At 39.9% G+C, this 144,179-nt stretch overlaps 1 protein-coding gene, 1 long non-coding RNA gene and 2 pseudogenes across 14 annotated transcripts; 3 read left to right on the top strand and 1 right to left on the bottom strand.

Moving 5' to 3' along the window:
• Positions 1-31,837: 31,837 nt before the first annotated feature.
• LOC109676373 (beclin-2-like) lies at positions 31,838-33,099 on the top strand (annotated as a pseudogene).
• Positions 33,100-39,438: 6,339 nt separating this feature from the next.
• On the top strand, positions 39,439-61,059 carry LOC109676372 (metaxin-3-like; annotated as a pseudogene).
• Positions 61,060-68,503: 7,444 nt separating this feature from the next.
• On the bottom strand, positions 68,504-82,123 carry LOC141421646 (uncharacterized). The gene is made up of 5 exons (XR_012446298.1): positions 81,519-82,123; positions 79,967-80,039; positions 79,030-79,232; positions 71,673-71,830; positions 68,504-69,724 (listed from the first exon to the last, which is right to left on the bottom strand). It is a non-coding gene; the product is annotated as an uncharacterized lncRNA (long non-coding RNA).
• Positions 82,124-82,135: 12 nt separating this feature from the next.
• LOC141421645 (NUT family member 2E-like) lies at positions 82,136-127,916 on the top strand. 13 transcript variants are annotated; one of them, XM_074068505.1, is made up of 14 exons: positions 82,136-82,300; positions 88,298-88,461; positions 90,697-90,732; positions 91,772-91,864; positions 92,644-92,723; positions 93,228-93,357; positions 95,448-95,485; positions 114,668-114,787; positions 120,569-121,181; positions 122,120-122,826; positions 124,763-124,902; positions 125,185-125,488; positions 125,798-125,914; positions 126,353-127,916. In XM_074068505.1, exons 12-14 carry the CDS (start codon positions 125,483-125,485, stop codon positions 126,866-126,868), a joined length of 639 nt encoding a protein of 212 aa, XP_073924606.1. In that variant the 5' UTR covers positions 82,136-82,300; positions 88,298-88,461; positions 90,697-90,732; positions 91,772-91,864; positions 92,644-92,723; positions 93,228-93,357; positions 95,448-95,485; positions 114,668-114,787; positions 120,569-121,181; positions 122,120-122,826; positions 124,763-124,902; positions 125,185-125,482; the 3' UTR covers positions 126,869-127,916. The 13 variants fall into 13 exon arrangements, 4 of the variants coding, with proteins under 4 accessions (XP_073924606.1, XP_073924609.1, XP_073924607.1 ...); XM_074068506.1 differs by lacking the exon at positions 82,136-82,300 and adding an exon at positions 82,875-82,977; XM_074068507.1 differs by lacking the exon at positions 82,136-82,300 and adding an exon at positions 84,271-84,345.
• The last annotated feature ends 16,263 nt before the right edge of the window (positions 127,917-144,179 follow it).

Here is a 144,179-nt window from a genome sequence, read left to right as displayed (position 1 = left end):
ACATGGGTGTGCATGTGTCTTGGTTTTTGGTTGGTTCACAATCCTTTAGGTATATCCTAGGAACCATATGGATAAGTTATATGGCAGGTCTATTTTTAATTTTTAAAAGAGCCTCCATAATGTTTTCCACAGTCGTTTTAGTAGTTTACATTCCCTCCAGCAAAGTGTAAGGGTTTCTTTCCTAGCATCCTCACCAATGTTTGTTGTTGGTGGTGTTCTTGATGGTAGCTATTGTAACAGAAGTAAGGTGGAATTTTAATGTGGTTTTGGTTTCCATTTCCTGCATGGCCCGGGATGGTGACCATTTCTTTCCTATGCTTTTCAGCCACTTGAACTTTTTCCTATGAAAATGTTCTGTTGAATTCATTTTCCCACTTCTTCATTACGCCATTGACTGTTAGGGAGTTTTGTTTTTTGAGCTCCCTATATGTCCTCATTATCAGTCCCTTGTCTGACATATAGCTGGCAAAGGTTTTTTACCCATTGTGTGGGTAGCCTCTTCAATTTAGAAACCATTTCTTTGGCATTCAGTCACACTTATTGAGCCTTTCTCTTCATCATTGAGCTAATTGAGTTCTATTGAGGAAGTCATTGCCTATACCTATTGGTTCCAATGTTTTCCTTGCTCTTTACTGTTTTAGTTTCAGATCTTATATTAAGGTCCTATTCCACTTTGAGTTGATAGTTGTACAGGTTCACAAAGATGGGTCTAGTTTCTGTTCTGTTCAGTTAGATATCCAGTTTTCCAAATAACATTTGTTGAAGAGGCTGTCTTTTCTCTGGTGTAAGCTTTTTGCACCTTTGTCAAAAATTAGCTGTGGATGGCTGTGTGGATTCATCTCTGGATCTTCTATTCTGTCCCATTCATCTTAATATCTGTTTTTGTGCTGGTACTATTCTGTTTTTATTGCTATGGCTCCATTGTATAGTTTGAAGTAAGCTATTGTGATACCTTCAGCATTGCTCTTTTTGCTCAATATTGCCTTGGCTGTTTGTGGTTTTTGTGCTTCCAAATGAACTTTAGCTTTGGTTGTTCAATCTCTGTGTTGAATGTCATTGGGATTTTGATGGGAATTGTTTTGAACACGTAGATTGCTTTTGGTAGTATAGCCATTTTCATTATGTTCATTCTACCAATTCAAGAGTAAGGAGATCTTTCCATCTTCTCTAGTTTTCTTCAATTTCTTTCTTCAATGATTTGTAGTTTTCCTTAGAAAGGTCATTCACATTCTTTATTAAGTGTATTCCTAGGATTATGAATTTTTTGAGATTATAAATACTTTTTGAGAATATAGGGATTATTTACCTATATTCTTTCTCAGTCTGTTCATTGTTGATGTATACAAAAGCTGTTGATTTATTGTGAATTGATTTTGTATCCTGCTACTTCATTGAGGCTGTATATGATGACTGGGAGTATTTTTGGGTGGAGTATTTCAGGTCTTGTTGGTCTAAAATCATATTGTCTGCAAACAAGGATAGTTTGACTTCTTCTTAACCTTTTTGTATTCCTTTTATTTTCTTCTTCCTGTCTTATTGTTTTGGCTAGGAATTCCAGGATTTTGTTGAATAGGAGTGGGGATAGTGGGCACCCTTGCCACTTTCTAACTTTATGGGAAATGGTTTCAGTTTTTCCCCATTAAATATGATGTTGGCTATGGGTTCGTCATATACAGCCTTTCTTATGTTGTGGTACATTCCTCTTATTCTTAGTTTCATCAGAGCTTCTGTATGACAGGATGTTGAGTTTTACTGAAGGCTTTTGCGCCATCTACTGAGATGATAAACTGGTTTTTGTCATTGCTTCTGTTAATATGCTGCATTATGTTTAATAAATTACATATGTTAAACCATCCCTGCATCCCTGAGATGAAGCCACTTGCTCATGGTCTGTGAACTTTCTGATATTCTGTTGAATTTAATTTGCCACAGTTTATTGGGGATTTTTGCATCTATTCTCATTACATAGATTAGCCTGTAATTCTCATTTTTTCATTATGTCCTTATCCAGTTATAGGTTGAGTGTCATACTGGCATCATAGAATGAGTTTGGCAGTGTTCCTTCCATTTCTATTTCATGGAAAAGTTTGAAGAGTGTTGGTATTGTTCTTGAAAGGTCTGCTAGCATTCAGTGAGGAATCTGTCAGATCCTGGACTTTTCTTTTTTTGCGAGACTGTTGTTGCTTCAGTTTTATTGTATTTTATAGATCTGTTTAGGTGTTCAAAATCCTCTTGTTTCAATTTTAGATGGTCATATATATCCAGAAATTTGTGTATTCTAAATTTTCTGATTATTTAAATATAGGTTTTGAAATTAGTCCCTGATGATTCTCTGGATTTCCTTGGTGCTTGTTATTATCTCCCCCTTTTGATTTCTGATTTCATTAATTTGAATATTGTCACTATTCATTTTAGTTAGATTTGATAGGGGTTTATCAATCTTTTTTATTTTTAAAAAGAGCAGATTTTTGTTTCATTAACTCTTTGTATTTTTTTGATGGGGGTCTCTTTTTCATTGATTTTGACCTTTATTTTTATTATTTCTCTCCTGCTTGTTTTGAGTTTAGCTTGTTCTTATTGTTCTAGGAATGTGAGATGCAGTATTAGATTTATTTGAGAACTTTCTTTGTTTTTTAATATATGCACTCATTGCTATAAACTTTTCCCTTAGGACTGCCTTTACTGTGGCCCACAGGTACTAATAGCTTGTGTTTTCATTTTCATTAAATTCTGGTAACATTTTGATTTGATTTCTTATTTCTTCTAAGATCCACTGATCCTTGAGTGTCATCTTGTTAAGCCTCCAGTTGCTTGAGTATTTTCTTCTGCTTCTTTTGTTTTTGAGTTCTACTTTTTTTGTGTGGTGGTCAGACAGCATTCAGGGGATTATTTCAATTTTCTTATATTTCCAGAGACTTGCTTTGTGCCTTTGGACATGGTCTATCTTGGAGAAAGTTCCATGGACTACTGAGAATAATGTATATTTTGCTGTTGCAGGATGAAACACTATGTAGACATCTGTCAGGCCCATTAGATCTATTGTGTCTTTCTATTGTTTAATTTCTTCAAGTTTTTTTCTCTAGATTACTCATCTATTGGTGATAGAGGAGTATTAGAGTCTCCCACCACTGTGTTTGAATCTGTCTGTGATTTTACCTCTATTAGTGTATGTTTAATAAAGTTGTTTGCACCAACATTGAGTGCATGTGTTGATAATTTTTATTTCCTCTTGATATATTGCTCCTTTTATTAGTATGAAGTGCCCTACTTTGTCTCTTCTGACTAATTTAGGTTTGAAGTCCACTTTATCTGACATAAGTATTCCTGTTCCTGCCTGTTTTCAGGACCATTAGCTTGGTAAATCTTCTTCCATCCTTTCACTTTAAGACACTGTTTCTTTCTCAATAAGGTGGATTACTTGTAAACAATAGATTATCAGGTCTTCCTTTTTAATCCAGTGTGCCAAACAATTTCTTTTGATGGGGAAGTTGAGTCTTTTAACATTCAGTGTTAATATTGAGATGTATGTGGGACTCCTGCCATTTAATTTTTTTTGTTGTTAAGGATTTATGTGTGTGCAGCCACTTATGTGATACACTTTGAGTATTTGCCTGCTCTTCTCCTGAGGTTTAGTATTTTCTGCCCTTTCATCATTATGTTTGTTTTCATCTTCTGTGTGAAGGGTTCTGTACAGAATCTTCTATAGTGGTTATTTTGTGGTCATCTATCATTTCAATTTCTATTTATCACAAAGAATTTTATTCCTTCATCAATTTTTAGTGATAACTTTGCTGGGTAGAACATCCTAGGCCTGAAATTATTTTCTTTCAGTGCATGAAATACCTCACTCCATGCCCTTATTACATTTAAGGTTTCTTGTGAAATCTGCTGTTATTTTGGTGGGTTTACCTTTATATGTTATTTGACTTTTCTCTCTTATAGCCTTCAATATTGTTTTCTTGTTCTATGTGCTCATTATTTTAACAAAAATATGCTGTGGAGAGGTTCTATTTTGGTCATGTCTGCCTGGTGTCCTGAAGCTTCCTGTATTGGATTGGCATCTGTTTCTTGAGATTTGGGAAATTTTCTGGGTTTTTTTGTTGAATATATTATATGTAACTTTGGCTTCCACCTTTTCTCCTTCTTCAATGCCCATGATTCACAGGTTTGTTCTTTTAATGAAATTTCTGAGCTCTGCTCTATTTCTTTCACACATCTTGAGTCTTTTGTCTTAGAATTCTTCTCTTTGTAATTTAATATTTATTTTGTCTTTGAGCACTAGAATTCTGGATTCCACTTGATTTCAGTCTTCATAAGTGGCTTTCAGCTATATTTTTTATTTGATTTAAAGAACTTTTTGTTTGCAGCATTTCACCTTTTTTCTGAAATTTTCAATACCTTTGTTAAACTCCTCTCTCATATCTTGTGGTGTCTTTTCATTTAGCTCTTTTTAAAAATAATCCCCTTACTTTCATTTTGGAGTATCTGAATTCCTCTCTGAGTTCCTTTTATTGTTCTTGTGTCCTCTCAACTGTTTATTTGTGTTCTCTTGATGTTTTTTTAGTTGGTTTTGTATGTTCTCTCTAAGGTTTTCTTGAAGGTCCTCCAGAAGTATTTCTGCTGGAATATTGACAAATAGTGAAGAAATGCAAACATGTCTTCCTTTGATAAAAGAGCCAGAGAAAAACAACACATATGGCTGGCTGCCTAGCCCCATTGACCTTCCTTAAAATGTTCAGCATCTTCCCCCATTCCCCCTTCACAGTCATTTTTTCTAATGTCCATCCCTCTCCAACCTCCCTTTTCCCACTATAAGATGCTTTAAAATCCCAGCCTATAAGACAGGCATGCTCTCACCCCTCACAGAGTGTTACTCTGATGATTGAGTGTCCCTCTTAGGTCTCCTATCACTAATAAAGATCTGCTGCTTACAGAAATCACAGATTCTTTTTCAGTCTCTCTCTCTCACTTGCTTGTTCATTTTCCTTTCATTTGGTGCAAACATCTGAGAGAGAATTTCAACTGTGGGGAACACCCTTTTCAAGCTACTGTAATTCCATAGCAACCCTCATATTGTCCATGGTGCACTCCCTCAGGGACTCTGATCCAGGGCTTTTACAAATGCACTAGGGCTAAGAGTTGCCTAAGCTCTCAGGAAGGATGTGGGTGGTGCCCAACTCCATCTCCAAAATGCTCAACCTCTCTTCAAAACTCTCTTTCTCTCCCTTCTTTCCATCCTCACTATCTTCTATATGACTCTATCACTATTATACTTTCTGCTAAGCCTCCCCAGCATATTGACAGTTCTTTTGGCATAGAGTTAGGAGCAACCTTTTTGACTTCAGCCAAAAAGTTATTGATAGTCAGTTTTTCTTCCTAATAGCCACCCTACTCTCAGGCCTGACCTTTTGGTCATACATAAACCCCTAATTATCCATTCCTCTACCACCTCTGTAGAACTCTTCACAAATTCCACTCTGCCCACTCAACACTGGCTCCAATTTCTACAAGGATGGGTAAGATCTAGCCTGTCCATCTGGCACTCTGTGACACCTCAGTGTGCCAGACTCCAGCCATTCTCACCTTTACTGTTTCTATCTCTCCTCTTCCCTCTCCCCTTCTGGCTGTTTGACCCCAAGTGAATCAGGACCCTGCCTACATATATTAGAGATGTCTGTCTATAGCCCTAGGTTCATTTTTCCAGTTTTGTATGCTTTCTCTGGGAGACGCCCTAGAGAAAACTTCCTATACCTGGCCTTGGGCAATACCCACTCTAAAATTCCCTCTAATTCTCCCCTGGGTGTCTCCTACATAACTTCATGAAATTAGATCTAAAGGGCAATTTAAACCAAGCAAGCCTCATCCATTATTCAGTGCAAATTTGGCCACAATATAGATTAGATAACTCTTTAAAATGGCCTAAATTTGGCACTTTTGTTTGTAATATTCTCTGAGATCTTGATAATTTTATTGTAAGAAATGGCCAATGTCAAGAGACCCCTTATCTTCAAACTTTCTTTTATCTGAAATGCTGATGTTCCCTTTGTTCAAACTGCAGCTCCCTACAAGCCCTTCTTCTTGATACTCACCCCTCCCCCTCAGCTCCTGCTCCCAATCCCCTCACATCAACTATTTATCCAGGTCCTGCCAACAAACCACCTCCTTACCAGTCTCCCCTTCCCCAACCAAAATCCTTCAGTGTTCGCAACTCCTCCAAGACCCCTCTCCTCTCCAGAAGACTCTTCCTCCCCTCTTTCCTTAGAAAACCCCTCCTCAATCTTGGCCCTTTCCTTTCCTTTGTATCCTACTCACATCCAATCCTAAACACATGCTCTCACACGTGGGCAGCTATCCACATCTACACATCCCTATCCCCTTCCAGTCCCCATTGTCACCCTATGAGAGGTGGCAGGAGTGGAAGGAACAATCAGAGTCCATGCCCATTTTTTTATGTCAGATATCTCCCAAACTGAACAACAATTGGGCTCCTTTTCTGACAATCCAACAAGATACCATAGGGAATATCTCCGTCTTACTCAGGCCTATGCTCTCACTTGGAGTGACATTTATAGCATCATTAATGCCACCATCACAGAAGATGAAAAGGACAGAATGTGGAAGGCAGTGGAACAATGTGCTCATTATCCCAATAGACATCGCCCCACTGCTGAAGCAGTATGTAAGATCAAGCCACAATGTAGCTATCAAGACTGGGACCCAGGATCAAATTCCAGAGATCATATGATTTACCTGCTGGCAGGTATGGACAAAACTAGCCATAAACAAGTCAACTACAATAAGATCAAAGTAATCCCAAAAAGCCAAGATGAAAACCTGCCCTCTTTCTTAATCGCCTCCTGGAGGCAATGATTAAATACACTAACTTAAACCCCGCCTCCCAAGGGGGCTGTATTTTCTTATATCTCCACTTTATCAATAAGTTAGCTCTAGACATCTGAATAAAGCTCCAAAAACTTGAAGAGGGTCCCCAGACACCCCAATAAATGTTAATAAACACAGTCTCTAAGGTTTTTAACAATAGGAACAAAGAAGCCAAGCAATTAAGGGACAAAAATACCCTCACAAAATATCAAATGCTGGCCTCCATCCTCCAAAATCAAAACCAGAGATCTCATACCACCCCAAATAACCCACATAAGGGACCTAGCGAACAGCCCTCCAAAGCCTGCTTCCAATGTGGAAACAAGGGACACTGGGCAAAATCTTGCCCTAATCCATGTCCACCAACAAGGTCTTGCACCCAATGTGGACAATAGGGACAATGGAGGATGGACTGTTCACAAGGAAAACTGCTTTTTCCTCTCATACAGCTTCAAATTCCTAATAGCCTCCTAACTGAGGAGCCAATACCAATGTTTCTGCTAGGAGACTGACAAGACCCAGATCATAAATCCCCCTCCATTGGTGAGTCCACTGATCCATGGGTAACTGGGACAGTACAGGAAAACATATTTCTTTCTTCCTTAGTACTGGGGTGTCCATATCAGTTTTAACAGAATATGTGGATCCTCTTTTAAAGCCTTCCTTCTCTATTGTTGAAGTACATGGCATACTGAACACACACAAATAACATCCTTTCTGTTTTGTACTTTTGGGTGTAAGTCCTTTACACACTCTTTACTGGTTATACTTGCTTGCCCCTTTCCAATATTTATTTTCCATGTACAGGACCTTCCACAACCCCAAACCACTCCCTACATCTTACAGAAAGTCAGTCCCCAAATTTGAGGCACATCCCATCCCTCCATAGCTTCACATCATACTCCTGTTAAAGATACTCTCAAAGACCCCTCCAGTCCCATTGCCATCCCACAATATCCCTTGGATAGGGAGGGACATATGTTATTAAAATTAATTATAGATCAACTAAAAATCTCTCATCTTTTAATTACTATTAACTCTCCTTACAACATTCCAATCCTCCCAGTTAAAAAACCCAATGGTTCCTTTAGACTAGTCAAAGACCTCAGATAAATCAGTGCTGCTGTAAACTCTCTTCATCCTGGGGGTCCTAACCCATATATGCTTCTCTCTCAGCTTCCTCCCCAAACCTCTTTCTTTTCAGTTCTAGATCTCAAGGACACTTTCTTTATTATCCCTTTATCCCTCCTTCCAACCCTTATTTGCTTTCATGTTGACAAATCCCATTACCCATCACAATCAATAATTAACCTGATGGTCCTCCCGCAGGGATTCAGAGACTCCCCTCACTTTTTGGCCAAGCCCTATAGCAGAATCTCAGCTCCCTCAATCTCGTCCCAAGCAAACTCATCCAATATGTAGGTGACCTTCTTCTATGTAGCCCCTGGAAATCCTTAAGTAAAATCCATTATTCTTCTTAATTCATTAACACACTGGGGATATTGACAACTAAAAAATAAGGACCAACTTATCTCAACTTCAGTCTCATTCATAGGACTTTTATTAACTCAGGAATATAGTCAAATATCTCCAAACAGAAAAACCACCATACTCCATATTTGTTCCCCTAAGATAAAAGTAGACATCCTTTCTTTTCTAGGACTAACTAGGTATTTTAGAATCTGGATTCCTAATTACTCAATAACAGCCAAACTACTATATGAGGCTGCTAGAGGGAACCCAGATAATCCTTTATGCTGTCCTTCTTATCCCTTTTAATCTCCTCAAACAAGTTTTATCAAGGGCACCTGCAGTCTCCATCCCAAATACTAACAAAATTACTCTTCTAGCCTACACTCAAAGACCAAGGCTTGGGCTTGGTGCAGCAAAGTGTAGGAGATTCAATAGATCCTCTAGCTTACCTCTCAAAACAACTAGATCCCATTTACAGCAACTGGACAACCTGCCCAAAAATATTGGCCCCAGCAGCTCTTTTAATACCAGAAGCTCAGAAAGTAACTTTCAATTTACCTATAACATTTGGGCCATCTCACAACATTCAAGACTTATTTACTAACAAAGCTCTTAACTCCATCTCCCCTTCTTTTGTTCATATCTTACACTCCTTTCTCTTACAAACTGATCTAATTTTCTGATGATATCAGCAACTAAACCCTGCTACCCTCTTACCCTGAAACATCCCACCTAACTCTGAGCCCCCAGCTCATGACTGTATTGAGTTACTTGATGACTCACTTAAAACTTTTCATCACATCCTAGACAGCCCCATACCCAATGCCCCCATCTGGTTTATAGACAACATCTCTACAAAGGCCTCCAGTACCTCTACAGCTAGAGCAGGATACACAATAGTTCAGGGACACCCAATTAAAAATACATACAATATAATAGTAACAAATAGCCTTCGTTCTACAGCTACCTCCCAGCAGGCAGAACTGTATGCTCTTACATGAGCATTACAAAGGGTAAAAGACAAGACAGTTATCTTTTATACAGACTCAAAATACAAGTACATTATCATCCATTTTAATACCAAATATGAAAGAGAACAGGGCTTAACAACTAAAGAATTCACAATGCAAAACATATTACAGCCCTTTTACATGCAGCCAGTCCTCCTCACAAAGTTGCCATCCTTCACTGTAAGAGACATTAAAAGGGCAATACCTTCATATCTATTACCAATAAGTTGGCAGATACCACAGCTAAAAATGCAGCCCAACAAACACCCCCCAAGTCATTCTACTGATTCATTATAGTCACTCACAAAATGAAATAGAACTATTAAAAACTCAGGGGGTAGCCAATACAAAGGATACTGGTTTCTTAATAATACACTTGTTCTGTCAGAACAAGAAATTAAAACCATACTAATTGCCCTCCATCAAGTCTTCCCTATCTTTAACCCTCTATCTTTATCTTTAACCCTCTATCTTTACTCTATCTCTTACCCTCTATCTTTATCTCTTATCCTCTATCTTTACTTTACCTCTTTTTACTTTATCTTTTCCCCTTTATCTTTACCTGTAACCCTCTATCTTTACTTCATTTTATTAAAACTCATATTTCTCCTAATCTTATATTCCACAAAACACTAAAGGAAATTGCAGCCTCCTGCAACATATGCTTCAAAACTAACCCAGTATCAAACATCCAGCCCTCCTCTTTTCCCACCCATCAGGCAAGAGGTCAGTTACCTGGGTCAGACTGGCAAATGGATTTTACTACTACAGACCCGATTAAATGCATCAGACATCTTCCAGTTTTCTAGTCCTCATTGACACCTTAAGCGTATGGATCAAAGTTTTCCCCACTACTAACAAGAAAGCCTCCACAGTGGCCACCATACTTTTCAGGGAACTCATTCCTCGTTTTGGTATCCCCACATCACTACAATTAGATAATGTGCCCAAATTTACTTCTACCATTGTTCAACAATTAACCTTCTATATTGTGTCAAAATGGCACTTCCATATCCCATAAAATCCACAATCCTCTGGAAAAGTAAAATAGACTAATTTACCCTAAAAGTCATACTCACCAAACTCACTCAGAAACTTCAGCTGGACTGGGTGAAACTACTACCTTTAGCTCCTCTCCATACCTGAGCCCTCCCTCAAAAGCCTCTGCTAATTAGCCCTTTTGAGGCCATGTATGGGTGCCCACTAGTAACACTGTGTCTTCTTATAATACCCTCTAACATTCCCCCTCCTCTGCTTTCTTCTTTACTACCCTACATGAGAGCAACACTTTGGACTCACCTAGACACCCACCTTCCAAAACCCACCTCTCTTTCTCCTGCAAACCCAGTACAGACCAGAGAATGGATTTATTACAAGGGACCAATACCCCCTCTTCCCTTAAAATTTCCTTGAAAAAGCCCTCTACATTTTAACAAATCCCACTGCCATTAAACTTCAGGGGCATTAACCCTGGGTACATGTCTCTTCTACAAAATGAGCCTCCTCTCCCCCGCCATGCACTACCCCCTCTTGCTCTCTTCTGCTTCAGGACTTGACCCACCAAGATACTTATCATCCTTCTGCCCTCCATCCAGGAGACTGATGAATTGAATGGTCCAACTGTATCAGATTTTCTTCCATATTCTCCAAAGCAAACTTAACAATTATTACCTACCACAAGAAAACCTTGCAAGCTCATCTCAGACCTTTGGCTACAAGGAGATCTCATTGAGTTCTCACCCAACCAAATGCTCTTCTTTTACTTTTGCCTTTTCTTCTGATTTAACCTTCACCATTTTTTTCATAATGATTCCCTTCTTTACCTCTACTTTCTTTACACAGTTAATCCTCTCCCTATCTCTCCAGCAACAAGTGACAGTCACACTGCTTTTAACTGGGTACTCTCCCTTGATAAATGCCTTTGCCCATCTACTTTTAGCTGTTAATCTTAATCTCTCCTCATGCTGGATCTGCACAGATCCACTGAAAAGGGCTGGACAGCACATCCTGCCACTCTTGTAGAATGGACCAACACAAAAGGAACCTTATATCAGAGTTCCACCTACCTAGGCTCTGTGTTCTTTGCCCCCCATTCACAGAGCAATAATGCTAAAACTTTCTCAGGGACTATTTGATTTAAAATTCCAATTAACACCTCTACTAGAAAAATTGCAACAGTCCATCCCCTCAAAAACACTTCTTCCTATGATATGGGACTGCACCTTTATGTATACAAAGAACCCACTTCCCAGATTCCAAACCCATAGGCTCTCTTAATACTTCCTAATGTACACAGACTCTCTTCCCTCAGCCCCCAACATAATAGTCAATTACAATTTTTTAACCAAAGGGACAATAGGAATAAACACATCAAAATAGCCTATTTCTTGACCTCCAACTTATCCATTCTGACACACTCTCATCCCCTCCCCCCAGGGTAACTTCACTACAGACATGTCAGCCTTCTGTAATGGACTCCTCCTCAATGCCATTCTCATTTTTAACATACGAGGACTCTGTCCAAATCTCTTCTCCAAAATGACTGCAAACTGTTATTCACACCTCACTCCCACTTTTCCTCTATCTACCAACCCACTGACTTAACGTGAAATCCCCCTCACCCACTAGTTCTTTTTCCCCTCTCTTACAACCTCTTTTAACAGCCTCCCTCTCTATATCATTTCACTCATATGAAAGAGAACAAAATAAAGGCAGGGTAGAAGTAGAACCCCTCTTCTCCTTTGAATTAATGGGATGCCTCTCCCCCTCTGTAGGAACCTTCTGTCAATGTGGGTCCCACACATGAACATGTCTACCTACTAACAGGATGGAAGTTTGTATACTTGTTTTTCTAATTACCCTGTGTCCTACACTATTGACTCAGAAACCATTCCTGTCCCCCTTGTCAGCTTTATATGCACAAAAAGAAATATTATCCTCAGCCCCCTAGTAATGGGACTGGAACTATTAACCAGGTTTGGGACAAGATTGGCCAGATAAGGGGTGTCAATCAGCCAACTCCATTAACTATGCACAGCTCAAAAAGAAAGCCTTAATAATATTGCCTTACAGATTTCTGCAATTCAGGATCAGATCAACTTGTTAGCAGCAGTGGTCCTAAAAAACAGAAGGGGATTAGATCTCCTCACAGTTGAAAAAGGTGGACCCTATGTCTTCTTAGGTGAGGATTGTTGTTTCTTTAGCAATAAATTTGGCATATTTAGAAACAGAGTTAAAAAAACTTAGAGATAGGGCACAACAGCTAACATGCTCACAGCCTACTGATATCCTTTCCTCCTTATGCTGATTCCATTGGTGGTTCCCTCTCATTCTTGTTTGTCTGGCTTTAATGTTTCTACCATGTCTTATTAATATCCTCCAAAGATTTTTACAGGAGCATATTACTGCCATTTCTTGGGCTACCTCAGGGGAGCAATTTAAAGCCATCATGCTTCTACAAACTCTCCAGGCTCAACAACTCCCCACATCATTCCTGCCCAGCATGAAGTAGACAGAAGCCTGCCAATGCCCCTTATCACACACCCACCCACCCACATACCCACACACACATACAAACACACACATAGACATATAATAAAAAATCTGGAGTGTTGGAATATTGAGTAACACTGAAACAATGCAAACACAGATACCTTTTAAAAGAGAGACAGAATAACAACACATATGGCTGGCTGCCCAACCCCAGTGACCTTCCTGATAATGTTCACAACATGTCCCCTTTCTCCCCTATTCCCACTTAGCAGTCATTTTTTCTAATGCCCATCCCCCCTCCAATCTCCATTTTCCCACTATAAGATGCTTAAAAACCCCAGCCTGTAAGAAAGGCATAGTTTCAACCCTCTCAGACTATCACTCTGATGGCCAGAGGTCCCTCTCAGGTCCCCTCTCCTAAAGAAAGACCTGTTGCTTGCAAAGGTCACAGATTCTTTCCTGGTCTCTCTTACTTCTTCATTTTTCTTTCAATTTCTATGAGATCCTTTTTGAGCCCTTCCTTGAGCATATCATTATGGACCTCACAGAGTTCATTAGACACACTTATCATTCTACTGGGGTCAGCAGCTGAGTATTCATTTTCCCACTAAATCTTCTATTAAATTGTTAGTCTTATGAGGGGTTGTATTCCCTTTCCTTCTTATTCTCTCCATGTTTCTATAATGTGCTGTGCTCTCAGTTATTGATTGGCTACTTGGGGGTTTTAATCACCTATTATTTTTCCCTTTTCTTAATTACTGTAGTATGACTGGCTTAGTCATTGACTAGTGTGATGTGCTGTTTCTGCTCCCTGATGTGGAGTTATAAATAAACAATAACAAATTCACTGATTCAATGCCAGACCAGTTATATACATAATTTATAGATAGCCCTTTGGTGATATTACCTATAAGCAGTGGGAATTGGGGGGATAATGATTGTTTGGATAGAGGTAGATAGGTATTTAAAGACAGAGCTAGAAGAGAGGGTAGGATGAGGGGAAAAGGGGTGTGAGGCATGGGAGTTATAAGGTAGTAAGTCTCTAATGTGTGTCGAGGTGCAGTTCAGTCATTGTGGGGGAGGGTGCTATTGTTGGTGATTGCCATGGGATAGGAAAGATGAGGTAATGTGCAAAGTTGGTGCAATAGATTATTTCATGGGTGGTGAGTGTTGAGTAGGTTGGGGCAGTGGGGGGAAAGGGAGGGGGGAGAGGAAGGTAAGGGGAAGAAAGGAAGTAACTGAAAGAAAAAGAAGAAATAAAAATTGGAGGAGAGAGAGGAAAGTGGAGCAATAGAGAGTTAAGCAAATTGCTTTTTAGAAATAGTGGAAGACAGAAGTAGATAACAGTAAAATAGAAGAAAATAAATGTTAAAATTAAAACTTAAAAAAATATTTAAAAAATCAGTCTAATGAATGTTCTGAACTGTTTAATTTCAAATTCATATGCTGGTGTTTTCCACAGGGTTGTTGACCATGACATTGTCCCTTTTTAAGTTTGGTATGCTGGATTGAGTGGCAATGGAGGCTGACCCTCCCTATCAGAGAGCTTTGGGGGAGATCAGCTCAGGGTGTTGAGCCCAGGCTTCCCTTTGTGGGATTGGCTGTCTGGGGCAAGCAGATTCTTAGAAGTGGTCCCAAGAGGAGATGATACATGAGCAGTTGCCAACACCTTCTACTCACAGGACAAGTCTTCGAGCTACAATTGAGTTTTTCTCTTAGAAGTCTGTCAGTTTCAGCTCCCTCCAAGTTTTTCTAAGGCAGTGTAATGTGTAGCTTTCACCACAGTGCTGCTGAGTTACCCTACCTCAAACATGGGCAAATTCATCTCTGCATTCTGCCCCTCACCTCCAGGAAGAGAAGAAATGTTCCCTCAATGTATTTGGCCACCAGTTTTGTCCACTGTGGGTGCAATTGGCCCCCCAGCTGCACTAGACCTTGTGGCTCCCTCTAAATGGATGCTCATGTGGTGGGGTTACAGACAAACTTGGGTCAGCTCCAGGCCAGTGCAGGCAGATGGCAGTCAGAGGTTCTGTGTCTATGCATATGATGTTGGGTCCAGGCATCCAGATGCTTGCAGAGATCTTTCTGTAGTTCTCTGCATTATGTTTTTGCTGTACCAACCAAGACAGGAAGAAAATGAAAAGAGAAGAAAAAAACAAGTGACTTCCAAGCCAGCAGACAGACAGGTGGGCCAGTGCCTGCCTGTTAAAGCACCCGCCTGTTATGCACTATAAAAAACTAATTCAAGGGACAGTCAATGTATATTATGTGCCTCCTAGATATTGGTGGTGTCTTAGTTGGCAGATAAAACAGTGTTATCCTATCCTTGCTGCCACAAAAATCTGGAGAATTTGTCTGAAATCCTGCATTTCAAGGTCTCATGGTTCATCAGCTATCTACCATCTTGGTCTTTATGAAGAAGGCAGCTACTACAGTGTGACCAACAGTGTAGACTTCCAGCTTTGAAATATGAAATGATTAGTTCTTGTCTGATAAAGATGTTATGAGCACTAAACTTAATGCTCATCCTGTGGAAGCCCTTGAAATATAGCTAGTGTCAAGTTTCTTTTTCTCTCTTCTTTACATCCTTCTTTCCCTCCTTTTGGCAGTCATACTTGGCCACTTGCAGTCAAGTAGATTGTCCAAGAAAAGTGTGCCTTCCTACAGTTATTAAATTAGACCGCATTTTCTGATGACAGACCACCAGGGTACACTGTTATTGAGTATATATTGGTGAGATCCTGGGAGGAATTCTAAAAAACTAGGGAATCAGAAATGTTACAAGACACAGACTGATTTATTTCAATATTTAGAACACACAAAGGAGTTAAAATCACAAAAGCTCACAGCAGAGAGAGAAAAAAAAAATCCCTCTCAAGTTCACTGACATATTTGTGGTGAGACAACCTTGGGTGGGTTTTGAAGGGCATATATGGTTAAGGAGAAGTCAGAAAAAGAAAACTTATAAAAACATAAAACTTGTAAAATTATGAAGGGTAAAGTTACCTGTTATTGCTGAACTGAAATATTCTCTTTTAAAAACCAAACAATGGTTAAGCAGTTAACCTCCTTAATCATGTTACCCATTCAATACGGAATGCAGTCATGCACTGCCTAATAACATTTGGCTGAGAGTAGATTGACCCCATATAACTGCAATTGAGCTAGAGGTGTCAGATGCATATTAATGTCACGGTATGGTGCCTTACTCATGTGTAGTGATGCTACTGTAAGCAAACCAACTGCACTGCCAGTCAGAAAAAAAGTACAATGAACACCATTGTGCACAGTTCTTCATTGACCAAAATGATAACAAACAATTATGTTGCTGATTTGTGTACTGAATATATTTGTAATTTATTGTGATTTTGCAATGCACTTATGGATATAAAATTGTTACCCTAAAAGATAATGCTGTGTTATGCCTCAGACACCCTGTTCACTTCATCTCTTGATTGTATTAAGAGATCATGTTGCTGGGCACCAATGACTCTTACCTGTAGTGTTAGCTACTCAGGAGGCAGAGAACAGGAGGACAGAGGTTCAAGGTCAGCTTGGCAAAAGGCAAGACGCTATATCAAAAACACCCAACATACAATAGGCATGATAGACTTGTTCAAATGATAGAGTGCCTAAGTGTGAGATGCTGAGTAAAAAGGCCGGTACCACAAAAAAAAAAAGAAAAGAAAAAAGGCCATGTCAAGTGACTGACTTATATACTGGATATTTGTCATTGTACTCTGCAATGTTCCCATAACAACAAATATATTCAGCCACACAGCTCTCTAAGTGTATTGCCATCCTTAAGCAAGACATCTCAATAGTTTTCTAGAAATCATTGATTCTGCTTAAGTGAATTTATTAGGAATGCAAATTAGACTCTTCCTCCCTCCCAAACCAGAACCATGATCCTAAAAGCATATTCTCTGACAAATAAATATCTCCTGTGGGATACTCTGGTGGGAAGAAAAAGAATAATCTTAATTTTCTGAGAGTCAAGTTTTTGTGTATATTAATCACACAATGGGATTTTATTGTTATATTTCCCTATATGCTTATAATGTACTTTGATCAAATTCACCCTTCTATTACTCTTTCTTAACCCCCTCACATATCTTAAACAATTTTTGCAGGTTTAATGATTCTATTTTCATACATGCATACAAAGCACTTCGTTCACAGCTACACTCCCCCTATTGTCCTCTCCTTTGGCTTTCCCTCCTTCCCACATAGTCAGTGTTTTACTTCCTTGATATCCATTTCCTTTCATTCTGGATTCCACATATGAGTGAGAACATGTAATATTTGTTGAAAGCCAATTTTAAGTTAAATTCCCTAAAAGTAGGATTCTTGGAGGGATTTAGACAGAGTGAGGTAAGCAGAATAGAAAAGAACTATTATAGCTGGAGCTACAGTTGCATTGTCAGTAAACTCAGTCTTGGCTAATTCAGGTAGGGGGATGGTGAAGAGGGCTGTTGGGACCATGAATTTTAATGCAGATATTCCATCATGAAGAAAGTTGTTCAGACTGTACACTGTAGTGCCAATTAGTTGTGGATGCTCCAGGTGTGAGGGTGATTAGGAGGGCTCTGAGTCTCCTGTGAACACTGAGACACATCAGAGTGAAGCAGCAACTCTCAGCAACAGGGAATTCTCCAGAGAAAATTGTGTAGGTGTAAGTCACCATTCCATGTTTGTAGCAGTTTGTGCACTGAGAAGTAGAATAAGTAGAGAAGTAGAGAAAAATCTGAGGACACTAACAGTGTGTATTGTTCTTGTCTCTTTGAATTTCTCAGATCCATTTTATTTGTGTACTAAGTGCTCTCTATCCAAGCGTAGTGTTTCTAGGATTGTCTGACCAAAAATCCTCACGGAACTTACTAGAGGAAAATTAGTGGCATAGCTAAAGCCTCCACAGCTAAAGTCTGTCCCAACACTATACCTGAGATTCATTATTGCCCTGCAGGACTTATTACAGATTGAGTTTCATATCAGTAAGCACTTTTTTGGTTTTTTTGGTGGTACTGGGGTTTGAACTTAGGGCCTCATGCTTTTGAGACAGGCACTGTTATCACTTGGGCCACTCTGCCAGCCCTTTTTGTGTTGGGTATTTTCAAAATTGGGTCTCATACATTATTTGCCCAGGGCAAATTAATGTGTAATGTTTTCCTATTTTTGAATATAGAGAGTTCTTCATATATTTTAGATAAAAGTCTTTTGTTATATATATGGCTTCATAAAACTACCTTTAGTCTGTGGCTTGCATTTCACTATCATAACATATATTTTTGAATCAAAGGAATGGATCATTTTAATGAAGTCAAACTTATGATTTTTCTTTTTCTTCATGCTTTTGGTCTTATATCTAAAAAGTCTGTGCCTGGCCCAAGACACAAAGATATTGCCCTGTGATTTCTTCCATAAATTTCACATATTTAGGTTTCATATGTGAATATGATCTACTTTACTTTTTCTGTTATAAATATATATATATATATATATATATATATATATGAAAGTTCTTTATAACTACATAGAAATAGATTTAGATACATAGGAATGCATTTAATTGGAACATTTGTCAAAAAAAGTAGCCATTTTCCATAGATATGTCTTTGAACTTTTGTCAAAAATCAATTGACTATATATGTGTGGGTATTCTTCCAGGCTATTCTGTTCTATTGATTTGTATAGTTGATGCCAATATCATGCCTTGATTTTTTTTTGTATGATTTCCTTTTTTCAAATTTTTCATTCACATATATTAATTATACAAAATAATGGATTCCACTGTGATAATTTCATACATGCAAATAATATGCTTTGATCATATTCACCTCATAACCTCTCTTATCCCCTCACCACTTCCCATGATCCTCTTCCTGTTCCCTAACAGCCCTCCTTGTACTTTCTCCTCTTGTTTTCTCCCGCTAGATTCCACATATGGGAGAAAACTTGTCAATGCTGATCTTTCTGAGTCTAGCTTTTTTCACTAGACACAATATGTATCTACATAAATACCATAAACCATAAGTCATAATTATTATCAAGAGCATTTTATTGTCTCCAGTAGTTCTTATTTTATTAGCAATCTCATTAAGTAGCCTGTTCCCCAGTGGATCTTGTTTCAGGGAGAGTTGCACACTTATCTGAGGCAAGTGTAGCATGAGCCTCTGCAGTGACATTTCCCTAGGAGCCACAGTGTTACGTGTGACAGATATAGAATCCTGCCTCCCTGAATGATGTGTACTTAAGTTTACATTAAATGGGGAGACCAAATCTGAAATGAGTTGAGAATTGGGACAAAACTAGGATAGTTTATATGAACAACTATTTATGAAAATCTATTCAGCTAGTTACAGTAACTGTATTGGACAGTCTTAAGACCTTGTGTGCCTAGTAAAAGAAAATTCTTTCATTTGTTCCGGATAATCTGAATCCCTTTATTTTCCTTTCCCTTCCCCTTTCCCTTTTCCTTCCTTCCTTTCTTCCTTCCATTTCTTTCTTTCTTTCCTTTGTTTGTTTTTAAGACAGTTTCACTATGTAGCTCAGGCTGGCCTTGAACTTATCATACTCCTGCCTTCACCTCCTGACTACTAGGATTAGAGGTGTGTGTCACTATGCCTGATTTAATGTGAAGGTCTGTCACATTAAAGGTGTTTCATATCATTTGTTAATAGATATAAAAATTGTAATCATGGCTTATATAACAATTCTATACTAGAATTTTCTATCACGGAGTAATCAATAGAAAATGTAGCATATTAGTTTAAATATTCATTTTGAAGAACTAATGCTTGATCTTCAAAACATAAATTACATTTGAAATAATTATTGTTCCTCATTAACAGAATGTCCATCAGTTCATGTTGAAGTTTTCATACATTTTGTAGGCGGAAATTCCAGTTTGCTACTTTACTTTCTTTATGTAAATGGTTGCTTCCCATGGTATTAAAAACAAATTTTATTCCTGCTGTTCAGAACTGGAGATGTCCTGAAATATCCTTAGAGTTTCTCCTGTTTCTGAAAATACAATACAGGAATGATGGCCCTAGATAAAAATAAAGAAAAACACAACACAGAATATTTGTATTAAGAAAACAAGCTAATAATGCACCAGGCATGTCATTTGCACACGACAGTTGGCATCCTTGAGAAAGTGGGGCCCACAGGGCACTTGTCCAAGGGAGCAAATGAATGCAATTGTGTTGGCCCTAAAAGTGGGGTGGAGTGAATTAAGAGCAGCAGTCTGCAGCTGCTCCTCCAACTGCTCTTCTTGCCTGTCATCATAGCTCTGTGCTTGTGTCCGTTCCCAGCACTGTAATCTCAAGATCCGATTATAAGGAAACAAGATGTGATAAGATGCTGCTTTGCTTGAGTGACTCCCACAGACAGCAGTAGCTGGTGGACTGAGTCCACTAATCTGGACTTCCACTTAATTGTTTCACACCCTGGCAAGTAAATGTTACCTACTCTTTAAATGGAGAACAATGTCCTCATCCAGGCCACTTTTTAAAGACAATGGTTAGAGGCCAGCCTGAGATGGACATGCAGGTTCTAGGGTGGTTCCTCCAAAGCCTTAGAGCACGGGATGATTTTATTTCCCTCCCTCCAGCCCCCACTGACAGGGATGATGGCTGATGCTGAGACATATGCCAGTGACAGCCACTCCCCACAACACCCTGTCCCCTCTATCTGAACTCTGTGGATGTATGCCTGCTCCTTGAAACCTCCTGGGAGCAAAAGAACAGCTCCTATCCAGGTGGCTCCATTCTGGCTCTCTGGAGGCAGGGCAGGCCTGTTGGACCTTCAGCAGACAGGAGGCCACCATATGTTTGCTGCTTTGGCAGAAGTGGCACTCCTGGGCTAAGTGGCATCTTACAGTCCTTGGCATGATTGTCTAGACCATTACAGTTGTGACAACTGTCTTGTTGGCATTTGCACTTCTGCAAGGCCTTCCCCTTTGGCTGCACCCCCCATCCCTATCAGGGCTGTGACACTGAGGGATGCCAGGCCTTTGGCAAACTTCTTAAAGACCAGCTGCACTGCCTCACCTCCTCAAGCCTTCACTATGCAGCTTGCTCTGCATCTAAATTCATCAACCATAGGAGTACACAGGAGGACATGGACAGGATACTCTCTCCAGGTGCACATTGAATGACTTACAGATGTGGCACAGTCTCTCTTCAGACACACTGAGGCACAATACACTGCTAAACAGGACCCATTACTTCTCATTTTATGGTCATAATAATATTAACATATATTTCATGAAGCACTAATTAATAATTTATCAAGTATCAGTTATCCAAAATTTGATTATTATGGATCCCCTTATGTCACTTTTGTTAGTGCTACTTCATCTACATTAATTGCATTGCTTAATTTTTGGCTTTGTAATTATAAAAATCATTCTTAAAGTTAAGACATTTCAAAACCACATGTATATATTCTTACAATTTCATATGTTGTTTTGGTCTGGTCCCTTAAATCAATTTCTTAAAAAAACAGTACAGGGTAAAATTTGCCATATTTCTAGCAAAGTTTTAGATATTTTTCTATTATAAAATTTGAGTAAGAGAAGGAGTTCTACAAAAGACAATTACTATACTGTCAATGAAATTTATCAAGACCTAGGTAATGCCTATTTAGTATTCTATTTTCTTAGTATAGTGTGTATTAAGATGCAATATTAATATGGCATTATAAATGTTACATAACTGTAAAGGCAACTTTTCAAGATTTCATATTAACAGGTTTAAAGCTATAACTTGAACTTTAAGCACAATCAAGTAGAAGAGACATGAAGAATGCGAGAGTGATTAGTCAGGCTTAGTGATTAAAGCGAAGTAAGCAATGAAACTAAGCATCTTTTGAGTATGGAACTTAATTATAACAGAAAAGTTTATTTAAATAATTGCAAAGCTAAAATCTGATGTGTTGGTTATCTTAAGTTTTTAATTGCAAGTGCTGGGACCTACAGGATTTTGAATATGAAGTGATTCAAAGACATGTTTTCTTCTTTTAAGTTTGACAGTGTTTGCATAACATATGAGACCTCCTGTACAATACGTTTAGATTTTCCACTTTTGTGACACAGTTGTCATTAACAGGATTATGTAAGGAGAACATCCATGAACATTGATTAGCTTAAGCATGAGACTCGACTAAGGTCTCTTCAGGAATGAGCCCACCTGGCACCTTCATTGTAGCTCAAGATTCTGAGGAAAGAGGGCCCATTAGATGAGCTGCTGAGGTTTAGTTGTCTCTGATCCACGGAGGCCCAAAATCCAGGAAGGAGAGCAAATAAAGAATCATTGAACAACCCTACAGTTACCACATACTCTGATTCAGCACCTGACAATCAAACCTGGAAGACAGACAGGAAACATCTGTCCTGTGGTAGCAGAAATTCATGTCAAATAAGAGGAGACACATACAAACAAATAAGGTTCCTCCTGTGTTCTGTGTTTATCCTCCTACCCCAGCCAAGGACAAGAGAGTTGTGGATGAGTCCTTTCTACATCTCACCTCTACATCCTAACTGCTATTAAATAACACTGATGATCTTCCTTTGACCTTTTCATTATAAATATGTCATCAATCTTTATTAAGTCCTTGGTATCTCATTTTCACATTAGTTTTAATTGCTTAATTTGCCATCTGTCACCATCTGTGGCAAAATAACACCTGACCCTATCCCCCTTCAGATGCCATTGCACTCCATCCCCTCAAGCGATCACAGATTCTTAACTGAATAATTGATGTTTAACTGCATGTGTAAATTACAGATCATCCATGCACAGATAACAAATCACTACAAAATTAACAATTCTTTTAATAACGTCAGTAAATATCCTTAAAATCCTCTATATCTATTCAGACTTTTGGTATGTTTCCTTTATCTTTTGAGGATTGCATGCAGTAGACTTATATATTCCTTCTCTTATACTATTAGATTTTTGAAGAGACTTCTTTATATACATTCAAATTGAGAATAATACAGATTTCCTTTTACATGGAATTTGTGATTTTGAAATATATCTCTTTGTCTTTATGGTTTGTCCTTAAGATATATTTTATCTGGTATTATTATAGTTGTAATTAATTTTTCAAGACACCTCTCATTATGTTCTATTATTATTCTTTTTCTTATATTTTGGTACATTTTTAGTCAGCAGAATATAGGGCTTTCTTTCATGTTGTCTTAATTTTGATTTTATTTTTATCTATTCTGACATGTTTAAATTTGTCAATTTTATAATACAATATATTTAAACTCAAAGCACTTTGTTTATACTTAAAGTTTGGTGGTCTTCCATTCACTCCATCTTTTTTCTTTCTTCTTGATTTTTATTGGATTAGTAAGATATTTGTTTTTATTGCTGTTCATACAGCTATGTTTTTCCCTCTGTTGTCTTTTTGGTCATATGCTGTGCATAAACTTTTCACATTGACTACACAATTTAAATCTTATGTTTTAAAAAAATTGTTTCACTCTAAAAGAATAGAAATCAAAATGACTTGGTCATGGCTTGAGTGATAGAGCATCTGTAAATATGAGGCCCTGAGTTCAAATCCCTGTACCACTAAAAATAAAAAGAACAGATTTCAACAAGTTATATTCTATGACCACAAAATGTTAAATTAGAAAATAATAAGAAAAGATAAGTTGAAAAATCATCAGGTATTTGGTGGTAAACACAATATTTCTAAAAAAAAAAATCTCCCAGGTCAAAGAAGGTCTAAAGGAATATTTAAAATATATTGTTAAGTTAATAAAAATTAAAGCAAGACTAACCAAATTTTATGGGAGATAACTTGTAAATTTTTTTTGGAAAGATTTAAAATATAAGACTTTAGTTTCTGTCTTAGGAGACTAGAAGAAAAAGAACATATTAATAATGAACAAGCAAAAGAGAAAGGTAAGAACTCATATAAAAATGTACAATGAATTTTTTAAACTCTATAGCACAAAACAACAAAATTAAAGAATGGGCAAGTGCTCTGAACAGGCACCTCACCAAAAATTACGGATGGCGAATAATATCAACCTCATTTGCCAGTTGGAAAATACAAATTAAACAATGACATACCACCACATACTTATTAGGAAGCCAAATATCCCAAAGTCTGATATGACTGGGCAGCATGCATACCCGTGAGAGCTTGCATGCCTTAATGAAGGGATTCAAAATGGTGAACCAACATTGGAAGCCATTTTAGAAGCTTCTTCCAAAAGTAAACATAGTCTTATGCAATGAAGCAATTACACTCCTAGATATTTAACTAACTTATTTTGAAATTGTGTACATAAAACTCAGTATCTGAATGTCAGTAGAGGCTTTATTCACAATCTCTAAATGCTAGGAAGTACTAAAATGCAGTTTACTCGAGGAAAGAATGAGCTAAACTATGGTTTATATGTAATGGAATGAGGATCCAGTACTACCAAGAAACAAGTTTTTATAGCCATGCAAGAACATGAGTGAATCACAAATGTTAAAGAAAACATCAAGAATGCTGTATGAAAAAGCTAAACAGAACATTGTCACCCATGTTTGGAGAGCAGAGTTTGAATAGGAGAAATGCAAGGTTGTTTTTTTTTTTTAATCACTATGAAACTATTCTTTATAGTTCTTTAGAAGTGGATACCTGACACCACATTTTTCAAATCTCACTGAATTTGTAACACAATAATTAATCTTCATGTATGTCAGTTTTAGAAAGAAAGCATTCAGGAAGTTATTTACATATTAGGATGGAATGCAGGATGTGTTGAAAGAACCTAGGTTTTATTACAAAATGTGTGGAACAACCTTACAAGAGGAACTGGGGAGAAGTGGAATAACATAAGCCATTCTGTGAATAAGTGAAGTCTATAAGATGAAGGATACTCCACTTTAATGGAAAATTTGTTTGCCACAGAGTTAATGATTCTAAAATGTGTACCCTGAATTGAATAATTATGTAATTGGAAGGAGTGATGGGAACCACTGTGCTCACTTTGGGAGTGGAAGGCTACCTGTGAGTTAGAGTGATTGTTGTAAGGATTCATGTGGTGCAGAGTAAAGGTTGGTGAATTCAGTGTGACCTCATGTCTGTCTTAGTAGAAACTGAGATGTATAGGTATTGTAACATTTATAGGTACATTGAACACACACAGGGTGTTTGTTAATTAAGGGCTCCTAAAGCAATGCCACAGCAGGGGAACTGGCACACCTAAAACTTTGATTCTGGGCTACAATGCAGTTCAACAGTTAAAGGAGCCCAGGATGCATGGGGAAATGGCTGACTCCAAGATGGGGGCAGAAAAATAAAAATTGAAGCTGTTGTATTTTGTGGTGGCAGAAATAACCAAGTACAAAACACGTACGTGTACTTGCACTGATGTGTCAGGGAGAACTGAAAGAGCCCCCAGTGGCCTAAGCTGGAACCATTAGAACAACAATAAAATAATGCAGTTTTAGATTGTAAGCTACATAGTAACATATATTATAATATATAAATGTATATATATATATAGGTTTTGCATATACGGTATATATATTTATGTTTTTGTATCTGTATTCATCAAAATAACTGTTCTATAAATACATGTAAAATATCCGACAACCAATGCAAACATCACTGAATATGATTCTAAAGGAGGAAGTGAAAAGGATATGCTAAGAGTGAGATTAAATGTAATCACATAAAATGCTCAATGTAAATGAGAGCCAAAAAGGGTGAGGGGGTTGGGAGTAAAAAAGTTCAAACACAGTGAATAAAAGTCATTACAAAGATTATTCAGACATGGATCTGATCTGCCATTATCATTTAAATATGAGCACTCGAGTTGCACTTATTCAATGACTGATAATGTCATATTGAACAAATATACATGTCTGATATATGACTCCATGTTGTTTATTAAAATAAATACCTAATGAAGTGGAAAATGTCCCAGAGAAAGAATGATTTCAAAGATAAAACCTTAGGTGGTAAGGAAAAAAAATGATGGATAACAAAATCCCTAGTATTAGCTACGGAGTCACTGGCATTTATTTATTCATTTAGTAATTTAGTTAGGAAAGTAGGTAGTTAAGTGTTTGTAGAATCCTGGTGAGGAGAATTGAGCTATACTGGAATGAGGAGTGTAAGATTACCTATTGGAGTCCATGAGTACATTGTTCTTTGGAATTCTGTGAATGAAAATGAAAGTTCAGGTAACAGAAGAGAATTCCTGGAGAAAAACCATCCTACATATTTTCTACTTTTCTGTTATGGGTCATGATGCATGCATATCATGTATTTGAAAAGGCGTATTATGTGAGATTCAGAATTCAGAACTTATGATGACAAGCTGAAGAAGGTGATGAAACAAAGACTCTGAGCAGACATAAATTAACAACAAATTATGTATGAAAATTGTGGGAATTTGCCAGGGGTGGTAGTACATGCCTGTAATCTCAGTATATGGAAGTGGAGGCAAAAGGATTTGGAGTTCTAGGCCCGTCTGGGCTACACAGAGACACTTGTCTCAGAAGAACAAAGAGAAAAAGAAATTGCCAAAATTCACTCAATAAATTTTATTTTCTTAACAAAATATGAGGATGAGAGAGAAGTGGATGTACATAGCATGGGGTGGTAATGGAAGATGATGGAGGGAGGCTTGAAACATGCGAGTCTGGGTATTTGGAAGGAGACTAATGAGAAACACAAGGAGTGCTGTGTGTGGTACAGAAAGGCAGCTCAAGTGAAGACTGGGCATGCTGAGGATGAACATTTCTAGTGTAGCTTTAGAGATGTCAAGGGATTGTGCTAATAAAATCTGAAGGTTTGCCATCTGTTTCAAAATCAAACCAAATAAGCTTGAGTATGGAAGTGCACACCTATAATCCCACCATTCACAGGTTGAAACAGAAATATTGTGAGTTCTAGGCCAGCCAGGGCTACGTAGAGAGTTACAGGCTAGACTGAGCCCCATAAAAAAGAAAAAACAATCAAAAGACCTGGTTATGTGAAGGTGTTGGCAATTGGATGACTGAAAGGAGGCACCATTGAGGGACTGCTGCTTGGGCACCACATCCATGTGAATAACACACACTGCAGCAGGGAGATATCTGGATCTTGATGCAGTATCACCAGCTTTTCCCACAGAGGACCTGCAGCCAAGATCCTCCTGATCTGGGCTTTCCAGTATCTGGATTACAGGCCTGAACCACTGTGATTAGGCAGAGTGTTTTTAAAAAAATAGTCATATGGAAACTAGCTTACCTTCTGGAAAAAAGGATTATTACGACTGTGAAGATCAGGACAGGAAGTTCCTGCTAGTTTCTAAGAACATTGAGCTGTAACCACTTAGGATCCAATAAAGTGAAAAGATCTTTCTGCAGGCCATTTCTTCCCTGGATGTCCTTAAGGAATGCAAGCTGTGAAGTCCACTGTTATTTCCTGAATTCCTGCTATGAACTGCAGCACTGGTTTCTGAACTAGTGATCTTTTATATGCAGATCATAGCCATTTTTGCCAGAATCAAGACATTTCAATGGTTTTAATTCAAACTGTAGCATACATATTATGTTCTTACGCAATGTTACTTTCCATATTTTTCCCATCATTGATGAGTCTTTTGTTCTCCTCTTATAGTCCTGCTGCTTACAGGCTGACAGTCAAATCTTAAAATAGTAAAACAGTGTTTCTAGGATGATTAGTATGTAATGGTGAGGTAGTTGAGATGTACTCCTGACATAACAAGTTCTTCTAATCATCAGTTCTTTTTTCTTTTTTTTATGGTACTGGGGTTTGAACTCAGGACCTTGCACTTGCTAGGCAGGCACTTTACCTCTTGAGCCATGCCTCCAGCATTTTTTCTTTTTCTAATTAATGAGTATGTGAAGAAATGATGTGTTAAATGAAGTTTGTATACTGGATGACAATATACAAATCTTAAAGCAAATTACATCATCCCCTGAAATGGTGTGCTGAGTTAAGTGAGTCCAAACACTGGAGTAGCAGAAATGTGGTGGTTCTCAGGTCTGGCAAGACATCTGCCTGAGCAGGGAGTATCCACAATATCAGTACCCAGAGGCTCTGAACTCTGAGGAGATAGTGCTCCATCATCACTTCTATCTTCACTTTGAAAGCCCTCTTTTATCCCAGTCAATCACACTACATCATCATACTCCATCATGCTCCATCACCATGCTCCATCATCACCTCTATCATCACCTCCATCATCACTTCATCATCATTTACATCATCACGTCCATCCTCACCTTCATCATGCCCTACCACCAGCTGCTGATCTGGCTTTTGCTTTTGTGAAGACAGACACCACACATTCACCTTGACTGAATGACAAGGGATGTCCTTATGCTGTGATGACAACCTCCTCCTGTATGCAGAATAAGCTTACACTGTGACTGATTCATCATCTGGGTACTTTGTTAAAATTCTGAGACCAGAGCTTGTGTTAACATTTTCTAATAAGCATAACATCTCAAAATAAGATTGCATGCCCCTGGGTAGCTTAATTCCCAAATTTTCAATTATTTCATATATATAGTGTAAAATGAAGAAGTATTATATGTTTGTATCCTGAAAGAGTGAAACCTTATAGATTCACTCAGTCATGTAATTAATATTTTTTTCATGATATCAGGAAATTTGAGTTGTTAAGTAGATAAGGTGCATAAATAAGCAGTGTAATTGAGTCTTAGAGATGTGATAGATGTATGTACAGCACATATAAAGCTTTTAAAGCAAGATGTCACAAGGCAGATATCTTAATAAAAAGAGTATAAGCATGAATGGGAAGATGGGGAAGGAGAAGAGATTGGTGAATGAGTACAAAATTATATTTAGGTAGGAGGGATAATTTCTGGTTTTTATTTCATGGTAATGTGACTGAAATATAATGTATATTTCCAAATAACAAGAAGAGAGGTTTTGAATACTGTTACCATAAAGAATTTAATGTTTGTAATGATAACATTAAATCTCTATTAATTTTTTATATATTTACTCATATCTATAAGAGTATTTTAAGACTTTTTCATTAAGAAATTCCCACAGTACTTGAAAAAATGAAAGAAATCAGATATGATAATTAGAAGATACTTTAAATCTCCAAGTTTGCTCAGTCTTGACAGAAAGAACTTAAAAAAACAGAACACTTGGTGATGCTGGGTGTTTTAGGTTTTATTTTGCTGTTGTTGCTTTGGATTCTATGGTCTGATTTTACTTACTGATCACTAATAGCTAAAGACATTTAAAAACAGATTCAAAGGGAAAGTACAGCATTACTTTTTAGGAAAAGATTTCACATAAAATACCCAAATATAAGCCTATTTAGTCTAGAAAGATGTCAATAGTATATAAGACCAATTCCTATGGTTCTTTTCATTTATCTTATTAAAAAGTTATCACATTTTGTTTTAGAAATGATGTTCTCCAAGCTCTGAACCATTTACAACAATAAACAAATACACACATACATTCATATAGAATGACAGTGTGTGCCATGGCATGTGGCACTTACACAGAATGCATTGTGAGGCTCAGTCAGGCTTTAAAGCTGCTCTGGAACCCAACATTGGGAGTGGACACACGTCTGTTGAGTGTGGAGGGTCCCAATCAGAATTGTATGAATTTTTCTAATTCAGCTCCTGGTAATATTTTTAAGCTGCTATATGAGGAGATGAGCCATGCCAGAATTTTTACCAACCATTCATTGATGTTATGGGCACTGAATGAATATGAAAACCCTTTAGAATAAATGTCAATGTAAAACAACTTGGAGAGTACCTTAAATTTGGATTAGAAACCTAACAGCTGCTTGAAGGGCTGTCAGTATGGAAAGAACTTGGAATAAAGTTGTTCTCACAAACAGCTCAGCTCTCAAGACACAATTAACTTAGAAATACTGCAGTGACCTGGAAGAACATATCCTGGTTAGAGACAGATTTTGAGTGGTTGATAGTTTTATAAGTAGAGATTAGGACTCAGTAAAACAAGGGGATTCTAACAAGGAAGGTTTTGATTATAATTGTCCACAGCAGAGCCTGTATAAACAGTTTTGTAGCATTAACTAATTTGATTTTCTCATTCCCTGTGCCAAAAAACCCAGTAAATTCCTAAGGTGAGCAGATGGGGAATGTGAGTGAGAGGGGATCAGCAGAGGGACAGAAGGAATGGCTTCAGGTATGGGGAAACTGGCTCCCAAAGGTTAAAGCCACCCACTTAGACTGCCTCACTGGGAAGTTGGAGGACCAGTATTTGAACCAACAAAGGCTGAATTCAAAGCCCACAGTGTCTACCACCAAGTGAACGTGCATCATACTGAGTATTCTAAGGCAAAGAGCTCCACTACCTTGTATCCTGGATGATGTGAGAAATGTCTAGGGAGACTGGAACAGTATTCAAAAATGAACAGTAAGTTTTCCTTAACCTGGAGTGACAGTTTGTAGGCTGTGGCCTCCTTACGTGTAGCACAGGCAGATGCACTGAGTCAGTATCAGTCCCTGTGCTTGGTGCCTACCCTGATCCCTGGCTGCATGCTTCTGGTTGTGGTTTGTGTTAGTAACTGGGGCATGGCTACACCACACACACACATGCACTCAAAACCCAAGAACATTATGCCCAAAATAGTTTTTCTCAGTGCTAACATATTCATCACAATCTATTAATAGCTAAGGGGGTGCACTAGTATCCAAAGCTACCACAACACAAAGAGTCAAAAAGCATGATGGAGTCTGTATTTATTAATGTATTTCTGAAACATCTGCAAATAGCAAAATAAAATTCTTAGCAATTAGTATAGAGCCTATGGCTAAAGATGAGGCCATGTTCATGAACACAGTTTTGTAGAATGTGGGAGGTTTGACAGATTCTCCTAAGAGTTTCAAAAACTCCCAAATAGGATGAGACAGAAATTAATACCTGAATATATGTTTTCATGAAGTTGTAGTGCAGTGATGCACTTTCTTTTTGAGAAACCATATACAGTTCATTGCATGTTGTGCGATCTGCCATTTTATATAAATCGTATTTCAGAACTGGTTGTAGCAGGAGTTTATAGTGAGTGCAGGTGGCTGAGGTTGGATAACCAGCTCCACACATATGGGATCTGCCCTGCTTGTCCTTGTGTCGGGGAAGTGGGATTCTGCCTGAGTACTGGGGACATTTTGGGTGGTCAGTGGATGGGTGGTAGGAAGCTATTTTTCTACCAGCTTGAGTAGGTGCTTCTTGAGAAGGCAAGGAGAGAGGAAGGACACAATGAGTCCCAGAACTTCATGGGCACCTGCGTGTACTGATGCCTGATAACCAAAGGGAAAGTTTGGTTCCTCCCTGAGAACTTCTCCTTTCTCTCATCCCTTATACCTTCTACATAAATCTGTACACTCAGCTGAATGCAGTTGACTCAGAACTACAATCTTAGCTACTCAGGAGGTAGAGATCAGGAGGATTGCATTTCAAAGTCAGCCTGGACAAATAGTTCGTGAGAACCTATCTTTAAAAAAAAATCACAAGAAAAGGAGTGGTGGAGTGGTTCAAGGTATAGGCCCTGTGTTCAAACCCCAGTATCACAAAAAAATATCTATACACTGGAAGGAACATAGAAGAGTGGAAATCTAAAACCTACTTCTGGAACATTACAAATAAGCTAAAGGGACCCACTGAGTTGCATGAGTTTAATGTTTTGCTTGGTTTTAAATGGAGAATGGCTAGAACTTCTCAACATAAGGTAAACATACTGACCTACATCTTCCCAAAGCATACACAGCCCAGCAGCAGTCAGACCTCAGAGTTCCATGCAAACTTGTGTAAGTTTCTACAAAACCATTTAGGAAATGTTTATTTCCTTACCCAAATAAGACTATTTGTTCCATTATTCTTCCTAGAACACTCAGCCTATTTTGCTTAATAAAGACTCAGAGCTGGACGAAGGAACCATAGGAAACTGAGGTGGCAAGGTGAGAGTCAGTATCTCCATGATGTCTTCAATGCGCTTCTTGTGCCAGCACTGCTATCAGCTTCTGAAACTCAGTCAGCCCACAGAGGTACAGGACTCAGCACAGTGGGGGCTAGCAGATGCCCTGGAGGAGGATGGCCCATCCACAGAGATGACAGATGGAGGAAAGCCACAGTCCGGAGCCTCCAGCAAACTCCTTTCTGACACTTTCAAGAAAAGTGTTGATGACTTCACTCTCCTGGTCATGCTGTCTTCATAAGAACTTTGAGCAGTGTCCAGAAGACTATTGCAAACTTGTTTGACACCCTCTCAGTACAGAAAGATGTGGACCACCCACTGTGTGAGGAGTGCACTGACAATCTTTTAAAGCAGCTGGACACCAAGTTAACTTTTGTTGAACTTGACAGTCAGAACTACAGACACTGCCTGGAGACAGAGTTGCTGATGGGTGAGACAAAGAGGAAGGGTCTGCAGATGGAGCTGCAGGGCCTAGAGCTGGAGGAGGCTAGGCTGGCTAAGGAGCTAGAGGCTGTGGAGAAGAGCTGTGTGCAAGCAGAAGCAGACCTGAGGGCAGCCCAGGCAGAGACCAGTGACCAGCGCCAGCAGGAGAGGCAGCACCACAAGGACTACAATGCACTCAAGTGGCAACAGCTGGAGCTCACTGACCAGCAAAGCAGACTGGAGAACCAGCTGAGGCATGCCCAGAGCCAGCTGTGCCGACTTAGGCAGATGGACATCTTCAATCCCACCTTTGAGAGCTGGGAGGAGGGCCCCCCTGGGCATCATCAATAACTTCAGGTTGGGCTGCCTCCCAAGTGTCCCCATGGGCTGGAACAAGATCACCGCTTCCTGGGGACAGGTGACTTTGCTGCTGCTTGCTCTGTACAACATGGTTGGCCTGAACTTTAAGAGATATCAGCTCATCACCTGCAAAAACCATTCCTATCTCAAGTCTCTGACAGGCGACTGTGCCAGGCTGCCCCTGTTCTCTGATGGCAGCCTGAAGGTTTTCTTGAATAACAAGTTTGACCGTGCGATGATGGACTTCCTGGACTGCATGCAGCAGTTCAAGGAGAAGGTGGAGAATGGCAAAGAGGGTCTCTGCTTGCCCTACATGATCCACATGGAGGGAGGACTGATGGAGGATTCCCTGGGCGGTGGGGAGTGCTGCTCCATCAGGCCCATCTAAACATGGAGGAGCAGTGGACCAGGGCTCTCAAGTTCATGCTGATTAATTTGAAGTGGAGCCTCAGTTGGGCATCCATAAGGTACCGCCATGATTAGCTTGTCTTCTAGAATATTGTGAAGATATCGGATTATAAAATTAGAAGAAAATGGTCACATCAAGGATTCATTTAAAAACACTTCCAAGGGGCCCTCAGTTTGATCCTTGGCAACACATTCACTCAAAGGATGAAAGGGTGCAGAGGGAAGGAATAGAGGCTGAGGATGAAAGGTGAGGGAGTTGTAGGGAGAAAAGCTGAGGCTTGTGATTTTAAGATTAGGAAAATAGGGGGCCTGGGCATTGTGGCTCAGGCCTGTAATCTTAGCTACTCAGGACGAACAGATCAGGAGGAACATGGTTCAAGGCTGGCCAGGGCAGATAGTTTGAGATTCTATCCTGAAAATACCCAACACACAGTAGGGCTAGTAGAGTAGTTTAAGTGGTAATGCCTCTGTCTAGCAAGTGTGAGGCCCATGAATTCAAACCCCAGTACTGCCAAAAAAAAAAAAGTGTCAACTTTATGCAATGGAACTTTGTGGGGTGGGGCATGGTAGGGGCAGGGGAGAATATTCAGATTGTTTTTGTTGTAATATGTAGTGTAAAATCTTCCTCTTCATCCTTAAGAAACATCCAATAAATTTTTACAAACTCTTTCATGAAAAAAAGAAAAAAAGACACAGAGCCTGTGATGGTACCATTATTCCAATACCACAAGTCACACGTGAGTCCTGATAACCAAATATTATACTTATTTATATTTTCTATCCCTCAGCATTTTGTGAAATCTTAGTAACATATTCACTGATCTAGAGGATATTAAATGTGTGAAGGTAGGATCTAAGTGCTTGTAAACTAAGTCAGGAGAAGATTTTAAAAGAACAAGAATGTGCCATTGTCCATGGGGAATATACCTCAAAACTTCCCATGGATGTCAAATGCTGCAGATAGTATCAAACCCTGTGTAAACTGTTTTAACCAACATAGATACCTATGAATATGGTGTGATTGTACCTTATTAGCCATGATAAGTGATTAATAATAGGGACCAGAAAAGCAGAACTATTGTAAAAATATACTGTAATACAATTGCCTGAATCACTATTCTTGACTTTCAAGGCCTTGTCAAGTAAGTGAATATTACCTAAACAGGTAATGTTATTAGATAGCTGAGATAATTGTTAAATTTTCTCTGGAGGGTAGAGTATACAGTGTGGATACTCTAGAAAGAGAAAAGATTCACATCTCATCTTGAGCATGACAGTGTAAAATAAGCAATAACTTACAATGGTGCACAATTCCAAGCTTACCAATTTTTTATTTCTGGAATTTTGCAGTTAAAATTTCCAGATCATGGTTGATTCTGGATAACTGAAGCCAAGGAAAGGAAAATCATGGATAAGGGGAAACTACTGTAATTAGACAAAAACCATCCTATTCAGCTCTAAAATGAGACCCTTCTACAGACTGGGAAAGGGGAGCTCCTGGGAGTTCTTTTCAGTCACTGCAGGAGAACTTTTCATACAAATCACCTGATCTTGGTTTTCACACCAGGTACTGGCCCAGCTTGTGGCAACTGCATTTCCCCACTCTTAAAATGACAGATAGTGGTGTTTGACACATTTGTTTTGGTTATCCTACTTTTAAACTTTGGCCAATTTATTATTTTCCATTATGTCATTTAGTCCTTTAAGTGGTATATGACATACTTACAAAGGAGAGGCTCCACTTTTAAGAAGGGAATCCAAGCTAAGACAGATTATCTGGGCCTTTCCAAGACACACACAGCTGATCAATGTCAAAGATGCTGAAGATACAGAGCCCTGACCATAGACAGGCTCTCTGTAGATATCTGCCTTCTCTTTTCATCTCCTGTAAGAATCCTCTTCTTGAAGATTTAAATCAAATTGGATCATCTGCTTGAGTTTGTAACAATGCCCTAAAATTTCCCTGTCAGAAGTCCTACACAGGTCATTTTTCTGTTTTGATTTGCAGTTTGCCATCTGTAAATTAGAATAATTAAAGACCAAAGTTGGAACTAACCTGTTTTAGTATTAAGTGGACATCAAATTATTGTTCTGAAAGAAAATGGTAAAATCATGGTCTTTGAAATTAATCTCCCAATTTTCATTTAGAAAATAGTTCTTAATTATGTTCAATTTGCCAAGATCAAAATTATAGAGATAAATTTTAATTACAAGTATTGGGAAAAAACCAAGATGGAGCTAATATGAAAGTTGGTAGTAATTTGTGCAAAGTTTTAAAATGGAAATTACTCCCTTCCTCCCTTCCTTCCTTCTTCCCTTCTCTATTCTGCCCCATTCCACATGAAAAACCTGTAATCACTGTTCCCAAAGTATTCAAATTTTACCCTGCCTCTGCCTTTTTATGCTCTGTTATCATTCTTACAATACTGGTAGATTCTTTCAGTCACAGGAGATAAGGCTGAAAGGACTCATCTAAAACTTATGCAGTAATTGTATTGTGGTCCCAGAGAACAGAGTGTCACTCGCTCACATGAAGTGGTGGGAAATGTAGACAGGACATTGTAACATATTTCTCAGTTGTTTAACAGTTTAAAATTTAAATATAAAGTAATTAAGATTTGTTAACAAGTACCAGCTGTAGCATTTATATTGGTGATGGCGCAAGGATTTCTTTAGGAAAGCGCAAGTAAAATTGCTAAGAAACAATCACAATATCAGCTTCATCATGGATTAAAAAGAATTAGTTATTAATGCTACTGCTTCTGCTAAGGACACCTATAATCTACAAACTTACACCATATTCAATGCTGTGTGCAAGTGTTTTCAATATATTATTTCTTTTTTTTTTTTGAATTTCTTTTTTTAAAATTTTTATTGTTTTATTATTCATAGGTGCATACAGTGCTTGGGTCATTTCTCCCCCCTGCCCCCACCCCCTCCCTTACCACCCACTCCACCCCCTCCCGCTCCCACCCCTCAATACCCAGCAGAAACTATTTTGCCCTTATCTCTAATTTTGTTGTAGAGAGAGTATAAGCAATAATAGGAAGGAACAAGGGGTTTTGCTGGTTGAGATAAGGATAGCTATACAGGGCATTGACTCACATTGATTTCCTGTGCGTGGGTGTTACCTTCTAGGTTAATTCTTTTTGATCTAACCTTTTCTCTAGTTCCTGGTCCCCTTTTCCTATTGGCCTCAGTTGCTTTAAGGTATCTGCTTTAGTTTCTCTGCATTAAGGGCAACAAATGCTAGCTAGTTTTTTAGGTGTCTTACCTATCCTCACCCCTCCCTTGTGTGCTCTCGCTTTTATCATGTGCTCATAGTCCAATCCACTTGTTGTGTTTGCCCTTGATCTAATGTCCACATATGAGGGAGAACATACGATTTTTGGTCTTTTGAGCCAGGCTAACCTCACTCAGAATGATGTTCTCCAATTCCATCCATTTACCAGCGAATGATAACATTTCGTTCTTCTTCATGGCTGCATAAAATTCCATTGTGTATAGATACCACATTTTCTTAATCCATTCGTCAGTGCTGGGGCATCTTGGCTGTTTCCATAACTTGGCTATTGTGAATACAATAAAAAAAAGTATTGTGAATACTTTTTCTAGTTTGCATGAAGTTCTATTAGTTTTTATTTTACATATAGGAAAGTAGAGGCTAGGAAAGGCTGAATGATTTATTCAGTGTTGCCAGCTAAGTGTGTCAGACCTGGGAGTTGACCACCCCCTGGACCTCCCTCACCTATAATTCCCAAGTGCAAAGTGACTTTTGAATGACAAAGTTAATACAACTTCCATGCCCAGGGTGAGTAGGTCCCTTGACCTGACTGGGGGCAACTGAGGATACAGAAAAAGACAAAAAGACAGACATAGAGAAAGCTGGGATTGGATGGGTCCAACACTCCTGATGAGAAATGCTGGTGACCCCCCCCTTCCTCCAAGCACATTTACTTATACAGCATGTGTGGAAAGCAGGGTGAAATCCAGGTTGAATTCTCATGGGTCCAGTCGTATAGGTGACAGGAACAGAGCAGCTGTGGTATGTTGTTATTTAGTGTAGGCTATCCTGACTAGGTCGGCATGTCCTGTTTTTCTTGCAAGGCAGACTTGCTGAACCTTGCCTTCCCTTGGCTGGGTTGGGCCTATCAGCCAAGAGGACCTTGACATAGCCATGCTCATGTCAAGGTTAATTCCACTGCCTCAGTCTCCCAAAACAACCCTCTGAGCCATGGAGCCCAGGTGGACGTTCCTTGTCTTATTGTCCAGTGACCACATATGAACACATAGACACATGCAGTACACTTGTCTCTCCTGGACAAGTTGAATGAACATCAGCTTTCCTCAGTTTAAATATCCAGAAGCATTGGGAGGGGCCAGAAATTTAGAACACATGTTTTGGGTACCTACAGGTCTTCAACACTGCCATTCCTTTATTTATGTTGTTGGTACCTACCCGGTATTTATAACTGGCTTAGCGGAGATGTGAACATACACATGACTAGTTGCCTGATGTCCCACACTTTGAGGACTGTAGTCAGGACTACCTGTAGGAAGGTGAGTTCCTTATTGTACATGCTCCTTGAGATAGTATTTATTAACTCTCATTCAGAGTAGGTGTTTATGGCTGTTTTCCAGATCAATTTCTGACCTGCTTTCTCAGACTCCACATTAGTGCCTAATGTGGACACAACCCTCTCTTTTTTTCCACGGTGTAATTAATGTTACTTCCACTATGCTACATGATACTGTAAAACATCACTGTAGTCAGTTCAAACTTAGTAATAATATCCGTACTGCAAAGTGGATATCAGTTTGTGCATTTATACTTATAAGGAAGTAGGATAATGAAAGCTTAAAGTACTAGAAAGTGCTAGACCTGAGATTTGAATGCTTACAAACATCTAGGCATTTCTAAATAATTATTTTATAATGAATGATATATTTAAAATGTCAGGATAATAGCGCCAGTTTGAATGGAAAAATAAATTCACACTATTAGACATCTGTAATTTAAGTGTGCAGTTATATAATTAATTTCTAGGAAAATATCTGTATTGAAAACTAAGCATTTATAAGCTTTTCAGGAAAAATTTGTGAAAATAATCAATAGTTTGTCCTGAATACTTTGGTAAATGATTTCATAAATAAAGAAATCTTTCCACCTGTGTTAAGCTCCCAAATCATCTCCCTAGAAATCAGAGTTTTGTTCCCACACAACATTAGTGGGGAAACAGATATGCATTCCAATTGTTTCTTAATCATTCAAATACTTCATTTCTTGCTGAAGTTTTAGCCTTGTTAGTGCAGAAGGTTCTCTGCTTATGCCAGAAAGTAAAAGAGAAACATAGACTAACATATGCTCAAATCAAAGTGTAAAAATTTAAATTTGAGATGCTAAGGCAATGTCTCCTCTCAAAAATCCCATCACAGCAACTCAACAATTGAATCCAAAGATAACAAATTTGCTGAAATGTCAGAAGAGAATTCAAAAGCCTACTGTTAATACTGATCAGTGACCTCAAAGAAGATTCAAATAAATGAATACATTATGTTAAGAAATTAGTCTAAGACCTAGAAACGAAAGTGAGTAACATGGAAGAGAAATTCAACAAAAAACAGAAATTATGAAATGTAACCAAGTAGAAATGTTCAAAATGAAAACTTATAAAATCACAGTGGATAGTATTATCAGCATACAAGCTCAAACAAAAGGAAAAATATCAGGACAAGATTGAGGAGTTAGTACACATAAACAATCACAAAAAATGAACACAAATGATTGGATCATACACAAACTCTGGAATATAGAAAAGAAATAAACATAAGAACTGACACTGTGAAAGAAGGATACAAACTAAAGGCATGAGAAACCAATTCAATGAAATTATGACAGAAAAAAATTACAGAATCTGTGTAATGATATAGATACCCAGTACAGGAGGCATTTAAACCTCCAAATAGACATGACTACAAAAGATCACCCATACATTATATTATAATTAAAATGCTAATACTAGAGAACAAAGAAAGGATGCTGAAAGGTAAAGGGAAAAAATGCTAACTTATATATAAAGATAAACACATAAGGATAACCTCAGTCCTCACAGCACAAACTCTAAAAGCCAGAAAAGCATGGAACAATAAAATTCAAGCTCTAATAGAGAATAACTGCCAGTCAAGAATACATATATTCAGTAAAGCCATCATTCTTTCTTGATGGTGAATATGGACCTTCATAGTCAAGGATTAGCTAAAGCAGTTCATTTCCACCAGTCCTACATTACAAAAGACACTCAAGGGAATAACACACAGAAGAGAAGAAAAACAGTCACATACACAAGAGCTCAGGAAACAATAAAACTCAAAAGGTAAATTGATGAACCCAGGAGAGTTAGGCGGGTGTCAAGCATGATAAACTTAGTAAACCAGTGCAACCTGAAGATCAACATTGACAAAGGTAAAGAACAATAAATATGAGACTCAACCTGAAAAGAAATGGAATAGAAACACAGTAATCAGTAAATACCTCTCAATCATAACCCTAAATGTAAACAGAATTAACTCTCCAACCAAAAGAAACAGATTGTCTGACTGTATTAAAAGAAGATCCAAGATTTTTTTTTCTACAAGAAACACATCCCACAAACAAACACACACAGAAACTAAATACAAAAGGTTGGAAAAAGTTATACAAAGCATGTGGAGATCAAAAGCAGGCAGGAGTAGCTATTTTCATATCAAATAAAACGCTTTTATGCATATGCAAAGAGCAGTTAGAAGAAATAAATAAGGTCACTACTTATAATAATGGGAACATTCCAAAACAAAGATATAATTCTAAATGTATATGCATTGAACCTCTAAGATCATAGTAGAAACACTTCTGATCATGAAGAAAAAGATTGGTCCAGATACAATAATAATGAGAGAGCTCAATACACCACTATCATCTACAGAGAGAACATCCAAAAAAATTAATAAAGATACCTAGATCAAAACAATACTGTGGACAAAATGAATTTAACAAACATTTGTAGAGTAGTCCATCTTATTGCAATAGATAACACATTTTTCTCAGCAGGCCACGGTGATGTCTCCAAAATACATCACTTCTTACATCATAAGGTAAATTTCAACAAATACAAAAAACTTAAAATAATAATTTGAATCCTAACAAATCACAGTACATTAAGTTTAGAAATCAATACCAAGGAATACCACAAACCATTCAAACTCAAGGAAATTGAACAACATACTTTTGAACAGTCAATAGAGCATTGAAGAAATTAAGAAATTCCTAGATTCAAATAAAAAATTAGGATACAACTTACCAGAATCTGTGGGGCACAGTAAAGGCAGTCTTAAGAAGGCAGTTCACACTAGAAAATTAGAGAGATCTGAAATGATCTGATGATAAACAGTCACACTAGAAAATTAGAGAGATCTGAAATGATCTGATGATCCACTTCAGACTGTAAGAAAAACAAGAGCAAGCTAATCCCAAATGTACTACAAAGAGATAAATTATAGAAATCCGGGCAAAAATCAATGAATCTGAGACCCAAAGAACAACACAATGAAACAAGAGGTTGTTTCTTTGGAAAAATAAAAAAAATCAACAAATTTTTAGCCAAAGTAACTAAAAGAAGAAAGGAGAAGATCCAAATTAATAAAATCAGAGACACAAGAGGGGATATTAAAACAGACCCCCAATTAAATTCAGAAGTTCATTCAGGAATATTTTGAAAACCTATACTACAGCAAGCTGGGAAATGAAAATGGAGTAGGTTGACACATGACCCAATAAAATTGAACCAAGAGTACATTAAAAACTTAAACAAATCTCTAACAAGTAATGAGATTAAGGAAGTTATAAAGAAACTCCAAAAAGAAAAGCCCAGGTCCTGATGGATTCACTGCTGAATTCTACAACACCTTTAAAGAAAAACTCACACCAATGCTTCTCAAACCACTCCATAAAATACAAAAGGAAGGAATACTACCAAACTCATTCTACAAAGTCAGTATTACCCTATTTACCAAAACCAGATAAAGATGCATAGAAGAAAGGAAAAGCTATAGGCCAATATCCCTGATGAACATGGATGCAAACATCCTAAATAAAATACTTGATAGCAGAATCTAACAACACGTAAAAAAGATTAGACACTATGATTAAGTAGGTTTCATTACAGGTATGGAAGGATGCACAGATTTATAAATCAATAAATGTAATACAACACATAAACAGAATCAAAGACAGAAACTAAATCATCATCTCAACATATGCAGAAAATGCCATTGGCCATTTCCTTTCATGATAAAAGCTCTGAAGGAACTAAGAATCCAAGGCACATTCCTCAACATTAAAAAGGCTATCTATGACAAACATATAGTCAATAAAATACTAACTTGGAAAAACTGAAGCCATTTCCTCTTAAATCAGGAATGAGGCAAGGGTGTCTACATTCATCACTGTTATTCCATGTGGTACCAGAACCTAGCTGGAGTGATAAGACAGGAAAAAGAAATCAAAGGGATTCAAACAGGGAAAGAATAAGTCAAATTAGCCTGACTTGCAGATGATATGATCTTTTACCTGAAAGACCCTAAAAACTCCACTAAAAACACTTATATTTTATAAACACATTCAACAAAGTAGCAAATCTTCAGCAAAAAGAGTAATTCTGGAGTTATCACAGTATCTGACTTCAAACTATACTACAGAGCCATATGATAAAAACAGCATGATCGTGGCATAAAGATAGACGTGAAGACAAATATAATAGAAGAGCCATACACAAACCAATGCAGCAATACTCATTTTATTTTCCACAAAAAAGTCCAAAACATGTGTTGAAGAAAAGATAGTGTACTTGACAAAAGTGCTGGGAAAACTGGATATCCATCTCTAGAAGACTGAAACTAGTTCAGAGTTTTTCACCTGTGCTAGTATCAATTCAAAGTGAACAATGCATGTTAATGTACACTGTCAGATGGTGAATCTACTATAGGAAAGAATAGGGAATACAGTGGAACATACAGGCACAGATAATAACTTTATGAATAGATATCCAATAACTCAGAAATTAAGAGAAAGGATTGACAAGTGAGACTGCATGTAACTAAAAATCTTCTGCACAGCAAAAGAAACAGTCACCAGACTTAAGAAGAAGCATGCAGAATGAGAAAATCTTTGCCAGCTTTACATCTAATGTGACATTTTTAGCCAGACTCTACAGGGAGTTCAAAAACAAACCCTGCAAGGAATCAACAAACCATTGAATAAATTGGCAAATGAACTGAACAGACAATTCTCCAAAGAAGAGATAAGTGGCCACTAAGTACCTGAAGAAATGTTCAGCATCCTTTGCCATAAATGAAATGCCCATCAAAATGACATTGAGAGGTCACCTTACCAGAGTGGCTATCATCAATAACACAATCAACAACAAATGCTGACAAAGATGCAGGGGTCAGTACACCGTTCGTGGTAATGCAAATTAGTGCAACCTCTATGGAAAGCAGTATAGTGGATACTTAGAAAACTAAAAATACACCCACCATATGATCAAGTGATACCATACCTGGGCAGACACCTGAAGGAATGTAAGCCACTTGCACACTCATGGTTATTGCAGCACTATTCATAATGGCCAAGCTTAGGGAAAGCCCACATATCCCACAGGTGATGAATGGATTAAGAAAATGTGGTATATATACATAATGGGCATTATTCAGCCATAAAAAAGAAATAAATTATGTTATTTGTGGGTAAATGGATGGAATTGGAGGTCATCATGTTAAGTGAAGTAAGCCAGGCTCAGAAGGACAAAGGTCACATGTTTTCCCTTACATTTGGAAGCTAGACCTATAAGATAAATATACACATAAACACACATATAATCTTATATATACAGAGAGAAGATGTGACTGTATTAGTGGGTCTGGGTCTGACTGATGGTACTAAAGGGAGATAGGATAGGAAGAAAATGATAGAGTGAGTAATATTGAAATACAATGCATCTGTGTATGAAGACAGTATATGCACTGTATGCTATTTGAATAATGGGGAGCAGGGCAATAGAAAAAAAGAAAGTAATAGATGCTTGATCTGATTTAAGAATGAAATATACATGTATGAAATATCATGGCATAGCCTCTTTACAGAAATGAAGGTCAGGAAGGTACAACTGTACTTGTGAGGGGATGGGTGTCATGGGAAGTGAGAAGGTAAACAGAGAGGGGGAAAAAGTGAATATGAGTGATGTACTTTGTACCATTTATGAAAGTAGAACAATGAAGTCTGTTGAAATTATTCTAAGAAAGGTGGAGGGTGGAAGAGGGAGAATGATGGAGGGGGTGAATCTAATTAAGATATACTGTAAGCACATATGTAAAATGTCACAATACATCTCCTCTTTACAGCTATTATAGGAAAATAAGAAAATTTTTTAAAAAATACAATATATAACAGGATAAGTTGTTCTATATAAACCTCAAGGCAACATACAGTGAGAGGTGAATTTAAAAATTATTTCTGTGCAATAAGGAAATCTTATATTTCAATCTAAAAGTGTAGAGTCCAGTCTCATGTTGTTATAGTCTTCATGAATTCAAAATAATCATCTGTATTCCTAGATTTTAATATTTTTTCATTATAATTGGGCACTAAATTTTTTCATATGAATGTGATATATTCACCCTTTTTCTGTGCTGTGTTTTATTGATATTTTTATATTACCTAGTAATGATTTTGGAGATTTGCATTGTAAGAGAGATTGATTTGTAAATTTTCCTTTTCTTTCCTTTCCATGAATATGTTGACATCAAAAGGAGATTTCAAATATATTTGCTTTTAATTATTACTGAAAGAAGATGTGAAAGATAAATTCTATTCCTGAAAGTTTAGAATCACTGGTAAAGACTCTCAGGCCTACCGCTCTATGTGAGGAAGGGCTTTCAAGATGGTTTGAAGTAGGGATATTCACATTTCACATTTCATGTTTCTGTCAGTTTTGGCAAATAATGGTTTTGTCATTGCAGCTCATTTGTTGGTTATTGGCATGAAGTTTTTCATAATATCATCTTGTTACCTCTCTCACTCTCTGTAAGTCTGCAGTGGTTCTCACAACCCAAAAGGGGCATCTTAGGAAAGGTAGATATTGAAGTATAACTTGATAAAAGTCACTGTCAAAAGTGAAGATTCAGACAGAAAAGATGGAAAGCTGAATTTTCAATTTCATTCAAAGACCATTCCAAATGAAAACAAATGAGAAAACACTGCTTTCATTTCTTCCTATCACTACCCAAGGAAGGTGAAGTCTATTTTGCTGCAAATGCAAAATAACAATTTGTCAGGCTTAGTTAGAAATTGAGTTTTAAATATCTTCTATAATATGTGTTTTAGAGCATTTTCTACTGATATATCTCTTGCAAAAATGATATGTTTTGTAAAAAGAATTTCTGATTTGTTGTTTCTGTCATAAATACAATTGTTTCTTATATAACCTTCCTTTTCCTTCCTATTTCTCATGATCTTTTAGGTCTGAGTCTTGTGAATTTCATCCTAATATCTCTACACTTGGTAATATGATATGTATGTGTTTTATTTAGACTCAAAAGTGTGCAGTATATTAGAATAGGCATGAGAAAATATGGCTGATAACGTACACTTAAGATATTACAAATATAGGTCAAGCTTCACAAAGCACATGCAAAATTAAAGACCATGGTGGGAGCAGACACCTCCTGTGGATTTATAGACCCTTTATGCTAAGGAGTTCACAAACTTTCAGATCATTCCATGGTTTCCACAGGACAAGAGTTTACCACTAGACTGCTTGCTTACCAATGCATTTTAAGGAGTTTTTAAGCCCTCAGAATCTTAATGTCTTTATGTGTAGTAGAAAAAATGTTAATATGGTTGTGTTAGTAACTGATATACACCCAATTGTTCACTTAGTCAGTGTCTGACTCATAACTGCTCATAACTGTGACTTTTTATTGTTTTAAGTCTTCTCTTCCCTTACTGCTGGGATCAACTGTCATTTGTTACTGTGTGTGTGTGTGTGTGTGTGTGTGTGTGTGTGTGTGTGTGTCTGCCAGTGAATGTGACTTAAATTCTGCTTAAGTTTTTATGCCACATGTGTGCATAGAAAAAACAACTGCCTATGCTGACCATGAAGTCTGGAGTGTCCTCAGACATCTACATGTTCTTTGGTCTTTGTTTTGCAGAAAAGTTCTGCCTGGGAGGTTGGCAGCAGTGAGAGTGGGGAGGATATGCAGGGACAGTGTAAGAGGTTGAACTTTGTGCAAGTATTGTGTACACATGTATGTAAATGGAAAAATGAGACCTGCTGCAATGATTGTAGGAATAAAGAAGAGGGGGATAAAGGACAATGAGAAAGGGGACGAATTCAACTTTGATACATTGTAAGAAAGTTTTTAAATGTCACATATTACCCCCATCATGATAATGATAAATGAAAGAAAAAAAATGGCTGTGTACTGCAGCACTGGAAAAGAGGGCTGCATTTCATACAATCATCCTTAGATATGTGCACCCAAATGTGACAGTCTTACTAAAGGTGTATCTCCTGCCACAGCTCAGGGAGCAATGACACTTGACAGTTCTTCACACATGACAGCAACCAGACATAAGCATGCATGCTGGAATTTCACTGGAGTTTAAGCCAGGTATGACAAATATTTCTCAGGTAGAAAATACCTTTTAAAGTATAGATTTTTTCATATTGGCACATGAAAATATGTCTATATATCATGTATGTCATATATAATTTAGCCATATTTAGTTATGTCACATATATGTGCATATATGTGTATATATGCTGTATGAACATGTTTATATATATAGTATTTATATATATGTATGTGTATATACATATGGTCTCTTTTTCATATTGGCAGACATAATTCCTATGAAAGAAATACATTAAGTGACGAAGAGCAGGTAAAGTACTGAAGTATATAATAGAAAACACATTTCTTCTTAAATAAAAATGTTTTTATAATAAACATTTTGTTTTTATAATAAACAAAAGAATACAATTTCTTTACCTCTTTGACTAAAGAACAATTATAGAATGATCTTAGAAATCATGTTTTATTAGTCACATGAAGCTTTACAGTTTTAATTGTGACACTTGAATGGTGGTACTTTCAACCCCTGATTCTAAATTCCCTGAAGACAGAGTCCATGTATCCTCTTTAAAAGTGATCACAAATATATTTATGAGTAACAGGATTAGTGTTGATATGATTAATGATATCCAATTGATGGTGGTTAAGTTAATGTGTTATTTAAAAGTTATTCAACTTACAATTGTGTGGCATATATTTTGAAAGTATAGTCTTTGTTCAATAAAGCCATATGTACTTCCTTTACTGATTTTATTGAACAATTATTTAGCACTTATGTTGTATTGTGTGCTAGTCTATGCACTTTCCATGTATTAGCTTGTTAAATGTCTACAACAACTTTGTGAAGCATGCATTGTTATTAAACTACTAGACAGAAGAGCCCTAGGCTCCTACTGTTTAAGTTCTTTTGTTCTCACTAGCAATATCTGCAGGGATACACACCAGGTACTCAGTGTCTGACTCTGTGCCCCTGTCACCAACTTTTGATAACATCTGAATTTTGAAATGGCAACAACCTTCCTGATAATGTACAGTCTAATCTAAAATAATTTCAGGTGCTTTAGTTCTTGTAAATCACATAATTCTTCTTGTGAGTTTCTTGGGAAAAGACTGATTATTTCTCTGTTTAAATCTGTGTCATACCAACTGCACAGACCATCTTTCTTCACTTCATTTGTAGTGCAAAAAAAATCAGTCCAGTTTCTCCTCTAAGAACTTGGAGGTCAAGGTGGAGAAAGAAGAAACTACTCTAAAACTATTGTGCAGAAGCCTCCATGGGCATAAATATTTTTAACATTTTCATGCCACTGGATTAGCTAAAAGCTAGTTACTTCATCTTCACAACACTGATCTGGATTGTCCAAAGAAATCATGATGATTTGTAAGTTTTTCTGTGCCTATTTTCTATTTGGTAGAAGAACTCCTCTATTTTGACTCTTGTCAGAATTGCTAATATGCCTTTGAATATACTTTAGTGCTTTTTTAATCATATATTTCTAATCTCTTTAATTTTTTGGTGGGCCTATGGTTTGAACTCAGGTCTTTGTGCTGTCAATACAGGCACTCTACTGCTTGAGCCACACCTGTTCCCCATATTGCTATGGTTTTTTTAGAGTTTGAGTTTTTTTAACTATTTGCCCAGGATGGCCTGGAACCACAATCCTAATCTCAGCTTCCAATTATCTAGAATTACAAGTATAAGTCATTGGCACCAAGCTAAAAATTATCTTATACTCCCTATTTGTAACATTTTCCTGTACTTATGTGCCTGGCATTTTTATTTAGGTAAAAGGACATATTGCTAATTCTGGCCTTTTGCTTTTTATAAGAATGATATTTTATTTGACTTTTTGTTAATTAATCATTTGCTGAAGTTTTCTCTTTGTGATAATAATGTGGCTTCACTGCCCAAGAATTTCTCTAAAAAATATCATATAGTTATCACATTTCCATAATGACAGTAGCTCCCATTTAAGTGTTTCCCTCTATAAGTCAGGTACTGTGCAAACTGCATTGCATACTCTCCAGAAAACAATCTTTAAAGTTTGCCATTACTGTCCTATTTTACAGATGGAAAAAATAAACATAAAGGTAAAAATGGATCAATGCCTTGGATCTTGTAGGTCGCAAAGGCAAAGGTCTATTTAATCCTGTCTTTTAATAGACCTCCCATCTTACACTTACACGTCCTGTGGTATTTATTATTCCTTACCTCTTTTATTTTACAAAAACATCTTGGGACACAAGAAGCACATTAATTAATGAAGAGATTGATTTCTGCAAGGTTCAGGGACTTCCTCATGTGAGCAATGACAGAGAAGTCATTAAAAACTGGTAGCCTGAGTAGTTCTTAGTTTATACCAACCTACCATTGAAATAACAGTTGGAAGATGAAGGTCAATGTGTTCCTGGTACATGGTAAACCCCCGAAGACTGAATTACAGTTTCCCTGTGTTCTTCACATTCCCCCTTTGCATTACAATTGACATCTTCAAAATCCAACCATTCATTCATTCAGCATTACCTTAATCTAAAATGTCATGATCTACGACACTTAGTAGACAAATAAAGAAGACATACAGTCTTATTTTAAAAGAGTTTCTCTTCTAGTAGGGGGAAAAATATACCAAAAGCTATAAACTCTGGTGTTAGTACTGAAGGTGTATTCAGAGTTGTGTAAGTGCACACAACAGCACACCTCACCTTGTTTTAGTCACTTTTGTACCACAAGGACGTATTTATTTTGTCCTGCCCTGTACTGTATCAGCTAACAAAGTAGCAATCCATCAAGAAACAATAACAATTGTGATGATATATGTTCCTAGTTACAGAAAACCAAAATGCAGGAAGTAAAAACTGACAGAAATTAGAAGAGAAATACAGAAACAATAACACTTGGAGAGTTCAATATCTCATTTTTAATAACTTATTAAATGACAGTGGAGATAATTAATAAAAGTAGAATACGTGTGTACTATAATCCAACTAAATATAATAGCCAACTATAGAACACTTCATAAAATGATCTCACAATAAATATTGTTCTTGTGCACATGGAACATACTCCAGAATAAATCATATTCTCAGCCAAAATATAAACTTCAACAAGTAAATGTCAGAAAGAGGAAAAGTCAATTAAATATGTATAAGTTAAGCATTTTCTCTAAACAACCAATGAATCAAGGAAAAAATCATAAAAGAAATTACAAAATATTTTTGAAATAAATGAAAATGAAGACATAATATACCAAAGCATACCAAAAGCTATAGGATTCTGCCATGGCTGGGCTTAGAGAGAAATTGATCCTTCTGGTAAATTTGTCTTAAAGCTGCCTCCTAATATTTTGTACTATTTTACAGTGATTGCCCAGCATGAGTGAAGCCCTGGGTTTCATCAGCAGCATCACAAAAGAGAAAATCAAGAAATAAAAGGATAATACACAGCAATAACTTTTATGAATGTAGATGGAAAAATCCATAATAGAGCACTATCAGATTCAATCCAGAAACATACACAATGACCAAGTGCCATTTATCAAAGGAGTGCAAAGTTTGTTTGGCATCTAAAAATCAATCAAGGTCATATACACACCAGTAGAAAAAGAAACAGAAACAAAATGATCTCTGTAAGTGCAGAAAAATAACTTGACAATATTTAACACCATTTTGAAATAAAAACATGCAACAGAATAGAAGGAAAGTAACCTCTTCAATTTGCTAGATGTTACTTACGGACTATACTTAATACCAAAATACTTACTGCTAAAAACTGGATGTTTTCCTTCAAGTTCAAAACAAAGACACAGATGTTTACTCTAGCCACATCTATTCAGCATTTTGTTGTCATTTTTATCCAGAACACTGGACAAGGAAAAGCAGTAAATAGTTTCTTGCATTGGAAAGGAATAAAACTATATTTGCAAATGACATGGCATCAGTGTACAGAAAAATATGATTACAAAGAAAAAACAAGTGTTGTAAGGCAACATAAGATCAATGTACATACCAGTTGTTTATCTGTATTCTGCAATAATCAAATTTAAAGTAAAACTCAAAATGTAGTTTCACTTATAGCAGTTTGAAAAAAAATACTTAGAAATAAATTTAACCCAGAAGATATAAACCTTCACACTCAAAAATATAAATCACTGTTGAACAACACTAAAAGTACACATAAGTAAAAACCATCCCATGCTCATGGATCAGAAGAATGCATGTAATGAAGATATGATTCATTCTTTTTTTCTTTTGGTGGTGGCATTGGGATTTGAACCCAGGGCCTCATGCTTTCTAGGAAAGTGCTCTTATCACTTGAACCACTCCACCAACCCCAATACTTCTTGAATTGATATTCAGATTTGATGTAATCCTTGTCAGAATTCTAGCTGAGTATTTATAGAAATAGAAAATTATTTCCTAAAACTTTAAGGAAGCCAGGCAACTGTGACTCACAACTGTAATCTTAGCTACTGGAGGCATAAATCAGGAGGATCATGTTTCAAAGCCAGCCCGGGTAGTTTGTGAGACCCTATCTTGAAAATACTTAGCATGAAAAGGGTTAATGGAGTGACTCAAGGTTTAGGTGATGAGTTCAAGACACAGTACTAAAAAAAAAACTTCAAATGGAATTTGAGAATTCAAACTCAATTGCAAATTCTGCAATATGATTACTCAATAATTTTGAGTAATCAAAGCAATCCTGAGTAGTGATTACCAGAGACTGGGATAAGTGCTAGGGAGTTGGGGTGGGAGAAGGATGGATGGGTATGGTCAATGCATAATGATACATGTATGAAAATATCACAGTAAATCTCATTAATATATACAGTTACTACATGTTAATGAAATAAGCTGATCAAATTTCTTAAAATCTAAAAAAAAATAATATAGGACAAAGTATAATTTTCCCTCATTTTTTGAGAAATCAGGGATAGAGATTATGCATTTGAAACTTTAATGTTTGAGAAGACGTTGCATTGGTGCTTGAAAGGCTCTCTTCAGTCTAAGAATCGTTAGTTACCTGTGGCTAATTTTTAATACTAGTCCAACATTTACTGTTTTAAAATTTTTTCCTTATGATATATTCATTGTAAAGGGTGGTTTCATTGTGACAATTCAAAATAGCATTATATTATACATTGAGTAGATCATCCCCTGCTATCTCTCCCCCTTAACCCTTTCCCCGTCCCACTTAAAGCAATTGCAAGAGGTTTCTTTTATTTCATATAAATATATGAAGTCTATCAACCATATTTCTTCACCTTAATCTCCTTTGCTCCTCCCTCACAATACACCACACATACTGTGCCTATTTTATAGTCCTGTCTTTGGTATATCAATTTCACATCTTACTATGGAACAACAATAATTAAAACATTGACAGAAGGATAGACTTATAGTTCAGTGGGTTAGAATGGAGATTCCAAATGCAAGGATGTCAAGAGTATTTGTTGGGGAAGGAATAGTTTTTCAACAAGTATTGCTGGGACAATTGGATACAAACATTTTAATGAACAAAACTGTCTCCTTACCTTACAAATATACAGATATACAAAAATATCTGAAAATGAATTTAAGACTTAACTCTTAGAAGAAAACAAAAGATTACATTTTCTTGATAGATTTGGTAAAGGCTTCTTAAGTAGGACATCAAATGCAGGAGAAAGAAAAGAAAAAATAGGCACTTTGGGGTTCATCAAAATTAAGTATTTTTGTGCTTCAAAAGACACAGTCAAAAATGAAGTGAGAAATGCTTGCAAATCATGTATCTGGTGAAGGTTTTCTATATAGAAAAATATATCAGTATTTCTTAAAACTAAATGACAAGACAAATAATACAAATGAAACATTGGCAAAGAAATTAAACAGATCTTTCTTCAAGAAAGATTTTTGCCAATGATGCTGCATGCATGTATTCCCAGTAACTTGGAAGACGGAGGTTGGAGGATAACAAGTTTGAGGCCAGCGTGGGCTACATAGTGAGACCCTGTGGCAAAACACAAAATAAGTAAATAATAAATTTAAAAAGTGAAAAGAAAGTAAATGGTTGATAATTGTATGAAATTATACTTAACATCATTAATAACTAGGGAAATGCAAGTCAAAATTACAATTAGGTTCTACATCGTACCCACTAGGATGTTCAACATCAAGGAAGATAATAAATAGCCAAATATTTAAGCCTTTTAAATAAATGACAACAGAACGCATATTAGATTGATTTTATCTCTTAAAGTTAGCTAAGACATGCTTAATTATAAAACCTCCTAACATTTACTTTTGACTTATTTAAAGGAATTTAACAACCATTTTAAATGTGATCCTGTTGCAGCCTTTGCCCAACCAATCACCAATAAATTTACCTACAACTTCTTCCATTAGCTGTATTACTTACCTACTGCCTATCTACCTATATATAGGCATAAGGAAGGGACACATTTATGTACTTCTAGTGAAACACTTTTCTTCATAATCTGATGAAGGAATTTTTCATTTCTCCATTGTATTGGGTATGAATTTCACATGTCAGTTTTCAACACACATCCATACATAATTTTATTTACTGGTCTATTTATTTGTTCCTGCTCCCATACAATATGAGATTTTTCTTTAACTAATAAAATTAATTATTTCTTAAAAGCTAGTAAGACAAGCCCCTGCTCTTTCTTCTTATTTACTAAAATTCATTTACTGATTTTAAAAGAATCTCAATTACAGGTTCATGTTTGTACAATGAAGACTTAAAAATCATTATTTGTGGTGCACTTGTCTTCTTCCATGTCTAATCTCATACTCTATTCTATTTCTTCATTTTTATGTTGTTCAGGATCACATAGGCTTTATTTTCTCCAGCATTAAAAACAAGGTATTTATCCCTGTGCAAAGTTTACCACAAGAGAGAAAAAGAAAACTGCTTTGAAGAAAGAAGGAATTATGTATAGTTAATGGCTCATCTCCTTCCCTCTGGATTTCAGTCTATTACTCTGAAAGAAGTCATGAAGTCTTCATCCTCAAACAAGTAATGGAGTACAACCTGGGTGCAACTAACATAGAGCTAGCCATAGTGTAGCCTGGTGAGAATTTTCACATATTCACGAAGGAAGAACTTAAGGGGAATTAATCAAGAATATTTAAAGAAGAATGATCCTCAGAACTTCTCTGGACAATTCCAGTTCTCCTAATTCCCCTTACATATTATTTCCATATATTATTCTATGTAAAATCTCCAGTTTATGTGCATTTTATAGTATCTGTACATGAAGACAGTTCTGAAGTGAAGAAAAAAAAATTTTAACTTGCTATTTAGAGTGGAGTGTAGCTCATTGTTTAATTATTACATTTTATTATTCACTTAATGTCCATAGAATCAGTAGTAAGATCCTTTCTTTAATTTCTCATATTGGCAGCATGTTTCTTGTGTCTCTTTTTTTCTTTTCTTTTCTTCCTTGTTTAGTCTGGCTAGGTGTCTATCAAATTTATTGATCTTTTCAAAGAAACAGTTTTTGTTTTGTTGAGTTTTCCTTTTTGTTTCCAACATATTGATTTGTGCTCTACTTTTTAGCATTTCTTTACTTCTGCAGAGTGAGCATCTGACTAACAGTGGGAGTTTTGGGGGCTGGGTTTGGGTAGGACTGGGCTCACCCTGGATCCCCAAACTCTTGGGATTCTGACAAGAAGGCTGAGGTCTTGGGCTTACCTGAACTACAAAGAAGCCAAGAGACCTGCAGGTGGGGTCCTGAGCACTAGAATGGGTGCCAAAAACACACAGTGGCAAAAACACAGCCTCTCCAAGAAATGTTCCTAGGAAAATTTGTATCTGCATGCAGAAATCTGAAACTAGTTCTGTGACTCTCACCCTATATAATACTCACCCTATATAATACTCACCCTATATAACCACTCAAAGTGGTTAAAAGACCTTAATGTAATACCTGAAACATTGAAACTAATGCAGAAGAGTAGGGAATACAAAGGAACTACTAGATATAGGCAAGAACTTATTAAATAAAACTCCAATGGTCTACCAATTAAGAGAAAATACTGACAAATGGGAGGACATGAAATTAAAAAGCTTCTGGCAAACAAAAGAAATGGTCACCAGATGAAAGAAGTAGTCCCAAAGAAAATTGTTCCCAGGTGCACATCTAACAAAGGATTAATTACCAGAAAGTACAAGGAGCTCAAAAAATTAAACTCCTCACAAAAATCAATGATCCAATGAAGAGATGGGCAAATGAACTGAACAGAGTTTTTTCAAAGGAAGCAGTCCAAATGACAAAAAAAAAATGAAGAAATGATCAACATCTCTGACCTTAAGAAATACAAATCAAAACCAAAGTAAGATTCCAGTTTACTCCCCTAGAATGGCTATAACAAAGAACACAAACAACAACGAATGTTGTGAGGGTGTGTGGAGAAAAAGGAGCCCTCACACACTGCTCATGGGAATGTAAATTAGTGCAAACACTATAGAAAATAGTGTGGAGGCTGTTTAAAAAACTAAAAATAGAACTGCCATGTGATCCAGCAATACCATTCCTAGGGATATATCTGAAGGAATGTGAGTCAGGTTACAATGAAGACATCTTCACACCCATAGTTATTGCAGCATTATTCAAAATAGCCAACTATTATGGAAACAGTTGATATGTAGCAAAGAAGAAAATTTTGTCATTTGTTGGTAAAGGGATGGGACCAGAGAGGTTCATCTTTTTTTTTTTTTTTTTCTGATGGTACTGAAGTTTGATCTCAGGGCTTTATGCTTGCTAGGGAAGAACATCATCATAAGTGAAGTTAGCCAGGTTCAGAAGGACAAAGTCCACTTGTTTTCTCTCATATGTGGAATAAAGATCAATACAAATAAAAGCAATATTATATACACATAGAAATATACACAGAAAAAGTATGCAAAACTTAGACTTGTAGAGGAGACCAAGAAAGGAGGAAAAGAAGCTGAGAAAGATAGCAATTAATAATGAAGTACATCACATCTAAGAACAAGACAAAGGAAACATGCTGAAAAACATTGACCACTGTTCTGAAAACAATGCAGAATAGGGGAAAAGGAAGAGGAAGTGCAGTGGAGCGTCTTACTTTGCTTTAAGTACTGTGCATGTACAGATATAAATACCAATGCAAAATCCCAGTGAACAATGAACAGACACCTAAACAATGAAGGAAAAGAATGAAAAACAGGTCATGCTAGGGGGAGGTCACCAATGGAAGAGGGAGTGTAAAACAAGGAAGTAGAGAAGGTGAATATGATTGATGTACTTTCTATACAATGATGAGCATGGAAATTTTAACCTGTTGAAATCTCTATAAGAAGAGTACTAAAGTATAAAGGAGAAAAGCAGAGTGAAAGTACCAATTCAGTTTATAATACATATGTACATGGAAATGTCATAATGAAACAACTACCTGTATAGGTATCTTAAAGAAACGTATGTCTTCTTTCAAAACCAGAGAACAGGAAGGTAAAACAGGTGCTGTCTGAGGGTTGGTACAAGTGGGAGGGGAAAAGATGTAAGGAAAGTGTGTGGAAGGTTGAATATTGTGGAAATATTATTTACTTATTTATAAAAATGGAAAAATGGGACCTATGGGAAGTATTCTAAGAATTGGGAGATTGGGGATAAAGGAGAATAATGGAGGGGTGAAATTAACTATTTTATATTGCAAACAGTTTTGTAAATGTCACTATGTGAATCCAGTACAACAACATAATGATAAGAAAAATAAAAATAAAGCTGTATACCATGTGAAACAGAATATGGAACTGGAAGTAGTCACAGATATCAGTTCTTCCTCGGAAACAAGTACTTAGAGTGGTAATAGATGAGAATGAATATGGGAAAACTAACAAAGGCTGATAGCAGGGATGGGAGCCAACATCCCAGAGGAGCAGAACTAGCACCTAGAAGAGGTGTTGTGAGACACAAAGGCTGAGAGCGGGGGTGGGGCAACAAGCCAACCTCCCAAAATGGGGCCAGTGGTGGATCCCTGAGCTGGTCTTGTGGGAGTGAAGGAGGTACTCAAAATTGAATTGCCACACCTTGCTGGAGGAAGAGATGACCAGACAGAGTTGTAGCTATATTGCAATGCGCTGCTAGTTGGTGAAAACAAGATCTCTGACCACCCTGCATGGACTGGAAGTGAGTTACCTCAGACCCCATTTGCAACCTGCCCTGAAGACAGAAGGAACAAAATACTGCTCACAAGCCAGTCACCTGGTGAGACCACCTCAGAGTTCCTTCTTGTAATGGACAGCCTATAAGACAAAGGAAATTGGGGAAAAAAACAAAAAAAAAAATTCCTTCAACTACTTCCACCCATACCCCACAAACCCAAGAAAGATACCAAGAGCCAATATCATGATTGAATGCCAAAGGAATAACTTCAAAACTTTTACCAAGCAGAGTGAACTTTATGTTGTTGGCACACCTGGTTTTTGTCTTTTTTTTTTTGTATTATTAACTTTACCATCACTATTTTCTTACCCATACTCTTACCCTCTTCATGTTTCCTGTTCTTCTTGTGCTACAATCCATTCTTCTCCCTCCCAACTTCTAGTTCTGCTCCTTCTCATCCACTCTGTACCAATCTTTGCCTCTCCCTGCTATCCTTCCCCAACCTGTCACCACATTGCTCCTCCTTCTTACACACTCACCACCCACTGACTAGCCTACTATACCAAACATACACACCACTGGCCTCCTGCAATACCCATCACAAGCACCTTCCAGTATAACTGGAAATACACCTCAACACACACATGTGAGACAAAACCCAGCAGACCCTATACCTCTTCTCCCACCCACCCCCTTTATTTCCCACCTTTTTAGTGCCACCTTTACTAATTACCCAAATTTCTATATGTAGCCTAATAATTATAACAACCTTCCAAATCCCACTGTTTATAGATATTATCACCAAAGCATTTTCTATATAATATGTAAACTGATCTGGCATCGAACCTGTGAATTTGTTATTGGTAATTTAAAACTCCAGGTAAGGGACAGAAACAGCATATCAACCTAGCTAATAACCAAATCAGTCAAAATACAAAACCTAAATCAAAGGAAAGAATAAAGGTAATTAAAATCACCAACTAGACAATCAAGGACATAGTTGTACAGCAGTAACTGGAGCAATGGGGAGAAAAAGAGGGAAGGAAACTACACTCCTCAAAAACAAACAAAACAATTTAATACAGGATATAGTGGAAAATGAACAAAACAATGATAAATTTCACTAATGAGCCCAGTGAGGCTCACAAAAAAATCCCTCAAAGAAGAATCATGGAAGAGATTACTGAGAAATTCATGGAGAAGATACTAAACATGGTTAACCAGAAGGTATAAGATGTATGCAAGAAATTTCAAGACACCACAAATGAATAACATGAGAAGAAACAGAAACAAATAAATGAACTTAGAGAAGACATCAATAAATACCAAAGTGAAACAGAGGACAATATAAAAAAGAGATATATGAAATAAAGAAGACAACACAAGATATAAAAGGGGAGTTGAACAAAGATATGGAAAAACCTCAGAAAAACAAATGAGACAGAAGTTGTGTAAATAAAAAGTCCCTTTAGTCAAACAAAAAACACAGAGGAAGGCCACTCCAGCAGACTAGAACAAGTGGAAGACAGAATAGCAGAGCTCAATGATAAAATAGAAATTGAAGGAAAAGCAGAAGAACCCTTAGTCAAACAACACAAGAGCTGTGAAAGGAATATGCAAGAATTCACTGACTCCATCAAAAGACCAAACCCAAGAATCATGGGCATTGAAGAAGAGGGGCAAGCCAAAGGGATACATAATATATTCAATAAAATAGTAGAAAATTTCCCAAATCTTGAGGAAGATTTGCTCAATCAGGTAAAGGAAGCCTCCAGGACACAACCAGACTTGACCAAAATAGAACTTGGTCATGGCATATTATCATTAAAACAACAAGCACAGAGAATAGAGAAAGAATATTAAAGGATGTAAGAGAGGAAAAAAATAACATATAAAGGTAAATTCATCAAAATAAAAGCTAATTTCTCAACAGAAAACTTAAAAGCAAGAAAGGCATGGAGTGGGCTGTTTCTGGCACTGAAAGAAAATAACTTCAGCTCAAGGATACTCTACCCAGAAATATTATCATTCAAAATTGACAAAGCAATCAAAATCTTCCACAGTAAACAGAAACTAAAACAATACATGATCACCAAGCCACCACAACAGGAGATTCTACAAGGAAATCTTCACACAGAAGATGAAAGCAAAGAAAACCATGAGTGGACTGGAAGTATTAAAATGCAGGAGAAGAAAAGACAAGTAATCAGAGAGTAGAAGTGACTTGGCTGCCCACAATCAAATCCTTAAACCACAAAACAACAAAATCACCACATACCTATTAATATTAACAATGAATGTCAATGGACTCAACTCTCCCATCAAAAGACCCTGTTTGGTAAACTGGATTAAGAAGGAAGATCCCACAATGTGTTGTTTACATGAGACCCATCTTATTGACAGAAATAAACACTGGCTTAGGGTGAAAGGCTGGAAGAAGATTTACCAAGTCAATGGCCCCCAAAACCAGGCAGAAGAAGCAATATTTATATCAGACAAAGTAGATTTCAAACTTACATTGTTCAAATGAGACAAAAGTGGTCACTTCATACCAATAAAAGTGGCAATGTGACTCATGTTACTACACAGGAACCTGAAAACCTATGATTATTGGAGCACTACTCACAATAGCCAAGCTATGGAAACAACCAAGATGCCCCAGTACTGACGGATTAAGAAAATGTGGTACTTATACACATGGAATTTTATGCAGCCACAAAGAATGAAATTTTGTCATTCACAGGTAAATGGATGGAACTGGAGAGTATAATCTTAAGCAAAGTTTGTCAAACTCAGAAGGACAAAAATTGCATGTACTCCCTCATATGCAGATTATAGACCTAAAACTAATGCAGTAACATTATTGGACATGGGTCACACACTAAGGGGAGACTGCACACTGGAGGGATACGGAATGGGAAGGAAACCAAGTACTTGAATGTGGTTGATGTGCTCACTATATAGGAATGAATGTAGTAATCTTCAATGGGCAGGGGTCACTATAGGTAGGGGACTAGGAAGCAATGAAGAGGTCTGGTGGGGATGAAACAATTTGGGTGGTAATATATATATGCTTGGAAACATCATAAGGAGTCACCCTGTATAGCTATGTTTATCACAAACTAGCAAAAACACTATGTTTTTCTTATCTTTTATGCTTTTTATTCTACAAAATTGGGAACAAGAGGGCAGAACAGGTTCTTTCTGGAGGTGGGGGGGATCAAATAATGTATACACATGTAAGTAAATGCACAAACTGTAAAATTAAATTAAAAATAAAATAGTAATAAAAATCTATTAGGCGATCATACAAATTGATGGGAAAAAAAGAAAGCCAGGACTGTGAAATAGGTACATTGTGTGTGTGTGTGGGGGGGGTACTTATGGGAGGGGGGTGGTGAATGAGGGAGATGAAGGTGAGGGAATGTGGTTGACAAGCTTCATATACATATACATATGAATCAGAAATCTTGTAATTGCATGAAGTGGAGTGGGAATGGACTTGTGCTGGGAGGGGGGGGAAGGTGGGGCAATCTAATCAATGTAAAATATAAGGCTTTTTGGAAGTGTCACAGTGAATTCCCCTGTACAACAAATAAATCCTAATAAAATAGAAACAAAGAAAAAAATACGAAAAAGGAAAACTGGAAAATGTGTTGTCTGCAGCAGGCTTTGAGAAGCTGCAACATATTTCTGGGGATCATATATGCCCCACATAGCCACAGAATTGTGTGCACAACACAGAGAGACTTTAAAATGTGCCAAGCCATAGCTTCAATTGGCTTTAAGGCTCTATGCAAGCAGGAAATGAAGGCTAAGAAAGTGGTGAATTTCCAGAGCACCCAGGGAATCACCAGTACACCCAAAAGACACTCAGCAAAGGTTGGAAGACAAACTGGTACAAGTTTGTCTTCAATTTCATGTGCAATCATTAACTGGTCACTAACTAAGTAAGTGTAGACTATCATGGCTGCACATGAAAATAATGTAGATTTAAAGAATTAGTCCAGGGAAGACATAAACGAAGATTAATAAGAATAGCAGCAATAACAAAACTCTGGTGAGAACTGAATCTGATTTTAATGGTTACCACTTTGTGTTTCTTACTATATGTGGAAGGTTCAAGAAAAAATATGATACGAAAAAAAATAGCCATTTCATGCATTTCCCTGCAGCACTGTGGTATCATGGCAGGCTGGGACTCTGGTCAGTGCCTGCCTTGAGCTCACTTTTGTCAGTGAGTCACAGCCTGGCATGTGACCCTGCATTGGCCTGGTGGAAGCATCGTGGCTCCTCTGTCTGGCTTCACATTTTCTTAGCTTGCAAAGCCATGTGGATGGTGGAGGTAAAAACCCACCCAGCTTGGCATCCCCAGGACCTGTGGGGGTACATTGTCTCTGAAAGTTAGGAAGTTGGAGCAAAATCTGGGACTGAGAGGAGAGAAGGGAGCCAGCCAGGGTGTCTACCATCTCTGTCCTTGGAGGTGGGACCATGAAGGAAAGCTGCTCTGCACATTTGCATTATGTACTCAGTCTAAAATTTTTTACTGCAAACTGTTTCAGGAACCCCCTGAAACTCAATGTGATAGACAGCACCTTCTTATTCTTACAAAAGAAGCATATCATGAAGTCACAGGCTTCTGGTGACCAAGAGGTGATGTACCAGTTTCTCAGCCTGCAAAAATACTATATTTTTTAAGAAAACAGAAATATAATGTTGATTATGAACTCTTCGCAAAGCAAGGGATGGATACACTGACTTACATTGTTCTCCTTGAGGAGAAGCTTCTCCCTGCTGTGCTCCACACATTCTGGGTTGAGGGTGACAATTACTTTACTGGTACAAAGCCATGGCTTGCTTCACAAATTCCTTTTCCCTTAAGTTTTCCCTTGAGTTTAATCCTTCTTGGAAAGATGTCTAGGGGAGCACTGAATAGGATTCTCCTGACAACAGGAGAGCCTCCCCTCTATCATGTTCAAGAAGTGGAAGCACAGATATAGAGAGATGCCAAGGTTGCCTAAATCTTTTGTGAAACAGATTGGGAACATCTCAATTTTTCTTTGGAGATACGCCTTCTACGTTGGATACCAATGTGTTTGGTTTTCTTACACCTCTTTATAAAGTATGGTTTCCTGACATTCAGTTACAAGAACATCTGAAACAACTCTCCAACCTGTGTCACTTTTGTGATGGTATCCTAAACAGTTATATTAGGCTTAGTCTCAGAGATGGATGACAATTTTCACCAAAGCCCTCAGCTTCCTCCTTGGAAACTGCCACCACTCAGATTGACTCCAGCAAAGAGAGTAATTCCTTACACCAGCTATCACCCTGACAGTCGGCATGTTTTGTAGCCTAAGTCTTATGATTGTCTAGGTAATTTGCTACACTGAGGATGTGAAGGCAGAAAGAAAATACTGCTCCTAGGTATATGGAAAAGTCTAAAACAAAAGGAACTTCTATGACATCTGTTATTGCTTGTTTTGTTTTTAATTAGGAAGCTTGTATTCTAGCTTGGCAATGCATTTTAAATAAAGGTGAATGGTAAATGAATGTGTTGGGGGGAAACACATTGTACTGTATACATTCAGAAAAAACTGCCTTAATCTTAATAGATTTTTGCCTTTGGTTCACATGTTGCTGACAAAAAGCTGCAATTCTATTATGAATGTTTAATCCTAATTTATTCAAGTTAATTTTTCAGTTTATTAACTTAGTTTTCTTGTACCTACCTAAATACATAATGCATGGCTCTCTGGCTGAGACATTTTCTGTTTAGAAATCTGATGCCTATTTTAGGAACTAGAAAGAATATAAATTATTTCAACAGAAAAGCGTGTATTTAACTTTAAAAAGCAATGAGGAATGTGCTTTTTAATTGTGCTCTAATATATAGACATATATCTATATCTATCTGTCTACATGAATCATTGTACAAAGAAATAAAGAATGAGAAAATTTTTCTACAAGAGAATATAAATAATAAATTCTCTCTCTTTCTTTTTTAGCATGTACCTGTTGTACAAAGGGGTTTCACTGTGATTTTTGCATGCATGCATGGAAATAATATACTTTAGTTAAGTTTACCATCTGTATTACTCTTCTTATTGCCCCACTTTTAAAAAATTTAATGGAATTCCTCAATCTATTTTCATACATGCTTCTGAAGTTCTTTGATCACATTCAGTCCTCTCTTCACTATCTCCTGTCATAACTCCCTCTCACAGGTTCCCACTCCAAAACCGTTCCCCAATTTACACTCATGTAATTCATTGCATTTTAGGTATAGAAATAGAATTTTTTTAAAAAATAGATAACCAAGTGCATAGTTGTGTGGATTCATATGCAGGTCCTCTATTTTGTTCCAGTGGTCTTCATGTCTATTTTTGTGCCAGTAACATGCTGTTTTTATTGCTATGACTCTGTAGTATAGTTTGAAGTTGGGAATTGTGATACCTCCAGGATTGCTCTTTTTGCTCAGTATTGCCTTGGTTCTTAGTGTTCTTTTGTGTCTCTAAATGAACCTTAGGGTAGGTTTTCAATCTTTGTGATGAATGTCAGTGTAATTTTGATGGGAATTGTATTGAACATGTCGATTGTTTTTGATAGCATAGTCATTTTTCTATGTTGATTCTGCCAATCCATAAGCATGGGAGATCTTTCCATCTTCTGTAGTCTTCCTTGATCTCCTTCTTCAGTGGTTTGTAGTTCTCCTTATAGAGGTCATTTATGTCCTTTGGTAAGTTTACTCCTACATATATGTGGGGTTTTTTTAGGCTATTGTAACTGGAGTTGTTTTCCTATATTCTTTCTCAATTTGTTCACTGTTGGTGTATAGAAAGTCTACTGATTTTTGTAAGTTGATTTTGTATCCTGCTACTTTGATGAAGCTGTTTATGCTGTCTAAGACTTTTGAGGGTGAGTTTTTTGGGTCATTGAGGAATAGGATCATGTCATCTGCAAATGGGAATATTTTTAGTGTTTCTTTACCTATTTGTATTCCTTTTATTTCTTTTTCTTGCATTATTGCTCTGGCTATGAATTCCAGAGTGAGTGGGGAGAGTAGGCATCATTGTCTCATTCCTGAGCTTAGGGAGAATGGTTTCAGTTTGTCCCCATTAAGTATGATTCTGGCTACATGTTTGTCATATACAGCCCTTCTATTCCTAGTTATCTTAGAGTATTTATCATGAAGTGGTATTGAATATTATCAAAGGCCGCTTTTGCATTTATTGAGATTATCAAATAATTTTTATCTTTGCTTCTATTAATGTGCTGTATTACCTTTATTGTTTTGCATATGTTGAACTCTCCCGGCATCCCTGGGATGATGCCAAATTGGTCAAGGTGAATGATCTTTCTGATATGTTGTTGGATTCAGTTTGTCATTATTTTGAGGATTTTTGCATCAATGTTCATTAAAGAGCTTGACCTGTAGTTTTCCTTTTTGTATCTATCCTTTTCTGGTTTGGGGATGAGTATTATATTGGCTTTGTAGAATGAGTTGGGCATTGACCCTTCCCTTTCTATTTCATGGAAAAGTTTAAGGAGTGTTGGTATTAGTTCTTCTTTGAAGGGCTGGTGGAATTCAGCTGAGACTATGTCAGGTCCTGCACTTTTCTTTTTGGGGAGAATTTTTGTTGCTGTTTCAATTTCATTAAGTGTTATAGATATTTCCTCAATAGCATTTTTAAGTCCGAAATGTTCCATCTGTATGTGTGGCTGCTACTCACTAACATTATGCAATTGTTAGTGCTGTGTCTGTATGTTTAGTTTAAATCATAAAAGTATTATCATATCTGGAGGAGACCTCAGATGACAGGTAGTGTAGGGAGTCAAAATTCCTGAACTCCACAACCCCAGAAAACACTATGTGATGTGGGAGATACACTTTGGTAATTATGATTATTTCTAGCCAAGTAACAATTGCCAATATATTAGGAGCAAAAACATTCAAGGACTGTCCCTTAAAGCAGTTTGGAATTGCACCTAATAGCCAGGAAAATCCTGGCGTGGCACAGACAATATGGTGTGTGTCTGCCTTGGGAAAAGCCCCCTGACTGTTTCCCCCTTTTATTTTTCTTTTTTAATGAGTAGGAGATGGAACATCAATCAGAATCAAACCCTGCAACATCCTGAACCTGTAACCCATGTAAAGCCTACCTACACCCCGCTGAATGGAACCCAGTCCCAATAAGTGTCTGCCTTGTGAAAAGAGCCATGCCAGGTCTCCCCATCATCTGCTTTCAAAGCTGCCTGCACAGCCTGCAGACCCAACAGGTGAGCAACATGCACTGCATGTGACTCCCCTAACCACCCCTAAGGACATGAGACAGAGAAATCCCTGGGTGTATTGAACACCCCTCCCCCAAACAAAACTGAAAAGCACAAAAAGGAAATTGTAGTCAAACACTGACAGTGGGAGTGGAGTGGAACACTGATCCTGTCTCTGTGAATGCCAGTGGCACAAGGAGATGAGCTCTCAGTGAACTAAGTTAAGACAAGGAACAAGGGCTACGAACCAGGTGGTTTGACAGACCAACTTCCCAAAGAGCTGGACTCTCACTAAGCAGAGGTGGGCTGGGGCACAAAGGCTGCAATTGGAGGTGGGGTGATAAGCCAACCTCCCTAATCAGGGCCATGGTGGATTGCTGAGCTAGTCTGGTGGGACTGAGGGTGGTACTCAAAACTGAATTGCTACACCTTGCTGGGGGAGGAACTGACCAGACAGAGTTGCAGTGGTAGGACAATGCAGCTGCCACTTTGTGAAAACAACAGACAAGACCACCTTGGACAAGCTGGCAGTGAGTAACCTCAGGTCCCAATTACAACCTGCCCTGTGAACAGAAGAAACCAAATACTGCTCACAAGCTAGTCACTCAGTGAGACTAATTCAGAGCTTCTGCTTGTAATGGACAGCTCATAAGACCAAGAAATGCTGAGAAAAAGCCATCTCCTCCCAAGCTGTCTGACCACAGGGACAGCACACTTCTCCACAAAGTCCAGAATACCGAGCACCAATATCAGGACTGGATGCCACAGCAATAAGTCCAGAAATTTTACCAAGCAGACTGTATATTTTGTTGTTGTATCTGTTTTATTCTTGTAGTATTAGCTTTTCCATTATTATTTTCTTCTCCCTATTCATACTCCTTTCGCTTTCTCTCATTTTCTTGTGCTGAAATCCATTGTTCTCCCCTCCAACTACCCTTTCTGTCCCTTCTCACCCACTCTTTTCACTATAGTTGCCTTCTCCTCCTATCATTCCCCAATCTGTCACCACATTTCCTCTCCCTCCTACACATTCACCGCCTACTGTCTAGACTACCATACCAACTATACACCCCCTATGCCCCCTGCAATCACTGACATAAACACCCTCCACTACAACAGTAGAAATACACATAAACACACACAAGGGCCATAACACCCAGAAGCTCCCATAGCTCTTTCAGTTCCTCCTTTTAGCATCACCTTTACTAATTACCCAAGTTTCTACCTGTAGCCAAATAAACAATACCCTTCCCCAAACTCCAACTTTTTACAATTATTATCACTAAGGAGATTTCTACATAATATGTAAACAACTGGTCTGGCATTGAAGCTGCGAATTTGTTATTGCAAATTTACATCTCCTGCCCAGGGACAGAAATAGCACTTCAACCTGTCTAAAAACTAAGTCAGTCATAATACAAACACCAAATCAGGGGAAAGAAAACAGGCAATTAAAGCCACCAAGTAGTCAATCAAGAACATAGTTTCATAGGACCAATTAGATTGATGGGAAGAAGAAGGGAAGGAAACGACACACTCAAACAATCAATTCAATGGAGGAATTAGTGAGAAAAGAAGAAAATGGATACCCAGTTCCTGACCCAAAGAAAATAATGATAAATATCACTAATGAGCCCATTGATGCTCACTAAAATTTCTCAAAGAGGAAATCATGGAAGAGATCACTGAGAAACACATGGAGAAGCTATGAGACATGGTTAACCAGAAAGTGCAAGATGCACTCAAGATATTTCAAGACACCACAAATAAAAAACTTGTGAACACACAGAAACATCTAAATGAACTCAGAGAGGACTTCAACAAACACCAAAGTAAAACAAAGACACTATAAAAGAAGAGGTATAGGAAATAAAGAAGACAACATGAGATATAAAAGAGTAGTTGATCTGGAAAATCTCAGAAAAAAGAATCAAATGGAAATCCTGTAATATAAAAAAGTCCCTTTAGTCAAAGAAAACACACAGTGGAAGGCCACTCCAGCAGAGTAGAACAAGTTGAAGACAGAATCTCAGAGCTCAAGATAAAATAGAGATTAAAGAAAAAAACAACTCTTAATCAAAAACTCAAGAGCTGTGAAAGGAATATGCAGGAACTCAGAAAACCAATCCTGAGAATCATGGGCATTGACAAAGGAGAAGAGGTGTAAGCCAAAGGGATATGTAATATATTCAATAAAATAATAACAGAACATTTCCCAAATCTCAAGGTAGTTTTGCCCATTCAGGTACAGGAAGCCTCCAGGACACCAAACAGACTTGACCAATATAGAACCTCTCCATGATATATAATCATGAAATTAACTAGCGCAGACAGCAAAGAAAGAATTTTGGAGGCTGTAAGAGAGAAAAAACTAATGCCTTATAAATGTAAACCCATCAAAATAACAGCAACCTTAAAATCTCAACAGAAACCTTAAAAGCAAGAGAAGCATGGAGAGAGGTATTTCAGCACTGAAAGAAAATAATCTCAGTCTGGATATTCTACCCAGAAAAACTATCATTCAAAATTGATGGAGCAATAAAAGTCTTCCACAATAAACAGAAACTAAAATATGACCCCCAGGATAGTGGATTGTACAAGGAATTATGCACACAGAAGATGAAAGAAAACAAAACCATGAGGACACAAATATCTAGACAAAGAAGCCACAAATACAAGCAATTAAAATGGTGACAGGCGCGTTGATAGAAAAGACTATTTTCTCAAAATTTACCCTTCTTTACTTCATATTCTTTTCTTCAAACTCCTTTAACTTAAATTTACTTTCTATCTTACCTGTGCTTAACAACAGCTGGAGTGACACAGGAATATGTTTAGCTAGAGCAGTTTCTATAACCCAAATTTTCAATCCTTGTATATAGAGAATAATACAGCACCCAATTAAGGTGAGGGCTCCATATACAACAATAAGGGATGTTAGAATTGAGTCCATTACTCCCTTCCATTTTCCAAACACTAATCCAACCAGCTAGTAAAGGGGTTATTTATTCCTGATCTTTTGGTTGGTTCATTTAATAGGGTTCTCCAGCCTGGAGATCCTTGGTTATAGTTCCATCTGTGGCTGTATTGTTGGGGATGTATGTACAACATTCACATCCAATAGGACACCCCTTCCTTTCTATGCTAGAATCATGTTCAGAGCCATTGTTTTCCCATGCCATTTTACTAACTTACCTGTCACTCCTTTAAATGCATCTCAAATGTAGTTCATAAACCTCTCTTGTTTATACCAATGTAATTAATCCAGTCCACATTCTTATTGATCATATACCACCAAAACAATGCTGATTCAAAGCCTGCAGCTATTTGATTTCTTGCTTTGAATTCATCAGGAACTCCTCATGGGACCCCAATGGCACCTATATAATTGTGAGAGTTGAATGACCCATAAGGGGAAGTAAGACATCGTTTTTGTTTCCTCTTAGAGAGGGTTTGGGGCTTTGAAATGCCAAGGTGAAAGGGAAAGTCAATTGGACTAAAGTACAAGCCCCACTCCATTTGACTGGAAGAATCTGAAGTAAAGGTCCATCTCAATACCACCTGATGTGTGCCCTGGCAACAGCTCAAGATGTTTTACTGGCTACCTCTTCAAAGGATCAGCCTTCACTGCACCCTGATACGTTTCCCAGAACTCCAATTTCTCCTCTGACCTAGAAAGGCATGAGGTGTAGTTAGAGTTTCAAAGTAGGGGCTTGACTTACTGAGGTGACTTTAGCCTCTCAGATTCATTAACAAAGGGGAACAGTGGTGACAAGGTTATGCAAGACCTATTGCTACATGGCTGTCATATCTTCGAAGAGGGAAACCATATATGCCAATGCCTCAGGGTGTGGTCCATCTCAGGGGAAAGGGGACAACATGGGGTTCTGCTCTCCCTGATGCACATGCATAACAATCTTTTTATTTAGAGTGAGGATGGAATAGTTGATCCATTGCAACAAGGCATTTGTCTCCCTGATACCCTTCTCAATGGCGATAGTCCTTCCTTAAGTCTTTGACTTCCACTATAGTTACTGCTGTCTGGTTACGGTGGAGCTTGTGAGATTGTGTTGGGAGCTGAACATCAGAACATAAGTTCTAGAAGCAATTCTGAAAGAAACATACATATTGGGTTTTTATATGCATTATGAGCTCCTAGCCTATATTTTCTGAAGATAGATGGCTTGCTGGACATAAAGAAAGGGTCACTGAAACTCAGTAGAAGGGGTTACATTGAAGATGCTGACTACAGATAATTTATAAGCTACAATATAATATGAAATTTTGTTTTGTCTCACCAATAACTTAAGTTTCTACAGTAAGTAAAGACATAGGATTACATTTGTGAATATCAAATAATTTTGACTGTAGATAAAATAATAGTACAAAAAAGACACAAAGTGAGATCATAAAGTCTAACTATACAAAATTACTTAAGGTTTTGCCTAAAGTAGCTATATTTGACGTTGATAATACTGATAAGATATAAAAAACACAGATAACATTGCTCAGACATGGGTAAAAGCTAAAATCAATTGGGTAAGCAATAAGTGACATAAAGATGATTGAATAAAATATGGAACTTTCACAGTAAGATTGGAAATTCAGTTCACTAGGGAGAAAGACATCACACAATATACATTTTCACTAGAAATCCAAGTAGTGAAAAAGCAGATCTTTGTTTAATGACAAATTAGTGAAGAGTTGATTTTTCCTGTATAACATAAAACTCAAACATGTAAAATTTTTCATTAAATTATAAAATAACCCTGGGAAAAGAAAGGAAAAAACACCACTAAATTACAAACAGCCAAGATAGATGAAACACAGCAAATATTTTACATCTCCCAGGACTTTAAGAAGTGTTTGATGCTCCTGTAAGCTTTGAAATCTTTCACTTTTCAGGCAAAAACCACTCAGTAGTGTATAACCCTTTTAATGAATTGCATTATACTGCACATTAGAAATAGTGATAACACTATGGGTCTTTGTACAGTAGGTTTTTTTGGTTAGAGGAGGGGTTCGTTGTATTGGGGCTTGAATTCAGGGTTTTTGCACTTGCTAGGCAGGTCACTTGAGCTATACCTCCAGCACTTTACTCTCTGGTTATTCTTGAAATATGATCTTGCTTGTTTTGCACAGTCAGAGTTGGACACAATCTTCCTATTTTTATGCTTCTCATTGTCACTGGGAAAGGCAGGCACACACTGCCATGCCAAGTTTAACTTTTTTTTTTTCGGATAAAGAGTTAAATTTCTGAGGAAATAACTTTTTGGAATTAATTTCAACAAAATTGTTAATAATACATTTCCCCACAAAGACACATGGCAAAGTAATCTGAATAACCAGGATTGGATAATGTGAACTATTAATAAAAGTAAACCAGCACTCAGAGAATTTACATGTGTTATTTTAAATAAACACCTTGAAAAAAGATTAAAACTATTATTTTTTGTAAACTTATATCTGTCAGGAGCTTGGTTAATGTATTCTGGACAAAGGCATAAGAAGTGCCTGAAATCCTGAAAGGTGCCAGCTCCTGCAGCACAGGGATAATGGTTCATCTGGGTCCATTTCTCTTCACAGAATTTGACAGTGGCTCCAAGGTTCTTCTAAAATGCACAGCACTAGATGGGAAGAAAAGAGAAAAGTCTCTTCATGAAACCTTGAAAAGGAACATTCAAATGTGGTTTGGAAGGGTGAGACATGTATCTTAGCAGTAAAACAATTTGAACCTACAAATAAAGAAACAGCTAAAACTACTGAAAAACCTATGGGAATAATGTCAGTGCTTTGTCTATCACTAAATCAAACTAGCAAGTTAGCATTTCATTTTCTTTTACTTATCTTGTCAAAAACGTAAAATGGAGGTTTATTTAAAAATATTTGGTAATATACCTATTTTTTTAAGTTTAACATTACAAAATACTTGGTAATGTAGTTATTTCTTAAGTTGAACATTATTTTAAAAGTTTTAAAATATTCTCAAAAATGATAATAGGAATATATTATTAAGACATATAAATAAGTTAACAACAGAAATACACAAACATGCTAACAAGCACACTCAAACACATCTACATACACACTCACACACACACTCAAGGCACTCACACACATATCCACTAACACATTCACACACACTCTCACACGTATGCACACACATTCACACACACTGACACACAGGGTTTTATTGTGTGTCAATTAAACCAAGTGTACTATGCCACCCAGAGTATGATCAACTCTGAAGAGTGTCATTTTAGTTGATCCACTTATGGAAACATTTCACTACATGCATAATACCCATTAGAGTGTGCTGATTTAAATATGTGTAATTCAAAATAACTCTAAAACTTCAAGTCACTTATTTATTCTCCTAAATGCAATATGAAATTTTGCTTTGTCTTACGTGTAAATGAAGTTTATATAATGAGTAAATACATATGATTACATTTTTAAACATAAAATAATTTTGACTGTAGTTGAAATAATAGTACAAAAAAAGGTAAAAAGTAAGACAATGTACTCTCACTTTATGAAATTACTTAAGGTTTTGCCTAATAGCTATATTGGCTTTTCATAGCCAGGAAAGTTAGAAAAATCCCTTATAACATTGCTAAGACACAGGTAAAAGCTAAAGAGCAATTAGGAAAGCAAGAAGTGACATAAAGATGATTGAATAAAACATAGAAATTTCACAGTAAGATTGGAAATTTGATTCACTAGGAAAAATAAACCCCCAAATACACATGCTCACTAAAAATCCATGTAGTGAAAAAGCAGATCTTTGTTTAATGACAAAGTAGTGAAGATTTGGTATTTCTTGTGTAACATAAAACTCAAACATATGAAAAATTTCAATAAATTATAAAATATCATTGTGAATAGAAAGGAAGAAAGCATTACTGCAAATTACAAACAGCCAAGATAGATGAAGCACTGCAGAGACTTCACATCTCCCAGGAATTTAAGAAGCATTTGATGCTCCTGAAAGTTTTGAAGTCTTTCATTTTTTCAGGTAAAAGACACTCAGTAGTGTTTACTATTTTAATGAATTGCATTATACTGCACATTAGAAATAGTGATAACACTATGTGACTTTGTACAATAGGTTTTTTTGGTTAGAAGAGAGGTTCGCCATACTGGGGCTTGAATTCAGGGTTTTTGCACTTGTTAGGCAGGTGGTCTGTCACTTGAGCCATACCTCCAGCACTTTTTTCTCTGGTTATTTTTGAAATATGGTCTTGGTTATTTTGCTCAGGCAGGCCTGGACATGATCTTCCTATTTTTATGCTTTTCTTGTCACTGGGAAAGGCAGGCACACACTGCCATGCCAAGTTTAACATTTTTTGGATAAAAAGCTGAATTTTTAATGAAATTAATTTTGGAATTAGTTTCAACCAAATTGGTAATAACACATTTCCCCACAAAGTCCCATGGCGAAGGTACCTGAACTACCAGGATTGAATAATGTTAACTATTAATACAAGCAAACAGCACTCAGAGAATTTACATGTGTTATATTAAGTAAACATCTTGACAAAAGATTAAAACTATTATCTGTTGTAAACTTACATCTCTCAGAGTGTGATCAATGTCTTCTAGATAAAGAAAGAAGTGGCTGAGATCCAGAAACATGCCAGGTCCTGCAGCACAGAGATAATGTTCATCTGGATACATTTCTCTTCACAGCATTTGACAGTGGCTCCAAGGTCCTTAGAAAATGCACATCACTAGATGGGAATAAAGGAGAGAAGTCTCTTCAAGAAACATTGAAAAAGAACATTCAAATGTCGAGGTTGGAAGGGTGAAACAAGTATCTGTATCTTATAGTAGTAAAACAATTTGTGCCTATAAATAAAGGACCAGATAAAACTACTGAAAACCCATGGAACTAAGTTCAGTGCCCATATATTACTAACTCAAAATAGGATGTTAGCATTTTGTGTTCTTACACCTACCTTTTCCAAAATATACAATTGAAGATCTTTCAAAAAATATTAGGTAATATAGCTATTTTTTAAGTTGAAAATTATTTTAACAGTTTTTACATCCTAACAAGAGAGATAATAGAAATATATTCTTTTGGGACCTATAAATAAGTTAACAAAGGACAACTATGTGACTAAAGGCACACACAAAACCTACATACTTCAGTAGCAATTATGCTAATTTCTTTATAACAGCTCACAAAATAATGGAAAACTAAGTCATCTTGGTTATTTTTTTAAATTTCCATTTCACCCTGCCTCTTTCCCTTAATGGTAAAAAGAATCAAGTCCCAATCAAACAGGGTCATCTATTGCAAGCGAATGCTGAAAAGGTTAATATAAATTATTTAAAATTCTCCATTTTCTTTTCTATAGTTTTCCCTTAATAGGATAAATAAACTCTTCCTTGTCCTCCTAAACCCACACTGGGATTTTTTTCTGGTGGGGGGAGCCTCTAGCTCTGGACCCTATAGTATAAAATCTCTGTTTCTACAATAGAGTTGTAAATGCTTGTTATGTATGTACTTCTGCTTTAGCATTTATGCCATTCCATGCTAACTATCTTTTTCTTCATCCTCATCCAAGGTCCTCAGGTAAAGGCACCAGAATGTATTATCTTTGTATTCACAGTAGAAGGAGTACAGAATGGCATAGAAAGTCCCACACTACACACAGTTTACTTTTGGTAATACTGTTCAAAAGTGTGGCTCATAAATAGCCTAGCTGAATCAACTGAACTCACTTAACAGAGACAGGTGGAGTGCAAATACTACCATGAATATCTCACATGCCAACAGACATCAAATACACATACACACTCACACTTACATTCTCACCTTCACACACATACACTCACACACATATCCTCTCACATACTCACACAATCATAAACTCACACACATACATGCACTCACATAACTACGCACTTGCAAAATCACAAACTGAAACTAGATTCATGTCTTTCACCCTGTACAAGTATCAACTTAAAATGGATTAAGGACCATAATAATACCTGAAACTCTGAATCTAGTGCAAGATATGATGGAACTAATAGGAATAAACAATGACTTTCTAAATAGAATTCAAATGGCTCAGCAAGTAAGAGAAAGGATTGACAAATGGGACTACATGAAACTAAAATGCTTCTGAACAACAAAAGAAATAGTCACAAGAATGAAGAGGCCACCCACAGAATGGGGGAAAACTTTGCCAGCTATACATCTGACAGGAATTAATATCGAGAATATATTCAAAAACTAAACTCCCCCAAAATCAATGACCCAAGGAAGAAATGCACAAATGAACTGAACAGAGCTTTTTCAAAGGCAGAAGTCCAAGTGGCCAACAACTACATAAAGAAATGCTCACCATTCCTGGCCATAAAGGAACTGCAAATCAAAACCATGTCAAGATTCCACCTCACTCCCATTAGAATGGCTATCATCAAGAATACACACAACTAATGTTTTCAAGGATGTCTAAAAAATGGAATCCTCATATGCAGTTGGTGGGAATAGAAATTAGTAAAACCAGTATGGAAAACAGTATGGAGGCTCCTTGAAACTAAAAGTAGAATTGCCATATGATTCAGCATTATCATTCATATGGATATACCCGAAAGAATGTAAGTCAGGTTACAATAAAGCCTCCTTCACATCCTTGTTTACTGCAGCATTATTCACAACAGCTAAGATATGGAAACAGCCAAGATGCATCAATACTGATAAATGGATCAAAAATTGTGGCATTTATACATGATGGAATTTTATTTAGCCTTAAATAAGAATTAAATTTTATTGTTTGCTGGTAAATGGATGGAACTCAAGAACATCAACTTAAGTGAAATTAGGTTAAGAAAACCAAAGGCCAGATATTTTCTCTCACACATGGACTAGAGACCTGATACACATACAAGCAATATTATGAACAGGTCTCACTAAGGGGAGCTTACTTATGAGAGAGCGAGGGTAAAAGGAAAATGTTAAGGAGGTCAATATGGTGGTTGTAATTTTTGTACAAGAATGCAGAATTATTAAACCTTTTGAAATTACCATAAAAAGGGGAATAAAGTAGAAAGGCAAAAAATAGAGGGAATGAATCCATTCGTGTTATAATACATATATATGGAAATGTCACAGTGAAACATCCAGTATAACTATTTTAATGAAACAAAAATGTGCTGGGCACCATTGGCTCACGACTGTAATCCCTGTGACTCAGGAGGAAGAGATAAAGAAGATCATGGTTGGGCAAATAGTTTGTAAGAACCTATCTCAAAAACACCTATCAAAAAAAAGGCGGATGGACTGGCTCAAGGTATAGTCCCTGACCTCAAGCCCCAGTCCTGCCTTCCACACCAAAAATAAAAATAGCTTGTTTTCAAAAATGGAAAACAGAAAGGGAAAACAAGTCCTGTCTAGGGAGTTGATACTTTTGGGGGGTGGGTGTTATGATATAAGGAAAGTGTGTTGAGGGTGAATACATTTTCATGTATGAAAATGGAAAAATGAAACCTGTTGAAACTATTCCAGAAATGGGGGAGGGAGGATAAAGGAGAATAATGAAGGGATGAACTCAACTATGGTATATTATAAGAACTTTTGTAAATTTCACAATGTACCCCCCAAAATAATTTTTTAAAACTCAGCAATGTAAAAAATCTTTTTAAATTATTGTGTTCATTTCACTGAGTTTAAGAGACACAAGCTATGCAACCACACTTATTTGGCCAGTTTTCCCACAAACTCACACCCATTTGACTTATTATGCTAAGTGGATAGATACTGTGCATGTTAGTTCTGATGACCTCATACCTGCTCACAAACTTTATAGCACTGACATCACCCAACAGCAGATATGAGGAACAGAGCTCTATGCTCCAAACACCACTGACAATAGCTGCACCAGCACAGGTAAACATTCAAACTCTCTGCATTGATTTCCCTATAACATAAGAGGGTTGGTCTAAATGATATATAAGGTCAGTTTGGGTTCTAATATTTTATTAATATTTTAGGTCACTTGCTCAACTGGACAGTTCTCAAATTCCTGACCCACAGAAAATGGGTAAATTAATTTTTTTGTTTACTATGCTAAATGTTGGAGAAATCTTTTACACAGCTATAGGTAACTAATAGATGGTAGATGGCAGGTCCATCTGCTAACTACTGGGGGCATCCAAGACTGTTCCACAAACCTTAGGGGCTTGCACTGGAGGACTAGGGGCATCTTGATACCTCCCGTGGAAGAAAGCATCTATGGCCTCTGCAAAAATGCTACCAGTGCATTTGGTGGAGTGTTGATAAAAAATTCTGAAATGGTACATACATGGTAAGGGAGCCAGGGCTCATGATCTCATCCTCAATTCATGACTTCAAAAAGCATCAAACAGAAAAACACGTGAAGTGACATCATTTCCACCAATGTTCTTGGAAAGAAGACATACTACCACCTCTATGCCAATGAGGAAGGAAACCCTAATCCACCAGAATCTATGCCTGAAGTGATCACTGGAATTGAAATCATTTTTAGTAAGCCAATGACGCACATGGACACATGTATCAGGATACCTGGATATATACTGGGCATATTCAATGAATGCTGAATATTTCCTCCTCAGATAATATGTTAGGGTTGATCTTCGCAATAGCAAGGTTGAGCCAAACCTGCAGTTAGTGACTTCCAGGGAGCATTGCTGACTTGCATTATGTGGGATAGAGTACCTAACAGACACTGATACAGGAAATATTTTACAACCACCCACGCACACACACTCACACACACAAACACACCCACAGCATGGCTATGTCCCATGAATATTAAGTATTCTGGTGTAAGTGAATTTCTGGGCTTTCATCTAAGTAAAGAACCTTTCAGCAGCACCAAAACTTCATAAATACCAGGAATCACTGGTGACCCAGGGTAATTTCTTCAGACATTCGTTGCCATGGTGTAATGTAACCTGCAGGCCAGAGAAGAAGTGATGTCATAGCAACATGTGCCTGGGCCTCTGAGTAACCTCCTTCCTCCCTTGCCAGTCCACTAGCAGCACACCGTGAGACTGGGTGTTCAGGGTGAGCCCCTAAAATCAATGCCACCTGTATACCACAGTGAGATCCAGGGCGGCCTGTTCTGCTCGGTGAGTTCCAGGCCCAAAAAGGTCACAAAAGCCTGTGGACACTCCAAACCGTGGGGTATGGTAGCTTAGGTTAGCAGGTGAAGAAAGGAATGCTCCAATCCTGTCATGCTAATGTCACCCATGTGCTCCTGCTGTTCCTGCCCCGTTTCCCTAGGCCCCACTGAAGTGAGAAGTCTTCCACACAAGACAGGGGCACCTTCCTCCAGCTTCTTCCTGCTTGGCTGGCTGGGTGCCATAGCAACAGGCCAGGCTGGAGCTTCCTCAGGACTCTTCAAGTTCCAGGGGCTGTGAGCCCATTGTGACATCACCACCAAGACTTTTCTGATTGGTCAGACTGCATAAGCAGTCCCTCTAGGCCCTGCCCCCTCCCAGCTCCAGCCACTTGTGTGGCAGTTTCCTGGCAAGATCTGATCTGAGGATTGCTTTTCTCCTCCAGGTTCCCTCATCAGCTTGTTCAAGGTTCAAGTGGGATGACATTTCTGTCCTGTTCCAAAGAACTCCCAACCTGGAATCTGCATTTTGGAGATCAGGAAGTGTTTCTGGTGGTAAGTACAAAAACACCTCAAGGCCTTTGCACTTCCATCAGCAAGGAAAACTCCCTCTACATTGGATGAGGCAATTTCCCTCCCAGAACTACATCTCCCATCATGTGGGAGGTCATTCCCTTATGTGAGGAAAAATATAGTACACTGGGAACCAGGGGGTTGTGTTTCCAGGCTTCTGTGTTCCTAACTCCATCAAAACACGCACAAACTCACACACTGGCTGCCAAGAGCTTCAAAGTGACCACACGAATTCACTTCATGTTGACAAAGAAATTAATTCACTTTGATCCAAGAAATACACCGGCACACACAGGGTGTAGTCAAGGAATGCTTAATATTCCCTAGTCAGTGAAATTGTTACCATCTCTCCAGTGAACAGCAGCTTTCAGGAACACCAGAAAGTATGGAATACCATGAAGCACTCAGGAAGAACATTCATTTCTACAAAGATTCTCTCACGGACAAAACACTACACCTTTCATTCATGGAACTGAACACATAAAGTCAAGAGCGACTCAAGGCTGTTCCGCAAAGTGACTTCAGGAACTAACCTAGCTTCTAGCAATCAGTGATGGCAAATTGAACAAGAGATATCACACACACACACACACACACACACACACACACACGCACAAAGTGATGATATCCTAATTGTTATCTAGTAAGTGAATTTCTTAACTTCTATCTACTAAATAGCCACGTTGAACAAGACCAGAAGTCACTGAGCAACAGGACACCCTGGTGCATTCCATCCATTCCCACAGTGTTAAAGAGAGATTTTGATTCAAGGAGTCTTATGCATGCCTAAAGAGTGGATATGCTCAATGAGTATGAAATAGTATGTAGTATGAGAATTTATTAGAAAGAGCAAAGAAATTAATACACTGTGACACTACGAGTATTCACACACAAACACACACACACACACACTGGTGTTATCTGTAGGGGATCAAAGTGGTTGAGGTGACCTACCATTGCCTGCCCTGGCCTGCTCTGTGTCCTCTTTGAGGTCCTTTGGTAAATTCTCCAGAAGCATCTTCGTTGAGGGTTGACCCAGTATCACTTGATATGGTCTATGCCTCCACTCTGGGCTCTCTTGCAGCCTGAACCTCCACACAGTGGGAGACAGCAAGAGAGTGTTCTTTTATCTACATGGTCTCCAGAAAAATGATCTGGCTACAGTTTGTTTGGAATGTGGGCATCTGGTCATCAGGGTTCAACATTCTATGGTCCATCATCCAGAAAGGGAGGGCTTCTCTGGTGTACTCGCAACTGAAACTCTTCTTCAGACAAGCCCTCCCCAAGGTCTAATAGGATGTTGCACCCCCACCCCCAAGTCTAGCTCATAGGTTGGCAATAGTGTGACTCACACAGCCTACCCAAGTGGTCTGGGTACTGTCACTGTCCCAATATTGAGGACACAGAGCTGAGGTCAGAGATGGCCCCTACATTAACTAAACCAAGTATGTGACTCTCAGCAGAGCATTAGGGATCTTAGGACCTTCCCAGGCTTCCTGATTGCTCCCTGGGGGATCATCCTAGCATCCAATTCCCAGGATGTCATCGGTTTTTCATCATGTCTAGTACCTGTATTTCCTGTGACACTTTGAGGCAGTTCATTCATGTAGGTAATGCACTAAATGAGTGTTGGGAAATTTACAAGAAGGGAAGCAATAAGAACGGAATATAGATTCGATGTGGTGTTGCACAACTATAATTTCAAAACTAGGGAGGATGAGGCTGGGAGTATCAAAGTTCATATCCAGGCTGGGCTAGATAGCCATACACAGACTCTAAACAAAACCAGAGAACCCCAAGTTAACATAGACTTGAGTTCCATGGGTTTATCTAGAGAAAATCAAAAGTGTGTACACAGAGACAAATACACACAGACTCACAATGGCTTATATGAACACAAATTCATGTGCACACAGAGACATTTACACATTTGCAAACAGATGCAGATAAGTACAAATGCTGTCACAGAAGTTCATGTGCACATGCGTGATTATACCCACACATAGATGCACACTGAGGCAAAAATACACGCACACACATTCATCCTAATCCCAGGGTCTCCCTAAGGTGACCACAACTTCTCTTTTCCCTCTCAAAGAGCTACCCAGTTGCTAGTCATACACTTAGCCTCCTTTCCTGGAATTCCAACACCCATTGCTAACCTGCCTACACAATACCTTGCTGTGGATTCTCCTTGTCCCACTCATAAAAGGAGTGTGGGCAGCTATCTCATGACTCACCCTTGATTCTGAAATCCTGGCACAGGTGACAAATGAGGTTATCTATGTCTTGATCCTAGGCACCAAGGAAAGGCAGGAGCTGGTGACGAGGCTGTGATTGGGCTCATGTGTTCAAGGCCCCTGTGTCTCTTCTGTGCTTCTAGGGACAGGGAAGCACTAACTGAAAACTGCTTCTGGAGACCAATCCTCTGAGGAACCAGCACCTTCAGGAAAGGAAGCAGTGAGTGAACCCTGCAGTGACTGTGGTCATCTACTGAGTGCTGGATTAATTGTACATGTTTGTGTAACAAACCTACATGCATGTGACAAAGATGTGTCACATGTTTGTAACTGGTCTATCCCAGTCTCTGTCCACGTGTAATTCAAGCAGAAGTGCTGCTCAAAAAGGTGGTTCCCTACTACTGCCTGGACTCCATCTGGTCAGTGGGACATGAAGCGCAAGAATTACCTAGCACCCACCAACCACACCACCATCAATCAGTTTGACGCCATGGTTTCCTCTGTCATCACAACCTCCCTGGGAGACCAGAGCATGAAGGACTCAGATCAAGCCTGGGTGGTGGAACACTGGATTGAGGTGGCCAGGGTATCCTGCAAGAGGCCTTGCCAAGAAGGCTACCATAGTAATATCTGCACCATCCCTCATGAGTCTCCATAGATTAAAAATCTCTCAGGTTGCTGGTAGCTAGGACTCATTTCAGGACAATTTCTCACACTTGGCTCTCAAAGTCAGATTTATACTTAATATTCAAATCAACTCTATTCAATAGTCTAGGGCTTACCTTAGTGCTGAACAGGACAACACATACGAGGACACAAGTTAAGGGGAGGACATGATACATGGTGTATTATTTACAATTTAAAAAATAAACACTACATTTCTATAGTTCCTTTTGGATACGTATTTGCCAAATGCATGGATGCTATTTTACTTTACCTGCCAATCTTTGAAGTAGAAGCACCCAGGGTAGTTAGTTGTGCATTTCTCTTCAGGTGGCCCTAAATCAGCACTATCATATTAAAAACAAAAATACTTTGTTAACAGCATGCCCTATTTTCTGAACACACAAGACATTTTCATTGGAAAATAACTAGAAAACAAAGAAATGCAAACAGCAGCAAAAATCCCAACATGTTCCTTATTCCACATACTATTTTTAACACTTTGTGTACTTCTGCTTCATTTTGTATATAAACACATACATTTTAAAATGCAATCTGGGTGGGGTGTTTCAAGTTAGAGTGCCTGCCTAGCAAGTGCAAGGTCCTTAGTTCAAACCCCAGTCCTGTAAAAAGACAAAACAAAACCACAATTTAGACAACCCTATGGGTATAATTGGATATCTTTTTCCCACTCATCATTACATTCTTTTAGAACATCACTTGACTGCTGTACCACACATTCCATAGATCTATAATTTATTTATAGTCACCCACTGCACTGGAGGTGAACGAGTAGCACAGAATTAAGCAGGAGGCCTTTCTCTTTATTTTTGCTTCCACACAAGTGATCTGCTCCAGCAGCCATCTCAGGGCTCTTTCATGGCAGATAGACCATAAATCCCACTGGGATAGTCATTTTCGTGTGGTGCTGGATCACACGCAGGACCTAATGCATGCTGGGCAAGCACTCTACCACTGAGCTACATCCCTAACCCTTTCATCTATACACTCCTAAATGTTTCCCATTTTTAAAGTTTCCAAAGTAATCATTTCTTCTTGAAAAATTAACTTGAGAATTTTAAAAGCTCTAATGCAGTGGCACATGCTTATAATCCCAGCTACTGTGGATGAACAGATGGAAGGTTTGTGTTTTGAGGTCAGCCCAAGCAAAAGTTAGTGAGACTCTATATCTACAAACAAGTCAGGCGTGGTGGATCAATCCTATAATCCCAAATACTTGGGATCATCTCCATCTGAGGCCAGTCCAGGCCAAAAGATGGGGGGGGGAGAGAGAGACAGTGAGAGAGAGAGAGAGAGAGAGAGAGACAGAGAGAGAGAGAGAGAGAGAGAGAGAGAATAAGTGCAAGATCCCATCTCAAAAACAACTCCTCTTTTTGCCACAGACCCGGGGGAAACACTTGAGCATATACAAGAGACATCCTCAAGGATGATCTGCAATCATGAAAAGCTGGAAGCAGTCATCAGTGGGACAGGACCAACTGCACTGTGGTACAGCCATTTTCAAAAATCATACAACAGTCATGACAAAGGAGGGGAAAGTCTACATGACCATAGGAGGTTGTGTCAAAGAGAAAATAAGCACATTTTACTAGCTTAAAATACACACATGCAAATGCACTGAATTCTTTTTCTATGAGGTCTGGGGTTAAAGAGAGTCAGACTTGAGAGCGGATTCAGCTGTACTTGCAATGTGTGAACTTGCTAATAGCACATTACTTTGATAATTTCAAATAAATGAAGTGAATATATAAAATGGCTAACAATATAAAGAAATAGCGATTAAATTCATGCAGGTCAAACCTTACCTGTGCAAAAAGTTCTCTTCTGCTAGTTGAATTTGTAGTATTCCACCCTTCCATTTCATTTAAAAATATTAAATAATATTTTTGCAGCACACACGTTTTCTAAATATTTAGTAACAGGAGAAACAGGCTTGTTTATCACAAAGAGACACCTAAAAAGTAGAAGAGCCAGCTCTGGTTATGCATTCCTATAATCACAGCTACTCAGAAGGGGACAGCAAGAAATACTGTGGCTTATTGCACAAGCAGGAAATCAAGTTGCTTTGGAGAAGGATGACGTCTTTGGAGGACTTGCAGACAGACCAGTGAGGTGGAGTCTTCAAGGGATGAGCCCCTGGGTTCCTGGAGATGTGGCCATGGTGCAGGGCTAGGGCCAGTTGAGGGTCCACTCTCTCCTCCTCCTGCATGAGCGGTACCGGGCGCCGGGGGCAAGCAGGGCCCCAGTGCTGGAGTCTCAGGCTGCTGCCAGCATCTCTGCTCGGGCAGGGGCATAAAGTGTACTAGAGAACAGGGTAAGTAAGCACTGAACTTTGTCCCCTGCAAAGCAACTGCAGCATGGCTGCTGGCAGGGGGCCGGCAGGGGGCGCGCTGGGGCGGCGCCTACGCCGGAAACTCAAGAAGGGCAGGGCCTCTGCAAGGACTCCACGCCCACTGGCAGGCCTTGGCTCGCTGTGTCGGCCCTACAGCCAGGCAGCGCTCGCCCCACAAGCCAGCTGGGGCAGACTCGAAAGTGGGGAAGGTGATCAGCGTGGGACGGCGGCACTCCGGAGCAGGGCTTGGCAGTGGTAGGTCCCTCCTCCTGTCAGAGGAGCGTTCCCCTGGCCCGGGCGGTGGGGACGGGGTGGGAAGGGGGGGATAGGAGCCGTGGGGAGGTCAGGCAGGACATTGAGTCAGGTCGCAGGGTCAGGCAGGAGATGTGTCGGGCTGCGGGGTCAGGTGGGAGGTGGGCTGCGGGCAGCGGGGGCAGACGGGAGGTGCATCAGGAGGCTGGAGGCGGGGGTCAGGCGTGCAGTGTGTCGGGTTATGGTTGGCGGGGTCAGACCTGTGGTGTGTCAGGTGGCGGGGGTCAGGCAGGAGGTGCACAGGACTGTGGGCACCTGGGGTCAGGCTGTGTGTTGGGCTGCCTGCGGCAGGGGTCAGGCGGGAGGTGCTTTGGGATGCCCGTGGTGGAGGACAGGCAGGAGGTGCATCAGCTTGTGGGTGGCGGGGTCAGGCAAGGGGTGCATTGGGCGGTGGGGGTCTGGCGGGATGTGCATCTGGATTTGCGAGCAGGGGTCTGGTGGGAGGTGCTTGGTGATGCAAGAGGCGGGAGTTAGGCGGGAGGCGCCTCAGTATGCAAGTGGCGGGGGTCTGGTGGGAGGTGCTTCAGGATGCGCGGCGGGAGTCAGACGGGAGGTGCTTCTGGATGCAGGCAGTGGGAGTCAGGCGAGCAGTGCACCAGGCGGCAGTAGTCAGGCTACAGGTGCGTCGTGCGGTGAGGGTCAGGCGGGAGGTGGTTGGGCTGCAGGCAGCGTGGGTCAGGCTGGAGGTGTGTCGGGTGCGGGTATCTGGGGTCAGGTGGTGCCCAGGCTGCGCGCAGCGAGAGTCAGGTGCCTTGGGATGCACGCGACAGGGGTCTGGTAGGAAGTGCTTAGGGATGTGCCCTGAGTGGGTCAGGTGGGAGGTGTGTCTGGATGCCCGCGGCGGAGGTCAGGCAGGGGGTGCTTCCGGATGTGCTTGGCTGGGTCTGGTGGGAGGTGCTTCGGGATGCTCCTGGCAGGAGTCAGGCAGGAAGGGCCTGGGGATGCATGATGCATGGTTCAGGCGGGAGGTGCAGCAGGCTGCGGGGGTAAGGCTGAAGGTACATCCGGCTGCTGGCTGTGAGGTCAGGCGTGCAGTGTCAGGCAAGCGGTGCATCGGGCAGCAGAGGTCAGGCGTGCGGTGCGTCAGGCAGCGGGGGTCAAGCGGGAAGTGTACAAGGCTGTGGGCATCTGGGGTCAGGGGGTACGTTGGGTTGCTCGCCGGCGGCACTCAGGTGGGAGGTGCTTTGGGATGTCCGAGGTGGAGGTCAGGCGGGAGGTGCATCGGGTTGTGGGCAACGGGGGGTCAAGCAAGCAGTGCATTGGGCGGTGGGGGTCTGGTGGGAGGTGCTTTGGGATGCCCGCGGTGGGAGTCAGGCGGGAGGTGCTTCGGGATGCAGGCAGTGGGAGTCAGGTGAGCAGTGCATGGGGGGGGGTTCAGGCTGAAGGTGCGTCCTGCGGTGGGGGGGTCAGGCCTGAGGTGTTTTGGGATGCCCGTGGAGGAGGTCAGGTGGGAGGTGCATCAGGTTGCGGGCAGCGGGGTCAGGCAAGGTGTGCATTGGGCGGTGGGGATCTAGCGGGAGGTGCATCGGGATTTGCGCGGTGGGGGTCTCGTGGGAGGTGCTTCCGGATGCAAGTGGAGGGAGTTAGGTGGGAGGTGCTTCAGGATGCGCCTGGCGGGTGGGGTGTCATGGGGGAGGTGCTTCCGGATGCAGGCAGTGGGAGTCAGGCTAGCAGTGCAGGGGGGTGGGTCAGGGTGGAGGTGCTTCGTGCGGTGGGGATCAGGCGGGAGGTGCTTTGGGATGCCCCCGGTGAAGGTCAGGTGGGAGGTGCATCGGGTTGTGGGCTGCTGGGTCAGGCGAACTGTGCATTGGGCGGTGGGGGTTTTGCGAGAGGTGCATCAGGATGCACGGGGCGGGGTTCTGGTGGGAGGTGCTTCAGGATGGGCACTGCAGGAGACAGAAGGGAGGTTCTTCGGGATGCAGGCAGTGGGAGTCAGGCAAGCAGTGCATCTGAAGGCGGAGGTCAGGCTGAAGAAGCGTCGTGCGGTGGTGGGTCAGGCGGGAAGTCTCTGGGAGGGATGCCCTTGGTGGAGGTCAGGTGGGAGGTGCATCGGGTTGTGGGCAGCGGGGTCAGGCAAGGGGTGCATTGGGCGGTGGGGGTTTGGCGGGAGGTGCATCAGGATTTGTCGGTGGGGGGTCTGGTGGGAGGTGCTTCCGGATGCAGGAGGTAGGTGGGAGGTGCTTCAGGATGCGTGGCGGGAGTCATGGGGGAGGTGCATAGCGCGGCGGAGGTCAGGCTGGACGTCCATTGGGATGTGTGGTGGGGTCAGGTGTGCTGTGCATCGGGTTGTGGGCAGCAGGGTCAGGACAGCAGGGCATTGGGCGGTGGGGGTCTGGCGGGAGGTGCATCAAGATGCACGCGCGGGGATCTGGTGGGAGGTGCCTCAGAATGCAGTCTGTGGGAGTCAGGGGAGCAGTGCAATGGGAGGCGGGGGTCGGGCTTGAGGAGCTTCGTGTTGTTTGGGTCAGGCGGGAGGTGCTTTGGGATGCCCGCGGTGGTGGTCAGGTGGGAGGTGCATCGGGCTGTGGGCTGCTCAGTCAGGCAAGGTGTGCATTGGGCAGTGGGGGGGTCTGGCGGGAGGTGCATCAGGATTTGCCGGTGGGGGGTCTGGTGGGAAGTGCTTCCTGATGCAAGAGGCAGGAGTTAGGCCACAGGTGCCTCAGGATGCTAGTGGAGGAGGTCTGGTGGGAGGTGCTTCAGGATGCGCCTGGCGGGAGTCATGGGGGAGGTGCTTCCGGATGTAGGCAATGGGATTCAGGCAAGCAGTGCAGGGGTGGGGTCAGGCTGGAGGTGCTTCGTGCGGTGGGGGTCAGGCGGGAGGTGCATCGGGTTGTGGGCAGCGGGGTCAGGCAAGGGGTGCATTGGGTGGTGGGGGTTTGGCGGGAGGTGCATCAGGATTTGTCGGTGGGGGGTCTGGTGGGAGGTGCTTCCGGATGCAGGAGGTAGGTGGGAGGTGCCTCAGGATGCTAGAGGCAGGGGTCTGGGGGGAGGTGCTTCAGGATGCAGGGTGTGGGAGTCAGGCGAGCAGTGCAACAGGGCGGTGGGGGTCCGGCTGCAGGTGCGTCATGCGGTGGGGGTCAGGCGGGAGGTGGTCGGGCTGCAGGCAGCGTGGGTCAGGCTGGAGGTGCGTTGAGTAAGGGGGTATCTGGGGTCAGGTGGTGCCCTGGCTGTGCATGGCGGGAGTCAGGTAGGAGGTGCTTCTGTATGCAGGCAGTGGGAGTCAGGCGAGCGGTGCATAGGGCGGCGGAGGTCAGGCTGGATGTCCGTTGGGATGTGTGATGGGGTCAGGCGTGAGGTGCATCGAGTTGTGGGCAGCAGGGTCACGAGAGCGGTGCATTGGGCGGTGGGGGTCTGGCGAGAGGAGCATCAGGATGCGCGCGCGGGGATCTGGTGGGAGGTGCCTCGGGATGCAGTCAGTGGGACTCGGGAACAGTGCAGTGGGAGGCGGGGATCAGGCTTGAGGATTGTCGTGCGGTGGGGGTCATTTGGGAGGTGCTTTGGGGCGGTCAGGTGGGAGGTGCATCGGGTTGTAGGCTGCTGGGTCAGGCAAGGTGGGCATTGGGCAGTGGGGGGTCTGGCGGGAGGTGCATCAGGATTTGCCGGTGGGGGGTCTGGTGGGAAGTGCTTCCTGATGCAAGAGGCAGGAGTTAGGCGGGAGGTGCCTCAGGATGCTAGTGGGGGCGGTCTGGTGGGAGGTGCTTCAGTATGCGACTAGTGGGAGTCAGGCGAGCAGTGCAACAGGGCGGTGGGGGTCCGGCTGCAGGTGCGTCATGCGGTGGGGGTCAGGCGGGAGGTGGTCGGGCTGCAGGCAGCGTGGGTCAGGCTGGAGGTGCGTTGAGTAAGGGGGTATCTGGGGTCAGGTGGTGCCCTGGCTGTGCATGGCGGGAGTCAGGTAGGAGGTGCTTCTGTATGCAGGCAGTGGGAGTCAGGCGAGCGGTGCATAGGGCGGCGGAGGTCAGGCTGGATGTCCGTTGGGATGTGTGGTGGGGTCAGGCGTGCGGTGCATCGGGTTGTGGGCAGCAGGGTCAGGAGAGCGGTGCATTGGGCGGTGGGGGTCTGGCGGGTGGTGCATCAGGATGCACTTGGCGGGTGTCTGGTTTGAGGTGCCTGGGGATGCAGTCAGTGGGACTCGGGGGAGCAGTGCAATGGGAGGCGGGGTTCAGGCTTGAGGAGCATCGTGCAGTGGGGGTCTTTTGGGAGGTCCTTTGGGATGCCCACGGTGAAGGTCAGGTGGGAGGTGCATCGGGTTGTGGGCTGCTGGGTCAGGCAAGGTGTGCATTGGGCTTGGGGTCTGGTGGGAGGTGCTTTGGGATGCTCTTGGTGGAGGTCAGGTGGGAGGTGCTTAGGGATGCAGGCAGTGGGAATCAGGTGAGCAGTGCAGGTGGAGGTGGTGTCAGGCTGTAGGTGTGTCCTGGGGTGGGGGGTCAGGCGGGAGGTGCTTTGGTATGTCCCTGGTGGAGGTCATGTGGGAGGTGCATCAGGTTGTGGGCGGCGGGATCAGGGGAGGGGTGCATTGGGCCATGGGGGTCTGGCGGGAGGTGCATCGGGATTTGGGCTGTGGGGGTCTGGTGGGAAGTGCTTCCGGATGCAAGTGGAGGTAGTTAGGTGGGTGGTGCTTCAGGATGCGCCTAGTGGGAGTCATGGTGGAGGTGCTTCTGGATGCAGGCAGTGGGAGTCAGGTGAGCACTGCATTTGGCGGCGGGGCTCAGGCTGGAGGTTCATCAGGTGCTGGTATCTGGGGTCAGGTGGTGCCTGGGCTGTGGGTGGTGGAGTCAGGTGGGAGGTGCTTAGGGATGCTCCCTGTTGTGGTCAGGCGGGTTTTGTATGTGGATCCTGTGGCTGGGGTCAGGCAGGAGGTGCTTAGGAATGTGCGCAGAGGGGGTCTGGTGGGAGGTGCTTCTGGATGCTCCTGGCAGGAGTCAGGTGGGAGGTGCCTGTGGATGCATGCAGCATGGTTCAGGCGGAAGGTGCAGCTGGCTGCTGGTGTCAGGCTGAAGATACATCGTGCTGCTGGCTGCAGTCAGGTGTGTGGTGTCAGGGGAACAGTGCATAGGGTGGCGGGGGTCAGGCATGAGGTGCGTCGTTCGGTGGGGGTTAGGCGGGAGGTGATCGGGCTGCAGGTGCTTTGGGATGCGGGCAGGGGTGTCAGGCCTGCAGTGTGTGGGATTTTTGGAGTCAGCATGCAGGACATCGAATTGTGGGCAGCGAGGGACAGGAGTGTGCTGTGTTGGGGTTCTGTGGTCAGTGTGCCCTGCGTTGGGTTGCAGGCGGTGGGGGTCAGCAGGTAGTTTGTTGGGGAACGGGGGTCAGGTGTGGGAAGCATCAAACACAGGGTGGGCGTGGCTGGGTTCAGGACCGAATCCCCAGAGGAAGCAGAGCCATGGACAACCTTGCAGCATCACACGCAGAGAGCTGTTGGTCTTGGTGCAGAGGAAGCAGCAGAGCTCCAAGTTGAAGCTCATGAACTCTGTGTTGCTGAGCAGAAACAGGTGGAAGTCATCGCCCCACACCTTGGTGCCCTTAGCTGGTGACATGGGGACATCCAGTCACACCTTCTCCTCCTGCCCTGAAGCCACAGCCTCTTCCCCCCGAGCTGGTCTGAGGCTCAATGTGCTCTGGCTTGGCTCCTGCTGCACTGCTGTCCTGGAGAGCAGCTCTGCGACCAGGGCCACTGTGGGTGCCTCTAGATGCTGTTTAGAGACCAGGTTTGTCACTGTTTTGCAGGGCTACAAATACAATACTATGATTTGGGGGGTTTTGGCTGAATGTAGAAATTACAGTGTAGGTTACATTGGTTTTCAGAAAACTTTGAGGTTGAATGTGAAGAGGTTTATGAGAAACAAAATGAGAATGTTTTTAGGAAAATTGTGTATTATCTGAAATAATTGTTAGTAGTTGGAATAACTTTCTAATATTTGCTTTTTTACGGAATCATATCAGATAATCTGCAGATCATATTCTGTGGGATAGATTCTTTTGAAGACTGAAAAGTCAGTGTGGACATTTAAAACCAGAATTGACATTTCTAAGTATGCTGACTGCTTTTAATGTGAGAAATTCCTCCAGGAAGACAAGGACTACCAAGCTCTGAGAGGACAGAAAGGGTGAGCATTGTTTCAGTCCAGAAGAAGTTTTGAAGCTCACTGTATTATACACAGGAATTTGGTTGTCAAATGTTGATTTAGGATTCTGCAAGTTCACTGTCATGGTGTACTTGTAAACGAAGGCATCTTTTGCACATCACATTTGCTCAATACTTTTTTTGTGGCACTAGGGTGCGAATTCAGACTTTGTGTCTGCTAGGGAGGCTCTCTAACTCTGAAGCCACATTCCAGCTTCCACACTCTGAAAAGTTGCCTGAGGTAAATATTAACACAGTGTCCTTAAGAACTTTCCTAGTCAAGTGGTACGGGATTTTTGTGTTTTAACACAACTTTATTTATTCTTTTAAGTATTGGGGATTGAATCTAGGGCTTCATGCATGCTAAGCAAGTGATCTACCACTTGAACCATGCTGCCAGCTTATTTTTGGTTTTTGAGACATGATCTTGCTATGTAGCCCAGGCTGGCCTCCTACCTCAGCTGCCCAATTGCTGACATTATAGGTATGTGCCATTAAACCCAGATTTTAATTAATAAATCTTACAATTTGTTCCTCACTCACATGAAAGCTGCCTAACTGTAATGCACTATCATTGCATGTAGTCAATAAATGTTCAGCCACTGAAGCTTTTTTCAGAAGGAAGATATCTGGTCTTAAAGAGTAAGTTTTATTGCCAAATGTCTATGGTGCTCTGACAGATAAGAGGAAGCTAATTTAAGCTTGCGACTGGATAACTAGATATTAGGAACTTTGGTTGGACAAGAATTACAATCTTTGAGCAGAAATCATTTTTGGAAGTGGTTTCTGATTTTTGTACTGAAATAACTCTTAGGAGAGGGAGAGACAGCTCAGAGGGTCTTAGGCATCTCACTGCAGGGGTATTTTGAATTATTTCTAGAAATGGAGTGATGGAATTTAGAGACCTTAATTACTTGAAAGGAAGAGATGGGTACTGAAAGTACAGACAGTGTAGGCTGGTGGAGTGGCTCAAGCAGTTAGAGTGCCTGACTACCATGCATGAGGCCTTGAGTTCAAATTTCATTACCACTGCAAAAAGAAATAGAATAAGGCTAGCCAGATGTAAAACTTCAGGGTCTTAAAAAAAGTCCTGTAGCTAGAAAGTAGATTTCAGACAAAGATATTTCAAAAGATGAAATACTTTTCTTTTCTATGAGTAATATGTAATTATTTTAGCAAACTTGGAAAAGAATAAAAATTATAATAAAGAATATATATACACACTCACATATTTTCCCCCTCTGGGCTGAGGATTAAACCCAGAACATTTGCACATACTGGGCAAGTGTTCTACAACTGAGCTACATCTCTGACCCAAGAAGTAATATTTTAAAGCCATCAATCAAAATAGTTATGGGAGTGATTAGTGATATAATTTGGCAAGAGGAATGGTACTAGAAGAGTTTTGAATGGTAAAAGAATGCATTCTGATGCAAGTATGCAAGTGGAATCTAGATGTGAATAAACAATGTGAGTATACAGTGCTTTGTATCACTGGTTTTCAGATTTTCTTTTCTTTTTTCACAAAAAGAGCCTGCACTTTAAAAACACTTAGATGATATCACAAAAAGCAGAACAGCTGATGAGTTTCACAGCATAAAAATGCCTGAGAGCCCTGACATTGAAGATTATATTCACCTGGGTTATGCTTTGTTACAAAACAGAAAAAAAGGTTGGCAGGTAAAAGTGACTGTTCCTGAGGCCAAGCGATACAGCATTGTTCAAAATGGTATTTATAATTCTATTTTTTGACAGCTTTTTGATATACTGAGTAAATTGACAGCCAAAAAGCTTGATCTGGATTTGAGGTCATCACATGTTTACTTAATCAACAAATTCATACTGTGTCTGCCTGAGTCACTGGGTCGGGTGCTGTTGGAAAGACAATAATTTGAAGTCATCTCTTTCAATTGACATAATTGTGCTGTTACAGTTCCTCTGGATTATTAATGAACACATTAGAAGCCAGTCAGTCAGATAGTAGTATCTGAAGAATGTATCCTTAGAGGCAGTTATGTTTTCATTTCTCCAAACATTGTTAGAATTCTTTTGGAATTTCTTTTACTGCACATGCTCATTGTTTTGAATATCCTCAGTTTTGTTTCCTAATGAGTTGGTTTACAAAATAATGAGTTTGAAATTCAAAATTAAATGTGCCTGCAAGTATTAACAATGTAAGAATAGTTTTTCATTTAATTTTTCTGTTTTTTTTTTCCAGTGCTGGGGATTGATCCCAGTTCCTTGACTCTGCTAGGCAAGTAATGCATTCTCAGATTCTGTTCTTACCTTTTAAAAAATTGTTGATTAATAATGGTGTTTGAAGTCAGGGTCTCTTACTTGCTTGGTAGGTGCTCTACCACTTGAGCCACACCCCTAGCCTTTTTTCTTTCAGTTATTTTTCAGATATGGTCTTTTGAGTTTTTACCCAGGGTGGGCCCTCAGAACTTGATCCTCCTCCCTATGCCACATCACACAGATGGGATTATTTTGGGGGTGGTGGGACTTGGGACACAGATTAGAATACAGGTATACAATATCATGCTCAGCTTACTGGTTGAGATGGGGTCTTGCTAACTTTTGGGATTTTATTTTGTAGTATTGGGATTTGATCTCAGAGCCTTGTGATTGCTAGGCAGGCAGTCTACCATTTGAGCCATATCACCAGCCCAGGTCTCACTAACTTTTTGCCTTCCCTGGATTAGAACTGCGATCCCCCTGATTTCTGCCTACCAAGTAGCTGGTATTGTTACAAGCATGAATCACTCTGTCCAGCCTCTGTGCTTAACTATTTTTTTTCATGATTTCTCAGTACTGTCCTTGTGAGGATTGTTCTTAACCATTTTATGAGCTCTAAAATTATATTGTGAAGCATGAACGTGTGGGCTTCATATTTGATTATTTTGAAGAAAATTAGTGGTTTTTGTTAATTTTGTTAAAAATATACTCAATGCTTAAATTCTTTTTCTAAATTTCCTTAAGACTACAGATCTTCATAGACTTTTTGTTTTTGGTGGGCCTGTTGGGACTGGTAGTCCTGGGGTTGGAACTCAGGACTTTTCACTTACAAAGCAGTTGCTCCTACCCCTTTAGCAACACCTCCAGTCCAAGTCTATAAATCTTTAGGTTACAGAAGTACAGTGAACCCCAAAAAGAATAAACAGAGCCAAACCGTCGAAAACCAATCACGATATTGTTTGGGAATAGATACATATGTGATAAAAAGCCAATAGTAATATATTGAAATTTGGGCTGCTTTCCTGTGACTTATACTTGCATTTCTCTCTACTCAGCAGGTAGAAACAGGAGGATCCCTGTTCAAAGGCAGCTCTGGCGAATAGTTTCCAAAAGCCTATATTGAAAATACTCAACGTACAAAGGATCTGGTGGTGTGCTATGGTTTTTCTTTTTTTAAATATTTTTTTATTGAGTACTGTTGTACTGGGTATATTTTGTTACATTTACAAAAGTCTTTTACAATATGTCATAGTTAAATTCATTTCTTTCATCGTTTTCCTTTATTTCCTCTCTTCCTATTCCTGGATTAGTTTAACAGGTCTCATTTTTCCATTTCCATACATGAGTACATAATATTTCCATCATATTCACTCTCACAACCATTTTCTTACAATCCTCCCTGCTCCCAATGTAACTAACCCCCAGACAGGACCAGCTTTACTTTCTTGTGTTGTGTTTTTTATTAGCACTGGGTCTGTTCTCTTTTTTTGAAAAAAAAAATAGTTTTTGTTTAAGATAGCTCTATAGGGAGTTTCACTGTGACATTTCCATGGACATATGTATTATAATCCTAATTGTTTCATCCCTTCCTTTTGTCCTTTGTACTTTATTCCCCTTCCATATTCATTATTGTATAGAAAATACATCAACCATATTCACATTCTTAACATCATTCTTTAAATGTTCTCCCCCCCCCCCCCGTTAGTGACTTCCCCTTAATATGAGTTGTTTTTCATAATATTCTTTGCATTTTTATTGGGCCTATATTCTACATCTGAGAGAAAACATACAGTGTTTGGCTTTCAGAACCTGGCTAATTTCACTTAAGATAGTCTCCATTTCCATCCATTTCCCTGCAAAGGATAAAATCTCATTCTTTTTTGTGGCTGAATAAAACTCCATTGAAAATTCTTGTTTTTCTAATTTACAGGTGTAAAGAAAGTTGTACAGTGACAAAGGTTATCAGGAAATGACCACACAGTCATTGAGTTTCAGATTCTACAAATTCAGGTGAGTTAAGGAGCATGTTGTGATAAGAGATCTTTCTTCTATGAGACAAAAATTGCCATACCCCAGCCTCTAGCAGTGACTGAGTTGAGGACGAGTTCATGAGCCCTGGCTCCCTTAGCATGTATCATTTAAGAATTTTTTGTCAACACCCCACCAAATGCACTTGTGGCATTTTTGCAGAGGCCATAGATGCTTTATTACAGGGCAATTATCAAGATGCCCCTTGGCTGTCAGTGCAAGCTCCTGAGGTTGTGGAGCAGTCTTGGATGCCACCAGTAGTTAGCAGATGGGCCTGTCATCTTCCATCTGTTAGTTACCTATATCTGTGTAACAGATTTCTCCAACTTTTAGCATAGTAAACAAGAAAAACATAATTCACTCATTTTCTGTGGGTCAGGAATTTGAGAACTGCCCAATTGAGCAAAAGTGACCCAAAATGTTAATAGAATGTTAGAACCCAAACTGACCTTATATGTCATTTACACCAACCTTCTTATTTTATAGGGAAATCAATGCAGAGAGTTTGAATGATTACCTGTGCTGGTGCAGCTATTGCCAGAGGTGTTTGGAGCATAGGGCTCTGTTCCTCACATCTGCTGTTGGGTGATGTTAGTGCTATAATGTTTCTGAGGAGGTATGAGGTCATCAGAACTAACATGCATAGTAATTCACATCGGTGTTAGTTTGTAGGAAAACTGGCCGATTAAGTGTGGTTGTGTAACTTCTCTCTCTGAAGCTCGGTGAAATGAACACAATGATTAGGAAAACTTTTTTACATTACTGAGTTTTAAAAAAATTATTGTAGTGGGGGAACATTGTGACATTTGGAAAAGTTCTTATAATATACCATAGTTGAATTCATCCCTCCATCATTCTCCTTTATCCTCTCTCCCCCATTCCTGGAATTGTTTCATCAGGTCTTGTTTTTCCATTTTCATACATGAATATATAGTACTTATACCATATCCTACACCCTTTCCTTATATCCTCACCCCTCCCACAAGTATCAACTCCCTATACAGGACCTATTTTCCATTTCTGTTGTCCATTTTTAAAAAACAAAAATCCATTTTTGTGTTTGTTTTTTTTGGCGTTGGGGGCAGGACTGGGGCTTGAACTTAGGGACTCTGCCTTGAGCCAGTCCACCAGCCCTTTTTTTGTGATAGGTGTTTTTGAGGTAGGGTCTTGCAAACTATTTGCCCAAGCTGTCTTTGAACCATGATCTTCCTTATCTCTTCCTCCTGAGTCACAAGGATTGCAGGTGTGAGCCAGTGGTGCCCAGCACATTTTTGTTTCATTAAGATAGCTATACAGGATGTTTCATTGTGACATTTCATATGTGTATATGGATATATGCATATGTATATATGTACGTGTTATAACACAAATTGGGTCATTCCCTCTATTTTTTGCTTTTCTACTTTATTCCCCTTCTTCTGGTAGTTTCAAAAGGTTTAAAAATTCGGCATTCTTCTACAGAAAGTACAACAACCATGTTGACCTGCTTAACCTCCTCCTTTTACCCTCTCTCTCATAAATGAGCTCCCCTTAGTGAGACCTGTTCTTCATAATACTGTTTGTATGTGTATCAGGTCTCTAGTCCATGTGTGAGAGAAAATATGTGGCCTTTGGTTTCCTTATCTGACTAATTTCACTTAAGTTGATGTACTCCAGTTCCATCCATTTACCTGCAAACAACAAAATTTCATTCTTAATTAAGGCTGAATAAAATTCCATCGTGTATCAATGCCACAGTTTTTGATCCATGTATCAGTAGTGAGGCATCTTGGCTGTTTCCATATCTTAGCTGTTGTGAATAATGCTGCAGTAAACATGGATGTGCAGGTGTCTGTGTTGTAACCTGACTTGCATTCCTTCAGGCATATCCCTATGAATGATAATGCTGGATCACACAGCAATTCTACTTTTAGTTTTGAGGAGCCTCCATACTGTTATCCATACTGGTTGTACTAAATTACATTCCCACTAACTGTATATGAGGGTTCCTTTTTTTAGACATCCTTGAAAACATTAGTTGTGTGTATTCTTGATGATAGCCATTCTAACGGGAGTGAGGTGGAATCTTGACATGGTTTTGATTTGCACTTTCTTTATTTATGGCCAGGGATGGTGAGCATTTCTTTATGTAGTTGTTGGTCACTTGGACTTCTGCCTTTGAAAAAACTCTGTTCAGTTCATTTGTGCATTTTTCCTTGGGTCATTGATTTTTTGGGAGTTTAGTTTTTGAATATATTCTCGATATTCCTGTTAGATGTATAGCTGGCAAAGTTTTCCCCCATTCTGTGGGTGGCCTCTTCATTCTTGTGACTATTTCTTTTGTTGTTCAGAAGCATTTTAGTTTCATGTAGTCCCATTTGTCAATCCTTTCTCTTAGTTGCTGAGCCATTTGAATTCTATTTAGAAAGTCATTGTTTATTTGTATTAGTTCCATTATATCTTACACTAGATTCAGAGTTTCAAGTATTATTATGGTCCTTAATCCATTTTAAGTTGATGCTTGTACAGGGTGAAAGACATGAATCTAGTTTCAGTTTGTGCATGCAGACATCCAGTTTCCCAAGCAACATTTGTTGAAGAGCCTGTCTCCTCTCCATCGTATGGGTTGGGTGCCTTTGTCAAAAATCAGGTGGGCATTGCTGTGTTGATTTATACATATGTATTCTATTCTGATTCACTTAATCTGCATGTCTGTTTTTGTCCCAGGTACTGAGGATTTGAACTCAGGACATCTTGCTTCCTAAGTAAGCACTTTACCATTTGCGCCATGCCCCCAGCCCATGTTGCTTTAGTTATTTTTCAGATAGGGTTGTTACACTTTTCCTGGACAGCCGCTGACCATGATCCTCCTACCTTGGCTCTTATATGTTGCAATTACAGGTGTTGACCATCATGCCCAAGTTGTTCTTTGAGATGGGGCCTTCATAACTTTTTTGCTCAGGTTGTCTTAGAACTATGATCTTCCCGTCTCTATCTCTCAAGTAGCTTGGATTACAGGCATAAGCCATTGTGCATGACCCCAAAATAGGGCCTTTTTTAATGAAGTGAATGCAGTCTATTACCGACTCCAAAGATAATCTTCTCGTTATGACATTTGAGTGAAAACACTGAAATCTCAATTCAGGGTGTTTCATGGGGGGTATATAAATTTGGCCAAGGTAATAGGACCCTATTTCTTAAAGATCTTTTTCCTGAATTCTCAAGTTGTGGAGAAGAATGAGAACTGTAGGCTTAATTTAAGTGGACTGTGATAGAAAAGGTGGAGCTGATACTCAGGCAAGGGCTTTGAGGTTAGGGTGCTATAAGGAGAGTAGTGACCTGTTAGTACCACAGGCAGGATTGAAATAGAGAAACAGTATGTAGAAGTCAGCTTTCCAGGGACTGAACAGAATGTACAAACTACAGGCAGAGGGAAGGACACTACACTAAATCTCAGACTTCCAGTTAACAGGGTGACCTGCCTATTTCAATGGGTAAGAAGCCAAGATCTAACATGGACTCACACACACTCAAATTAGAGATAAGATACACATCCAGAACTTTGACTTCTTTCATTTAGCATGTTTTCAAGTTTCATCCATGTTGTAGCATGTCTCAATACTTTTTTTGGCTGAATAACATCCCATCTGTGGATATACCACATTTTTTGTTTTGGTGTGTCTGGGGTTTGAACTACCAAAGTAATATAATCTCAATATCGAATGTAGTATAAAATAAGTTCATCTGAAGTCAATTCTCACAATTTCAGAGCACAGCTTCACATAAAGTGAATCTGCTCACAGGAAGCCTCTGGAGCATGTGGCAGGCTTCGAAGTTTTTTTGTTTTCCAAGGAGACCAGGCTCAACAAGGTGAGGCCATCATTTTTTGGTCCAGGTGAGCTCAAGACCCAGGTCCTGCTGTTAACTTCAAGTGTCTATTTTATTTGCAGAGGCCAGCCGTTTTCCATAAGTTGGCACCCTGTGAAAACGGGCAGCTTACTCTAATAGGATGCAGTGGCTTTGTAGGGGTGTCTTCTGTCTTCAGTGGCTTCTGTTTCTTTTAATGTCTGTGAATGTGATGAATCTGCCCATCAATCTATATCTGAATAAGTGTTATGGTTTGGAATAGCAAATGTCAGGTGTTAGTGATTTGTGCATGACTGTTAGTTTTTAAAAAACTCATTGGAGGCTGAGGTCCAGCTCAGGGGGAGAGAACAGGCTTAGCACTGTGAAGCCTTGGGTTCACTACTCAGCACCAATTATAAAATACATACATAAATATCTCAGTGGAGGTAAACATTTTTGAATAGAGGATAATCAGTTTTTTTTGGTCAATGAAAGAACCTTCTCTATTTATTTTACTTAAGCATAAGAAAATGATGAGACTTGCATAGGGGGAGATATGTGAGGGGTGAGTCTCACTCATAGGGTGAGACTGTGAGGGGGCCACTTCACTTTGGTCTGTTGGCCTCCTTCCCTTGCTCTCCCTCACCCTCTGTCCTCCCACCCCATGTTGTGCAGTAGCTACCCATTCCTACCCTAAGCTCTGTGCAGTGCTGTCAGTGCGCACTGCTGAGCCAGGGTCTGGGAGCAGGCCTTGCCCTCCCCGGGGCTGGCTTCCCTCCTGCAGGGAGCTGCAGGAGGGGCTGCCAGAGGAGGGAGTGGGCGGAGGTGCTGGGAGTGGGTGCCTGCAGTTCCAGGAGGGGTGGCGGGAGGTGCCCGGTGGGCGGTGCGGGGAGGGGCTCGGGCCGTCCCCATGGCCGCCTCCCAGGACTGGCGGTCTGGGTCCCTGGGGAGGGCAGTGGGGAGGTGTGGGCCACAGGGGCACTGGGCCTGAGGTGGGAGTTGCCTCCCGCCCATCCCCTCACCGCCCGCGGAACACTTCCCCTCAGTCCTGGTGTGCTGGTACCTTTGCCCCATGAGCCTGGGCTTCGGGCGGCTGCCTTGGCAGGAGGCAGGCTTCTCAGGGGCTTCTCCTTGCAGGCTGTCCACGGCCTGGGGGAAACCCAGCGCCCCTGGTGCCCTTTCCCAGCCTCAGTGGCAAGGCTCCTGCTTGGAGCTAGCTCCGGAACCATGACCGGCTTCGTAAGGGTGAGTGAGCGCCCCACCCCCACCCCGGGAAGGGAAGTGCTGCGTGGGCCACAGCTGGTGGTGGGGGGGGGCCCGGTGATGCAGAAGAGGCCCCAGTGGGCCGGCAGGGAGGACCCCCGCGCGCACCCGCCGGGTCCCCCTGGAGTCTAGCTGGCAGCCTGGGTGCACAGTCCCTTCGCCCAGGGTGGCTTCCCTTCCTGCCCTGCGGTGAGGAAGCCTCGGAACCCCCCCCACCCCCCAATCCCCTGACCCCCTTCCCCGGGTCCCCCTCCCGGGCCCGAACCAAGCGCAAGAGGCTTCTCTTTTCTCTCTCTTGGAAACCTAGGGAGTCCCCCTCCTCCACACACCCAACCCAACCCAACCCAACCCTCCACTCACTTCCTGCCTTCACCCTCCCCGTGCCAGCGGGTATCCCCAGGAACACACGCCTTGCTGATTGCGTGGTACCCTCTCTGGCCTCTTTCAGCTTTGCAGGGGAGGCGCCCAGGGCCTTTCTCTTCTTGGTGGGCGTGTGCCCCTGCGAGGGGGCCCGCTTCACCTCAGTCCCTTGGCCGCCTTCCCTAGCTCTCCCTCACCCTCTGTCCCCCCACCCCATGTTGTGCAGCAGCTACCCATTCCTACCCTAGGCTCCACCACCCGCACAGGTGTTTAAGTTCTGCCAAGTCCTTGATGCTCTCTCTCCTCCTCCTTTCCCTCCGCCTCCCTCCCAGACTTCTGTGCAGGGTCCTTGGTATTCCTTTTCCTTCTGAGGCTTCACTCCCTTAAGTGTAGTGCATGGTGTCAGGAGGCCTCCCGCTCTTCTTGGAAGACCTTGGTTAGGCAGTGCAGGTGCAGAGGCCAAGGAGGCAGGGACGATCCTCCCCACCCCCCACCCCCTGCTGTCCGGCGCAAGAGAGAGAGAGAGAGAGAGAGAGTGTGTGTGTGTGTTGGCAGGGCACCCTCTCAGGCTTCCGTTCACCCACCTGGGGTCGCGGGCGCCCAGGAGAGCTCCAGAGTAGGGACCCCTTGGTGTAGGAGGCTGCAAGCAGTCCCCTGAACTGCTGGATTTTCCGGACTCTGCCCTGCAAGGGAGGACGCCTTGGGGTGGGAGGGGGGAGGCGTCGCTGAGAGGCCAGGCAAGAAGCAGGACAGGGCACACCAGGTGATGCTGCTTTGAGCGCGTTTTATTGAGAAACACCCTGGTGAAGTGCTTTGTCCGGGAGGGATGGGTTTTCCCCTCCGGGATAGCGGGATAGCAGGGCGCAGGGAGAGCTTGGCGAGGGCTGGAGTGCAGTGCGGGAGTAGGACGCCCTTGGGGAAGAGGCCTTTTGAGGTGCCCGGGTGTGGGGGGGGGCAGGGGGTGGGATGCGCACTGGGAGCTGTGGAGGACGGCGGGAGGCCTGATCGTGGCTGGGGTTCAGGGCTCAAGCTGGGGCAGGCCTGGCTGGCGGGGTAGGGGTGGTAGGGAAGAGATGAGTGAACAGAAGGTTCAGATTATGTGGGTCATTTGTTAGCTATCTCAAGCTTCAATTTATACAAAGATTTTGAAAGGAACAGACCCAACCTTGCTATGACTAAAATTTTTTGCCACCAGTATGGTCCAGGGAAGCAGGTCAGCCCTTCCACCCACTTCAAAATATATCATGCCATTCCACTCTTGTTTACTTTTAAACTTTCCCAGTTTAGTTGAACCCTCAGGTGCGTCTTGAGCCAGTTTGACATTTCTCACTATGGAGGCTGTCATAGGGTTATGCCGGTGTTGAAATCTATGGACATTTGCTCAGGTAGAGGTAAGCCTGTAGGTCTGGGACATGGTCTCTCCCTGCCACCTTTCAAGTCAGTTTGAATTTAAATTCCTCTCCTGCATGGGATAAATGATAGAGCTAAAGAAGAGGAAGGGGACTATCCTGATCTCCTCCATGTCACTTCACATAGGGAAGATGGAGAATCTATGGCACAATAAGGCAAACAGCTGGAGTGGGGGACAAAATATCCCCAGAAAATATACTGAATCAAGAGAAAGGATTGGAGCACCTGGATCAGTTCTTTCCAGAAGAAAGACAGAACCCACCAACGTGGCTTATTAGCAGTATAGGGATGGTGTCATGTTGGTGTTCCAGGGAGAATTTGAGGGCAAATCTTGAACTGTTGAAAGATATATGACAGGTGGAAAAGTGTGAAGAGTAATAGAGGGTATTAGGAACAAAATGGGCTACAATATATGTATATATGGAAATGTAACAATGAAACTACCTGTGTAACTATCTTATACTAATAAAAATGTTAAAAAATTAAAACAAAAGGTTGGGGTGTGCCTCAAGTAGGAGAGTGCTTGAGTGCCTGTCTAGCTTGCTTGAGGCCCTGCATTCAAGAACAAAGTAAGGGTGGTGGCGGGGGACAAAGAGCCAGAAAAGGGAATATGTGAATCTCAAGTGAAGTAACTATTTGCATTCAAAACAATTTAAGACTGTAGTCCTCAGGACTGGAGGTGTAATTCAGTGGGAAACATTGCCTAACACACAAGACGTCCTGGGTTTGATACACCCCACAACAAGGGGAGAAAATAAAATGACTGCAGTCTACATGTCTATGAAGACTCTACCATGGGCACTACTGTTAAGCTTAGTTTTATTTTTTTTTGGTGGTTTTGGGGGTTCAAATTCAGGGCTTCATGCTTGCTAGGCAGGCAATCTTACTGCTTAAGCCACTCTGCCAGTCCTTAAGCTTAGCTTTAATTTAAAACTTTCGTTTGCTCTGAATACTGAAGGTGTTTTATTCCTCCCATACACTGCAGTCAGTATTTATAAGAAGTTCAAAACCTATTTGAGTTGTATGTACAAGGGAGTTTTATAATATAAGGGAATTAGACTAGATGTCATCAGACCTAGATTTGTATTCTGGCTCTACAAGAGCCAATCATAGGAATTTCTTTCTTTGAAAAATGAAGAGTTTTGAAAATATTAGTTATTTTCAAACTGATGACATTTTGAGATTAAATGTTACAAACTGTATTCAACTGAATCCTGGGTAAATAGCAGAGTAGGGAGTATCAGGTCAAATCATTCTAAGCAACACCCTGCATTTTTATTGATTCACACAAACATCCTTGAGACACTAAAAGTAATTTAGAACAAAATTGCTAATACAAATATAGGAAAAGGTAACTTTTACTTTTAAAATCATAAATCAGCTATACCTATATACATAGGATTTTTTGTATCTGCTGCAGGAAAATCTGATGTTAACTAGACATACAACTATGTTAATTAAACATGGGGGGGGGAAGGTTAAGTCAGAAGAGCCAATCATATAAGAAACAACTGTGAGATTAATAGAAGCATGACATGTAGAGGAAAATATGGTCCTAAAGTAAATTCATTTGTAATGAACAAACTGGCTAGACTTTACAAACTAAATCAGAGGCAGAGATATTAAACTGGCTCAAAGTGAAATTAGTGTGTAAAAAGCTGAGACTGAACTCAAAAGAACTTAGCTCTTAGAAATGAAGGTTAGTATTGATGGAGTATAAACAAGTAATATATCTTTACTGAAATGCCACCTTTACTGCTTACAGCCAAATAAAATACAAAAAAAATGCAGAATATTTTCTCCACAGAGTTTAACATGCATAAAAGTACAGAAAAAAACCTCAAATTTTAGAATTTATTTATATTTATGAAAAGGCAAAATTATAAGATTCTCAATATACTAACCTAGTGACTATCAATAATTTTCTCCCAGTGAAAATGCTTCTAGGAACTACAAAGAAAATGAGTTAAAATCTTGTCTAACAACTGACATTTTAAAATCTACAGACTACTACTAACATAAACATTGTAAATCACAGATGGGAATGCAAAAGTCTATTTCAAACATCTGAATATTTTATCATATAAAAGAACTAAGTTTCTGTTCAAACTTATCTAATAAATAACTCTAGCTGTTAAAATGTTTTTTCCAGACATGAAATCTGCCTGTTACTCTAATTTCTATTCATTTTGATTTCAGTAAAAATACTAAATACTAACTCATTCATGGGGGATGTGTGAAGCATTACAGGGGCAAAGGAGTACTACCAAAAAGAAGAAGCCCTAACAGTGAAGTAAAATAAAATCTAAAGAAATTTAGGCTGGCTAAAACCTATAATAAGTTTAGACACTTTTAGAGCATTAAACCTATTTTTTATGAATAAAGTTATAAATGATGATAAGATGCCTAGGTGAAGCCACCAAAAAGGAAATAAATCTTTTTAAAATGTACCATAATTTAATTGGAAATTTTCAAAGTTATATAGATCATAACCAGCATTTTATAATCTCAACTTGGGGCTCCAGAGACACAGATGATCTTAAAAGCTAAAAATAGATGAAAGGGGGAAGGAGGGGTCCATCCTCTTCTGACCATATACTCCCAGGCCCTACCTATAATCTTCTATAACAGCAGTTCTTGAAGTATCATATAGGGACCACTGGGGGAATCCCAACACTCTAGAAAGAGTGTTAGAATAGAAAACAGCCTAAAAATTCACACTGTATCCGTAGTATTATTGTATTGAAATATTTTTGACATTTTCACCATTGTCCCATGAGTGTACAGCGGAGTTTTTCAAAACCTATAGTATGTATGATAGATATTTCAACAGAATGAATAGGAAAGAGTAAAATGGACTCATTATTTTCTATTAAGCCAAATACTAGAAAGAAGTGCAATACATAAAACAATGCCTCTATTCTCATTTTATTGCACTGGAAAAGGTATTTTTCATAAACTAGGTTTTAAGTAGATAGATTTATCAGTATTAATGACTTAAAATATTTCTACAATTATCAGGCATAATTTCTAACTAACTGAACAGAAATATGAACAGACAGAATTCACAAAAATAAAAGCTCTCTGGAGTCCTCGATAATTTAGAACTATGGAAAGGTTTTTCACATAAAAATTTGACACGCACCATTTGAGAAGGTAAAGACAAAGTCTACTCTTAAAACCAGTGTATAATGTACAGTGGAAAGGTTAGCAGCAAGTACAGTGGGAAAGTTAGCAACAAAACCAGGGGGGACAGCCATGAAAGAAGAGTTGGAGAAAACTATGAGATGACAAAAAAGGCTCTGACAATAAAAGCAAACCCAGGCCATGGAATTAGTTCTATTCCTCCCTGTTTGAGATGGTGAGGTAGGAGGATCAACTGAGCCCAGGAATTCAAGACCAGCCTGGGCAACACAGCAAGTATGAATAAGGATTGGAGGTGTGGCTCAAACAGTAGAGCGTCTGCTTTGCAAGCAGAAAGTTTTGAGTTCAAACCCCAGTCACACACCTACACACACACAAACAGTGAACAAGCAAATAAGAATAAAATCTTAGAAGCTAAAGAATATGGGAGTTGTAGGAAGATTAGAATAGTAGAGAGGCCATTTTAGCCACAAGATAGTTACATCCACAAATTAAAAAAGTTAGGCTAGAAATGTAGGTAGAGTTCATACTGAAGGTAATCCTGAATGAACAATATGCTGAGTAACAACTTAATTAGGCAACCAGAATGCTACCAAAAGATTTTCAAGCAAGAAGTGTGACAGCAACACACTCTTATATACTAAAGCTTAATATATATATATATATATATATATATATATATGTGAAACATTTAAATATCTATAAATGAAAATTCTGATTTTATAACTGAACTTTTGAAACACATGAAAAGTTGATTCTGTTTTGGGTTATACATTTTCTACCACCAGAAAATGACAAATCCAGCTTGATTTCTAAGCAAGATAGATTTTAAAAATAAGAACATAAGCAACAAGTTACTCAACTCATTTCTTAATTAGTTATTATAAAAGGTAGGAAATTGATAATGAGTAAAGAAAATTTTCAAAGACGACACTGGCATAAATAAATATACATCTTTTTTAGAACTAAGAGTTATAAAATACAATGCTCCATAATCTGCAAGTTAAAAAAGAGACTGCATAGCTCAAAATTATACATGAAATTTTTAACTTATTTTTAGTAGTTTACTGAGTAAATTTTTACTTATTTTCAGTAAAAAGTTGTATATATTTATCATATTCATGTTGTTTTGTAATATTAGGTTATTTCACTTATATAAAATATAATTCCAGATAACATTTAACAGGAAAATGAACTACTAACAGAATTTTTTCCAGGTCAAGAAACATTCTTAGTATAAAAATTAGATAAAATGTAAGTGAAATTTTAAACTATGATATTAGCATGCTAAAGGAAAACTTAAAGACTCTCCATTTCTGTGACAGATTCATCACTTCATGTACAGCAAGGATGTACTCATGACATTTAACTTCTGTTTTTTACCTTTGATATTGAAATAATGTTAGACTAGCATATAGGTTGCCTCCTTCAGCTTTAGTGTGAGCATTTCCAAATCCTACCACCTCTCAAGTATCCCAAGATTTTCTCTAGCTGTTGGAGGAGTGGCTCGTGTGGTAGCGTGCCTGCCTAGCAAATGTGGGGCTGAGTTCAAACCCCAGTACTGCCAAAAAGAAAAAAAAAGGAATGACAGAATTTTCTCTAAGTTAGAAGGTTTAAGAAAACCACAAAAATCCCCAGGAGTGGTGCATTGTGCCTGAATTCTACTACTGGGAAGGCAGAGATCAAGTGACTCACAGATCCAGCCCAGGCAAAATGTTCATGAGACCTCAGCTCAACCAATGGATGGGGACAGCAGGACACACTTGCTATCCCACCTATGAAGGGAGGCTTAGATAGGAGGGAGCCAACGTGCAGGTTGACCTGGACATGGACATACAGGGAGGCCATCTATCAAAAAAATAAAAAGCACAGAATGGGCTGGTAGAGTAGCTCCAGTGGTAGGGCACATGTGTTTCCTTCTAAGAGTAAAATTATACTTGCTAATAGATGGTAAGTACTTCTCTAAACTTCTCTCAAGAAGCTAATGGATGACAGATGTCAACATCCCTGATACTTGTTTCATATAACAATTAACCAACAAAAATTCTACAAGGGCTGCAGGAGTGGCTCAAGTGGTAGCATGCCTGCCTAACAAGCATGAAGCCCTGAGTTTAAACCCCAGTATAGAAAAAAAAAAAAAAAGAATAGGTAACATATGGCTCAGTTTTTCATCAAGAAATGAAATGGGCTTATTCATTTTTATGTACCACTATTTCAGAAACTTTACAAATCTGTGGTTTAGCTAAATTATTCTCAATATCCAGAAAATCATCCTCCTCTATTAGGCCAAAAGTTCACACACAAGTTCATTCACAAGCTATTTCCCAAAACAGGCTAAAACTACTTGAAAGAAATAAAGTATGATTTTTCTTAACCAGAGAAAATATGCTATTTTTCAATTAATTAGTCTCTGCTTAAAAAAGTAAGAGAAGCAGAACTTTCTGTCTAAAGTCATATTAAGAAAGTCACCTTATAGTAAATATTTGCAATAATTTATATGCAATAATTACATATGCTACAGTAAATGATATTCTAAATTTGGCTAGTTTTTAATGAAAATTATGTCAAAAACATTTTTCTGATAATTACCATGTTTTTCTTACAGATGAAAGGGCTTTTATAGAATAGGAAGACTTCAGAAATTCTAGATGATAGAAGAAGGGACAGATATAAAAGAAGGATTCTGCCCTTAATTAAATTAGAAGGTAATACCCTGTACTGCTGTTATGAAGTTCTATTTCTTTTTAATATTTAGTATTTCATTTTATTTTGGGGGGCTTCGTAAATAATTCACATTAGTTTGCTTTTACCAAATATAGAATTTGGAGTTTAAGTGGTAACTCAATCCTATCTACAAATCATAAAGCATCATAATTCCTTGTGTGTACACTTCACTTGTACCCATTATCACTGCTCCCCATATCCTATGGTGTCCTGACCACAGAAAAAAATCACCTTTGCAACCTATATTACTGTGGGCCTCAACTGTCCAACACGTTAAGAGGAAAAGAATAAAGCCTACCTTCACACAAGGCCACACTGAGCCTTGAGACAACATAAACAAAATGTCTTTGTATGGGATCTACTACACAGAGATGTTCAGGAAGTCCTTTCTTACCTGTCCTATTTTCCTCTGCAAATTTCAAGTTCCTGTGCCAAAATTCAAGTCAAACACCATTCATTCATAAAAATTTCCTGTAGCGTAAGTAACAGCCTATGATGAGTCTCTACTCTCATTTCCTGCTTGGGCAAGAAACGTTTCTCTTCTTTTTTTCCCAGTTCTCCACACATTTATCCTGTTATACTAAATTTCCTTCCTAATAAACTTTACTATTATTTTTACTGCAAAAAAAAAAATAACAGTGTACAAAAAATACTAGGGAAGTAATCTTTTTCTTCCCTAGTGTTAGGATTGTATTTCTTCTTCTCTTTCATATTGTCATTCACTCTTTACCTCTATCCCTCTCCCCTCTCTACTATACAATATTTTGAACAATTTCATTCTATTTTAATGTAAAAATATACTTACCATGATGATTTATTATATTTTTAAGAAAAACAAAACTGCTTGGGTGTATGTTGGGGTTAGAGTGAGAAGGTGATCTGAAACAAAAATAACTCGATTTCATTGATTTGCTTTTTCTTCCCATCTCTCCTAAGTCAAGTAAGGAGGTAACTAAGAAAATATAAAGAGCATTCCAGAGCAGTCTCCAGAGCCAATATTCAAGAAACAATTATATTAAATAAATGGCATTATATGCATTTCAAGTTTGGTAAATCACTGCTTAAAACTTCACAGTTGTTAATCCATATGGAATATAAAACAAAGTGCAAGAAAACATATTCTACTTACCAACAAGGAGCCAAAGAACACTGGAATTGTGTTCTGTAAGAACATCTTCTAGTTGAGTGATATCGGGGACAACCATTACTGAATGTTTTTCTAGTTCAGCATCTAAAGGCATAAAAGAGGGCAATGGTTAAATTTAGAACCAGCGATTCATAAAATTACAAGAGGAATCATAGAAAGAGGGGGAAGTTAATTGAATAAATGAGATTTATTAAATCAAGTTGTTTGCTTCAATGATGAAAAGGAAAAAAACACAGCAAACTAAATAAATCCAATCCATTTTATTTCAAAATAAAATGTAAGACAATGGATATTTGTAATGTCCCGAACACATCATTTTAATATGAGTAGAGACTAAGGTTAAAGTTACTAAGAGTTACATGATTACTCTACTTTCCATTCTTTTTAATGATCTTATAAGCTCATAATTAGCTTTCTTAGGTTTGGAAATATTGAAAGCTGCCTTTCTTTTATGAGTCCTTCTTTTTCTTTGTTTTTTTTCCTTTATTGTTGTGCTGACCAGGGGTATGTTGTGGCATTTACAAATGTTCTTTCAACGTGATTACTCTACTCTTAAATCTAACAAGAAATATCTCTTAGCCAGGCTTGGTGGGTCATGCATATAATCCAGCACTCAGAATGCTGAAGCAGGAGAATCCCTAGGTTCAATGTAAGCTTGGACTACACAGTGACATCCTGTCACAAAAACAACAAAACAGAATCTACTGAGATCTCTTCACAGGACAAATGACAGAACATTAAAAAAAGAAGAAATTGGTTGTTTCCTTTTCTTCTACCGTTCTTGAGCAGTTCAACCAAAAATCTGGAAGGTGAAGTTGGAAGGGGCAGGCATTTGTATGTGAGGTAGAGAGGGACAGCATCTTAGTATCCTAGAGTTGGATGACAGAGCCTGATAAGAGTAAATTAAGTATCCACTTCTGTGAAGGATTATGGAGCAGAGACAGAATCAGAGTAAGAACAACAGGGCATAGTTTCAGGAAAGAGACCAGGTGCAAGGTGTTGGAGACTGAGGAAGAAGGGCATCTATAGCAGGTCTGAGAGTGATGAGAGAAATCCAGCTGAAGTTCTTGGATCCTGAGAAAACTGAAAGCCTGAGCAGGGAGAAGAGCACCTATAGGAAGGTTGCAAGTGCAGAAGCAGTCAGAACCAAGGAGGAAACCTCACACCTGAAAGGGGTAAGCAGAGCTTCCAGGCAGGAGCACAATCTGAGGAGTGTTTGGGAGCAGAAGTGGAAGCAGAATAAGGAAAGCATATACATCAGAGGTGGCCCATGCAGTGTTTGGAAGAGTAGGGTTAATCAATTAAATAAAAATTTAAAGGATAATGAGAAACAAGTTACTCAATGTTGTAGGATATATAGAGGAGGAAAATTAGAATGAACCCTGGATGACAGACAAAAACTGGAAGCACAGTCTACAACATAAATGAATATAGAAACAGAACAAGAAGTTCATGTCTGTATTTACATATCCATTCACTAGAAAGCTAAACTCCAGTAAAAATGAGCACAGAACATTGCTACTAAAAACTACTTTTTACCAAGAGAAACTGGGGCTCTTTGAAGAAATGGCTGATTCCACAACTAAAGCAGAGAGAGCAAAGATGACACTTATTTTCAAAAAAAGAAAGAACTTCTCAGAGAACCATAGGGACATGTGAAAAAGATACAGAGCCAACTTCAAGATCCTCCCATGCAAAATCAGGAATGATAGTTTTTCATTAAAATCCATTAAATAAGACAGAAATCTCAACTACATTTTGTTGAGCTACAGGATAGTCACTTCACCTCAGAATAACGCCCCCAAACACTTACTAAGGATAAAGAGGGGATTTGAAAAGTATACAAATTAAGTGTTCAAAGTAAACACCATCAGTAACAGGATAGATCAAACTTTCACACCTCTGAATCTAAGAATACAGCCTCAGTTCTATGCTGTTCGTGCCAAACGTGCCTATATCTTGAAACTAATCCATCTGGCCTCTCTCTCCTGGTGAGTTATGATGCTACACTCAAGCTATTTTATTTCTCTGACACTCAATAAAGGAAATGAAAATATTTATACTTACAGCTAGCTGTGGTGGCCTGCACTAGCAATCCCTCTAATCCCTGCAATCTTATCACTGGAGAAACTGAGGGAAGAGGATCAAAAGTTCCAGGCTCTTCTGGATTACAGAGTGAATTCAAGGCCAGCCTCAGCTACATAGCTGCTTCAACAAACTTAAAGATAAAATTCTACATCTTCCTTTTGTCCTTCAAAAAGAAAGGCCACCTTGTAAATCAATAGGATACAAATAATCTGATAGGAAAATGAATACAACATATACACAATTCACAAAGATAATGAATAGTATCAGTAGCAATTAGAGACAAATGCCATCTGTTACTCATCAATGAAATAAGTGAAAATTAAAAAGACTGCAAGCAACTATACTGGCAAACGCTTAGGAAAATAGGCACTCATACATAATTGGTAGCAACAGAGCAGTAGTCTTTCAGAAGAACAATTTATCAGAGACTATAAAAACTATAACAGGTATACGTTTGTCTTCTACATTTTAGTTATAGAATTCCACTCCTTGAAAATATTTCCTCTGGCACAAAGATGCCTTCTCAAGGACCACAACTGCAGTATTATGCATCAAACACAAGAAACTGGCAAAATGTCAATCAGTAAACATATAGTTAATTTACAGAAAAGTCTCATTGTAAAATAATGTGCAGTCTTTTTCAAGACTGGGAGATCTCAAATAGCTGATATAGAACACATCTAGGAAATATGTAATGTTAACAGGAAAAACAAGTTAAGAAGCAATATGTGTACTATTATCTCAACTTATGATTCTTAGAAAAGGCCTGTACATTACATATATCTTACATATAATATACCCTGTACTTTTTTGCAGTACTGGGGTTTGAACTCAAGTCCTACACCTTGAACCACTCCACCAGCCCTTTTTTGCATCAGGTATTTTTGAGATAGGGTCTCACAGAATCCTTCAAACCGTGACCCTCCTGATCTCTGCCTCCTGAGTAGCTAGGATTATAGGCGTAAACCACAGCACCTGGCTGTCCTAGACTTTTTAATCTGGAAAAAAAAACTGCAGAGGTAAGAGTACATACCTCTGATATAGCAGTGGGAAGCAATTTTGAAAGAAAGAAAGCACTAGTGAAGCAGGGCTTTTTACTCTTGACACTTAGGCTTTGCTTAAATATTTCACAGTTAACATAGTATTTCCATTATTTAAAAGGAAGTAGGGAGCACTGTGGCTGGAATATAAGATATGGCAGGTGGGAAACGGGCAATTTTTGCCCAAGCACACACCTCTTGGCTTCTGCTTATGGACAAGGAATTAGTATCTCCCAATACAAAACTACCAACCTGGTAATCTCTCATTCTAACACAGTTTTTCTTCTATAGCTCTTACCTATTGTTTTTAAAAAAAATTTAATGAAAATACACAGAGAAATGGAAAACTCAGAAGTCTCAATCACATAGCCTCACAAATATGAGTTAATACCTCACCAAGAAATGTTTCATATGATAATCTTGAGTATAAGAATGAAAGGAGGAATACCCATAATGATCTAGAATGGGAAGTGGCCCTCCCCGCACCGCCCACCGGGCACCTCCTGCCACCCCTCCCCAGAGGGATGGAGGGTGAGGGAGAGCAAGGGAAGGCAGCCAACGGGCCAAGATGAAGGGGGCCCCCTCGCAGGGGCACACGCCCACCAAGAAGAGAAAGGCCCTGGGAGCCTCCCCTGCAAAGCTGAAAGAGGCCAGAGAGGGTACCACGCAATCAGCAGGGCGTGTGTTCCTGGGGATACCCGCTGGCACGGGGAGGGTGAAGGCAGGAAGTGAGTGGAGGGTTGGGTTGGGTTGGGTTGGGTGTGTGGAGGAGGGGGACTCCCTAGGTTTCCAAGAGAGAGAAAAGAGAAGCCTCTTGCGCTTGGTTCGGGCCCGGGAGGGGGACCCGGGGAAGGGGGTCAGGGGATTGGGGGGTGGGGGGGGTTCCGAGGCTTCCTCACCGCAGGGCAGGAAGGGAAGCCACCCTGGGCGAAGGGACTGTGCACCCAGGCTGCCAGCTAGACTCCAGGGGGACCCGGCGGGTGCGCGCGGGGGTCCTCCCTGCCGGCCCACTGGGGCCTCTTCTGCATCACCGGGCCCCCCCCCACCACCAGCTGTGGCCCACGCAGCACTTCCCTTCCCGGGGTGGGGGTGGGGCGCTCACTCACCCTTACGAAGCCGGTCATGGTTCCGGAGCTAGCTCCAAGCAGGAGCCTTGCCACTGAGGCTGGGAAAGGGCACCAGGGGCGCTGGGTTTCCCCCAGGCCGTGGACAGCCTGCAAGGAGAAGCCCCTGAGAAGCCTGCCTCCTGCCAAGGCAGCCGCCCGAAGCCCAGGCTCATGGGGCAAAGGTACCTGCCCACTGTACCACAGTAAACTATGTATATACACTGTCCCTACCACTGCATGTCAATGTCTGCTTCTATGTACAAATAATGGTCCTAACTCCCTACTCAGAGGGAGTTAATCTGTGTATCCACAGCTCTAAGATGTATACACAGCCATCACATTTCCTGAATGCATTCACATGTCTAATTTACATGGGTATACGCAATGAGATGTCTGAAGATACATACACCTACAGTCCAGCCACAGACCTAAAAATACTCCCAGATATTCTAACACCAATAACCAAAGTCCCATACTTTCTGATATACCTATATACTCCCAAGGACACAGTCCCATTGAAATCTGAAAATTCTTAGGTGCATAAACTTCCCTACATTCCCAAAGGTCCTATATGCCAAGGATCCCCCATGCTCAAACACAAAACAGTTGTATAACACAAACTCTCATAAAATCACGACCTCCTATGCTTAATACCTATACACTTAGGCCAACCATCCTCAATGACAACACAAAATACAAGTTCTTCATCACCACAAAACTACACACTACCCTTACAACAAAATTTCCATTAATAACTGAATGCATTCAGACAAAACTCATGTACTTCTTAAACAAGGACACAATTCTCTATCCCCAAATATAATGCATACTGCTGCCTGGGCTTTGAACATGCACATAGACACAAGGTCTTGGAACACAAAGACAAACACAGTAACACCTCTCAAACAAGCACTCATGGACATCACTGCCAACCTTCTCAACTCACAGGAGATGCTCCTCCACTCCTCATAACAAATATATCCCCTCACAGCCCTAAGTAAGAATATACACAAGTTTCCATCTTGAGAAATTATAAAAAGGTTTTCTACCTTCCTAGGATACATAAGTACAACTCTTGGAACCAAAATATGCCTACCGCCACCATTCTACCAATGTCTCATCGCACCAAAAGCATATTTCCAAAATGCTTATCTAGACACCATGTTACGCTAGTTAACCCTATGACCTCAATATAAACAGATCTAACACACAAAGCATAGTCACATAACCTTACCTCTTCTCAAGTGTATGTACACATATCCACACAGAACACAGGGTCCCCAATCACAATAAACACCTCAATGCATAACACAGACTGCTATTACAGGTATACATACACAAAGGTACACCCTATCTGTTTCAACATACTCACTCCTGTGCAAATCTGATACACATGGTAATCAAATATGCGTACCTCAGATAATTCACTATGCTCTGTATCATGTTCTGTCCCCACATCTTACACAAGAAATGCAATGGAGCACTAAATGCACAACTAATGCACAAAGGATACCGCACACACTCTGGAGTTTGTGTCCAAAATCAATCAGCAATTTGGTTAAAGGCTATTTGACTTTTGGTCCTACAGATAGAAGCAGAAGGTGAGTGAAAATGTAGGAAAAAAATTGCAAATGAAAGTGTATATTCCCTCATATAGATCTGTTTCTAAGAGAATGCCTATCCTTAACATGAGGTACATGCTCATTTTCAAGTGTTAGACCTGTGGCAACACTGTAGACAAAGACAACATGAAATTTTAATAGGTAACAACCACAAGCTTGCCATTAGTGAATGAGGGTCATTGATTAGAACTGTCTCCAATTTCCATCCTACCCACTCTGGCCTCATGCACATGATGGGAACTTGTAGCTTCTATGGCTGCATCACCCAGCAGATAGCCTCACCATGTTTGACTGCTGCTTGTAGAAGAAGAGCAAGACCCAGGACCAAGAGGAAAATTCCAAGAAAGGAGTTTGCACAGCCAAGTGTGGGGCCCAAGTGGGACTGAGGCTGTGCTGAGCAACGTGATACAGAATAAGGATGACCTTAAAAAATCTAAACATAGATCTGCCATATGATCCAGCAATATCACTCTTGGGGATATACCCAAAAGAATGTGACACAGGTTACTACAGAGGCACTTGCACACCCATGCTTATTGCAGAACTAATCACAATAGCCAAGTTAGGGAAACAGCCAAGATGCCCCCACTACTGACAAATGGATTAAGAAAATGTGGTATTTATACACAATGGAATTTTACACAGCCATGAAGAAGAATGAAATCTTATCATACACAAGTAAATGGATGGAACTGGAGAACATCATTCTCAGCGAGGTTATCCTGGCCCAAAATACCAAAAGTCGCATGTTCTCCCTCACATGAGGATTTTGGAACAAGGGTAAACACAAGGAGATTTGACTTTGATCACATCATAAGGCAAGAGCACACAAGGGAGATATGAAGACACCCAAAAAACAGATAGCATTTGATTCCCTCAATGCAAAGAAACTAATGCAGAAACTTTAAAGTGACAGAGGCCAATAGGAGAAGGACATCAGGAACTAGGGAAAAGGTTCGAGAAAAATCAACTTAGAATGTAACACATGTACAGGAAAGCAAGGTGAGAAATCTCACACTATAGCTATCCTTATCTCAAACAGAAAAAACCCTCAGATCTACTTATTAATATTTATACTCTCTCTTCAACAAAATTAGAGATAATGGCAGAACAGTTTCTGCTCGGAGGTGAGGAGGTGGGGGGACAGGATGGGGGTGAGGGGAGTGGGAGAAGGTGGAGGAGGGGGGAGAATTACCCAGACATTGAATGCACAAGTGAATAAAATAAATTTAAAAAAAGAATAAGGAAGTCATGAGACAAGAAGAGGTATTAGAACCTATTGGCTATACCCCTAAGTATAGACAATAGGGAGTGGATTTTTTGCCAATACCTTGTTACTGTAATTCAAAAGTGAAAAGGCAAAACTAGTCACTATCTTTTCTTCACTCTAGGTCACTTCCTTGATACAGGCACTGTGACAGTTATTTTAAAGAATTTGAAGGTGAACAGGTGTGCTCCCAACTCGGAGTGCTAAATGTTGCAAGACACCTAGGTTTGAAGCCCTCAAGTGACTGAGAGGCAGATATGTTTCAGAATCAACAACAGGGATCACAAGTTCTCCTGGACCATCAGAAGACATGGTGCTCCCTGATTGGGACTGGGTGGGGGACTGTTTTAGGAAGATCGGCACTTACTTCTGTTTGGACAAGGGGGCAGAATACTTAACATTCATGATAGCTATGCATAGTGTGCAAGTCACTGCTCTGAGGAATTTCCCCATGTTAAATCTCATCTTCCCAGTGCCTTAAATTGAACACTGTTTTCCTGTTTGAAAGAGGAATAAGCTGAAACTCAGAGAGAATAAGAATTCTTGCCCATGGTCTGTGATTGCATCCCAGTTCCAGGAGTTGAAACAGCAGCCTGGCCTATTGCCTGGACTAGCCTGCAAGTTAAGGAACCTGGTAGCCTCTGAGGAGTGCTGACTGCACTTCACATTCTTCTTCTGGGGATGGCATTATCGTTGGGTACTCAGAGGCTATCAAAGGGGCAGAACATCCCACTAACCCCATTCCAGTATAGGCTGTCTGCCCAGAATTGTCTCCTCTCTACGAGGACACCCATTGTCCACTTCATTTTACTGAGATTGTCTAGCTGGGATCCCTACAGCCACACTGGCCCCACAGCTAAATGAAGTTTGGAGTTTTTTTTAACAAAAGGGTCCGTGGTCTCCAGTGCATGATGCTATTCTAATTTTCAGGCTCCATGACGTATTAGTTCCCAAAGGATGGTGAATGAAGCTTTGGCCACTGTGGAGTGTTAAGAGCACTGAGCTACATGCAGACACCCCTCAGTGCTCCTGAACTTGCATCCAAGGGAGGTGAGTTTGGGTTGAGAGTGAAGCTAGATGTTCCCTTAGTGTGCATAGGGGATGTGTTAGTTCTCTGTCACTGGGGTAAATACACCTATAATGAGTAACTTAATTGGAGGAAACATTTATCTTTGTCTATAGTTTCAGAGGTTTCAGTCCATGGTCACTTGGCCCTGTTTTGCAAATAGGCCTGTGGTAAGGCACTATGTCATGATGGACAGCTATGTATAAGACAGGATAACCCCTCGTCTGATGGAAGCCAGGAAAGAGAAAAAGGGATCAAGTTCCAATGTCCTTTTAAGATTCATGCCACCAATGATCTAATTTTATCTCTTAAGCCTCACCTCTATAAAGGGCCCAATGCTTTCCAATAGTGCTATTAGCTGTAGACTAAATCAGCAAGAAACATGAGCATTTGGAAGACATTGAAGTTCCAAACAATAATATTCCATTACTAGCCACAAATATTTATGTCCATCTCACAATGCAAATAGAATCCAGACCCATCTCCAAATATTTTTGCTTAACAACTGGCTCACGCATGGATTTTAGGGGCTCACTTTTTATTACTGGGAGCTCAAAAGAAAGGGCAAAGATCAGATCCAGTTCCCTCATCCAATCATGACATGACCAGTATCTCGGATAATCTCTGCAAATCTTCCCTGAGATTCATACCACTTTCAATTACCTGACGTTTCTAGTCTTCTACAGGTGGACAGGTTCTTACGTGATTCCAATATTTCTACCTCACACCTGTTGTTGGGGAATAACTTCCTATATCTGTGTGAGGTCCAGAATTGGTCCCTGGTTATTGATTTCTATGGGTGTGCTAGGACATGGGCAGGCAGGATGAGTTGAATGCATTGTGGTGTCAGAGCCAGAATCCATGTGGAGCTAGCTTGGAGAGATTTGGTTTTCTCATTATAAGCTAAGGATAAAAAGAGAGGCTTAGAAATGGTTCAATGCAAAAAAGACTTAAGAAGTAATAGGACAATACCAAATCTGGTACTGTCACCATGGCCATAAGGAGTAACAAACTGCTGCTTGTCAGTGTCCCAAGTCCACTTGTGAGTATGCTAAATGTGAAGGTGTTTCAAAACAGAGGAAACCTGAACATGTTCTAGGGAGATGCATAGCAGAGAGATGAGTTGTCTGAAAGGGGTGTCTAAGGGTCCTTCTCAGAGTTAGGGAAAGTTGAGGTGTTGCTCTTACCACATAGAGTTCAGGAAATCTTGAGAAACTGGAACCAAGTTCTCTTCTGGAATAATTATCAAGCTGAGGGAGAGAGCACCAAATTCATTGGAGATGTTTGCAAACTGCACAATTTCTCTGCCCCACCACTATAGCCAGATATGATCCTCCCCTGACTCCCCAATGATTCTAAGGTCTAGAGCTCCTTGACCCATCACTCCCTCACTCCTGTGCCTTTTTCCTCTCCGATGTACCCCCTTTTTTGTCTCCACAGCATCTACAGTGAGGCACTGTACATGATCCTGACCACTGCTAACTCCAAGTCTCCATTAATAGACCTACCCTTTCCCTGAAGGTCCCCTGGTCCAGCCAACCCTTGTGATCCTATTGCTTGTTTAGGGAGACTTTCTAGTTCTGTCTACTTTCTACAGGCCATCTTTGTTGTGAGGACATGGTGGTCATGGCCAGGTTGGGGCTCTGCTTTTCAACATCCTTGTGAAAGTAGGAGCAGGAAAGAGAGAAGCTTGCACATAACCAGAACCTTCTTATCCCTGACATCACCTCAAGTGGAGTGCAATAGAGGTGATCTTTGGACATGTGCAGCACCCTGCTCCCCTACTGTTGGCATCACCTGCCATGAAGATGGCTATGATTCATCCAGTCAGTGGTGGTAGCCAGCTTGGTGAGGGAAACTAGTTCCTGGGCCATCTCCCACTACCCCAAATGTCCAGTTGGCTCCCATCCTGTTGCCAGTGAATTCAGTACCAGAGCCGCACATGCTTTGCATTGATGGCGGCTCGGCAACTTCCCAGGACAATGCTGCACATCAAGACAAATTGTGCAAAACAGTGCATATGAAAATTTCTGGTACTGGCTGTGCTTCCATACCCTGATCTGGAGGAGACTTACCGCAGTTCTGGATAGGGGAGCTTTTTTTATGTGAGTATCCTCCCCAGGCAGCTGGAACCTTCTTCTGGTGCTCCTATAAGGGAACAATAAGACATGCACAAGAAGTACCCTGAAGCTGATGGCATCAGGGAGGAGAGCCACATACTCGGAAATAGAACTGTCACATCTCACTGGATCATCATGCCCACGTGAGTGCAGTTAATCTTCATTCTTGAATAATTATCACACTCATACAGAAGATGAAGGATCACAGTGGGTTCCACATTTAGTATGAGCCCAAATGTGGATTTAGGACACAGGCCATTCTGGGTATTGTGTCAGTCAGCTCAGGCAGCATGCATATTGTTTTAGACTTAGGGGTGGAAACCAAAGACATTCCATTCCCACAATGGAGCCTGGAAATCCCAAATCAGTATGCCAACATATTCCATATGTTGTGTTCTCTTCTGATAAGCAACCTCTCCTTGGTGTTCACATAGCTAAGAGAATGTTGACTGCCAGTCATGTTCCTGCAAGGGCACTACTGCATTTGGGAGGCCTAGTTCTATTAACTCATCTAACCCTAGATTCCATGCAAATATCTCCATCACTGAATACACTCTCATTGAAGATCAGAATTTCTACATGTGAATTGTGGCAAACAAAGTCATTCAAAGCTGAATACACAATACTATTCCCAGGAGGAAATTTCGTCTATCTGAAGGGCTGGAAGTCCTCTACCTAGCTCTTCAAGGAAGCCCAGCTTCACTGATCATAGGTCCAATCCTACTTTGAGGGTGAAGATTAGGGTGGGAGTTCTACAATGGGAACAACTTAGACCAGTTTTTTGGTGCCTACCTGCCTGGAAGTTGGGCACATGACAGAGTGGGGACACTCCTGATCATGAAACTGGCACAGTTGTATGGACAATGCCGATCAATAACGAAAGCATGTCGTGGACCATGTTAAGTAGTTCAGAGCACGTTGACCATAGACTCTAAGGTTTCTGTGTTTACAGATGACTAAAGAAGGAAACAATTTTCTGGTTAACCCTGTGCAAGCAAGCATGCCCCAAGGCTCTTTTCTCCAAAAGGCACGCTATGATACTCTAACAAGTGGGGGTGTTAGTTCCCAAGATGCCCTGAAAGCATTTTCAAGCAGTACAAAGGAACTGGTTTATTTTATGACACTAACCTCATCAGCTATCACACTCTGCTTGGCCTCAACTTTACATCACTACTACTTGACTACATTTTAAAATATTAGTGCTGTGCCATTAGTGTACAAATATCACCCTAAATTTGGCTAAAAGGAACCAGCATCACACTTTTCAGACACTGAATGATGCTCTACCTGCTTTGAAATTGCTTCAACAGATTAATTAGTCTGTCGCATTGAAATGTATTGTCACATAAACACTTGGTGAATGGACAAAGTATAAACAAGTTTTGTGCAAGAATGCAAATGAGTAGCCTCTAGTCCAATTCCTAATAGAGTCCTTGATTCTAATTGAAACCTTATGAGTGCATTCATATCAGCATTCTTCTCCTCAGAGATCCCACTATACTCACCCATTAACCTCTGCTTCCAGCACTGAAGGCTTCATCCAGTCTGCTGCAAAAACGTGCACAATTCTCAAGCAAGCCAGTCACCAAGGCTTCTGAAATACAGAGTCAGATATAGCCATAGTAATAATTGCACTCTGTTTACCAATTTTCAGTTATCCAGCTATTGTCATGATGAAAAAATACTCAAAAAACATATTTAATGCATAAAAAGCATTTATTTTAAATCAGAGTTTCAAAGATTTCATTCCGTGGTCATGTGACCCTGATGCATAGGAGCCTGATGTGATGATGCATTCAAGCCTGTGGAGGGGCAGTACATCATAGTGGAGTCCACATGGTGAGAAATACAGCTCACTTCATGGTGGCCATGAAGCAGAGACACAGAGTACGGCTGGTGTGCCAATCCATCCTGAAAGTTACATATCTGATGTGAATAAGATATTGCACTGATCAATAATAAGATATCTAAGTATCTTATTTTCATTGCACTAGACTCACCCCTCTGAAAAGGTGGCCAGTACCAAATAAGGTCTTTGGCTGGGATCTAAGTCTTTAACATATGAGCTTTGGGAGGCAAAGATCTAAAGCATAAGATTCTAAATACCTAGTATGAGTGCTGTCTCTTCATCATCCTGCAGAAGCCAACCCTGCCTCCTGCGGTACTGAGGGTTCCTGGGAAAAAGGAGAGTCAGCTTAATGAGCCAGGCCAAGAAAAATCTTGGGTGCATCCCAGGGAGGCTGAAGGCATAGAGGGCTGCTGCAGAAATCTTCAACATTCTGACTCTATCTTTGATCATCCTCCCAACGGAAGAGATAAAATGAACTGAATTAGACTACCTCATCAGGAAACACCGAGCTGATGTGAGTTTCCCAGAGTTGCAGTCACCACAAGCCCCAGCAAGGAAAGGAGAACACTTCTTCAAAAACAGACAAAGTTTTGGTTTCCGAAACAGAAACCAAAACGTCTCAACCGTGAGGAGGCTGGCAGGTCCTACATATCCATGAAACATCATATTTCCTTACATGGTTCTAACGGATTTTGGAGTCCACCATGGGATGCAGGACGGGTTGGACCACGTCCTCTGTGCTCATGCCTGTGGGTCTCCATCAACACATCAGCAACGGATGCTGGCGACAGTTGAAGGGCAGTGGAGATTGCCATGGCCACGCGATGGCGTGAGCGCCAGAGCCTACCCCGCCCATCCCTAAGGCACGCGCGTGTGCACTTAGAAATAGTTGGGTCCATGAGCCCTTTCAAAGCGAAGGAAGTAGGGGGTCTCAGTTACTCTTAGACATTCCCCATGTAATGCCTCCTGGTGGTATCTTTGCGACACTCCCTCCTTAAAACCAGCATGTTGGACTCACTCACTCAGGATTTCCAACATCAGTAACATGCCACCGTGCAATTAGACACCATCCTACCTGACAGACTTACACAGTCCACCCTAAAGCAAAGTCGACACATCTTAGCAGAGTGCTCTGGATGCATTTGTTCCACCATTTTTCGTGTCTATCAGACCCAGTGTGTCTGCAAAATTCCATTGAACAACACCTTTGGCACAGAATTTCAGAGCTGGAAAAATCTCTTAACATCAGATTTGTCTGATTCTATTCCTAGATACTTTCCTACTCTTTCCCTTTGTTTGACACATAGAGATCTCCCAGTAGATGTTGATTCAGAAATGTTTGCTTTGCAAATTTTTGTTAAACTTTTAATCAACTTGACCACCTTGGCCAATTTTTACCCACTTCCCAAATAATATGGGAACAATTTGATCCTCTCCCACAGAGAAATTTGTCACACAGAAGATTTTGTTGCCATCCTCTAGACAGTCACTCCACATCTCTTTGAACAATTTCCTAGCCAGTCTTTTTTATGACAACACAAAATAGGAGTTCTAGTTCCTATCATTTTGAAACACAGGAACTGATGACTGTGTTTTGTGAGAGAACCGACAAACACACTTGTGTCTCTGTACTGCAAAAAAAAATTCTCAGAACCAAAAAGAAGTGATTGCTTTTTTTGGGTCCTGTAGATCATTTGTAGTTCCTACATGATCAAATCTTTCCAACAAAGGGTCATCATTAAGTGATGGTGGTAGAGAATGCATTTCAGAAATGCACCATCTTTTTTTTTTAACAGAAATGCACCATCTTAAGAGACATGAGGACTGCTGTCTGAAGAATGATGTGCACACAGCAAGCAAATACACTGGATCTCATAAGACCACGTCATTATCAAACACATCCTCCTCTTCCCTTCCTATCAGTTCCAGTGTTTACCTGAAATTACATGTGGAGTTTTGTTCAGAAAGTGCAACCATTGGTGAAATTGCTAAGGAGCCTGCCTTTGAAGAGGAATGCAGTTTGGGAAAAAAAAAACAAACAGGTTCACTGAAAGTGAACTACAGAAAGGGGACATGGGTTCATAGCACTTTGGTGCTATGAACTCAGCAAAAACTTTAAAAATGCCTACAGAACAAACCGATAATCTTGCTAATCTATTATTTGAAGGGAATCTGAGGTTCTTGTCCACTGGCCCTTTATGGAATGTTGTTACCTATCCTATCCCTGATGGTCTGCCCCTCCCCCACTCTGCAGAATGTCTTGACCTCATTCCACCCTGTTTACTTTTACATTTTCCTAGTTGACTTGGACCCTTAGGAGCTCCTCGAGACAGTTTGGTTTGTCGTACTATGGAGGCTGCCAGACAGTCATGGCTAGTGTCCAAACCTATGGCGATGCCTCAAGTGTAGGTAAGCCTGCAGGCTAAGGAAATGGTCTCTCTCTGCCTCCCTTTAATTCATTTCAAATTTAAATTGCCTCACCCCTGCGGATAAATGATGGAGCTGAAGAAGATGAGGTAGTTAGTCCTAGTCTTCCCCCACATCACCTCACCTATTGAAGCTTGGGAATCCTATGGCAGAATAAGGGGAGAGGCTGAGGGAGACATAAAAACATGTCCTGTAAACATACTGGTCAAGAAAAGGGTGGGAGCCCCTGGATCAATTCCTTCTAGAAGAGAGACAGCACACATCAACATGGTTTATTAGCAGTGGAGGGATGGTGTGATGGTGGTGTCCCAGGAGAGTTTGAGGGCAATGCTTCAGTGCTGTGTCATTTCTTCAGGGTCATGAAACTTGCTTGTGATATGGTACTGAGGGGTTGGATGCCACTAGCCTAAATCTTAGAGGGAGTTTTCATAAGGAGCATGGGGCAAAGGAAGACTGAGGAGGTGATTGGGTTAGAATGAATTTGGAACCTACATGGGGGAACTTGGGGAGATAGAAACTGTCACTGGAATGGGTATCCAACCCCTTAATGAGTGTGCTAAGGGGGAAGGTGCTACCAAAGTGGTCAAAGTAACTGCAGCCTCGGGAGATGACTTGCAGAGAAAAGGGTTTTCTAGCAGAGATGCTCACCCAGGGGGTTTCTAAACTTCCAGGAAAGATGATTGGTTGCTCTCAGTAGAGAGGTGTAAGGGAACCTTGTAAAGGTGGGAAAATTCTCTAATGGAAAAATTATCAAGCAGAGAGAGAGAGAGCAGGAAATTGTACAAACTCCTGAATGTTCCTGTCACACAAACATGACCTGATGAAAATCTTTCCATGACTCTCAGTGACACCCAGGAATTGAGAGCCTTCCTCTGGTACCATTTCCTTCCTTAATGCACCCCTTTTCTTTTTCTCCACAGCATCTTCAGTGCTGGCACCTGTCATGATCCCCAATGATAGCTACCACATGACTACAGGCACAGACCTGAACTCTCCCCAATTTGCCCCTGACCCAGCACACCTGCCAATGTAGCAGCAAACCTGACACCCATTGTGACTCCAGTGCTCCATCAGTGGAGTCCTCTGGTGATGATGCCTGCTTCCCACCAACCACCTTTGCTGGCAGGCAATGGGAGTTGTGGCCTCGCAGGGGCTGTGCCATTCCATCGCATTGTGCCGGTTGGTACAGCACAGCACCCGCACACTAATAACAGTCTCTCTCAGGCCCCTCTCAACTGGAGGCCTCCAGGGTTGCACTTTGAGGGCACACAGCAACCTGGTTCCCTTGTGTTGGTATCACCCACCGTGAACCAAGTTGCTGTTACCCCAACCACAAGTGGTAGCCAGGCTGCTGGGGGTAACTGGTTCCTGGGTCTTCTGCCATTATCGCCACCACCATTTGTCCACCAGGCCCCTATCATGTGGCCTGTGAATGCAGGACCACAATCACACAGGTCATGCATGGAGGAAGGTCTGGCAATATCCAAGGACAAGGCCACACCTGAGGAGGACATCTCATCACACGACAGTGTTTACAACAACTTCAGGTGCTGGCAGATGTTCAAGACCCTAGTCCGAAGGAACCTTCCCCACATTCGCGAAGTGGAAGCGCTTCCTGCTTTCTGATGTGAGTGTTGTCCTCAGATGGCTGGGAGCTTCTCCTGGAGCTCCTAGAAGGGAATAATATGACATGCACAGAGTTTGATGGCATCCTTCAAGACAGTAACATATCAGAAATACCACTCAGTAACCATGACATGATTACAGTGCTTTATGTTGCTGGATCATCATGTGTGTGAGTGCAATGATTCTTCATTTTTTGATAATTGTCATACTTATACAGAGGACAAATGTCACAGAGGAATTCTGGTGCAGTATAGGCCATACATTTAGATTTAGCCTCAGGTCATCCTTTGCAGGGTGTCAGTAAGCACATCCACCATACAGACTATAGCAGGCTGGTGACTGGAGACAACAGACATTCCTTACAGTCCTGGACAGTGGTAGTACCAGGATCAAGATGCTGTTGGATTCCCTGTCTGTTCAGGGTTCTACCCCATAGATGCCTAGATTAAATCTTCATATGACTGAGAGAGCATGGGTTGTTTTCCTCTTTGTGCAAAGGGAATAATCTATTCTGGGAGACCCAGTTCAATGACCTCATTAAACTCTAGCTCCCACCAAATGCTCCATTGACAAATATCCACACAATGGGAATAAGGACTTAAATATGTGGTTTCTGAGAGACAAAATTCATCAATTTGTAATACTCAACTATGGTGAACTCATAGGATACACAGCAGCTATGGGTATTAATGATTTGGGCATGAGACTGTGTCCTGGCAGTATGATACAAAGTTGGGAGGAGATCATGAAAGTATGCAGGGGTGAGGAAAACAAAGGCATGTACTGGACTATGTCAGTTGGGAATGGAGAGTGGCTTGTGTACCATGACTGATCCTGAGCAATTACAGCCTAGTGCTTAGGTCCCTGGCCAGGTGGACACCCACCATGACACTGGAGGAGGGACTATGGAGAGGCTTGAAGGAGTGGGAATCCATAAGCAATTTTGACTGGATGGACTATGAAGAGATGGCAGGAAAGTGTGTCAGGAATCCAAGCCTGGGCTGGATGTTGGGAAAGGGGATTGCACAGCTGGGTCTACAGGAGCTTGTCACCAAAACACTGCCAAGAGAATTATTGACTAGGGCCCTACTTCTCAAACTCTTGCTTGCCAGGAGGTTGCTCTCGACTCTACCTGGATTGCTGGGAATGCATTCTCTGGCACTCCCATATCCCCAGCCTCACTGGTCTATGGAATGACCTTGGTGTGAGAGTGAGGAACAGGTTGTGGAGCAGTAAGCATCCATCCATGTGTTCCCATCCAACAGTTTGAGTTTTGCAAAGGGATGTTACACCAGTCTTTAGGTGCTCACTTGGCCCACAATCTGTGTGGCTTCATAGGTTGGGGACACCCTTGTGCCTGAAACTGCTCAGTTGTAACCTGATGTCCCAGAAGAGGGAAAAAATGAGTGAGGGTGTTCAAGGAGAGCCATCCACTCATATCTCAAGCACATACCTCAGTCCTTACTGTTTTTTTCCCCATATAAGTCCGTTGACAGAAAGAAACAATCTCATAAACAAAAGTCAGTTAAACAAGTAAATATGTCTTTAAAGGGAAGCAACCAAATCCTCTCTGCTTAGCTTATGCTTTATTTTGATCTCCCCTGTGTCTTTGACTTCCAGCTCATTGTTGTAGTCATTCTAGTCTCAAACTCAGGATCTCAGGATCTGCTACAAGACCCCAGATAATGTCTACAATCACTGCAACCCCTGACCCAAACTTGCCATCAGATAATCCTATGAATGTCAGTAGGGACAGGATAGGTCTGAAGTGGTGTCACTCAAGGACATGGCTAAGTAAAATTGGCCTAACTTGAATCCCTGCAGGCATTGGGATATAGAGGGTGTCTCCAGAACTGTCATTCTCCCATGTAATCTGCAATCTCTCGGGTCAGGGATCTCCTGTCTCTCAACTCAGTCTTTGATTCCTTTTGCCCTAGGTTCATGGAGTTTGAGGCTGCTGAGGAAATGGAGAACCCCAAACTACAACTGATGATGGGCTTGCACTCCCAGACTCCTCCAGGATCACTTAGCCTGGATCCTCAGAGACCTCCAGCACCTGATGTTTCAAAGCAGCCAGGTAGTGATACCCTTATTTTCCCAGGATCTGAAGTCAGAGACCAAAGTGGCTAAAGGTGACTATATTTCCTATGTAGTATGCTTTCAAGGCTACTCATTGGCTTTTGCAAGCGAAAAATCCCATAGAGCCCGAGGAACTTGGTGCCCTTGGTCTTGTATTGGGTATGAAAATAGCTCGTGTCAGATCTTGGGTTCAGGTAGCTCATGAAACACTGCCCTTTCAAGCATAGCTGGGCCAACCTCGAGTCCACATGCATGTATCCTCCTGCTCTCCCATGATTAGATTGTACCACCAGAAAGACCAGCCCAAAGGCTCAGCCTGATCCTCCACCAGCACCCAGATACCAGGGGCAGCAACATAACAAGATGTCCGATGACATCCCACCTGAAGTTGTGAAGGAGTATATGGATATCATGGACTGGGTGTTGGAAACTCAGCAGTTGACCATTGGAAAGTCTGACAGTAACTCGGAAGAGGAAGGAATGAAGCAGAAGCAGGAAGATGAGGGGATATTTGGATATTTGCAGATCCAGATCTCCTGAGCTACATTGATGAACTGTGTTCCAACAAGGACTTTGTCATGAAGGTGAGTTGAATGTAGGGCACTAGTGGCAGCCAGATTCTGGAACAGGCATTCCAGATCATTACATTTGGGGCTGATTATGGGGCAGCTGAGATGAATATTTATGTTTGTGTGTGTGCATGTGTGTGTGTGTGTGCATGTGCGTGTGTGTGCATGTGTGTGTGTGTGTCCAGAAGGTCCTGATGTTTTCATAACTTCATGATGTCACCCACATTGCATATGCCATTGCTTTATGCTTCTAATGAAGTTCTTAATGGCTTCAGGTATTGCATGCTGCCACTCATACTGACACCCTCTTCCTTCTGTTCCCAGGTGGAGGAAATCATTCACCCCAAATTCCTAGAAGCCTTGCTTTCCCCAGACCCTGAAATACATCTCATGGCCATAACTGAGTTTCTGGAGCAGGAAGAAGGACTAACTCCTGTGCAGGTAACCATGGGGTGGAGTGTCACCAGATAGGTCAGGAGTAAGGGGAAGGGAGAATTCCAATAGGACTAAGGGCAGAGGCACACTTGGTGGCCACAGTATGGGAGGCCACCACAGAGTCATGTTAGGAAGTGACTTCAGATAGACCAGGGCATTGGGAAGCACCAAGCTTGCAATGACAGAGAGATTCCAGATACAAAGGACAAAAAAGATACCAGGTAGACAAGGAGAAGGAGGACCTTGCATATGAGGCATGTGTGATTTTTGTTTTACCTTACCCTGCCCAGGAGTCTGGCTTTTGAGTGTGGCTGCACCTGAAGGCATATAGTTTTAGACAAGAGGAAGGTGTGAGAATGGAATGGAGGGAGGTAGTAATGGTGTAGACTAGGTTGATGCCCAGCTGTGTGGCATGAAGAGCCTCAGTCTGTGTGTCCCCCACAGCACATTTCAGGTGGAGAATTGGATGCAGACCTGATAGGTCCTGAGGACATTGTCTTGTCAGGGAGTCATGGATCTCCCTCACTAGAAGACACCGTGTCCAGTGCTCCTTCCCAGTGCCATGGAAACCACTCTCAGATCCTTGGGCAGAGAAGTACAGTGCATTTTGGACAACCTTCTGCTGATGGTGGGCCTCAAGGGAGCAGTGAGGAAGAGGAAGACCTCCCAAGCCTGGCATACCTGCTTAACTCACAGCATCCTCTGCTGCCCAGGGGGTTAGCACTGAGCCCAGGTCCTGACGGGAACCTGCTCTGCAGAGGCCTCAGCTTGGATTCACCTCCAGCTGCCAAATCAAGAAAGCAAGATTTCCTAAGATTCTCATTGGGTATGGACAAGACACCCCATGGACATGGGGTATCCAAGGGTCAGGACTTGGCTCTTGGGGTGATTCCCTCATCACAACCTAAGAGGGGGAGGTGTGATGTATTTGGCACCAACAATAGTAAAAAGAGGGATTGAAGCCAATAGAGTTGGAACATGGTCTCTGGTGTGCTTCAACTTAATCTGATGTCTTTTCACTGTGGCAACATCTGGCAGCCTGAAACAGTGCTTTTGCCTAACACATGCTAATCAAGCTGGTTTTCAGGGTAGGAACAGAAGAAAGAGGGTAGGAAGGGATGGGGTATTGCTTTTTGGGTGGGATGGGGTCTTTTCATGTGAGGGCATGTCTGTCTGTCTTAGCAAATAAAGGTAGTTTTGTTGGAAAATGCTTTTAAGGCAGCTGCTTCTTTCCAGACCTCTGTATTGTCCTGTGCAGTTAGGACAGAAAGAAAGGGAGAGTCTGGAGGTGCCAGACACTATCATGAAAAGGCGCACAGTTCAGTCTTCTTTACAAATATATCCAATGAGAGAACAGACTGCATGCTTCTGGGTATCATATTCCTAACCCACTTATAAGAACTCAGTTTGTGTAGGGACCTTTGTCTGCTTATTATTATCTGCACCCCCAAAAAAATCTTTGGGAGGAGAATTGCTTCCAAGTGTCAGCTCTCTGCATCATTAACCCAGAAACTCTACACTATTCCTCAGTTCCCATATTCCCTCTGCACAGAATTAAGCTCATAGATGGCCAATTTGTTAGGAATCTTCTTTTTGTTGCACCAAAGAGGCAGGTGACAAGGCTGAAACAGTCTTTGGATAGGAATGGCCTTACTGAGGATATGGTTTAGAGGAGGATAAGGCTAGAGTCTAGGGAAAGAGGCCTCAAGGCCCTTAGTGAGTCCTCAGCTGCCAAAAACTTCGACTGCTCCCCCTTTAATGAAAATGCCATGCTCTCATGCACTGACCAGGAGGGACCTTCTCCTCGAGGAAACCCTTGGGTAGCTGCACATTTATTCTAACTCTTCCTTGCATGAAGTCCTCTGAGACTCTGCACCTCATGGTACTGGTGAGAATCCCTGTTTTGAAGAATTTTAGCCAGGCTACCCATTCAGGACAAGCAAGTATAAACATCCTTGCCTACCAGAATCTGCGCATCAGCCATCCTTGGTTAGCTCTACACAGAGGTCTCCTCAGAGGAGCAGGACAGAGGTGGACTTGAGTCAGGGGTGGGTATCAATATAGACATTGGGAGTTGCTACAGGCCTCCTGAATCTTCTACAAGACCTGTGTGAATATTCTGTGCTAGAATCAGAGGACTTAGAATGTCTGTGCCTGATCTCACAGAACCCTCAACTGAGCTAGGGTTCCAAGAGTCACTACCAGTCCCTAGTACTCTGTAGGGAATTTTACTAAATCTTAGTTCTCATATCTTCATAGAGACTTTCTCTGGAAACTGTGGACTTTGAGGTAAGTTAATTAAATACATGGTAGTTAAGGCAGTACCAAACACCTGTCATTTCCCAGGCTCATGTCTGCACCATGAAGACAAATCACACCTTTCACGAAATAGTCCTTCCTTGGAGTGTCTTCCTTCTTTTTTCACTGCAAAGATCATGTTTCAGGACTTGTCTTGAGTGTATTTGTACATGTGTTTTGGGGATGAAAGGATGTCATGTGTCAATAAACAGAAAAAGCAAGACATCATACTCATGAATGCAAGATCATATGATTCTAATAAATAGGAGGAATGACTTAGAGAAATTGCTCCCTGTGATATCATGGCAAAATCTAAATGAATGGCTTAGCTTCATTTGTTCTTAGTAGGCTTGAAAATCTTACTTTCAGAGGTCACACACCTGGGTAATACATGATTCTCACACTGACTTTGCTGAATGTGGCACTTCTACTGAGGAGATTATGAAAATAGTTGCCTAGGTTTCTTTTCACAGACATGAGTCTGCTTTCCTGAAATCACTAACTACTCACTTAGACCTGCAGCTGTCCAATAGTACAAGTGGCAGAGGGGATAAGCCTTGACAGCTCCATACTCATATTGTGTTTGTCTCCTATGTGGACTTAATATTTGGTCTAAGGACACCTGCCATCCACAATGACCAGAAACACCAGACCATGAAAAGAGTGAAATGACACAGGCCTTGTGTTCCTGGAGGATCTTTACCCTTTACCAGACAAGGCCTGACTATTCCTTCCTTTTTTTTAGGTTGTGCCCCTTCTTCTTTATTCATGTCTCAAATCTAGAACTTTCCAACTCCAAGGAGTGAGGACAGTGACTTAGGAGCACATGCAACCACTTCGCCATTCTGTGGCCTCTGGATAAAGATGATTCTCACATGGCATAGTGTTGCATGGCTACAATCCCTGCTACTCAGGAGGTGGAGGTTAGCCAACAGGCCTCATGCCTACCCAGGGGTGCAAAAATCTTTAGACCCTACCAGAAAATCATAGTAAATGTTAAAGAACTAAGCATGTGCTCAAGTGGTACAGCATTCGACTTAGATCAATACACAATTCTACTTAAAAAAAAAGTCTTTCATCTCCTCTTACTGTGGGTCTTTCTTGAGTCTTTGGCTTGATCAAGAGGCCACAGAATCTAACCCTTTCCTTGATCACATAACTCTCTGCAGTCTACGAGTATGAAACTGACCAAATGTAGGTTGATCTCATTCATGATGTGCTGGAGGAGAATGTCAAAAGTATAAGTCCAAGTCATGCCACTTGGAGGCAGTGTTGTCAAAATAACCAGCCAGGAGATTCCAAAACAATGCCAGTCTTTCCCTCACAAGGATTCTCTTGGTTTTTTGCAATCTGAATAACTTGGATCCCTCTGTTCTGTCTCACAATTTGTGTGCTTGGATATTTATAAACTTCCTAGTGTCTTTTCTTTGTTAACTTCTCCTTATAACAGGTCTCTAGCCCTTTGCTGTCATATTTTATGACATTTGCTATTGCTTCCTTGACAAGTGCAAAAGAGTGACATCATTTGTGATGCCTTACTTAACCTACAACAAGAATCTAGATAAAATAAATGACAAAAAAAATCAACATACATGATATACCATAGGCAAGAAGAGTCTATTCTGGGAATGCAAGTATGCTTCAAAACTTAAATTAATCCAAGTTTATACCTGATATTAAGACTCTAAAGAAAAAAAATGCTCATGGTTCCATTCATGAATGAAGAAAATGTGGCAAATTAAGTATGTATTACTATGAAAACTTTCAGTAGACTAGGAAGGAAAGGAACCATCTCAAGCTGATTAATAACATCTCTAAAGAACTTATAGCTATCATATACAATGGTGAAAGAATTGAATCATTTTCCCTACATTCAAAAACAAGGCAAGCATGTGTACTCTCATTTTCACTTAAATACTATCAGTGCTAGTCAGTACAGTACAGAAAGGAAAAGATGTAAAGGCAGCTGGGCATGATAGCTGATGGATGTATTCTCAGCTACTCCAGATGGGGAGATCAGAACAATTGTGGTAGAAGGCATTACCAGGCTTTGCAAAAGCAAGACAATAAAATGTAAAATATCCTAAAGCAAAAATTAAGGATTGGAGGTGTGTCACAAGTGGTACAATATTTGTGTTACAAGCAGAAGTCCCTAAATTCATAACCACAGTGTCACCCTATTATTTTTTTAAGGCACACAGAGTAGAGTTGAAAAAATATTAAACAGAATTAAATTTCTATTTAATAATAGAATTCAGGAGAGAGTTAATATATTGGTGTATAACAAATATAGAAAATTCTATAGAAATCTTTAAGAAGATTCATAAAAATAATAGCAAATATTTTAGCAATGTTTCACACTATTAGATCAAAACACAAATATGATACATTAAATCCATATTCTAAGAATGAAAAATGGAAACCACAATACAAAATTGTACAATAGGGTTACTGGTATACTTTACATGCATGAAGCCTTGGGCTCAATCTCCAATAAACCCAAGACATATAAATTGTTTACCCAATAAATGACATATTTTTCATCTATAAAGCTAGGAAATGTCTAAGAAATAGAAAACATGTTTAGAATATTTGACTGAAAATATGCTTCACTCAAACACTCCATCTAAGCCCTTTGACTAAGAGACTTAACCCAACGTTAATATGGCTGCTGGCTGCCTAAAGTATTGTGTTGAGACAATCCAGCCAACTTTTGAGATCCTGTGTGGATAAAAAGAAAGCTGTGCAAAGAACTTAGTCTTTGCTTCAACCAAAGCCTCTCATAGATGCCTGAAGTACCATTCTGAGATCATTTACAATTGGGCTTACAATGTGAGGTTTTCCTCTGCCCTTTGAGATATCTTTCTCCTACATATCAGGATTGCCTTTCTCAAGGACCAACTCAGAAGATTTTAATCATCTATGTAGAAACAAGATTGCCAGTAACTAAACCCAATCCACAAGAAGCCATCTTCAAAAAAGGTAGAAAGTTTGGTGGCAATTTAACTTGTCATTACACCAGTCTTCACTTGAGAAAAGGATGGGTTTCCCACTTGATATTCCTGAAACCTGAGAGAACATAACACACCTTATTTGGAAATTAATGTGTATTTCTCTCCTTACAACCTGCAATACTCAAAGAAAAAACAGAAATGGAAACAAATAGCAAATCCTGACTAATGACCAGAATACGATATCCAGAGTAACTGCATAATAACCAAACAACTGATTTTCAACAACAAGAACAACAAAAAAACACAAGACATACAAATGGAAACCAACAATTATTTTTTATATTTATATTTTTCAGTTTGAGACAGGCTCTTGCTCTGTAGTGCAGGCTTAACTCCAACTGGAGATCCTCCCGTCTCAGCCTCCTGAGGCCTCACCATTTTCAGCAACACTTTAGTTAGGGGGAAAAAAGGAAAAGGAATTTAGTACTGGGTTAAACTCAGATCCTTGCACATGCAGGACAAGTACTCTCACTGGCGCTATCCCCAAACCTGAACTATAAATCATCAAAAAGAAAACACAGGTCAAAATAATCATGCTTGGCAGTGCTGATGGTATGACAACAGAAATATGATACCAATAATTAAAAGTTGATAAATGGGACTTCATTCACATGAAAAATGTTTGCTTTGCATTCTTTGTTTATCACCTATGAGAAATTTATATATCGATGTCTTTCACAGCGCTCATTCAGATTTCATCAATTTGTATGCATTCATTCAGGTTTGGGTAATTTCATGAAAGTTTATAATGTGTAGAATCTTGGAAACACTATAATACAAACAGAGAATTATTATATCACCATGAAGATATCTGTATTGCTCCTTATAGTCACACTGAACGCTACCTCCATATCCAGGGTCTCCCTAAACCTTGTCAACCACTAATATGTTTTCCACCTCCATAACTTTGTACCTTTGGTAACATATGGTAAAACTATCATATCAATGTTAAATAAAAGAATATACCACTTAGAAAAATTTATTTTCAATCATCCAAATAGTACATTTGAGAATGTCCAAAGTATTGTATTCAGTAGTCATTTGGTCTATTTATTGCTGAGTAGTATATTTTTGGAAAAATAATTGTTGGGGTGGATCTAGGCAGGCACTCTATACATGAACCATGTCCCCGGCCCTTTTTGTTTACTTATTTTGGGGATAGATTCTTGCCTTTTACCCAGGGTGAGTTAGACCACTATTTTCCTATCAACATTTTTCCTTATAACTGATAGGACAGTCACATGTCACACACAGGTATTGCTTAAGATGTATTCTTACAAATGTATCTCCTGGGATAGCCTTAAAATGCAGTTTTCCTAATCTCTGTCTCCTGAGTGAGTAGGAATACAGTGTAGCCACTGAGTAAAATTTATTTGGATGTAACACAGTTTGTATAACCAAACATACATAAAAGACTTTCAGGGCATTTCCAATTCTGAGGTATTACAATTAAAGTGCTATACATACTTGTCAGGGAATATTCTGGAGAGGTAATGGATCAAAACGAAACCCAGACATGTTTGGGACCACCAGGAAATTAGAAGCAGTCATATGAGTTGTTGTTTCGTAGGAATAATGGAAAGAGTTGTTGGAGGGGAGGGAAGGACATGCTTAGGAGACTTTGAAAGTAATGCAAGTGTATCTTAGCCCACAAAGCCCTTGGCTGGATGCACAAGGGGAATCTAAGGGCTACAGTGGACCTTGGCAAAGAGTTCTCAAAGTTGACAAGTAAACAAGGGTCTGGTAAATAACTGCAATATGTAAGGGAACAAGGTTGGACCTGAGTGTGGGGGGATAGGGGTCTGGAAAGAGACAGAAGGTTTGGAGGCAAATAAGAACTGGAGAGAATTTCAGGTGTGTCTAGATGATAGATACTTGAGATGTATTGCAAAAGTACAAAGTGGACACAATTCATTTGCTATGATACCTTCACTAGCAGTTTCCAGCAATATGAAAATTGGATGAAATCACAGAAATACATTTTCCAAAGAAAATTTCCAAGGAGGGTGCTGTGTTTGGGAACAAAAAGGAAGGAATCACAGAAGTATTTAAGGGCACAAAAGTCATGCAAGAAGTTATCAGAGTATGTTACAGCATGAGACACTTGGGAGGGGTCATGTGATTATATGGGGTTAAAATGTTCTTGGAAAAGGTTGTGAGGAAATAAGGGGTAGAAGTGAGTTAGTAGGCATCAGAGAAAATGTATGGATTTAGACCATTGAAATGATGCCATGCAATATGATGGAGGTATGAGAGATTGAATGGAGCTGATACAATGTCTGGGAGCACACTCTGTGACCAATGGAGATTTGAGGAGCTGCAGAGGACTATGGAGTTACAGGTCAAGGAGTTCTCTAAGTGCTGTAAGTGAAATGGCAAATTGGAAAGCATAGTACAGAGTTCTAAGCACAAAGGTGTTAAGGAAGCATTCTTCCTTAATGTAGGAAGACGAGAATATCAAATAAAGGACAGAATATCAGGGTTAGGAGACAAAGTAGATTTCTTAGAATAGTTAGACAAAGAGAAAGGAGCATAAATGGGGGAGTAAAAATGGACAATGTGAGACTTCTGGGACACAATTACAAGACAAAAACTTATGAAAAATGGGGACAGAAGAAATAAAAAGTGTATTCAGTAAAATGATAGGAGAAAATTTCACAAATCTTGAAGAACAGGCAGTCATTCAGGGACAGGCATTTTTAGGACTGCCAACAGACAAAACAGGGAAAGATACACTCTAACACATATCTTAGTTAAAACATTTAGTGTGCAGAACAAGGAAAGAATATTTAAAGCTGTTAAGAGAGTATCAATAAATCACATGCAAAGACAATCCCTCAGAATAAATTCAGATTTCTCAACAGAAACCTTAAAAATAACCTCTTAAATGGACATAGATGGAAATATTCTCAGTAAAACACTTCCAACCAAATTCGACCACATACTGAAGTGATCATACACGATGAGCAAGTTGGTTTCATTCCAGAGATGTGTGGATGCTTTACCACATTTAAATCAACAGACCTAATACAGCATGTAAACAGAATCAAGGACACACATTATCATCCAAACTGATGTCAAATGCATTTCACAAAGTTTAGCACCCTTTCATGCTAAAAGCTCTGAAGAATCCAGGAATAGAAGGAATGCACCTCAACATAATAACTATTTGTGTTCTTGGTAATCTAGTGGCTTAAAACTGCAGCAAGAACATGACACATACCGGACATGTAACATTTTTGTTAAAAAATTTTAAAAACAAATTTTTAAAAATTCTAGAGTTAAGCCAAGTGTGGTGGTTGTTTTGTATACTCAGAACTCAGGAGGCTGAAGGGGGATCATCACAAGTTTTGTAAAAGATTGAACAACATAAATAGACACTGTGTGAAAACAAAAAAAAGAAATCAATGATTATTAAGGTTACTGGAATGGGAAGAATATCCTCAAAGTCTAGATAGGAAAGAGGAAATGTGAATCCATGAAATAAGCAAAAACTGAAGAAAGCTTTTTTTGTTATAGCAAACTGCAAAACATTGAAAGATAATAGAACATAAAGACTCAGCACAAATATCTAGGCCTGTGTGAACAGAGATGTAGTCTGACACTTGTATGGGTTTGTGTTGACCATGAAGTTCTCTTCCTTCACAGGTGAATGAAAAATATTCCCTCCTCAGAATTCCAAGTACTGAGATGTGTGTTGGAAAGGCCAAAGCAGGGTTCAGATGGAAAACACAAGGCAATTGAGTGCTATTGGATGGAGAAAATATTGTATATGTGATTGTGTGGGGGGAGCCCACCAACAAGGGATACTGATGGACTCAGGATACATAGCTATAGGACTGTTGCTAACTGAAAGATCAAATGATGACGACAGTCATAGAGGGTATTTGGAACACAAAAGTCTGCACACCATGGCAAATAAGAGACAATGTCTGCCTAAGGAATGTCCTGTGGTGAGATCACCAAAATATATATTACTAGGCATGAGCAAGTCTTTTTGTAATTATTATCATATTACTGTTGTACTGGGGGTGCATTATGACATTTCCCATGTAAGATTCTTGCTGTTCATCCTCCACAAATCAAATTAGTATGATGATGTCATAATTGTGAGCTACTATGAAGTCTCTGCAGGAAGTCAAAATAATCATGATCTTCTGAACCATATGGAGATACAGATCAACAAGGAATACAAACAAATTAAAAAGCATGTGAATTTCTGGGACCAAAATAAACCTCTCCACCCTGAACCTAGAGATTCAAAGATATGACACTTACTACCAAATAGTTAGAAATATGCTCATAAAGCAAAAGAATAATAGAAATAAAGATGAAAGGCAATCACAAAATGACATATAAACAAATTGAAAATATCAACCAAGAGATAGAATTTATTTTTTAAAAGAGCAAAAGAAATTCTGAAGCTGAAGAGTTCAATAATTGAATTGAAAAATTCATTTTAAGCATTGAACAGTAAACTCAACCAGGCAAAAGAATGAATCAGGGAACTTGAAGATTTAAGTTTTGAATCTGAGAAACAATAAAATAAGATTAAAATGTGAACATTTTCTAAGGCTGTTATGTCACATCATCAGGTTGAACAATATATGAATTATAAAGATCTTCACAAGAAAACTTTACAGGACATAAGACAGAGAAAGAATCTGGAAAACAACATATGAATAGCAACTTATTTTATTAGGGATTCCCAAAAGATCATCAGCATATTTCTAATCAAAAGTTGTGCAGTCTAAAAGGTAGTGGGAAGATACAATAAAAGTATTGAGCGATAAAAAGTAATCAGAAATTCTATATCTAACAAAAGTGTTGTTCCAAGATGAAGAATAATAAGATACTCCAGATAAAGAAAAGGGGAGGGATCTCATGATCACTGGATCTGTCATATGAGAAATGCTAAAGTTGTAACAGGGGTTCATTTACAACTATGCTTTGATCCTGCCTTCTTTTTGCTTTTCATTCCTCCACAATCCATTTTTATGAAGAGAATTCCTTCCTAATGTTTCGGTCAACTAAATGCAGGAGGTCAATATCCATTGTGATATTTCTGCTTCAAGTGGCACATATCTCATCATGTCAGGACCTACCATTGCAAAAATCCTCAACTCTTACCTTGCTTACCATGAAGCAGACAGAACACAGATATTTGCTAGACATTCCTTGGAAATAGTATGAAGGACAGACAACAGATAAGGTTACAGTGGAGGAAGAGAAGGAGGAGGTTAGAGATCCCATGAAGCTGTGGGAGTTCTTGCGCATTTTCTCACTGTAAGCCCTTTTGTCTAATAAAAGTCCTTTGCATTCCCTGAGCCTTCAGAGATAGAAAGGTAACTTCCTTTACTTTTCTCAGGGCATAATCTAGAATAAATTTCTTCCTCCCATGTTTTTGGTAGGTCAGTAAGCAATATGGACCTCAGATTCTAGACCTTTAAATGGAAAAAAAGCACAGGGTAAACGTAAATACCTTTAGCCAAAGCTGGAGGATCACATGATAATCCTAGCACACAGGAGGCTGAGACAAGGGTATAGGGAATTGGAAGCAAGCCTATCCTACAGAGACCCTAAGGGAAAGGAGGGGATGCAAAGGGAAGATGGAAGGGAAGGGAAGGAAAAAAATATTTCCCATAAGAGTAAATATGTGGAAGAAAGGAAAAACTTGAAAGGAACAAAGAAAAAATGGAAGAAAGCATATAGGAAGTGTTAGGGAGAGAAGGAAGGAAGGAAGGCAGGCAAGCATGAAGGAAGGTAGGCAGGGAGGAAGCAAGGAAAGAAGAAAGGAAGTAAAGGAAAGGAGAAAGGAAAGAAGGAAGGAAGGAAGGAAGAAAGCAAGAATGGAAGGAAGGAAGAAAGAAAGAAAGGAACGATGAATTTCTCCATAAAGATAAATATAGCTAACAATATTTCAAAGCAGAATTGTCTTAATTTCATTATAACATTACTCTCCATTCATCTATAGAACCAAAACACAAAGCCATAAAAGGTAATTGTTAAGAGGTACATAGTTACAAAGATGAAAAAAAGTTTGCAACATCAGTGACATCAAGCGGACAAGCACTGCAAGTACAATTTTTATGTGACCAGAAATGGGCCAGTATCAATTTTAAATGTTATAACAAGGTTATTGTATGTAAACCCAGTGGTAATACAAAGATGGTATCTATAGAATATGCAGGAAAAGAAAAAAAGAATCAAAGGACACTATAAAAAATGACTAAGCACAATGTAAGGCAATAATAGAGGACAAAAACATATAAGACCTAAAGAAAATAAGTAACAATGGCAACATTTCTTCACTGCTAGTAATTAATTTAAATGTAAATGAATTAAACATTCTAACTTAAAAAATTGGCAGAAAGGATTAAAAATCAGGATCCAACTATTTCCTGTCTATAAGTGACTCACTTTAGATATAAACATAGATGAAAATGAAAGGATAGGAAATGTTCTCCATGAAAATAGTAATCCAACAGGGGATGGCAGACAAAACACACTGTAAATCAAAAACTCTTACAGGAGACAAGGACATTTTATAATGACAAAAGGGCCAACTCACCTAAAGATATAATAATTATAAAAATATATACAGCAAATAATAGATCTATCTAAATGAGGCAAATGTTGATAGAATTGAGGAGTGAAACTTCTCTATAATAAAAATGATAAATTTGAAGATCCCAGTTTCAATAACAGGTAGAAGAACCAGACAGACAACTGATAAGCACTTGGAGAACATGAACAACACTATCACCCAGCTGAACCAAAAAGGCAAATGAAGAACACTCCAATCAGGAACAGTTGACTACACATTTTTCTCAACTACACATGGAATATTATCCAGATAGGCCAAACAAAAAAGTCCTAGTAAAATTTCAAACATTTACATGATTCAAATGATCTTTTCTGATAAAAAGGTTATACCGCTAGAAATTAATTTCTTCTGGAAAATTGGAAAATCCACACATGTATGGAAATTAAGCAACACACTGTTAAACAACTAGTGAGGAAAAGAAGAAATCACAAAATAAAAGAGAAAATAATTTCTAGAGAGAAATGAAAGTGAAAACAGAGTTAAAACATATAAGATGTAGCAAAAGTAATTCTAAGAGAGAAATGTATAGTTGGATATGTTTACATTAAAACAGAAGAATGATCTCAAATCCAAACTCTTATCTGCACCTTAAGAAACTAGAAAATGAAAATAATCTAGATAAAGCTAGCATAAGCAATTAATCAGAAACATCTGATTAAAGTAGACAAGTAAAGAAAACACACAAAAAAAAATCAATAAAACCAAGTGTTGGTTCTTTGAAAAGAACAAACTTGACTACTTTTTACATAGGTTTCCTATGGTAGTGAGAAGACCCAAATAACTATAATCTGAGGTAAAAGCAGATATTTCTGTTTTATAGAATCAAAAAGGACTTAAAAAGATGGCTGAACAATTTTGTGTTACCAAATTGGAAAGTCTAGATAAAATACACAAAGCACTATAAATACAATCTAGAAATATTGGAATCATGAAAAAATAGAAAATCTGAAAAGTCCATAATTTATGTTTATTAAATCAGCAATCAAAAATGTTCAAACCAAGAATAGCACAGGATGAGATAATATTACTCATAAATGCACCAAATATTTAAAGAGGAATTAATGATGATCCTTCTCCAACAATTTTAACCAACTCCAAACTCATTGTATGAAGCCAGCAGGCAACCATTATCTTGATATTAAAGTCAGATAAAGACATAGACTAATATACTTTATAAAAACCAATCCAAATGGTAAAAAACCCTTAACAACATATTAGCAACCTGAATTCAATAGCACATTAAAATGATTATAAGAGGTGGTAATGATGGTTCATTCCTGTAAATACTGCTGTACAAGAGGAGAAGATTGAGATGATCTCAGTTTGAGGTGATTCTCAGACCCCTAAATCCACCCATATCTTCCTAGCATCACAATTTCAAAACCACAAAATACACAGTCAACCTATATACATACATTTAATTCAATAGAAAATGTATACATTAAAGATCATATGTATATAAAAACCCTCCCCTCACAAACAATATATGAAGCACCAAAATTTATTACTAGTAAAAATTCCATACTTGACATTGCATCCCTGCCACATAGAAACCTTTACATCCTTAAATACATTCTTATCATAAAATATTTACTCTCCTTAGGGAAATCTGTATACAGCAATGTAACAATTTCTAACAATATGCACAAAGTAGATGATATATTATTATGAAGGATAGTCACTGTCCCTCTCTGGTGTCTCTGTTTGGAAGATTAGACATCCTGACATCACTGAACTCAGATGTTCCCATATGACTTAATTTGACCAATGATTTATGAGCAGAAATTCCACAGATTATGTCTGAACAGAGTATTTCCCTCTCTTTCCTGCCCTGTTTTTGGTGCATACAGATGTTGGGAGAATGCCGGTTCCAGCACTAAAAGAATAAACTGTTTCATACTCAAGAATATGGAAAGACATTATATGGACTGAAAGAAGACAGACACCAAAACTATAGGCTTTATGATTCCATTCAGTTGAAGAATTGGAAACAAATGGGAAAGTGATCAAAAGAGGAGCTAGTATTGAGGGAGGATATATGCTGACTGGGAGAGGACATGAAGGAAACTTCTGAGGTGCTAGGAATATCTAAGACACCTGTCCTGATAGTGTTTGTGTAGGTTAAACTTCAAAGTGCTGTTTATGGATATATATTACATTATTTGAAAAGTTTTGAAGGCAGGGATTTTGGGGACTCAGGAGTTCAGTCTGGATACACCAATTATTCATCACTGCGAGATTCCAGTTTTCTCACAACAGACCTATGCCAAGTCTATTCAGAACTCCTCGGCCATGACTGAAATATCTGCAAGTCAACAATATTAATATTTACCATCTGTTAAGCACTTTCAAAATGTCAGGTTCTACATGAAACATTTTACAAATATGCCCTCATTGAATACTGACAACAAGTTTATTGGGAAGATGTTGTTATCTCCATTTTAGAGTACAATAACTTGCCTTGCTCAACAAGGACATGCTGTTAGTGGGCAGTCTGATTGCTCATGTACATATGTCCAAATAGGAAAGTTGGAAAGGTATCAAGGAGGAGGAGATGAATTTTCTTAAAAACTTCAGCTCTGGGCTTTTTAGTTCCTGATACATTATCAATCAAAATTTCAGACAAGGACATCCTTACCTTCCTCAGAAATGAAGCAATTATCTCATTGAAGTGGAAAATATTGTTGGAGAACAAATCAATTCTTATTTTACAAGCTGATACTTTTTTTCCCTTTCCTCTGGCAAGAACCCATACAACCCCAGAAAAAACAAGGATGGATGGTGGCCAAGCATGGGCTTATCAGAGACTCTTCCTGGAGACTGTGATGCCCCAGCACTAACTAAGATGTGGATCAGACCAGGCTAAGACACCTGCTCCACACTTTTCTAACACTTTAATATTTCTCTCTCCTATTTGTAGCTGGTAGCAGTGTTTTTAAAATATATCCTGCGTTATTTATAGCTGGGGTTCATGGTTATAGTAAAAGGATCTACACAGACACATCTTAAGTGAAAAGAGATAGTCATTGGAAATATCTGGAAAGTCTGTCAAAATTCACAGAGGTATGCAGAGGGCTTCAGGACTACACCACAACTGGAAGGAGGTCACATCTGAAGGCTCTCTGCATCACTCCCTGCTTCTCCCTAGATATCTGTTCTGCCCACCCCCGTCTCTGCAGACCAAATCTCCATCACCACATCCATATGGTAGGATGTGGCTAACACTGCTCCAAGGATTCATACCTCATAGCTCGTGTGCCTCTAATAAGCCAATTTCCAGCTCTTATTTCCAAACCAGAAATTTCACAGAAAGAACTGGATCCCTGAACTTGATCAAACACACCAGTAAGGCAAATGCTGCAGTGTATTAAGCTCATATAGAAACATGAGCGTTCCTATGACAATTGTGTGGATGGAAGAGGAAAAATACTGGTAGAAGGAGATGAGGACAGCAGACAATAAGGCAATGTGCCTCTACCCATGGTCCAATTCAAGAATCCTCTGAATGGAAATCACATCAGCTATGCAATTAATACAACTAACTCCATCATTTACCAGATGTGTGCTGCTGACAAATTAGTTGACTTTCCTTGTCTCTGTTTCTTCAGATACAAACTGAGGATAAGACAGCTACTCATGGTGTCCATGAGAAAAACAAAGAAGTGAGTACAGCATGTAATGTGGGTGCACGACACATGTCAATGTTGAATATTTTCAGCCTTGTTTGGATTATCATATCAGCCACAGGAGAACTTAGAGAGTTTTGCTTATCATGTTACTGAATCAGAACATTTTGTCCATAGGGCAGTATGCAGAGCAATGAAATTAAAAGTTTTGTAAAAGAGCAAGTTTATTCATGAGGCAGAAGTATAAGAAGGCAGGACATTCAACTCTCCAACTCACCTCATTGAAAATGTGGATTGGGAATATTTAGGGGAGGCATGGGCAATGCAGTTAGAGGTTAACCAACAGCTGGTGAAACATGTTAATTTGGAGGGTTTATTCATGTTTTCCCAAAGTTTCACTTTCCCCTGTGTTTGCTCATTCCTCATTTGAGAAGTGTTTGAAGTGAAAAACACTGAGGCCACTTCCTGCTGAATCAGGATCTGGACCTGGGGTAGAGGAATGAAATTGTTGAGTACTCATCTGGAAATACTATAAGGCAAATGATATTATAAGAACATCTATTTTATTACACAAGTAATTATGAGAGCTGAATGAACTGTGTTTTAAAAATATAAGTACTGCCTTAAAGAAAATAGCAATAAGGTAAAGTGCAAGGGAAAAGAAAAACCAGAAAGCATTCAAGTAAATAGATCATGTAGATGGTCATTTTTCCCTACATCCTTTAGCTATTTAGCTCTCTGTGTGATTCTTTCTGGCAAGGTTTCTATTTCTCCTGAGGTGTTTATATAATCAAGAGCAACCTGTCATCAGGAAGCACATAGGCAAGGGAAAGGTTTTAAAATGTTATCAGGTAAGCAGGGGTAAGAAATCTTCCTTCACAACTCTCAGGCATTATTTATTTTGTTGGTAGGGTGAAACAAGCAACTTCATTTATTCACATTTCTTTTACATTTCCCGCTTCTGGACATCAATGATCAATCATCTTGTAGTGAGTTTTTGCTTGCTCCCTGTTTCCAGGATGGACATTTCTTGGTTGTTGTCTGTTCTGGTCACACATTGGAGGGGAAGTGATTGATCATTGGTGGTATCAAAATCCTCTTAGTCCCTTTTGAGCAACAAAACTGTTTAGGAATGGTTCATTGTTATGTTCCATTCTATTTGTTCAGTAGGTGATAGGTAGCATTTCAAAACATTGGTCCAGCAATATCACATTAGGACAAAAGTCCCCAAATGTAATATATAAAAGCAAACCAGAAACAGTGAAACAAATTCAAACTAATTTACAAACATAAGTCTAACATGTAAGCTTTGGACATCTAGAGACTGTGTGGAAATGCAAAGCTAGTTCTAAGCCAATAAAACCAACATGATAAACAAAGACAACCTAATCATCTCACCACTTCCAACTAAGAAAACTGGTCTGAAGTACAATGATTATGCAACCTTGGACTATCAAAATATAATTTAAAAAAATGATGGACCAGAGGGTAAAACAGTTATTTACTGTGGCTGGGTAACAATGGGAGTGGGGTGGGCATAAAGAAAAGGAGAGTGAGTGTAAGTATGGCAGATGTATTTTCTATTCATCTATGATGAAATGGTGAATAGAAAACCCATTGATATTGATTTCAGATGGAGGGAGGGGGAAGAGGGAAAATGAGGGTGTAAATCCTACTAAATACATTGTAAGCACATATGTAAACACCACATCATATCCACTTGTAAAATTATTATATGCTAATAGAAAAAAGAAAAGAAAACTGTCATTGAAATACATGGAACAAGTTTTGGTTTTGACCCAATATACCTTCAATAGCACTGCTAAATTTCTGGAGAGAAAAATCCTGTAAATCGTTTTCTCTCCCTTGATTATGAATTAAATCTTCCACAAGATCCATTCCTTTCCAAAATCACTTTTATAACTTTCTCAGACATTTCTCTCTTGTCTGAGTCCTTAATTTTGTTTTCTTTTTTGCACACAATGCACTCTCACATTCTATAAATTCCTTCATAAAGCACATCTCATTTTTCATCAACAGTGGGCTGAATAGCTCATGGAAGGTTTGAAGCACTTAACAGAGCCAGCTATCCATCCTCTCTAGTTATTTCCTGTGATGTCATGAAGTCTTTACATGAGTACTTTGTTGACCAGAAGGCACAGATTTGTTTTTGTTAAGCCAACACATTAAATAATTATTTTAAAATATGTGTTTGTAAGCATGTAACACTAATTAAAACATATTTTAAAAAGAGTTTGATGGAGAAGTGAATATGATCAAACTACCTCATATGTGTGTATGAAAATAGATATGAAGCCCATTTAAATTGTTTTAAAGGAGGTGGGTGTGAATGGATAAGAGAGAGTAACAGGGGAGAGGTATTTGATCAAAGCATATTATATGCATGCATGGACATATCACAAAGAAAACACTTTGTACAATTAATACGCACTAATGGGGGAAAAAGCATTTGAGCTGGGTGCTGGTGGCTCATGTGTGTAAACCTAGTTATAGTAGAGACTAAAATTAGGAGGATGTTGGTTCAAGGCCATCCAGAGGAAAAAGTTCACCCAACCCCATTCAACAGAAAAAAGCTTGGTGTGGTGGGAGTTACCTGTATTCCAGCTATATTAGGAAGCATAAAATAGAATTGGAGTCCAGGTTGGCCTGGACAAAAAGCAATGCTATCACTAAAATAACCAGATTAAATGGGGCTTTAGATATGG

Source organism: Castor canadensis, chromosome 3, assembly GCF_047511655.1.
Source record: "Castor canadensis chromosome 3, mCasCan1.hap1v2, whole genome shotgun sequence".
Lineage (NCBI taxonomy): Eukaryota > Metazoa > Chordata > Mammalia > Rodentia > Castoridae > Castor > Castor canadensis.
This window is presented reverse-complemented; position numbering and strand designations above follow the sequence as displayed.

Excerpts from the sequence above, each read along its gene's own strand:
- LOC141421645 (XM_074068508.1), top strand. Across the intron at positions 125,915-126,352 it reads AAGGACTAACTCCTGTGCAG|CACATTTCAGGTGGAGAATT; the intron begins GTAACCATGGGG and ends TGTCCCCCACAG.